Source organism: Trichosurus vulpecula, chromosome 5 (assembly GCF_011100635.1).
Source record: "Trichosurus vulpecula isolate mTriVul1 chromosome 5, mTriVul1.pri, whole genome shotgun sequence".
Taxonomy (NCBI): domain Eukaryota; kingdom Metazoa; phylum Chordata; class Mammalia; order Diprotodontia; family Phalangeridae; genus Trichosurus; species Trichosurus vulpecula.
The window spans coordinates 278,306,167-278,411,882 of NC_050577.1; the positions used below are offsets into that span (position 1 = coordinate 278,306,167).

A 105,716-nucleotide genomic window follows, 5' to 3' on the forward strand; every position below is an offset into this window, starting at 1 on the left:
AGAAACTTCAAAGAATTGCAATTTTTACATACTACTATATTGGTAATTAAGGTGGGACTTTTTTACTGTTTTAGAATGCTAAATTAATTAAGTGTCTTTGATTAAGTCTTACTAGGTGCAAAGCTCCAGGCACACACCCTTTTGCTAACTAAATGTGAAGCCCCAGGATCACACACTTTTGCTGATTAGGTGTGAATCCTTCAAGCCCTGGACAGAATATAAAAGCTCAGAGGTTAGCATTTTGTCTGGGGCTCTCACTCACTGGAGGAATGTTGATGTAGAGACTCTGGGCAGCCATTGTTAAGAGCCCCCCCAGCTTTGCTAATCCAGATGTTGGTTTGTATTTGGTCTGTTTATATAATGTATGCTTGTAATTTGTTTGTATCTGCTCTGAAGTTCAGGGTGCTGGATTTTCCTCCTGAATTGTGATTGATATATGTATGCTTAATTAAACTGAGATTGTTAACCCCTTAAAGTTACTTTCCTTAGTAAAGCAGATCAAAGAACCTGTGCTAGCAGCTCTTGTTGCTGGTCTTGTTGGGTTTTACACCTCAACAGCTGCTGCTAGCAGAATTGCTGCAACAACTACTTGTTCTTTGTATCTTTACCTGAACCCCGTATCTAATATGGATAATTCCATCAATGGGCTGAAAGAAGAATATTAAAAAGGATCTATGAGGGCCTGACTTGTAAAATGAGCCTTCCTATCTCTTGATAATATCAGACAAAGACTTCAAAATGGGAGGGGGGACCACAATTTAAAATTTTATTTACAATTATTAATACAATTTTATTTGTAAAATCCTTTTAGAACTTATTATTAAAACATACATAAAGGTCTGGATATCCTATTAGAAACATTTGGAAGCTAATCACACACACACACCTCCTAGTTTTTTTTATTTCTAACACTCTAATCTTATTGCTTTCTCAAAGTTAAGTTTATTACTTCATTAAAATTTAAAAACTTTTACATCTTTATCCTATCCCCCTTTTTAAAGAATATATGTTGTCCTTATATCATCCTGAAACAATGAGATACTTTAAAGACCTTACTATTAGCACTGCAGCTAGGTGGTGCAGTGGATAGAGTTCTGTGCCTGAAGTCAGGAAGACATCTTCATGAGTCCAAATATGGCCTCAGACACTTACTAGCTGTGTGACCTTGGGCAAGTTCCTTAATCCTGTTTGCCTCAGTTCTTCATCTGTAAAATGAAGTGGAAAGGGAAATGGAAAATCATTCCGGTATCTTTGTCAAGAAAACCCTCAATGGGGTCATGAAGAGTCAGACATGACTGAAACACAACAAAAGCAAGGGAATAACCTAAGAACTCATTTTACCTAGTTGCTTAGGGCAGGGAGTTGAACACAAATTCAAATTTAAAACCATAAGATCTTTCATACTTGCATTCTATTATAGTAATTCAGAGATGTTTTAGTATTAATCTATTAATTAATAGGTTTAGTATCACAACACCAAAAACATCTATAATTTACCTGCCCTGATTATAAGAATTTGCTGTAAAAGAGAAAAGGTACAGGGTTATGACAGTATCAAGACTGTCCCTTCAAGGAACCAGACTGACCTGATATAAACATAACGGGGGAAAAACTCCCTTAGCTCTCTTTGATTCCAGGTAAGAGTCATAGTTAATAGCCAATCATGCATCAAAATTCTGCATTATTCACAAGGTATCATAGCCAAACTCAGAATTAACCAGGTGGGAAAATTTCCTGTTCAAAAAGTAAATAATACCATGGGGAAACCAATTCAAAAAGATTTTACCTTTACTTACACCAAGTCATAGCTAAGAGGTCATAGCAATGTATGAAAAAGATTTGCATTATGATCAGGTTGGGTTTATGCCCGAAATCCTAGACTGATTCAATATTAAGAATATAAACTATATTAGGAATATCAACTCTAGCCATAATGAACCATATTAATGATAAGAGCAAAAAAAATTATATTATTATATCAAAAGATACAGAAAAGATCTTTTTACAAAGTTCAACATCCTTTCCTGTTTTTAAAAAAATACTGTAAAGCATACAATTAAATGGACATTTCTTTGATGTGCTAAATAGTGTCTATATAAAAGTAAGAACCAATATTATATGCAGTGGAGATAAACTAGAGGCCTTTTCAGCAAAATCAGTGATAAAAAAGATGTCTAATATCATCACAATAATCATTATTATTTTATATAGTTGTTGTTCATCCTTCATTTCCAAAGTAGACCAATGACATCATAGGTAATGTCTTGAGTTGTGTGTGAATTGGAGTTAAGTGAGGCAGAGTTGTGCAAAGTTTTCAGCCTCCTTCTGTCTTCCAGAATCATCAAAGTCCAGTGGCAAGACAAAAGTCAGGACTACTGGCCTGGGATGCAGTGGATGACCTTGGCTTCTTTAACATCTGATCAGGAAAGAGCCAAGATGGCAAAACAAAAGCAGGGACTTGCTTGAGCTCTCCTCCAAATCCCTCCAAACACCTGTAAAAAATGACTCTAAATAAATTCTAGAGCTATAGAACCCACAAAATGACAGAGTGAAACAAGTGTCCAGACCAAGATGGCCTGGATGGTCACTGGCAAAGGTCTACTGCACCATGTTGGGAGCAGAGTACAGCCCAGCATAGCCCACACTGGGACACACCAGGCCGGAGTTGACCAGGCAGAGCAGGCCTCAGGGCACTAAATCACTGAGCTTTGGTGGTTTCCAGACTTCTCAACCCGCAAACACCAAAGACAACTTAGTAGGTCAGTGGAAAAACTCTGTTGGACCTGGGTGAGAGAAGGTCAGGGTCTGGGTCCGGCCCCAGCCCTGGGGTGGCAGAGGTGGCTGTAGCAGCAATGGCAGCAGCCGCAGCAGCAGTGGCTACTTCCAGAGCTCCAGGCCCACAGATGGTGGGGGGAATCAAGCAGTTGATCAGAGCGGGGGTGCAGGGATCTCTTTGCTTGTGCTGAGGCAGGATTCTCTTGCTTTGCTCTGTTTGGATCTGGGTTGCAGTCCTGGCTAGTGGTCCTGGGGTGAGGAGGAGCACTGGTGTGGCAGAGCTTGTGGTGGCTGTGGAGAGGGAGTCCTCCTAGCAGTTCCAAGGCAGAAAAGAGTGATTGAGGTCACTTACAAACCAGAGCACAGACCAGTAGAGGAGTAAACACCTCTCCTTGAATCATACCACCTCAGAAAAACTGAAAATTTATAGGTGCCTACAAGTATCTTGGAAAACAGCTGTGGAAAACAGCTGTGCAAAACCTCTGAAGCTTGGGACAGAGCACTCTCCACTCTGGAAACAGAGTCATACTTTGACAAAGAGCTCAAAAGTCAAGTAATTGGCTGGGAAAATGAGCAGACAGTGTAAAAAAATACTCAGACTATAGAATCTTACTTTGGTCACAAAGAAGATCAAAACATGTAGCCAGAAGAAGACAACAAAGTCAAAGACCCTACATCAAAAGCCTCCAAGAAAGATATGAATTGGTCTCAGGTCATAGAAAAGCTCAAAAAGGATTTTGAAAATCAAGTAAGAGAAGTAGAGGAAAAATTGGGAAAAGAAATGAGAAGTATGCAAGAAAATTATGAAAAATGAGTCAACAACTTGCTAAAGGAGACCCCAGATATACAGAAGAAAAATAACACTTTAAAAAATAGACTAACCCAAATGGCAAAAGAGCTCCAAAAAGCCAATGAGGAGAAGAATGCTTTAAAAAGCAGAATTGGACAAATGGAAAAGGAGGTCCAAAAGCTCACTAAAGAAAATAATTCCTTAAAAATTAGAATGGAGCAAATGGAAGCTAGTGACTTTATGAGAAATCAAGAAATTATAAAATAGAACCAAAAGAATAAAGAAAATAGAAGACAACGTGAAATATCTCATTGGAAAAACCACTGACCTGGAGAATAGATCCAGGGGAGGTAATTTTAAAATTATTGGACTACCTGAAAGCCATGATGAAAAAAAAAGAGCCTAGACATCTTCTTTCAAGAAATTGTTGAGGAAAATTGTCCTGATATACTAGAACCAGAGGGTAAAATAGAAATCGAAAGAATCCACTTATCACCACTTGAAAAAGATCCCCAAAGGAAAACTCCTAGGAATATTGTAGCCAAATTCCAGAGTTTCCAGATCAAGGAGAAAATATTTCAAACAGCTAGAAAGAAACAATTTGAGTAGCAGCTTCTACATTAAGGTATCAAAGGGCTTGGAATATGATATTCCAGAAGTCAAAGGAGCTAGGATTAAAACCAAGAATTACCTACCCATCAAAACAGTATACTACTTCAGGGGAAAAAATGGATATTCAATGAAATAGAGGACTTTCAAGCATGCTGGTGAAAATACCAGAGCTGAATAGAAAATTTGACTTTCAAATACAAGAATCAAGAGAAGCATGAAAAGGTAAACAGGAAAGCGAAATCATAAGACACTTATTAAATTTGAACTGTTTCCATTCCTACATGGAAAGATGATGTGTGTAACTCATGAGACCTTTCTCAGTATTAGGGTAGTTGAAGGAAATATACATATCTATAGACAGAGGGCACAGGGTGAGTTGAATGTGAGTGATAACATCTAAAAATAAAATTAAGAGGTGAGAGAGGAATATATTGGGAGAAGGAGAAAGGGAGAGATAGAATGGGGTAAATTATCTCACATAAAAGAGGCAAGAAAAAGCTGTTATAATGGAAGGGAAGAGGGGGGAGGTAAAAGGGAATGAATGAACCTTACTCTCATCAGATTTGACTTAAGGTGGGAATAACATACACATTCAATTGAGTATCTTACCCTACAGGAAAGTAGTGGGGAAGGGGATAAGAGTCGGGGATGATAGATGGGAGGATAGATTGGGGGAGGAGATAGTCAGAAGCAAACGCTTTTGAAAAGACACAGAGTCAAAGGAGAAAATTGAATAAAACAAGGATGGGATAGGATGGAGGGAAATATAGTTAGTCTTTCACAACATGACTATTATGGAAATGTTTTGAATAATGATACATGCATAACCTATATTGAATTGTTTGCCTTCTCAGGAAAGGTGGGTGGGGAGGGAAAAAGAGAGAGAATATGGAACTCAAAGTTCTAAAAACAAATTTTAAAAACTGTTTTTACATGCAACTGGGAAATAAGATATACAGGCAATGGGGTATAGAAATCTATCTTGTCCTACAAGAAAGTAAGGAAAAGGGGTTTGGAGGGGGAGTGGGGTGATAGAAGGGAGGGCAGACTGGGGAAAGGGGTAATCAGAATACATGCCATCTTGGGTAAGGGGGAGGAGAGAGATAGGGAGAAAATTTATAACTCAAAATCTTGTGGAAATGCATGTTGGAAAAATAAAAATAAATAATATTTTTAAAAAGCTGATCAAACTCTAAGCACTCCATAGCATCTGCTTCAGTTACCTACATGGTGAGTTAGGGGGATGTCTACCCCAAGCATGTGAAGACTTCCCCTGACAGAATGGGTGGATGAGAACAATTCGATATAGTACTAGAAGTGCTAGCCATAGCAATAAGAGAAGAAAAAAGTTGAGGGAACAAGCATAGACAAACTGGAAACAAAATTATCACTTTTGGCAGATGATATGATAGTTTACTTAAAGTCAACTAAAATTAATTGAAATAATAAGCAATGTCTCAGGATACACAATAAATCCACACAAGTCATCAGCATTTCTGTCCATCCCCTTCTCCCAAAAACCAAACAGCAGGAAGAAATAAATAAGTGAGATTGCATTCAAAATAACTATAGAATGTATGAAATGCTTGGTAGTCTGCCTATCCACAGACACACACAGGAACCACTTTAATATGACTACAAAAACACTTTTTAGAAATAAAATCAGACCCAAATAAGTAGAAAAATATTAAGTGTTCATGGGTAGGCCGAGCCAATAGAATAAAAATGATAATACTATCTAAATTAATTTGCTAATTCAATGTCATACCAGTCAAACTACTAAAAGATTACTTCATAGAGCTAGAAAAAAATAAAAATACAATTGGAAGAACAAAAAGTCAGGGATATTTAGGGAAACAATGAAAAAAGTATAAAGGAAGGGGGTATAGCAGTGTTATATCTCAAAATATTCTACAAATCAACAACTATCAAAGTGATTTAGTACTTGTTAAAATAAAGATATGTAATGAACTAATTCAAATTTATAAAAATAAGAGCCATTTTCAGTTCAATAAACATTTATTAAGCATCTACTACGTGCTAGGCACTGTACTAAGCTCTGGGGACACAAAAAGAGGTGAAAGACAGTCCTTTATCTTCAAGAGGCTTACAAATGGGGGAAAAAGATGCAAACAAACATATACAAGGAAAGTTATATGTAGGATAAATAGGAAGTGATTAACAGGGGGAAGGCACTGGAATTAAGAGGGATTGGGAAAGGCTTCCTGTAGAAGGTGGGATTTTAGTTGGATGTAAAAGAAGTCAGAGAGGTCAGTAGTTGGAGTAGAGAAGGGAGAGCATTCCAGATAAGGGGGACAGAGAGAGTGCGCAGCCAGAGCCAAGAGATGGAGTGTCTAATATGTGGAAAAGCCAGGAGGCCAATGTCACTGGATCCAAGAGCACATGTTGGGGAGTAAGGTGCAAGAAGACCGAAAAGGTAGGAAGGGGCTAGATTCCGAACAACTATTTAGGCATACAACTAAAAAAATCACTGGAAAACTAACTAATTTAAAATTTTAAATTTAACCTCAAAACAGAAAACCTGAAAACAGAGATTGACAAAATTGGAAGCAAACAAACCAAAAACCTCAAGCCATTGAATTATGTAAAAGCTTATTCTTTGCCTTCCTCTAGAACTGTTGATACTACATGAATAGCAACGAAACATTGTCCATCCTTTGATATTACTGAAGCATAGACAAGTATCCCAACTCCCACCCCTACTGATGAGTTGAGTGCCCAGAGTTTCTTCAGCTAATTCGAATACCCTTTTTGTGTATTGTCACTTTTCCCCACTTAGTCTAAAACCTATGATTGAGAAGTGTTTTTACTTGATTAAGGTTCCACTTACTAAAAATAGTGTGGAAAAAACCAAGTGGATGAAGAATGCCTATTGTCTTGACTGGTCTGTGATAGGCAGTTGGATTCAGAGCTCATCCATCAATACATGTAACTTAGACAGAAACAGGTGATGGACAAAGAACTGGGTCCAATATAATACAAAACAATAAATGACAAATTAACAAGAGATCATTCCTAAAACAGGATAAGAGCTCTAGGTCCTTGCTAAAATATATTCATCTTGCTGAGCTACCACAGGGACTCATGAACAGTCCCCATAAATCCCCATTACTGCAGGATCGTATGAAAGGTGACTGGACCTGAAAGTCAGAGGATGGACTTTAGTAAAGCAGTGGAAATGGTTCCACCATTCTCTCTAGAGCATTTTTCTGGTGGGACTGTTTTCTGATGTTTTCTCTCCTTTGGACTGCCAGCAAAAGGAGAATCATGCTCAGACATATACCAGACAGATAACTCAGCTAAGGACAGGAAGAAAGGAAAGAAAGAGAATAAGCATTTTATAAAGTACATACTATGTATAAGGCACTGTGTTCAGTGCTTTTACAAATATCTCATTTAATCCTCCCAACAAGCCTCTGGGTAGGTGCTATTATTATCACCCTTTTACAGTTGAGGAAATTAAGCCAGATGGAGGTTAAGTGACTTGATCAGGGTCACACAGCTGTAATACAGGGTTGAAGGCCAGATTTGAACTCAGGTCATCCTGATATCAGGCCAAATGCTCTATCCACTGTGCCACTTACCTGCCTCAGAAACAGGCCAGACACCCTAAATCCCCATATCAAATCCTGGCCAACTCCCCTCCAACAAAAACAGTTTGTGGCAGACATAGTATCACCACCATACTTTATTTTGATCCAAGGATGATAGCTCAGCAGTTTAAGTGGTTCTTTAAGAATATAAGTGGATGGAATGGAACTAAGGTGGCAGAGAAAAGGCTGAGAAAAAGGCTCTCCCAAATTCCCCTCCAACTTAAAATAATGTCTCAAAGTGAATTCTGAAGCAGCAGAACCCACAAAAGAATGGGGTGAAACAATTTTCTAGCCCAAGACAACTTAGAAGGTCATTAGAAAAGGTTGGTTGTATGGTGAGAGTGGAATAAGGAATCTGACCGTAGAAAGTTACCATGGTGACAGGGAAGATCAAGACACAAACTCAGAAGAAGACAACAAAGCCAAAACTGCTACCAACAAAGCCTCATAACAAAATAGGTAAAATGGTAAAAGAGGCACAAAAATACACTGAAGAGAACTCCTTAAAAATCAGAATTGGCCAAACGGCCACATGTACAAAAACTGCCCTGATATCTTAGAAACTGAGGGTGTTGTTGTTGTTGTTTGCTCCTGAAGAGGGCCAATGACATCGAGAGAGTGATTTGCTCACGAACTGAATTTAAGTGAGGCAGAGCTGCACAAAGTCATTAGCCTCACTCTTTCCTCTAGAGTCCTCCAGTGACAAGACAAAAGTCAAGATAAATGGTGATTGTCCAGGATGCAATGGGTGACCATGGCCTTTGCAATTTCTTTTTGGCTTTTTAAACATCTGTTTCTTCAGAACTAGATTTCAAGAAATCATAAATGAACCAGAGGGTAAAATAGAAATTGAACCTCTTTGGTGAAGGTACCACCACTTCAGCTGCAGTCCCTGCGTATCCTCCTCCTGACTCACTGCTGTTCCCTCTCACTGAGGAATAAGTCAGTCAGGAAGCTGCTTGAGTGCTATGGCATTCAAGGACACCAGAAAGATACCTGTGGAGCCCAAAGTGGCCGTTCACCAGATCCAAATGACCCTTACCCAGCTACAATGTGAAATCACTTGAGAGAGTGTGTGCTGAACTAATTAGAGGAACCAAAGAAAAGAACTTGAAAGTGAAGGGACCTGTTAGAATGCCCACTAAGACACTTCAGATCACAACTAGAAAAAATCCTTTTGGTGAAGGTTCAAAGACTTGGGATCAGTTCCGGACGATAATCCACAAACGCCTTATTGATTTGCACAATCCTTCTGAAATTGTTATACAAATCACTTCTATTAGCATTAAACCAGGTGCCTAATCAATCATCTCTTTTAATAAGCTGATTGTAACTATTTAAAAAAATAGAAATTGAAAAAGTCCACAGATCACCTCCTGAAAGAGATACTAAAATGAAAACTCCCAGAAATGTTATAACCAAATTCCAGAGCTCTCAGGTCAAAGAGAAAATATGATAAGCAGCCAGAAAGAAACAATTCAAATATTGTGGAGCCACAGTCAGGACAGCACAAGTTTTAGCAGCTTCTTCATTAAAAGATTGGAGGGCTTGGAATATAATGTTCTAGAGAACAAAGGAACTAATATTACAACCAAGAATCACCTAGCAAAACTAAGTATTACCCTTTAGGGGGAAAATGGATATTCAGGGAGATAGAGGACTTTCAACTTTCCTGATGAAAAGACCAGAGCTGAATAGAAAATTTGACTTTCAAATACAAGACTCATAAAAAGGTAAACAGGAAAGATAAATCATAAGAGATTCAATAAAAGTAAACTTTATCATTCTTAGGGCAGTTAAAAGGAGTATACATAGAAGGCATGAGTGTGAGTTAAATATGGGAAGATAGGGTGAGATGATATCCAAAAAAATAAAATTAAGGGATGAGAAAGAAGAATGCACTGGGAGACAGGGGGAGGGGAAAGTAAAATGAGGTAAATTATCTCACATAAAAGAGGCATGAAAGAGCTTTTATAGTGGAAGAGAAGATAGGGGAGGTGGAGGGAAGCATTTGAACCTTACTCTTATCTGAATTGGTTCAAAGAGGGAATAACACATGCTTAGTTGGGTATAAAAATCTATCTTAACCTACAAGAAGGTAGGAGAAGGGATAAGAAAAGGAGGGGTGCTGATAAAAGGGGAGGTAAATTAAGGGAGGTGGTAGTCAGAAGCAAAACACTTTTGAGTATGGACAAGATGAAAGGAGATGGTAGGATAAACAGGGAAAACAGGATGGAGGGAAATACACAGTTATAACTGTGAAAAAAATTGACAGCAATTTTCTCTGATAAAAGCCTCATTTTGCAAATAAATGAAGAATTGAGTCAAATTTATAAAAATAAGAGCCATTCTCCAATTGATAAATGGTCAAAGGATACCCATGGCTCCAAGATGCATACACAGCTGTCACCCCTAGGTAAAACTGTAATGGCAGATGAACTAAACCAGGCTGCAGGTAACTGACAGACCTCAAACCTATCAGTGAGTTAGGGGGATGTCTACCCCAAGCATGTGACAACCTCCCCAGGCAGAATGGGTAGATGGGAACAATTTATTCCAATTGCCATGAAAGCAGTTGAAGCAGGTTCTGTGGAGTGCTTAGAGCTTGGTATATCGGTAATAAAGGTGGGCTTTTAGCACTTATTTAATCAAGTGCCCTTGAAGAGTTTGGCCTTTGTTTCTTTAGGAGTCTTTGATGACTTCCTTGCCTCAAGGGAAAGCCTGGTTTGCATGGGTCTGAGTGACATGTTTGTGATGCCAGAGGCTTTTACTCCAGGTAGGTTTAAGTTGTGTGTTTGTGACACTTTTAGGTCATGTGGGTGAGTCGCATGTGGTGACGCCTGGAACAGAATATATAAACCCAGAGGTTGGCGCTTTCCCTTAGGGCTCTCAGCCACTGGAAGAGTGGCCCGTGATTCTGGGCAAACCATTGTTAAGAGCCTCCCGGCTTGTCAACCTAGATGTTGATGTTTTCCTGGTAACTATGAATTGTGATCTGGTCTGTTTATTTTGTGTATGGTTGTAATTTGTTTCTATTTGCTCTGAAGTTCAGGTTGCTGGCTTTTCCTCCTGAACTAAGTGAATGATATATGTATGTGTGATTAAAGTAAGATTGTTAACCCGTTAACATTGCTTTCCTTAGTAAAGCAGATCAAAGAACCTGTGTTGGCAGCTCTGTGTGCTGTTCTTGTTGGGTCTTACACTCCTAGAGCAGCTGCTAGCCAAATTGTTGCTACACTTGGTCAGACACCAAAGACGCCAAAGTCATCAATTGCATCCCAGCCTATTGCCAGTCATCCTGACTTTTGTCATGCCATTGGACTTCAATGACTCTGCAAGAGAGCATGAGGCTGATGACTTTGAGCAACTCTGCCTCAGTTATATCCAGTTCACACCAAGTCAAGACATCACCTGTGATGTCATTCGTCCTCCTTAAAAACAAAGGATGAACAACAAAGATTATGAACAGGCAGTTTTCAGGCAAAGAAATCAAAGCTATCTATAGTCATATGAAAAAATACTCTAAATCATTCTTGATTAGAGAAATGAAATTAAAACAACTCAGATACCACCTATCAGACTGGCTAATAAAGGGAAAATGACAAATGTTAGAGGGGATGTAGGAAAACTGGGATACTAAGGCACTGTTGGTGGAGTTGTGAACTGATCCAACCATTCTGGAGAGCAATCTGGAACTATGCCCAAAGGGCTATAAAACTTTTGTATAACCTTTGACCCAGCAATAACACTACTAGGTCTATATCCCAAAGATATCAAATAAATGGGAAAAGGACTTATATTACAAAAATATTTATATCAGTTCTTTTTGTGGTTGGAAAGAATTGGAAATTGAGGGGATGCCCATTAACTGGGGAATGGCTGAATAAGTTGTGGCATATGATTGCATTGGAATACTATTGTGCTATTAAAAATGATGAGCACAGTACTTTTAGAAAAACCTGGAAAGACTTACATGAACTGATGCAAAATGAGCAGAACCAGGAAACCAGTGAACACAGTAACAGCAATATTGTATGATGAGCAATTGTGAATGACTTAGCTATTCTCAGCAATATAATGATCCAAGACAATCCCAAAGGATTTATGATGAAAAAGGCTATCCACCTCCAGAGAAAGAATTGATGGAGTCTGAATGCAGATCAAAGCATATTTTTTTAAACTTTATTTTTCTTGTGGGGTTTTTTGGTCTGTGTTTTCTTTTACAACATGACTAAAATGGAAATATGTTTTGCATGACTGTGTATGTATAATCTATATCATATTGCTTGCCTTTTCAATGAAGGGAGAAGGGAACAGAGAGAGAGAATTTGGAACTCGAATTTTTAAAAAATTTATTTTCCCCCAAATACATGTTAAAACAATTTTTAACATTTGGGTATTTTTTTTTAAGTTTTGAGTTCTAAATGCTATTCCTCCTTCCCTTCCCCTTCCCTCTCCCTGAGAATCACATATAGGTTATACATGTACAATAATGTAAAACATTTCCATATTAGTCATTTTGTATATATTGTTGTACTATATTTGTACTTTGTATTTTGTACTATGTATGTACTGTATTTTGTACTATATATAAATATGTATTGTACATTTTGTACATATACATGTAATCAGATATGGGTTATACATATATAATAAAACATTTCCATATTAGTCATTTTGTACAGAAAGATTCAAATAGAAGAAAAAGAATGAAAGAAAGTAAAAAAGAAAATGCTTCAATCTGCATTCAAACAATATCAGTTTTTTTTCTGGAGGCATATAATATGCTTCATCATTATTCCTTTGGGATTATTTTGGATCATTGTATTGCTGAGAATAGTTAAGTCATTCGCAATTCTTCACCAAACAATATTGCTATTGTCTATAACATTCACCTGGTTTTGTTCACTTCACTATGCATCAGTTCATGTAAGTCTTTCCAGGTTTTTCTGAAATCATCCTGCTTGTTATTTCTTATAGCATAATAATATTCCATTACAATCATATACCACAGCTTGTTTAGCCATTCCCCAATTGATGGGCATTCCTTTGATTTCCATCGCAAAAAGAGCTATAAATATTTCTGTACAAATAGGTCCTTTTCCCTTTTTTGGATACTTTTGGAATACAGACCTAGCAGTGGTACTGCTGGATCAGAGGGTATACACAGTTTTATAGCCTTTATAGTTTTATAGGCCATAGTTCCAGGTTACTCTCCAGAATGGTTGGATCAGTTCGCAATTCCACCAACAGTGCATTAGTGTCTTAGTTTTTCCACAACCCCTGCAACGTCATTTTCCTTTTTTGTCGTATTAGCCAATCTGATAGGTATGAGGTGGTAACTCAGAGGTGGTACCTCAGTTGTTTTAATTTGAATTTCTCTAATTAATAGTGATTTAAAGCATTTTTTCATATGACCACAGATAGCTTTGATTTCTTTGTCTGAAAACTGCCTGTTTATATCCTTTGACTATTTATCAATTGAGGATTGACTTGTATTTTTATAAATTTGACTCAGTTCTCTATATATTTGAGAAATGAGGCCTTTATCAGAGATACTTGTTGAAAAATTTTTTCCCCAGTTTTCTGCTTTCCTCATAATTTTGGTTGCATTGGTTTTGTTTGTGCAAAAACTTTTTAAATTTTATATAATAAAAATTATCCATTTTACATTTTGTAATGCTCTCCATGTTTTCTTTGGTCCTAAATTCTTTCCTTATCCATAGATCTAACAGATAAACTATTCCATGCTCTCCTAATTTGCTTATGGTTATCACCCTTAATGTGTAAATTATGTACCCATTTTGACCTTATGCTGGTATATGGTATGAGATGTTGATCCGTACTTAGTTTCTGCCATACTGTTTTCTAGTTTTTCCAGCAATTTTTGTCAAATAAAGAGTTTTTGTTCCAAAAGCTTAGATCTTTGGGTTTATCATATACTAGATTACTATGGTCGTTTACTATAATGTAATTTGTACATAAACCAATTCACCACTCTATTTCTTAGCTTTGATAATTACTGCATTATGATACAGTTTGAGAACTCATTTTTTTAAAAAAATGAATATTAAAATTGTTTTATGTATAATTGAAAAGTATTTTTTTAAAAATTAAAAAGACAAGTTCATAGATCCTAGGTTAATGTATGGAGATAATAATTACTTGTATGTTAAACTTTCTACTATATTGTAGTAACATAGAAATTAAATCATTAAAAAATAGTACACATGAGTTTGATACAAAATTTGGCATCAACAGAAAATATGTAGTCTTCAATGATGATTTGTTCTAAGAAATGGTTATAAAATATAACAACTAGAAAATGTGTTATCTGAAAAAAGAGGTAAGGTGGTCATATAACAAGAATAAGAGCTAACAGATGGACAGCCCAAGTGATGATACCAAAGAAGTGTTAAAAGAGGAAGAGAAAGGTTACTGGCATCTTGGGTAGATCGTTATGGAGAAATTAGTTATGTGAGGACATAGAGAAGGGAAAGTGTAGAAGAGTTTCAGTCTGTGTTGTCCTAGAGGTAGAGATGGGAAACTACCAGGTCTCCTTCATCTTTGCACTCATAAAAGGGTGAGGGGAAGTTAATTTCAGATTCTTCCGTTTGTTTCCTGGTTTGTTCATCTGTGTGTAATTCCTTAGTTGCAACGCTAGGTGGCAGTCTTCTCCAATCATCATACCCCTCTAAAGCCTTTTTTTGGTAGTGTCAGTAAGGCCCCCACATTCCTATAGAGAGGCTTCTCCCCTTAAGCTATTACAGCCTAGTACTGCACACATATTTTGAAGAGCTGTAATTTCATTGTTGGGGGGTGGAAGAAGATTAAGGCAAAGGCCTGAAAAGACTTATAAGTAGAAATTCTTCCATCTGGGGCAAAAGCAGTTTAGGAGGGGGCCCAGTGATGATTAAGACAGTTTGAATTTGGGTGCCATGACACTAGGACAAGGGGAGATCTATCCTCCAGAATTTCTAAACCACAGCAGTAAAAGAGTTCCTCCATGGTCGACCTGAAAGAGAAATGGTAACTCTGAGACCATGGAAGGGCCCTTAAACCAGACACTATAAAATGAACAGGGCACTAGGAGTTTAACAGGTCCTATAACTGACTTTGGAGGAAAAAACAAATGAGTCAGGAAGAAATTCTACAAGGAAGTCAAGCATTATCCTCTAGGCTCTGCAGTGAGTGGGTTTATATGGAGGACACTGGCAGACACTCTCCATTTATGCTGAAAATGACCGGGAATTACAGCAGGAAGGATTGAAATTAAGCATCAAGAAAAACTTCCCAACTTTCAGAACATTGGTATGGAAAAGAAAGCGAGCTTGGTGAACTCTGCTTCTTGGTGTAAAAGTTTATACTAGGAAGAGAGCCTAGCTTTCTATACACCAGTCACTCTTTGATTCAACTTTGTTTCTGTCTCTGATCCTCTTTGTCTCTTTGTTGTTTCAATTCTGTGAATCTCAGTCTTTGGGTGTTCCCTTCTTTTTGTTACTGGAGTTTGGGCCATATCTTCTACCAAGTGAGGGAATATGAATCTGTCTCTAGTTGTAAGAAGTCTTTGAGCTTTGTAGGTCTTTCCCTGGACCAAGAGCTTCATAGAGCAACACATCAGGGGCCTTTTCCCCCCGGCTTGGCATGAACTTATTCTTGTCTGCTCCATCTGAGCTCTGGTGCCAGTCTGACTGGCCAGGTCCCTAGGGGCAGATTGAATCACTTCACTGACTAGGCACCTCTATACGGCATTTCCCACAAGTCAGACATAACTGTGAGTTTCCCTTATACTCGCACCCTGTGGGAAGAATCTAGACAGGATCTAAACTCCAAAGAGGGGTTCTGAGCACCAAGAGAACTTAGGAACTTCCGAATGAAAGCATAAATCAGGTTAGCAATCCTAGCAATAAGCCCTGAAAGCTAGGGATTGAGGGGAAAGGGGGAAGAGTTGGAGGGGATTTGAATGTAGAGAAAGTGCAGAACAACAAAAAAGTGTAGAAAATAGGGAAGAGACAGTATTCTCTAGCCTGAGGAAAAGTGACCAAAACTAGAATGGAACAACTAGGTGGGGATGCTGCCTCAGCCCCCACTTCAGTCCACTTAAGGTGGGACTACCTGTATTCCCCTCTCTTTTGTGCTGGTATTGAGAGTGCTTTTATACCCTGCCTCCCCTCTCCAACACACACAAGGAGGTTAGATCTGAGAAGCATCAAACGGAAGAAAATCAGAGTTGTCTGTATACTTATCTTTTCCATACAATTTGAATGCCGTTCATATAATATAAAAATCTATAGATGTCCCCTTCTCTGAATTGTAGAATTATTAGAGGTGAAGGGGCCTAAGCATCTAGTCCATCCAGACTAGTCCTCTAGTCCAACCTGGATTCCAGAGATGTTAAGGTCACACAGAAAATTACTGGTAGATATTGTATCATAAGAAAAATTTTTAAAAGGAACAGATCATGTTTCCCATATCATCAGAGAGGGTATGACCAAAATCACAGAACAAGAAATACATTTTCAGTTATTAATTTGTTTTTCTTGACAATGTTTATTTATCACAAGGGAAGGCTTTCATTTTGTTGGGATAGTGGCAAAGGGGTGATGCAAAACAAAAAGAAGAAAAAAAAGAGCATTTTTTAGAATATCAGAGAGCAGAGGCCATTCAGAAATAGACACAGATAGCTTATAAGTACCATTGTATTAAATTGATCACACACTTAAAAACAAACTATATAATCGAAAGTTTGGTTTCGCATACAATCGTCTTTTTCCATTCTTTCTATATTGAAGTATTTCTGTTTGTTGATATTGTTTTTATTGTCCAGTTTTTCAGCTGTGTTTGACTCTTTATGACCCCATTTAGGGTTTTCTTGGTGAAGATCCTTGAGTGGTTGGACATTTCCTCCTCCAGTTCATTTTACAGATGAGGAAACTGACACAAACATGGTTAAGCGACTTGCCCAGGTTACACAGCTAATAAGTGTCTGAAACCAGGTTTGAACCTGAAAAGGTAAGTCTTCCTGACTCCAGGCCCAACATTTTTCCACTGCACCATCTAGGTGCCCAATGTTTATGTTAATTTTATGTTTGTTGATGTTTATGTAGCACATACTCTAGGCTCATTCTTCCAAGTCATACTCTAGCAGGTCTCCAAAGTGTGGCTGAGTATATCTCCCCCAGGGATAACCTTGAGGCATTAAGGGTATCTCTCTAATACTGTTGCTCATAAAAGCCCCCATTCTGTGGGTTCCCTCCATTTTCAGTGATTCATGCTCCAACATAATTTTAACCAGCATTGATAGCTCCTCAACATCAATTAGCCAGTTAACATCAGTTACCTTTAACAAAGGGGATATTTACTGATAAGATAGAGCAAGAAAAAAAGTACAAAAGCATCTGAAAAAACCTCCAAACCTTCTCTACCACCTCACTCCCTGGAGAGAGTCAATCAAGTTTAAAGTGGTGACTACTGACATCCCCCTTCCCGGCCCCCCTTCCCCCGCCCCAATCAAGTTCACTTCTGGCAGAGCCAATGGACAAGTCAACGAGGACACCTAAAATTGATTAAGGTGACTGGGAATCATCCATCCTGATTTATCCATCCCCATTATGATCCACTAGCTGAATGTCTCTGGAATTCCTTGTGGTTATTTTGTATTCAGGAGATGAAGAAGTGACGTTAAGAGTCTGAAACTTTAGTTCCCTTAGCCAACTAAGGCTTGAGGAAGGTCTCAAAAACTTTTAAGGAAAAACTAGCTTAATTTGCATGGAAGGAGGGGTTGGTATATTGCTCCTGCTATGCACCTGTTTTGAGCCTTTTGTATACATACTCAGTTCCAGCTCAGTAGCCAGTTGAAAAGCTTTTCATCACCACACAAAAAGCTGATAAGATGTAGTCATTGGATAGCTGGACACGCTGTGAATCAGAGAGAAAAAGGCTCCCTCCATCACAAATTTCCAAAAGCCTCTTTACTTTGCCTCTTTAAATTCATAGTAGGCAGATATTATGCATGCTCTGTTCTCATTGGCCTATTGCCCTATTACATTTATGTAACATCCCTTCTGGGCAGATCTCCCACACTTAATTGGCAGGTTGGGTCCCCAAAGGGTAGCTACTACCTTAGGTTCTGGGAATAATTCTGTGGTCTTTTACTTCTAACACTATAGCTCACGAGCCCCCATAAATTCCTCTGAATTAATGATCATCCAGAAAACTGAATTAGCTCTTTGTAAAAGCATTTGTTTAAATGGCTTAGTAAGAACACAGTAGATACAAAGCACTACCCTCTCAAAAAAAAATGGGGCATATTTTCTCACAAATACACACCATGTCCAAGGAATGAGTGAGTTCAAATTTAGAGATGGCAATGAGGCATTTTTGTAGAATACATGTCTGTGATGAAATGGTGACTCACAACTCGTGCTACTAGGGGACCTGGAAATCCTTTCTCTCTTTGTAGAATCCTCACACATTTCCCCATAGGTTCAGCATCTCTGCTTGGAAACCTGCTCAGCTGGGTTGCTAGGGTCTGTTCCTTTCTTGAGTCTAGTGGAGTCTTTTATACAATGAGATGTCATGCTCCTTTAAGCAACTTCTTCCCTATCTCATTATACCCATCTCTGTTCCCTGCTGGATGCCTCCTAGTGGTCAAATAGTTCGGATGATTTAGCCGATCTTGGATAGAGGAAAGAAGGTTCCCCACCCCCACCAGGGTCTCTCCCCTACTCCCAAGACAGCACTCCTGATCAATGACTCATTTCTTTTATATATAGGCTCAGCCAATTATGAAATGTTTCTTATATGGTGTAATTATCTTCATAGGGTTAAGGCCACATAATTGTCTGAAGCTGATTAAGAAATTTATTTGCATATTTTTTGTGGGGTTGTAGAAAAATTCTTTTACACTTTGTGATTATATTCTGGACCTTCTGTGCTTATATCAACGTAGGTGAAGAGTAGAACCATCTTGTTTACACATTAAAACCTCATCATGTGTGACTACATTCTGTGAGTAAATTAACTAAGCTGGGGTGGGTGGGGTAGGTGGGGAAAGAGTCGAATTCCTTCTCTCTAACATTTAAGTTGATAATAAAAAAGAAAAAAATTAAGTTCCTGATAGAGCCAGGGCTTCAACTTTGGTCTCCCAACTCCCAGTTCCCTCTACTACACCAGTTTCTCTCCCATCACTATGACTCTACCTGCTATACCTAACCTCCTATGGCTCATGAAAACTTTTGGTTTGGTTCCTCCTATAGAAACTGACTTCATGGACAAGACGGTGGCTGGAAAGCAGGGACTAGCGTGACCTCCCTGCCGAGTCCCTCCAAAAACCTATAAAAAAAATGGCTCGGAACCAATTCTAGAACTGCAGAACTCACCAAACAGCAGAGGGAAGCAGGGCTCTAGCCTGAGATCTATCCTGCACAGAGCAGGGAGCGGAGCAGAGACCAGCACGAGCAGTGGGGACCAACCAGACCAGGAGCCGGGCAGAGCGGGCCCTAGCGCCCTGAATCAGTGAGCTGCGGCAGTTACCAGACTTCTCAACCCACAAACATCAAAGACAGCAGAGAAGGTTAGTGGGAAAAGCTGCAGGAGTGGAAGGAGTTCAAGGTTCAGCTTCCAGCCCCAGGGGCAGCGGAGGTGGGGCAGCTACAGCTGTTGTTGCTTCCGGCCCCAGGCCCACCTGGTGGGAGGAATTAAGTGGTGGATCAGAGCAGGAGTGCACAGCCTGCTGAAGATCTAAGCCTAGTCCGGGTTGGGGGTTCTTGGGTAAGGAACAGTGCTGGTGTGGCAGAGCTGGCACCTCCCCCCCAAACGTGGAACATAGAACTCTTTAGTCTACAAGCAGTCATACCCCACTGAAAAACTCAAGGGTCAAGTTAGTTGGTTGGGAATATGGCCAGGCAGTGAAAATGCACCCAGATTCAGTCTCAGACTTTGCATTCTTTCTTTGCTGACAAAGAAGAACAAAACAAACAGACAGAAGTTAACAAAGTCAAAGAGCCTACAACAGAAACCTCTAAGAAAAACATGAACTGGTCCCAGGCCATGGAAGAGCTCAAAAAGGATTTGGAAAAGCAAGTTAGAGAAGTAGAGGAAAAATTGGGAAGAGAAATGAGAAGGATGCGAGAAAACCATGAAAAACAAGTCAATGACTTGCTAAAGGAGACCCAAAAAAATCCTGAAAAATACACTGAAGAAAACAATACCTTAAAAAATAGACTAACTCAAATGGCAAAAGAGCTACAAAAAGCCAATGAGGAGAAGAATGCCCTGAAAGTCAGAATTAGCCAAATAGAAAAGGAGGTCCAATGGACCACTGAAGAAAATACTACCTTAAAAATTAGATTGGAGCAAGTGGAAGCTAGTGACTTTATGAGAAATCAAGATATTATAAAACAGAACCAGAGGAATGAAAAAATAGAAGAAAATGTGAAATATCTCATTGGAAAAACCACTGACCTGGAAAATAGATCCAGGAGAGATAATTTAAAAATTATTGGACTACCTGAAAGCCATGATCAAAAAAAGAGCCTAGATATCATCTTTCAAGAAATTATCAAGGAGAACTGCCCTGATATTCTAGAGCCACAGGGCAAAATAGAAATTGAAAGAATCTATCGATCGCCTCCTCAAATAGATCCCAAAAAGAAATCTCCAAGGAATATTGTTGCCAAATTCCAGAGCTCCCAGATCAAGGAGAAAATACTGCAAGCAGCCAGAAAGAAACAATTTGAGTATTGTGGAAACCCAATCAGAATAATCCAAGATCTGGCAGCTTCTACATTAAGAGATCGAAGGGCTTGGAATATGATATTCAGGAGGTCAATGGAGCTAGAATTAAAACCTAGAATCACCTACCCAGCAAAACTGAGTATCATGCTCCAAGGCAAAATATGGACTTTCAATAAAATAGAGGACTTTCAAGCTTTCTCAGTGAAAAGACCAGAACTGAATAGAAAATTTGACTTTCAAACACAAGAATCAAGAGAAGCATGAAAAGGTAATCAAGAAAAAGAACAAGAAAAAGAAATTGCAAGGGACTTACTAAAGTTGAACTGTTTTGTTTACATTCCTACATGGAAAGATGATGTGTATGATTCATGAGACCTCAGTATTAGGGTAGCTTAAGGGAATATGCATATATATATGTATATATATGTTTATGTATATATATATAAGTGAATGTGTATGTATGTATATATGTATGTGTATATGTATATGTGTATATATATATTTAGAGAGAGAGAGCATGGGCACAGGGTGAGTTGAAGATGAAGGGAAGATATCTGAAAGAAATAAAATCAAATTAAGGGATGAGAGAGGAATATATTGAGAGAGGGAGATAGGGAGAGATAGAATGGGGTGGATTATCTCGCATAAAGCGGCAAGAGGAAGCAGTTCTGTGGGAGGAGGAGAGAAGGCAGGTGAGGGAGGAATGAGTGAATCTTGCTCTCATCAGATTTGGCCTGAGGAGGGAATACCATACATACTCAATTGGGTATCTTATCCCCCAGGAAAGAAGAGGGAAGAAGGTAAAAAAAGGGGGGGGATGATGGAGGGGAGGGCAGATGGGGGTGGAGGTAATAAAAAGCAAACACTTTTGAAAGGGGACAGGGTCAAAGGAGAAAATTCAATAAAGGGGGATGGGTTGGGAAGGAGCAAAATATAGTTAGTCTTTCACAACATGAGTATTGTGGAAGGGTTATACATAATGATACACGTGTGGCCTATGTTGAATTGCTTGACTTCTTAGGGAGGGTGGGTGGGAAGGGAAGAAGGGAGAGAATTTGGAACTCAAAGTTTTAAAAACAGATGTTCAAAAACAAAAAAAAAAGTTATTGCATGCAACTAGAAAATAAGATACACAGGCAATGGGGCGTAGAAATTTATCTTGCCCTACAAGAAAGGAAGGGAAAAGGGGATGGGAGGGGAGTGGGGTGACAGAAGGGAGGGCTGACTGGGGAACAGGGCAACCAGAATATACGCCATCTTGGAGTGGGGGGGGGAGGGTAGAAATGGGGAGAAAATTTGTAATTCAAACTCTTGTGAAAATCAATGCTGAAAACTAAATATATTAAATAAATAAATAAATAAATAAATTAAACAAAAAAAAGAAACTGACTTCATATTGATGCTGCATCCAGACACTTATAAAGGCTAGTCACAGCCTGAGTCCACAGCTCTACCGCTCCTGTTCTCTTCTCCATGGATTCCTCAACTCCTTCGAATCAACCACCTCCTATCCTCCCAACTCCTCCTCTTCCCCTCTGCCAACAGCAGGGCCCTGTTCAGGTGATCCTTGTCCTTGTCACACGTGGGTAGTTTGGACATGAGCCAGTGGAATGTGCCTCTGGGGAGGTCTGGGGACATAACTCCCTCTCCTTCCAGCCCTACAGATTTGTCTCTCAGTTTCCAGATTCTGTTCTCTTCCTTTTGCCATCCTCAACCCCCTCCATCTTAGTCCTCACCAATCTGTACCTAGTCTCTTTCCCTGTCCCTGCTAAGAAGGAAGGAGCCCATCTCTTCCCTACCCAGGGAACCATTATAACTCTCCTCCCTGTCTGGCAGCTCATGGATGACATGACTAGCTATGACCAGCTCATCCTAGGTGGGATTGGTTTCTAGGTGATCAAAGCTCTAGCTCCCTCAGTCTCTTGTTCCATTACCACCCCTTCTTACCAGAGGAATGGGCAGGGCGGGGTTGCAGGTGAGCACTGAGTTGGAACCGCTGTCCTCAAGGGGAAAGAGAGATCAGGTCCCTAGATCGGGTAAAGCTAGCTAAGCGCTAGACAAGAATGACCAAGATACACCCTGGGTTCTTTCCTCAGCTCCACTTTTGATTGTCTAAAATACAGCAATACAATATTACATTGAGTAAAGTGGGTAACAGTATGATTTCAACGTGGGAATCACTGGCTTCCTGGAGGAGGGGGCACAAAAGGTTGAGAATATAGTCATGTACAGAGGGCAAAACATTGTCTGGTTTGGTAGAATGCGTGGTGGGGAGTACCATGGGATAAGACTAGAAAGGTAGGATGGCAACAGGTTTTGGAGGACTTTGAAAGGCTGGCAAAAGAGCTTAAACTTTATTTAGGAAGTAATAAGGAGATGCTGAATATTTTTGATCGAAAGAGTGACATCAAATCTATATGTGATCTGTTCGCATGTCAGTAGCGTAAAGAATAGATTGGAAGATTGGTGAAAGTAGAGGTCAGTGTTACGGTAGTCCAAGGAAACGGTGAATAAGTTGGAAGCCTTATTATTAATTTCAAAAACTAAGACAGAACTGGAGGCTGTGGATTTCAAATGTTCTAAAGTCAGAATTAGAGTCTTCAAGAGCAGAGCCTACTCTTCTGTGATCCCTATCCTTATTTCCTCAACCATTGTGCTGGTCATGATTATTTTACCTTTGTGCCCAACAAAAGATGGCATACCTTTTAAATAGCCTACATGCTCTCCATCCTCTGTTCTGGATTGTTATCCAAGTGATGTCTTACCTAGATGGAATCAGAGCTCTAGATGGAACTTGAGTGATTCTCCTGCCTCTCCTTACCCCACCCCCCCAATCCTGCTAAACAACCTCCGAAACCTCTCCTACCCAGAGATGCAGTTCTATCCCCTCACACTGCTATTCCCCCTTCCTCAACCAAATCTGTATTTCAGCAAAGCACAGGACAAGAGGAGAGAAAGTGGAATTTTGGTGTCATTCTCATCTGCTCACAAGTAGAATAGAATGAAAATTACTTGGAAGAGACCAAGAACCTTGTCCCACTCTATTTTGCTCCACTAACATGAGGTGGTATGATCTATCCAGATACTTATAAAGGCAACTGCCATCCTGAGTCCACGCCCCTAGACCTTCTGTACCAGTCAGATCTCACAATCCCAACAAATACGGTCCCTGAGGGCTTTGCCTACATACATACACAGACACAGACACAGACACACACACACACACACATACAGAGAGGCAGCTAGGTAGTGCAGTGGATAGAACACCAAGCTTGGAGTCAGAAAGACCTCAGGCTCAAATGTAGCCTCAGACACTTATTGGCTGTGTGTCCCTGGGCAAGTCACTTAACCCTGTTTGTCTCAGTTTCTCATCTGTAAAATTACCTAAAAAAAGAAATGGCAAACCGCTCCAGTGTCTCTGTCAAGAAAACCCCAAATAGACTCAAAAAGAGTTGGACACAGCTGAAACGGAAGCAAATATATCTATCTATCCCTTTCCTGTATGTGTCTTTAAAATCTTTAGCTTTGGAGTATGCAAATATCAATTGAATGCCTACTGAAAAATAACTTTATCTTGCCTGGCTTCCATAGGCAGAAGGAGGGGAGGAATAAAAAGCAGAAGGACCAACATCCCAGTTCTACTTCTCGTAGTCAAGAGATTTATGGGGGTTTGGTTAGACAGCACCAGAAGTCAAACACAAGATAGACAGAGGGCCTATTTCTTGTGCGCTCTCCCTGCTGACTCTTGAGCATCAAACACTTCCTGATTCACTCTAAATTGGCATCCTAGTTTCTGGAGAGGAAGAAAGGGAAGTGGAAGTTACATTGGGAAAAATGTTGGGGAAAGGCCATTTGGGGTGTGTCCCAGGCAAAGTGGGCAGGGTGGAAAGTGAGTTGGCAAATTTGTTACTTTCATGGCTCTGTGTCACTTTCCCCAAATTAACACAGATATCCCAACTCTCTGATATGCAGGATGAATAAGGTGTCATAGGAGTTCCATCCATCCCCAAAGCTATAATCTCGACAATCCTTCCTTTTCTTGGGGTGTCTTTCCTATGCTAAAGTGCCCTGTTTGAATCTCTCATCTCTAATAGAACATTCTTTAACCTCCCTTCAGCTGCATTTCCAGTCTTTCAAACTATACTGTTTTCTACATATAGATGAAAAATGTTTCCTCCCACTACACAACTTCTTTTCTCTGGAATCTCCCCCTACACCATTCCTAAAACTAAGCTAACCATCACTTGGCCTCTCAACTCCTCCAGTTCAAACCCCATTCCTCAACTGTCCTTTTTCCCCTCCTCCAATTCCTCAGTCATACAGTTAGCCTTTCTTTTGAGAATCCTGGTTATCTTTCTTTCTCCAGATTCCCAGAACTCAGTGGTTGGAGAGAGCTCAGCATGATTTTCATGCTCTTCCTTTTGCCCCTTCTCGCTCAACTCCCTGCATCACTCTGAAAGCAGGGCACTGGTGGAGGGGTGGGCTTTCTTCTTACTAGGCTGCAAACTGTGCGATATGTTTTCTCTCAGCCTTAAAAGGCTCCGGGTGGGTTCTGTTGAGAAGAGGGCTGAAGAGGACTAGAGTCTTAGAGGACTGAAGGGAAGAGCTTGTTCCCTGCCTTCATTAGCAATAAGGGCACAAAGATAGAGACAGATAAGGCAGTTGTCCTTCCAGAGTCTCTCTCTCTCTCTCTTTCTCACTTTTGGTTTTGTTTATTGTAGATTCTTAGCATTACTAGCTGCTCCAGAGGTAATCTTGTAGTCCAACTTTAATTCCTATTACAATATCCCTGAAAAGTGGTTATCCAGTCTTAAGTTGAAGGTGGAATTTTCTACCCTTCACCATCTTCTGCTCAATATCCCATTTCACCTTGGGTAGAATTCACAGTGGGGCATCTGAGGAAGAGTGGGGGTTGTGCCAGTCACCCTTCAAAAGATAGAAACTAAGCCTAGGGAAAATGAAGCTGTCCCATTTTTGTCTAAGAATCGCTCATCATGATGCCTAGAATATTTAATAAATGTTTGTTGAATTTAATTGAAATTGAGAACTTAGGGGAGGGGAAGATGAAGACTGGTTAGGAGAGGTTGCATTTTTGGAAGACCAAGGTGTCTTTGGTCCATGCCCTCAGCTGGACCATTGGGGAAAAGGAATCGGGGTTTAGTACCCTTTCCCCTTCCTTACAGAGTTAAACTTCAGACCCACAGTAATCGAAGTATAATCTAGTTTAAAGGGTGCAGGCATGTTCTGTCCACTCCCTCCCCAATGTGCCGGGAGTCAAGGTCTCGCGCCTCAGTTTCCTCAGCTGCATCCCATGAAGGGAGGAGTGTTGGCACCTGATGTACCCCTTGGGGAGCTACTGGGCTGAGCCCTATGGAGACTTCGACCAAAGGTGGACGACTGAGACCAAAGGCAGGACGTGCCCCCAACTCCCCGCCCCCCAACAGCCGGGAAGCGGCCCCAGTCCGGATTTCCCTCCCGGGTGGGACCGCAGTGAGTCATTAGCACACTATTCCCCCCCCCCCCACCTCCCCCTCCAGCTTCCCAGTTTCCTTGTTTGCACTTCTCCTCCTGGACACGTGGCTGCTGGTATCTCCACTCTGGCCCCCGCCCCCAAGCACAACAGCTTGTGGCCCCCTACCCTCCATTCCTACTTTCACCCCACCCCCACCCCAGTCCTCTCCTGCCCCCGGCAGATCTTTAGGGCTCCCTCCCTCCCCATTTGTCCCGGAGCTCCACCTTTTCCCTACCCGGTACCCGCCTCCTTCAGCAGTCTAGAGCCTAAACTGACGCCTCCTTCCCCCGCCCCACTTCCATCCAATCCGGCTGGCCAATGGGGGTGGGGAGATGGGGGACCTGCAGCCAGGCTGGGGGTGTGGCAGCTCGACTGTGTACTTTGCCAACTGCGGACGCGCTTCAGCGACCGTGCCAGCTGGCGCTTCGTCTGGGACAGAGGTGGAGGTGCTAGGTGTTAGGGCTTCTCCGACGCTCCTGAGCCCTCCTCCACCCAGCCCCCTCCCTGGGACCCTCTACCAGGCCAGCCTTCGCCGAGGGAACTGTTTCAACTGGAAACTAGCCCTGTTCACCGGGCCTGGGATCTGGCCACCTGAACCTTTCCTATTGGGACGGCTCTTATTCCTACTTGCAAAGGGGACGAAGGGCACCCGCAACCTTTTGCAGGGAGGCTGCGGTGACAGGGGTGGGAGTGTCTCGACATAGAGACATGAAGGTGAGTGAGAGGTGACGGGATTGAGTCAGAGGTGCTCTGCTCTGAAACCAAGGAAAAAGATTTGGGGGGAGGGCAAACTGAAGCTACGTTTCAGGGGGCATCTAGAGGGGGATGAGGATGATAAGGAAGTTCAAAGCTCCTCCGAGGGGTTGTCAGAGGAGTGCCTCTAGACTAGCTAGAGAATTCTTCCCTAGTGGGAATATAGAGAGATTTAAGAGGGAAAGAAGCATTTTTCCAAGTGAGCCGGGTAGAAGATACCTAGATACCTCAGGCTAGCAGGCTCTACTGGAGATCTTTTTGTCTTTCCTCCTGTCTTCTTACAGAATTGCAGGCTTCTCTTCCACACTGAGATCTAAAAGGTCTCCAAAGAAGGGGATTCTGCCCTTAAGCCAAAACAGCAGAGTCTGACCCATTGACCCATTCCCTTCCCACCACACCCCCATCCCTATTCTTGCTCCCAGGGTCACAGGTGGGTTGGCCAGGTGAGGGCCGATGGCAGGTGGGGCTAGCAGGTGAGGAGTGCCCAGCTTTGGCGGGACCATCCACGGGAGGGCTCCCAGATGTTGTGCTGGAGGCCACATTGTTCAATATGGTGCTGAGGAAGATTCACCGGCCCCGGAGTTGTTCTTACCAGCTGCAGCTAGAGCACAGGACACCCCCCAGCCGGATTCAGGGTCTGAGATGGGTGAGTACGACCTCTCAGTTTAGGGATCAAGGGATGGAGCATGGAGGGGGATGGTTGATTAGCCTAGAGTACCAAGTAGGGGGAGGGTCAGTGAGGCCAGGGCAGTATTGTTTTGTGAGTGACTGTGCATTGTCTGGGTGGTGTTGCCATAAGCAAGTAAAAGTGAAATACGGGGACCAGTTCGCTGGGTTGGATAAGCCTTTTGACCGTCCGTAGGCTATTCTCATTTCTCTACCTAATGATCGGAGCAAATGGACTTAGCTCATCCTTCATGGGATACTCAGGCAGAGGGGGTCAAAGAAACATTGCTGAAATGAATAGGGCTATGTTGGCATTTGGGACCAGTGGAGTGGACTTGGAAGGAATAACTCTGGGTGAGGAAAAGGGAACCTGAGCAGGGGTAGCTGGAACCCACTTTCTGGCCTGTCACCCCCAATGATCTCAATTTCCTCAGTTGTCCCCTTATGGCCAGAAGTAAAGACAGGAGACTTGGGAAGAGAGAGACTGTGAGAAGGGATATTGAATTGGGGGAACTGCACAGAAGAAGACAGAAGAAAACAAATAGGAGGAAAATAAATGGAGTGGTAGAGCAAGATGGTGAGAATGGGCCAAAGTTATTAGTCTATAAGGATCAGAGGGTAACACATATCAGGGAAAGATAGAGAGTAGTTGGCCTTCATCCCCTTCATCCCTCTCCCTGTCTCTTAGAGAAATAGAAAATTTCCCAGTGTCTTGCTAGTCAGTATGGTACTAGTTTAATAAACCCTAGGCAGCCCAAGAGGTGTTATTTCTCAACCACCTTCATATTCCTCTGAGGACAAACTCCATCTACATCCCTTACAAAGTATGAGACTGAGCTAAGAAAACCCATAGAAGGGATCACAGGATTACAAATTTAGACATTTTCTAGGCCAATCCCCTCATTCGACAGATGAGAACATTGAAACCCAGAGATAGAGTTGCCAGGGTCACTAGAGAATAGGTTGCAAAGGTGAGATTTGAACCCAGATCTTCTAGACCTATTGATTTTTTCGACTGTACCATCTCCAGGGTCTAACATCAGCAAAAATTTGGTTGCAAATTGTGCCCCACCCCTTGATCCAGCTGGTGACTGTTCTCCTAATATCTGTTGTTGTTAGTCATGTCCGACTTCTGTGATCCCATTTTGGGGTTTTCTTGGCAAAGATACTGAAATGGTTTGTCATTTCCTCTCCAGCCCATTTTACAGATGAGGAACTGAGGCAAACAGGGTTAAGTGACTTGCCTAGGGTCACATAGCTTACATGTGTCAGAGGCCAGATTTGAACTCATGAAGATGAGTCTTCCTGATTCCAGGTTCAGTGCTCTATCCACTGGACCACCTAGCTACTCCTTTCCTAATATTAGCAACCCCTAGATTTTTTTTTTCTTTGTACAATCTGGGACACTGGAGGAGGTTAAGAAGCCTCATTCCTCCTAGGCTTCTAATGGCACTTCTCCCCACCCCCACTTCCCTGGTCAGTCACTGTAGTTGCTGCCTAGAGCCAGTGGGCTGGAACCCTCCCTCCCTCCCTCTGGCCCTCCCAGGGCTATAATTACATGTGTGCTTCCTGTCCCCTCCCCAACCCTGGGAGGGAAGGTGGGGGTGGGTCCTGAGCTAGGACAATGAGGTCACAAGGTATTTCTCTTGGGACCCCAGACCTGTAGGGAGGCAGCCAAGTTTTTCCACACTTACTAGAGCTTCCAAAATCTAAGGGCAAAGAGTACCCAAGGAGGTTGAAAGGCTGTATGTGAGTGTGTGTATATGTGGGTATGTGCACGGGGAGTGTCAAAGGTGGGGGGCGTTAGACTATAAATGGGGTTAAAAACCTGGAAAGAAGGTCTCTCCCCCAGAGTGATGGCTAGCCAAGAGGTTTTAGCCTCCAGAGGCTGAATGGAGGAGGGGCAGATGGCAACACTCCCTCCTCTCTTCTATCTCCAGGAGAGGTTTCTGGGAGGATCTACCCCATTGTGTTCGGTCCTAAGGTATCCATTGTGTAGATATGTGGCTTCTCTTACTGCTTCTCCATGAAGTGTTTAGTAGATAAAAGACCCAGACAGTCTAGGAAGGTATTCGTCAGGAGGGACCAGGATGTATCTATATAGGATAGTTGTATAAATGAAAAGGAATATGGGGGTCTGGGGACTCTAGAAAGTAAGTAGCTGAGGACCAATAAAATGAAATGTCTTCCTTAGAAGCCAAAGAAGCAAAGAGCTGTTTCTACTTCTTCCTAGAACAGGATAGAATTAGATTACAATAGGAGTGATTGGAGGTTAGATATGAGAAGGAACATCCTGACCATCAGGGATAGGAGATGCTAGAAAGGGAATTAAAGGGTATTTCCTGGAAATGTTGTTGTCTGGAAAACTGGCTGGAGACATCTGCTGGGCCCCACCAGCCCCAGGGAGTTTGGAATGCCAAAGTTAATGTGGCAGCTGTCCAATGATAGCTGGCATTTATCTAGGGCTTTAAGGTTAGCAAAGTGCTTTACTGATATTATCTCATTTGACCCTCCTGTCAACCCTGTGAGGTAAACACTGCACGTATTATTGTCCCCATTGTGAATGTTTAAGTGACTTGCCCATCATGGACAAGGCAGAAAATAAATGTCAAAGGCAGGATTCTAATCCTTAGCCTGATTCCAAGTCTAACACTCTGCCCTCTTCACCACCAAGCCTGTAGGTAGGTGGCCTTAATATCAAGCTCCAGAATGGACCTCCCCCCAAAACCACCTCCCCTTTGGTCAGAAGACTCAGTTCCCCTGCACACATGGCTTCCCTACCCCCACCATTACCATGTGCAGTCCTGCCAGAGAACCTTTGCCAGAAGCTATAGGGAACAGGTCTGACAGGTCAGCACAAGACTACCTGGCTCAGTACTTACTTACTCAGTGTCCTGGGATCTGACAGCTTCACATGGGGAACTGGCAATAGCACAGATGCCAACAGATGCCAACAAGTGCCAACTCTTCTTTCCTTCCCCATTACCAACTCAGGATTTTAATGAACAGTGACAGCTGGCACCCAGGAAGCCTCTCTCTGTCATCTTTGTCCCTACAGCTGGAAACTCTGTGTGATTTCTTACATGAGAATCTGTAACATTTGAGTCTGACACTCATTAATCAACCCCTAAGGATCATCAGGGATAAGGGCAACACTAGAAGAATAGAGTGATGGTTCCTAATCTGTGGGCCTGGGACACCTCGGGGGGTAGGATGGGAAATGGTTTGCAGTGTTACCGTAGCCAGGTAGGTACGTATTTTCTCAATTAACCTAAACTGCTAGAACTTCTGTCATGTGAGGGTCTGCAAAATTCTGTGAAGTTAAAATGAGTTTTTAATATTGGAAAAGGATGGGACCCCTAGTGTAAAGTAATCCTCTGGTGGCTTAAAGCCCACACCATAGTGGGATAGCCTAACTTATTTCAACCTGAGATAATAGGGTAGCCCAAGATGGGGTATTGTGACTAGATGGGTCCTGTGGCCTGTGATGTGTACTCCTGGGTTAGGACAACGCTGGAGAAGAGAATACATGGAAGGGAAAGAAGAGAAAAGGGCTGGAGTTGAGAGGGGCAATGAGGCAGAGATTGTGGTTCTTCCAGCCTTCTGGGCATTTTGAAATGAAAACATGCTCATTAGGAGCTTTGAGTCACCGGCTCAGGCACTGTTTGTCCCAAGGGATGGGAGAGGGGGAGGGTTCCTCTTCTTCCTCCCTCCCTTCTCTTCATTTCCTGTAATTAAGTCCTCAGGACTCAGTCTCTGGCACAGTATTCAGTTTCATCACCCAGGCAAGATGACCCCTATTAACTCAAACCTGCAAAATGAAGGTTTTGAGGGACTCATTGCTGGCATTATGGGACATGATTCACAGTCCCTGTCTTGCCTCTGTGACCCTCAGAGTGGGGAACACCGCTGTGGCCTTGATGTTCTTTAGCATTCTATTATTTCCCAGCGTGATACAGAGGCCCCATTCTCTATCCAAGAATATGGAACATTCGAGCCAAGATTCTTCTGGTCGTCTAGTCATCTAGTCCAACCTCTTCATTTGACAGTTGAGGAAACTGAGGTTCAGAGAGTGAAATGACTCCCAAGATCACGCAAGGCTAGAACCAGAACGAGGTCTCCTGACTCACTGGCTGCCATACCTCTCACATCACCCTTAGCCTCCCTGGTCTCACTGCTGTTCTTGCTTCTCTGGTCTTTCCATTTCCCCATTTTTTCCCTGCCCTTCTTCAACCACTTCTATAACCTCACTTCTACCTCCCTTCAGATGCTGTTCTTAACCTGTAATGAATGTCCCAGGTTCCCAAGAAACAGAATAATAATGAAGGAGGGGAAGAGAGAGGGGGGAAAAGGAGAGAGCTGGGGAAGCCTATCAGACTACTTTGAAATGAACTGTATACCTATTAGCACCTCCCACTTTTGATTCAACTTGGGCAAGTTCTTGGACTAACATGGGTCCCTCTAAGAGGACAAAGGTCTATGACATGACTTGTAGGATTTAGACCTGGAAGGAACTTTCCAACTCCCTCATTTTATGGATGAAGGAATTGAGCCCCAGAGTGTTTAAGTGGCTTGTTCACAGTTAGAAAAGGTAAAGTACCAGATCCAGGAGTCAAACCCAGGTCCCCGACTCCAAATCCGGCTCTTTTTCTCATTACACATACTGGGAAGACCTCTTGGTTCAGTGGAAAGAACGCAGAAGGATATAGTCTCAAAGAGCCTGAGTTCTATTCTTGGTTCTGCCACTTGCTGCCCATGTGACTTTATGCAAATCACTTAACTTCCCTTGGGCTTAGTTTTCTCATCCATAAAATGAGGGATTTTTCTCATCCCTAAAATGATGGATTTTTGATTCAATGACCTCTAAGTTCCCTTCTAGGCAACTAGACCGTATAGTAGATATAGTGCTGTGCTTGGAGTCAGGAAGACTCCTCTTCCTGAGTCCAAATCTGACCTCAGACACTTACTTGCTGTGGGACCCTGGGCAAGTCACTTAAACACATTTGCCTCAGTTTCCTCATCTGTAAAATGAGCTGGAGAAGCAAATGGCAGACCACTCCAGCATCTTTGCCAAGAAAATCCCAAAGAGGGGTCACAAAAAGTCAGACACAACTGAAATGATTGAATAACAACAAACGTGCCTAGCACTGTGCTAAGTGCTAAGAAAAGCCCAAACCAGTCCCTACTCTCAAGGGGTTCACAATCTAATGGGGGAGACAAGCCAATTATGTATAAATGAAATATAGACAGGATAAGTTGTAAATAATCAATTTAAAAGGTTGTAGCTGAGGTTGATGAAGCCTGGAAAATACTTCTTGTAGAAAGTGGGACTTTAGCTCCTGAAGGAAGCCAGGAGGCAAGGATGTGGAGGGAGAGAGTTCTCTAATTCAGGACAGAGAAAATGCTTGGTCAAGAGCTAGAGGCTTATTTGTCAACAATACACGGAGTGTCAACAGCAAGGGGACAGTTTACTAGGTCACAGAGTATGTGGAAGAAAATAAGTTGTAGGAAGATGGGAAAGATCAAAAGGGGACAGGTTGTAAACGACTTTGAAAGGAAAATAGGATTTTATATATGATCCTAGTGGTAGCAGGGAGTCACTGGAGTTTATTGAATAGGTCAGGGGAGGTCAAACCCGCATTTTTAAAAATGTGAGTGGAAGATGTGGGACTGGAATTGAGGCAGAGAGGCCAACCAGAAGGCTATTGCAATAAGTGATGAGGCTTTGTGCCAAGATGGTGGCAGGGTCAGAGGAGAGAAGGGGGCATATATATTATGTTACATGGTATAAGAAATTTTGTGAAGGTAGAAACAGCAGATTGGATATGGTGGATGGGGGACTGAGGAGTTGAGATTGACAGCTAGGTTGTAAGCCTGGGGAACTGGGGGGATAGTGGTACTTTGGATAGTAATTATGACTTTCCCAAGTTATGAAGCTCTAGAAGGGAAAAAGAAGCTAGAGTGGTAGAGGGGATGATTGAGTAGATAAATAAGGTCATTGTACCCCTTAATAAAATGTAAGTTCCTTGAGGGCGAGAACTGTTTTTCAGTTTGTCAACTGTCCCCTGTGCCTAGCACAGTAGGTGCTTAGTACATGCTTATCTGATTGAACTGCATTAAATTTGGGTATGGGAGATTGGGAGTGGGAGTGATGGGAAAGAGTCAGCTTCAAGGGGTGGGTCCCATTTGGGGCCACCTCTATTGACAGCCTGAATCTCCCTGTTCTTCTTCCTCCATAGACGCCACTTACCAATAGTAAAGAGACACTGGACTTTCATGTGAGCCTGGAACAGGTATCTATTGGGCTTGGGTACAAAGCCAAAGGCAAGGACTCATGGTGGAGTGGGGGGATCAAAGTTTTCCTTCACTGTGAGTCTCTTTTCTGTCCAATCACATCCCAGGCTACTTCACAGCAAGTGCTCAGGGCTGGGAAGCTGCTACATAGGCATCTTCTGGCTACCTGCCCTACTCTCATACGAGATCGGAAATATCATCTCAGATTGTACCGGTGGGTGGATAGTCCCCCTCTCTGCTTCTCTCCTTTTCTCTGCTCTATGGGGAGAGGAGAGGCAAAGTTTGAGACCTAGTCTTGCTTCCCACGGCAGAACTGGATAAGGAATGAGAGAAGTGGGGATATTTTCTGAAAAGAAATCTTTTATTGCCCTAAAATTCTGCTCACTGCCCCCATACCACCAAACAGTTGTGCTTCCTATTTCCCAGGCAATGCTGCTCTGGGCGAGAGCTGGTTGATGGAGTCTTGGCCTTGGGGCTTGGAGTTCAATCCCGAAGTCAAGCTTTGGGCATCTGCCAAGTTCTTCTGAATGAGGGAGCCCTTTGCCATGGTAAGCATGGGTACTAGGTATATTGGGTTTTTCTAAAAGGTATTAGGATTACTGGATGAGCATTAGGCTTATGATATAAATAGATTCTGGAGCATGTAGCAATGGATTTTGGCCAATGGTATGGCATTGGAGGTCAGCACATCATTCCGCAAACTCTCACTAAATCCTCCTTTTCCTTGTTCCTCTCTCTTCTATGTTTGGTGCTTGCCCCACAGTGAAACATGAGTGGGCCTTCCATGACCGAGATGCTCATTTCTATCGATTCCCTGGGCCAGAGCCAGACCTGGACAACACTAAAGAAATGGAGGAGCTGGCTGAGGCTGTGACCCTGCTGTCTCAGCGAGGACCTGATGCTCTGCTCACTGTGGCGCTGCGTAAGCCGTGAGTCACAAGCCGTTTATTCAGGACCCACTATCTCCCTAAAGTGTAAAACCAAAGTCCTTGTAGCTCTGAAATGCTATAATACCTATCCCTCGTGTCCCCCACCTACAGTAGAAATACCTCCCTCGAGTGGAGAAGAGAGCCAAGCTGGGAGTCAGGAGACCTGGATCATAGTCCTAATTCAACCACTTAGTAGTTATATATCTTCTCTCCCTGGGTCTTGGTTTCTTGGTATGCAAAGTGAGGAGTTGAATGAAGTGACCCAAGGGTCCCACCTAGGTCTAACATTGGATATAAAGCCTTTCCACCTGTATTGCTTCTCTGTGCCTATAGCCCCGGGCAGCGCACGGAGGAGGAGCTAGACCTAATCTTTGAGGAGCTGCTCCACATCAAGGCCGTGGCCCATCTGTCTAACTCGGTCAGTTACTCCCCCAAACATCGCTTTGGCCCCACTCCTTTCCAGGATATACCTTTTATCATTGACCTTTTTGTTGTTGTTAATTCCTTTTTGTTAAATTACCAAACATTTATTTCCCTTTCTTCCACTTCATTCCCCCACCCTTCAGAAAACTGAGAAGAAAAGTAAAATCTTTATAGCAAAGTCAAGAAAAACCCATTCCCAAATTGGCCATGTCCAATGAGTGTTTCTCATTTTGCACATTTAGTTTATAACTTCTCTGTCAGGAGGTGGAATGACCTCTCTGTCATCATGGGCCCTCTGAAATCAGGGCTGATCATTGCATTGCTCAGAGTTCTTAAATCTTTTCATGTTGTTTTTATAATGTTATTGTTATAGTATAAGTTATTCTCCTAGTTCTGCTCACTTCACTCTGCATCTGCTCATAAAAATCTCAAGTTTTCCTAAAACTGTCCCTTTCAACATTTCTTACAGCACAGTAAATTCCATGACATGCATATACTATAATTTGTTCAGCCATTCCCCAATTGACATGCATCCTTGAAGTTTTCAGTTCTTTGCTGCTATTAAAAGAACTGCTATAAATATTTTTGTACATATAGGATCTGTTCCTCTTTCTTTCCTCTTTTGGGGGTATAAGCCTAATAGTGGAATCACTGGGTTAAAGAGTATTCAGTGTAGTAACTTTTGAAGCATAATTGTAGTAATGACTTTTCCAGAGGGAGCCCTACAGAGCTACATCTGCTGTGCTAGGTACCTTTATGTCTCCATTGTTCCCCCTCTCCCCAGACTTCCCTGCTACTTGCCACAAGATCAGTGAATGGCCTTCTGACTTTATTAGTTTCCGAACCATAACTTAGTCTTCCTTTTCCTGGTTTCCTGCTGATTGTCCCCTTACCTCCCTTCCTACACAGGTGAAGAGGGAGTTGGCTGCTGTGTTGTTGTTTGAGCCAAGCAGCAAAGCAGGCACTGTGTGTGAGTGGGGGCTAAGGCTGTGGGGGGCAGGCAGGGGACAGAACAGAGTGGGACCCTGAGGAATTGGAGCTTGTGGAGACTGGGCTGTGGAGCAATGGACTTCTGGTCCAGAAACTAGCAGAGCAGGTGGTCAGTGGTGGTGGAGTTGGGTCTGGGCTCTATCTAATCTTTACTTTTCTCAGTATTCAGCCAAGGAGATAAGGGGACCTCTTGGTACATTATCTGGAAGGGATCTGTTAATGTGGTGACCCATGGCAAGGTGTGTTTTTCTTTTGTCCTCCCTCTATTGCTATCTCACTCTCACTTCTACCTGTTGGGAATCCATTGCCTTTTTTTGGTACCCCTTTACTCTGTGGGCAATGCTTGGGTTAGGCCCCAAGGTTTCTAGCTCATTTTCTGATACATGTAGATAGGGACTGGGATATAAATGGGAAGAGAAATATTATTATCTGATGGAACTGATTGCTAGGGCCTGGTGACAACCCTGCATGAAGGAGATGACTTTGGACAGCTAGCTTTGGTGAATGACTCACCTCGAGCAGCCACCATCATTCTTCGTGAAGACAACTGTCACTTTTTGAGGGTGGACAAACAGGACTTCAACCGTATCATCAAGGTTAGTCAAGTTTGGAAAAGCCTGGAAGCATAGGGAGGGTAGAAAGAAATGGGAGGATCAGAGCTGAGCTGAGATTGGTGTAAAGATGAGATAGGAGAACTGGAGGCAATCTAGGGGTGGGGAACTAAAGGGTCAGAGACTTGAAATTTTAGTGTAGAAATGGGAGGTCTGAAGGAGACTAGGGTAGAAGGAGAAAAGGGACAGGGTATTATGAATGGGGTAAATATTGGAGATATATATGTATATAGGGTAAATACAAGAATCATAAGAAAAGGACTATAGGGTGTTCCTAAAGTCTGGACACTCAGGCAAAAATGCATATTTTCAAGAAATGAAATGAATGAAATTTTCAACAACATTTTATTTAATTGGAATATTAACAAATAACATCTTTAATATGATTTCCATCATTTGTGATGCAAAAGTTGCTGCGCTTTGCAAGATTCACATGAACTTGATGCCATAACTCCACATTGCTGTCAATTTTAGCACATTCATTCTATGTGTTCAATCAAGTGTGTTGCATCTGTGATTTTCATTGAGTACACCTTCTCCTTTAGCATACCCCAGAAAAAGAAGTCAAAGGTGCTAAGGTCTGTTAATATTCCACATATTTCAAAATATGCATTTTTGCCTATGTGTCCAGACTTTAGGGACACCTTGTATAATGGAAGAGGGGCAGAAAAGGTGATCAGGCCTGGGAGTGATGGGAGTAAGGGAGCTGAAAGGGCGCGTCCAGTGATTTGGGGTAAGACTGGGATATTGGACAAGGGTAGTACAGAGAGGAGAGAGAGGAGCTGAAGATCAGTGTGGAGATGGACTAAGTCTAGAAGTAAAGGGTAAGAAGTCCAGACATGAGTCAGAGGAGGTCAAGGTCACTGTTGGGCCTATGCTAAATAGTCATTGATTGGCTTGGCACCCAGGATGTGGAGGCAAATACAATGCGTTTGGAAGAACATGGAAAAGTGGTGCTGGTGCTGGAGAGGACCGCTCAGAGCAGTGGCCCTGACTGTCCCCTGAACCCAGGCAGGAACCGGTAACATGGCCACTCTTATTCTATTCCCTAAATTCCTCTCTACTCATTTCACCCCCACCCGTTTTTGACTTCTCAGTGACTTCCCCTTCCTTGTTGGGCTCCTTCCTACTCATGGCAATGTGGTAGAGAGATTGGAGCTCTTCAGGGCATAGCAGCTACCTTCATGTATACAGAGTAGCATCCCTTGAAGCATGTGGCAGCTTGATTGGACTGGCACTTCCACCAAGGCATTTAAGGGAGCTAAATAATGGGAAGGGGCTAGTGTTTCTCAGATCAAACCAGTCTAGTTGTGTTGGTGAGTGGAGCTTGTGGTAGGAGCCAGTTGAGAATACAAAGGGGAAACCCTTAGGAGGGGCAGGGTACTTGTGATATTGAGACCTGGGTCTTTCTCCCCTTATTTTCATTAGTATGGTGGTATACCTGAGTGTTGGTCTATACTGCTCCATGTAACAGAATTGTAGGAGTAAATGTTGACAAGACTTTGGTCAAATCCAGGCTAGAGCTGCCTATTTATATCATCTCAGCTTACTCCTGAGCCCTTAGCCTTAGAAAAGGGTGCCTGGTGATGGCCGTCAGGTATGTATGGAGGCACTGTGGGGGTAGGGAAGTACATTGAGCATGTTCCCTTAGGTACACGGTGATGTCAGGCACTCCAGAAAAGATCTTAGAACTGCTGCTGGAGGCTGTGCGGCCGGACTCAAGTGCCCATGATCCCACAGGTACAGAACTGAGGTGCGGGGCCCCATCCCATCACCACTCTTCCCTTGAGACTGGCTTTCCCCATGGCACCACCTGAGTTCTGCATGACTTCCCTTGTCATTTAGTGAACACTGCCCCCTTCAGGCTACACAGCTAGAACTTTTTATCCTATATTCTCTTGGTTGGGGCATGTATTATACATGCCTTGGGCTTTTATAATTAATTAAAATAAGAGGAGGTTCTAGGGCAGGAGTTCTAAACTTGAGGTCTGTGAACTTTTAAAAAATTTTATAACTTCAGAGTTCTATGTGTTTTATTTATTCATCTAAAAACATTTTTCTGAGAGGGGGTACATAGGCTTTGCCAGACTGCCAGGGGGGTTCATGATACAGCAAGGATAAAGAATCCCTGCTCTAGGGCTATGTGCTGCTGCTCCTATAACCTGGTGCTTCCTCTCCTCTCTCTCTTCTCAACCCTTGCAGAGACATTCCTGGGTGACTTTCTCCTGACCCACAGTGTCTTCATGCCTAGTGCCCTTCTCTGTGCTGCCCTCCTGCATCAATATCCTTTAAGCCTGATGAGAAGCATGATGTAATATAAAAAGTGTTAGGATACCTGGGTGAGCAAAGTGAGATTTATGAAGTAGATGACCTCTAGGGTGCTTTCTAGCAAGGGCTATCTAGGATTCTAAATGATTACTTGTAGGTAATGTCATGTAAGGTAGGCAACGTTTATGCTGGCAAGGTAGCAGAGGTTGGGATATGGTGTGGAAGACCAGAGAAGATATTCATCGTTCAGTTAGCACTTGGTAAGCACTTTCTGTAGGTTGATCAACGTCCTAGGCACAGATTTGTTTTTCCTGGGAATGGCTATCACGTCCTCCCTCCTTTGACCAAAGCCTGGTGGGCAATATCTACTTTGTGCTATGACTTTCTTTGACCACCAACACCTTCCATGGGGAACCAGCTGGAGGTACTGAGCAGGAACGTGGCATCTATATTTGTAACAAGCGGCAGAAGATTCTAAGGCTGGTCAGCCAATGGGTAACCCTGTATGGCCCCATGCTCCATATAGACCCGGTAGCCCCCAGCTTCCTACAGGTAACAGGGATAGCCATCTGCAGCAGCCTAGGGCTGGAGGAGGGAATCCAGATGGAATCATGGGCAGGGACTCCACGTTCAGCTGCCTTGGCATGTTTCCCCACAGAAACTCTCAGAACTGGTAAGCAGGGATACTCAACTCAGCAACCTACTAAAGGAGCAGGGACCCGAGAGGCGGCGGCATCATGGGTGAGCAATCTGCCCTGGGATCGAATAAAGTTTGCTTGCTCATTTACTCGTGAAATCTCCAGGGGGAGGAACTGAAGTTCAGGGGCGGGGGGAGGGAAAGGGGCTCACTTGGAGTTATCTCTGAACTTGAATGGGAGCTCTGTGTCCACATTCTCTCTTTTCCTTCCCTAATTGTCCCAAGGCCATATTGCCTGTAATACTCATGACTTCCATTCTAAAGGAGAAAAATCCAGGACAATGAGCAGGCAAACTAGCTGTGTATTGGAAGTAGAATTTAAGAAATCAGGATTAGATCCCCTGGCTTCTTCCTCTAGTCTTTTTGTGATGATATCAAGACACCTAGGTGGTGCCTTGGAAGGTGACCTGGCAGTTGCTTCCTGCCCACCCCCTTCCCAACCCTTTAGCCTCACCGTTCTTCTCATTTGCTCTGCAGGTTGGAAAATGGCGGTGGAAATATGTCACCACAATTAAAGGTACTAAATGTGGGCCAGCTCCCTGCTCTCTCTGTATCCTCTCCCTTGCTCCATAAAGCTCCTCCTTCTTTACAGAATTGTGCTGCCCTTCCTTATCCCTACCCATAAAAGGCACTGCTTGGCTCAGGATCTGCATGTAGTTCTTGATAGTCTTGATAGTTCTCTCTCGTTATTTACTAGCTCACAGACTTCAAACATTAAGACCTTCACATTCTTACATACTCACACATACAAAGATTCTTATATACACAGACTTGTGTATTCAATTGGTAAACATTTACTAAGTGCCTGCTGTGAGGATGCTAAGCATTATGAGGATATTAAAAAGTACAAGCTATTACTGCTCTCAAGAGTTTATAATCTGAAGACAAGGTATATATAGTGAAAACTTAATTGCTTATACAAGGATTGTTTACTTCTTTGCATTTCTATCCCCAGAGACTAAAGCAGTGCCTGGCCCATAGTAGGTGTTTGTTGATGTATTGGTTGGCTGTATATTATGCATGCCAAATCAATGCTGCCAATGTTAAGTGTTATGTAGGTTCACGGAAGAGAGAGACAAGTTCTGACTTAATGGAGAAGGTGGGAGTTGAGCTGGGACTTGAATAAGACTGTAGGGATGATTAAGGCATGTTTTAGAAACTGGCAAAGTAGTCCAGCCCAACTGGAGCACAGGATCCATATAGAAAAGGAGATGCAATAGCCTAGAAAGGGTGATTTGGAAGACTGATTATAAAAGACATTGGAGTCCTCTCCTGGAGGCAGCTTGGCAGCTTGTTCTCACGACAATGCTCTCTCTCTCTTGCTCTCTCCTTCTCTCTCTCTCTCTCTCTTTCTCTCTCTCTGTCTCTCTCTCTCTCTCTCTCTCTCTCTCTCTCTCTCTCTCTCACACACACACACACACACACACACATACACACACACACACCAGTGTGACACGATAAAAATAGTGTTTTGGGAAGATCCTTTTGGCATTGATATGTAGGAAGAGATTATGAATTGAAGGAGAACAGGAGGAGATGTGAGAGTAGAATGGAAGGGACAGATACAAGAGATATTTTGAAGAAGTATCAGCAGGACTTGATGGCTGGTTATGAAGGTCAAAAGAAGAATGGGCTTCCTTAAGGATTTGGGAGAACAGCGGTGGTGTTTGGAGCCATCGGAATGAATGAGATCTCTGAAAGAAAAAGATCAGAAAATTGATGCTTGAAGAATGCCCGCATTTAGGGAGCAGGAAGAAAAGAATCAGCAAAGGAGACAAGAAAGGACCCAGAGAAGTAAGAGGACCAGATCAACGCATTGTTGAACGGGGGAAGGGAAAAAGCATTGAAGAAAGGGTGGTCAATTATGTCAAATGCTACAAAGGTTAAGCAGAATAAGGATTGAGAAAAAGCCATTGATGGCCATTGTCTTGATTCATTGGTGATCTCTGAAAGAACATTTCATAGAGTGGTAGAAACAGAAGCTAAATTGCATGGGTTAAGGAGGAGTAGACTGAGAAGTAGTATAGTCATTCTACTTTTTTATCAGTGAAAGTGAGAGAATGAAGATAAAAGGGCAAGCAAATATGATTTTAATATATGGGAGAGATGTGCTTATTTGAGGACAGAATGCAAAAAAGTCATGTAGATTCACAGACATACAAATCTTCTTCCTTGTTTGCTTCGCTGTTTGGCCATTTCCCCTTACTGGGACCCCATCACTTCCCTGAGGCATATGTGTGTGGTGGGGGAAGAAGGGATGGAGATAGGGGCAGGAGCTGTCTTTTGAGCTGTGAAAACATCATACCTATGGTATATCTATATACCTATATACCATTTCTGTGGGCCTATGACATGCCCAGGAGGTGGGATCTCCTGTCAGTGCTCTCTCAAGCTATCTTGTTCATTATGATGCTCCTCTTAGGCTTACCTACAACCAGGCTATTTCTTTCTCATTTAGGATCGAGCAATTCCCATCTGGTTCCCCAAGTATGATGAACCCCTCCTCAGCAATAGATATGCTATCCAAGCTCTAGATAAAGGTTTGTGGTGTTTCCTGCATTATTGCTAACTCCTAACTCCTTCCTGCTATTGGCATCTCCCTGTTACACTCAGTTTCTATATCTGTCTTTCTTATGTTATTCTCTAGGCACCTCTTTATCTCTCCCTCTGTCTTTTAAATTGAAAAGTCTCTTTTCCCTGTAGGGTTTGCCATTTTTAAAAAAAATTTAAATAATTCGTATTAAAATTTGATGGACACAATCTTTTTATATATAATAAATAGGGAAAGAGAATTATATATGAAACTATGAATCAATTATGTATAGCTTGGGTTTAAAAAATTATGTTTAGCACAATAGTTCCAATACTATCCTGATAGTCTGTGTTGTGTCTCTTTCTGACATTCCTTCTGCTATCTTCTGTGTGTTTTATAAATATTTCATTAACACTCTTTTCATTCTTTTCTTCCTTAACTGCCTCCATCAAACAAATTAAAAAATAGATTCCTTCCCTCGTGACAATTAAACCTAGTCAAATGAGAGGTTCACACAATGGCCTTATCAGAAAATATAGGTCTCATTCTGCATCTCTAGTCGATCAACTTTCTACCATAACCTCTCCCTAAGAGGTGGGAAATGTGATTGGTCATTGCACTGATAAGGGGTCTTAAATCTTTCAAGTTGTTTTCCTTTACAACATTATAGTTATTGTTGTCAATCATTTTCCTGATTCTACTTATTTTACTCTCCGTTAGTTAATATTGTTTTTCAAGATTTCTCTGAATCTCTTTCCTCACTTCCTACAGCTCAATAATGTGCATTACATTTCTATACCATCATTTGTTTATTTGCTTCCAATTCTTCACTACAATGAAAAGTGCTATTACAGAATTTAAAAGTCTGAACAGTTCAATGACATTGGAGGTATAGTTCCAACTCATTTTCTAGAGTAGTTGGTTCAAATTCCAGCTCCACCAACAGTTCGTCTGCCTGCTCTTTCATATCTTCTCCAACAATTGTCATTTCCTTTTTGTGTTATCTTTGCCAATCTGAATGGGTCTAAGATGGAACCTCAGACTTGTTTTTTTTTCTCTTTATTATTTTTCTATTTATATTTTTATTATATTATATTTACATTTTTATTTATGACAATATTTTATACGGTTGATGATAGCTTGCATTTTTTTTGATAACTTGCCTTTTCAAATTCTTTGACCATTTGTCTATTGAGGAATGATTGTTGTTCTTATATATTTGAGTCAATATGTTTGTCATCAGGCCTCTTTTGAGAAAAGTTTGTTGCACAGATTTTTCCCCACTTGATTGTGCCCTTCTAATTTTAATTCCACTGATTTTGTTTTTGCAAAAACCTCTCAATTTTGTATATTAAATTGTTCATTTTACCTTCTGTAATTCTCTTTACTCTTTGGTCAAGAACTTTTTTTCCCATCAATAATTGCAAAGGTTCTCTCTTTTCTGAATCTTTAATTTGTTTGTGATATAACCTTTTTATATCTAAATCATGTTGCCATTTGGAGCTTATTGTGGTAGATGGTGTGAAACCTAATTTCTGACATATTTTTTTCCGGTTGTCCAAGCAATTTTTGTTGTATAGCGCATACTTAATTACAGTAGTTGAGATCCTTGGGTTTATCAAGCACTATACCACTGTGGCCATTTACTTCAGGATCTTCTGTACCTCATCTATTCTCAAGTCATCTTTTCTAATTTTAGTTAGTACCAAATAGTTTTGATAATTACTGCTTTGTTATATGTTTTGAGACCTAGTACTTCTAAGCCCCTTTCTTCTCATTTTTTTTCATTATTACTCTTGAGATTCTTGGCCTTTTGTTCTTAAAGATGAAATCATATTATTTTTTCTAATTCCATAAAGTAATAACCCTTTGGTATTAAACGGGCATAGTATTGAATAAGCAAATTAATTTATGTAGTATCAATGTTTTAAAATTGTGTTACATATATGAATAATTAATAGCTCTCCAATTATTTGTTTCTATCAAGAATGTTTTGTAATTATATTCATAAAATTTCTGTGTTGTGCTTGGTAGGTGGACTCTCAATTTATTTTTTTAGACTTTATAGTTATATTGAATGGAATTTTTCTATCTCTTCCTGCTGGGCGATTATGATAGTACACAAAACGGTTGACAACTTTATGGGTTCATTTTATATTCTGCTACTGTACTAAAGCTATCGTTTTAACTAATTTTTTGTTGTTGACTAGGCTTCTCTTAAGTAAACCATAATGCTTTCTGCAAAACAGTGATCATTTGTTTATTCTTTTTCTGTGCTCATTGATTCAGTTTTTTTTCTTTTCTTATTGTTATAGCTAGGATTTTTAGTATTATATCAAACATTGTTGACAGTGGTAATCTTTACTTTACTTCTAATCTTAGTGGAAAGCCTTCTAGCATTTCTCCATTATAGATAATACTAGCTCTTGGTTTTAGATAGATAAAATTTACCAAATTTTGCAATGAGATCCAATATTTTTGTGCTTTTAGCAAGCTATGGCACATGGGTCAAATCTGGCCACTTGCTCTTGTATAACCCCTGAGCTATAGGAATAGTTTTTAACAGGTTTTTAAAAGAAATTTGTATGTTAAAATGTAAAAACCATTCTTTGCACACAGCTGGATTTAGCCTGCAGGCCATAGTTTTCTACACCTACCTAGCACATGCCCAGTTTTTGTGAAAGTAATAAGCATAGCTGAGAAATAGGTATATTCTATTCTATTCTATTCACATTTTGTAACTATTAGCAATCTATCATATTTTACTTTTCTAAAATTCTGTTAAGTCCTTAATTTTGTTGTTAATTTTTTAATATTTGTCTTGTTCTGAAAAGGACACATTGAGGTCCCTAACTATTATAGTTTTGTTGTCAATTTCTCCTTGTACTTCAGTCAACTTTTCCTTTAAGTACTTAGATGCTATGCCATTTGGTACATATATTATTTTTAAATAAGTTTTTATTGATGTCTTTTCCTTTTTACATCACTATAATTTCCTGTATCATTCCTCCTTTTTCCCTTCCCAGAGAGCCAACCCATGTGAAAATAACCTTTTTAAAGGAAAAAGAGAAAAAAGATGAAAAATCAGCATAATTGATGAAAAAGTCTAAAATTTGTGCAGCATATGGCCCTTGTAGATTTTCTGCCTCTGAAAAGTGGAAGTGGTGGGGGCAGTATGAAAGTGTCTACTCATGTGTTTTCTTTTAAACCATACTTCTTTTTTTGGAACATTCACTTTTAATTTTTTTTGTGTGGTTTTTTCCAGTTACCTTCTTGTAGTCATTGGGTATATTATTTTCCTGGCTCAGCTTCATTCTTCATCAGTTCATATAGATCTTTACATGCTTCTTATTTGTTATTTCTCATAGCACTGTTATATTCATGTACCACAATTTGTTTAGCCATTCCTTAAATCCATAGGTATCTATTTTGTCTCCAAATATTTTGCTATCACAAAAAGTTCTACAATAAATATTTTGGGGTATATGAGAACTTTCTGTCCATCAATGGCCTCCTGCAGGTCTAAGCCTAGTCATGGAATCTCTGAGTCAAAGAATACAGGTCTTTTAGTCACTTTATTTGCACAATTTCACATCGTCATCTTTGATTTGAAGCATTCTTTCATATGGTTGTTCATAGTTTTCCATTCTTTTGAAAACTGTTGGTTCATATCTTTTGATCACTTATCTACTGGGGAAGGGCTTTTAGTTATGTACATCTATTGTGCGTGTATGTGTTACATGCATGTTAGTTGTATATGTGTGTATGTATGTATGTGTTACATATTGGATACCAAACCCTTATTGGGGAAATTTTTCCCAATTCAACCCCTTTTCTTCTTGTTCTAGGTGTATTAATTTTGTCTGCGCAGAAGCTTTTCAGTTTTGTGCATTCAAACTTATCTATTTTATCTTCTGCAGTTACTTCTGCCTCTTGTTTATTTAAGAATATATCTCCTTCCCTTAGCTATGAAAGGTATTTGACTTTATTCTAATATTTCTTGTGGTCCCTTGGAGTCATTGAACTGTAATTGTTCAATTCTAATTTTCAGGGAATCCTTTACTTGGGTAAGGTTTTCTGCATGCTATTTTAAGTTATTTCTTCTTCTTCCATAACTTTTATTTCTATTTTAATCTCATTTTTTATCTTTTGCTTTATTTCTTCTAGCTATTCTTGTAGCCAAGGCTTTTTTTCTGTGGCTCTGTTTATTATATTGTTGAAGAGTATATATATACACATACATATATGTATGTATATACATACATGCACATATATAAAATATATATACAAATATATAAATATATACAAATATATATAAATTATATTTAAATTATATTTAAATTCATTAGGGATTATCTCTTGGGTTTTTTCTTAGTCCATGGTATTTTTCAAAGTGTTAAGCATTTTCTTTTGTTTACTTTTTTTTTCTGGTATAGCTCCTTTTTCTGTGGTCATAGGCTTCAGGTCCATTTTCTTTGGGTTCACTGGATTCTCTAATATGAACTCTCCCCAGTCCCCACTTGATTTTGGCTGCTTTTTTATTGAATTTTTGATTGGACGGAGGGGCTTATTTCTGTTCCTTTGGCTTTTTTGCAGGAGTTTTTGGTGTTTTTTTTTGAGGGAGTAGAAAACAGTCCACTTACATCGCCACTGCAGCTAAGTGCTGGCAGGGGCCCTAGGTGGAGGATGATTTAGATCCAAAAGGGCTCTCCATTCTCCCTTCAGAGAAGCAATATACTTTTTCTCTTAACCATAGTTTTCAGGCAAAGTGGTAGGTAGTTTTTTTTCTTATGGTTTCCCACCCAAGAGAAGGGGGTGTTAACCTGCCTGATTTCTGCCTCCTCTTCTCCAGTTCCCTATGACATCTACCGGCCTGACCACTCAGTCCTGACGCTGCATCTACCAGTGACAGCCTCAGTGAGAGAAGTGATGGCCACACTGGCCCAGGAGGATGGCTGGATACAAGGCCAGGTGCTGGTAAAGGTCACCTCTTCGGGGGGTAAGTTGTACATCATCCCCAAGCAAGGATTTCCTAGGCTGATCTACTCCCAGACTTTTCTGAAATCAGGAATAAAGGGAATATGGCTAAGTGTCCCAAGGGTCTTTGAGAACATAGGAAACTGGTCATCAATGAGTTAACTAACAAGGTTGGGTATAGTTGTTGACGCTCTAGCATGATCAGGGCAGCAGGAGCTTCCCTAAAACATTGATGGGTAAAGATGAGGTAAGACAGAGATTGGCAATCCCTATGTTTCCCCTTCAAATCCTAAAGCTGAAGCCAAAGCTCTCTGGTGGCATCATCAAGATACTGCAGTGACGTCTGCTGTCTAAGAGATTATTTCCTTTTGATTTATTTCACCTCTCCTAGCCCTTTGGAGCAAAGGGAAGGGTTGTGGAGAACCAGGCAGTTAGGGCAACAGTCCCCACTTAGATCAACAGCCAATGTTCCCTTCTCCCTTTATTTGGGAGCAAAGATTCCTTCACTCCTCATAGAGGAGCATTATTCCTTCCTGGCCACTTAACTAAATTGAGATGTATATCTCACTTTTCCTAAACCCTTTTTCTCCTTGTCACTGTGCACCATCTTAGCCATAGTTTCTTCCACAGACACCATTGGTCTACAACCAGATGCCCGTGGTGTGGCAACATCCCTGGGACTCAATGAACGGCTCTTCATTGTTAACCCACAGGAAATGCATAAGCTGGTAAGGAGCTTGGCAGAAAGCCAGGGTAGAGAATAGAGAATTAACTCTAGATAGGGTGCCCTAGTGAGGAGCCGTATATAAGCCTCCCTGGGAAATTCTGGGAAATATCTCTCAGCTCTTCCTTGTCATCCTTACAGCTGTTTCCAACACACATAGGCAATCCTTACCACTCCCAGCAGTACTCTTATCTCAACCCCTGCCAACCCCCTTTTGGTCCCATTTCTCCCTCCCAGTGGGCGCGTGTGTACACACACACACACACACACACACACACACACACACACACACACGCGCGCACACACACACACACACACACACTCACACTCACAGTTCCCCCTAGGGTCCCCTTTGCCCTCTCTCTCTGAACTTTGCTGGCACCTCCGTTAGTTCTTTCCCACCTGCAGACTCCACACCCAGATCAGCTTGGGCCCAGTGTAGGCTCATCTGAGATGTTGGACTTAGTGAGTGCCAAGGACCTGGCCAGCCAGCTGACTGACCATGACTGGAACCTCTTCAACAGCATCCACCAGGTGTGTGGGAGGCCTCAGCTGGATGGAATGGACACGGGAGAGGGGAACAGTTGGATCAGGATTGGGATTATGTGGCAGAGAAGGAGGCTGATGGTGTGGGGGAGAGTTGGGGTTGATTTTGACACACCTTAACTCTACCTTCCCCCAACCCCCGAGGTGGAGTTGATCCACTATGTGCTGGGACCACAGCAACTCCAAAATGCCACCACGGCCAACCTGGAGCGCTTCATGCGGCGTTTCAATGAACTACAATACTGGGTGGCCACAGAGCTGTGCTTGTGTCCTATACCTGGCCTTCGGGCTCAGCTGCTCCGAAAGTTCATCAAGCTGGCTTCTCAGTGAGTGGGAAGACTGTGGGCAGGGGAGGGCAATCTTTGGACCAGGGACCAGGGACCAGGGACCAGGGATCTGGAGTAGTCATTTCCAGTTTCATCTGCCTTAATCTCATGTCTCTTTCACCATCATCTTCTTCCTGTTCTTCTTAAGCCCCATTGGAAAGCTATACCTCTTTGCCAGTCCAGTTTAGTTCTAGTTTCTTCCCTTGTTCCATGTACTATGCTGGCATATCTGTGACTGTGACCCTGGTTGCTGTTTCTCAGCCTCAAAGAGCAGAAAAACCTCAACTCTTTCTTCGCCATCATGTTTGGCCTCAGCAATTCTGCCATCAGCCGTCTTGCTCTCACCTGGGAGGTAGGTGCTTCCTTTGGGTCAAGGTAGAGGGTAAGAGGCCCAGGACCCTGTCCTAAAAAGAGGCTATTTCCTGGAAAGGGAACAGGTTCTGTCTCAAGAAGGCTCATCAGGTAGTGCAGTGGACAATCCCCTGTTCTGTCTTTTTGTCTCTGATTCTCCTAGCGGCTACCCCACAAAGTTCGGAAACTATATTCTGCTCTCGAACAACTTCTGGTGAGTCTGTTGCTTCTGATGGCCAGCTCTCTCTTCCTTCAAACCCCTCATGCCTTGAATTAAAGTTATGGCTATCTTACACACCCCATCCCCTCTCCTCCTACAACCCTCCAGATTGGCCAAATCTGGCATAGGGCCTCATTTTCTTATGGACTATGGAAGAAATATTTCTGTTTTCAGCATCATTCTATACATTCAGGATTATGGGGCACTGGGCATTGACAGCCATACGTTTTGGGGTGGCAACAGGATATGTTGGTCCTATGGTATGTATTGCACAATATTGTATCATGTCATACATACTGTATGATATATGACATACATTATCATTTTTGTGATCTGTGATATATGTTGAATAGAGTGCCTTGGGATAAACATCTCTGTGGTCTGAAGGGCAAAGAGAGGGTCTAAGGGGAAAATGACCTCAGCTTATTATTAAAAATTCAAGAACCAAGTCTGGACACCAAATACTTGGCTCATCAACAGCAAAGTCAGACAGTGGGTATGGGAAATTTGTGGGTCAGATGAGATCTGAGCAGGAAGAGAGTTTTGTAACCCCAGCCATTTCCTAGAGATTCCTGAGGACTGTGGAATTCAAAGCAATTCAACAAACATTTATTGAGAGCTAAGCTTCATGTAGGCACTGAAGGTACTAAAATAAAAACAAAAGAGTTTCTGTTCTCAAGGAATTTTCATTCTAATGGAAGTGTGTGAGGATACATATTAATAAATACAAAATATACCTAAAGTAATTTCAGTTCCAGAATCAGTTGCTGAAGTAGAAAATTAAGGAAACCTAAGAAGAAAATGACTATTCCATTTTGGATTTTGTGAAAGAGAGGGAGAGGAAAGCTGGGCATAGTCTAACATGTACCTTAGGTTTAGGGACAGGTTCAGGGAAAGTACAGGTCAGATCCAGTGGACTAAAGTTCTAGAGGGGAAGTCAAGCCAAGAGGAATGGGATGCTCTCAAAAATGAAATTTTGAAAACTCATAGAGGATAATTTTGATTTTAAAAAGATTCAGTTATTTAAAGAGTTTGATGTGGAAGCACAGGGAGCTCATTAACTAACTTAGATTCTAAAAAATAAAAACCACATAGGGAGCAAGGACAAGTTATAGAAATAGAATCAGAAATATGAAGTTGGTTGATATTGCTTAGTAGTGGTCCCATGCAGAGGAGCTGTAACAATCTCCAACCCTAGGAACTGTCAAGAAGAAACCATCTTCAGGGATTTGTGAGCCCTTAGTTTTTCTCCTCCATCTCTCTCTGCCCCTAAACAATAAGATCTATCTTTAAGAAAGCTGTCTGGTTCCATAATCTGGGTGAAGGTATCTACTGGTTTTCAATATCTTCCTACAAAGTTAGTTATAGCATATGGTGCTATGCTGTGTACCACATAAAATGGTGCTAAAAATCTAAGGGTGATGAAATATGGTATATACAGGGTCTTAATACTCTTTGTGAACCTCCCTGTCAGGACCCATCCTGGAATCATCGTGTGTACCGATTGGCGCTCACCAAGCTGTCCCCCCCCATCATCCCTTTTATGCCCCTCCTCCTCAAAGGTAAATGGCATTGGGATCTAACTTAACTTCAGTGGCGGGGGAAGGGTAAGGAAGGTAGTGGAAAATGGAAGTAGGAGGTTGGTTTGGGGAGTCCCTGTTCTTTTTTCTTTTAACCTTTCCTGGGTAAAATATAGGGGAATAAAATTGGTGGGACTTTTGAGTACTGATCTATAGCTCCCTGCAGACATGACGTTCATCCACGAGGGGAACCATACACTGGTAGACAGTCTCGTCAACTTTGAGAAGATGGTAAGTGTGGGAAAGTAGGGATCTGGACTTGGAGTTTTGGCTTGAGGTAGAAGAGAAATTCAGAAACCAGACATTAGAAATGAGAAAGGGTGTGAACCAAAATTTTTTGTTGTTAAAATACATTTTAATTAATTAACTTTTGTCTTTACCTCACAGCCATTTCACCTACACCCAACCCTGCTCATTTGACCCTAACCTCATGGCAAAAACATTTAAGCAAAAACACCCAATTCAGTGACCACTTTTGATAATGTATATACTGTTCCATCCTGGTAGTCCCCTGCCTCTCACCTGTGAGGGAGGAGGTATGTTTAATTACCTAATCTCTGGGACCTTCAGTGGTTTTTTATTTACTCGGAGTCTGATATCCTTTTAGTGACCTTTTGATTTACATTATTGTAAGTCATTCTGTATCATTGTTCTCATTTCTACTTATTTTTCTCTGTATCAGTTCATAAAAATCTTCCCATGTTTCTATGAATTCCTCATATAATTTCTCAATGCACTTATTACTATTCTTTTAAAAGTTTTATTTGTACGCTTCTCTTTTTTCGCTACTGTCAATCAATAAGCATTTATTAAGGGCCTACTAAATGCCTAGCATGCTAGTCATGAAGATACAAAAACAAAAATAAACCATCTTTGCCTTCAAGGAGCTTATATTGTAATTGGGAAGCATGCAAACATGTTGTAAATACAAGGTTGTAAATACAAGGTAACCTTGGAGGGAAAGGTGCTAACAGCTGGGGGGGGGGAACAGGAAAAGGCCTTATGAAGAAGACACCTAAATTGAGTCAAAAGGAAACCAGGAATTGCAGAGGTGAGGAGGGAGATCATTATAAGCATAAGGGAAAGCCTCTATGAAGGCAAATGGTCATGATTTCCTCAGCCTGGTATGTGGAGCAGTCCCCAACTGAGATTGTGAGAGGAGAGTGTACTGTTATAATCTTGAGGAGGGAAGAGAACATTAGGAGAAGTAGAAATGTAGCTCTGTGGTATTGAGAGCACATGGGAAGGGACAAGAATATAGCCAGAGTAAGGGTGATGGCCTGAGAGAGTACTAAAGAGATCCTTAAAGTATGTCCCCAGTTAATAGGCATGGAGGTCATTGGAGGTTATAGTGTGGATAGACTGGAAGAGGGATCAGAGGTCATGGTGTGGGTGAAGAATAGGTATAAGAGTAAGGTATAAGAAGATATCTAATTATAGGAGATTATTATTGGATAAAGAAATTTTAGATGTCTTGATTATGGAAGTAGAACACCTGTGGATGATAGCAGACAGTTACAGTGTGTGTAGTTTAAAAAGAATAAAAGACTAAGATGAGAATTTAGTAAATTGAGCAACTAGGTGGCTAGGTGTATTTGATGGAATGTCTCATATGTATTATAGTTTTCTCATAAAAAGGCAAGAGTTGGAGTAGGGAGGGAGACAATGATCCAGGTACCAAACTCTGATGCATCACTGAGGCCAGTACCATTCATTACTGATAACCTGACTTCTAGTGATGAGTCTTTCTGCACTTAGTTCTGCTGGTAGAGCCTCAGGAGATGGCTTCTACTTGAAACCTTTTTTGCTTGGTAGTACCCTCCAGCCTGTGAGTTTTGAAGGCATAACAACCTACAAAAACCTAAGTCATTTTTGTTCCACCATGAGGCACTGGAGTTTAGTTGTGGGGGGTGGGGTAGGGAGTGGGGCGGGATGAGAGAATAACCATTTATGTTAGTGTGTAGGCATATAGGGGTGTGTGTGTGTGTGTGTGTGTGTATAAATACTGAAAGGCAGCATGTCAGAGTGAATAGAGATCTGGTTTCATTTAAGAAGATCTGGGCTCAAGTCCCATTTCAGAAACATGCTGGCTCTATGACCTATCATTTAACCACTTAGTGCCCCATGCAACTCTTTCAGAGGATAATTTTCTGGAGCAAATGCCAGCCTGCACTGGTAAAGGAAGTTCTTTACATCAATGAAATCACAGATCAGTTTTTTAAAAGTATGTGTTCACTAATTTTTAAATACCTGACTCAGTCCTATTTCTCCTCTCACCTGCCCCATTTCCCTAAGCTGGGAGAGAATGTGCCCTAGTCTCTTCTGTCTTTCTGATCACAAGTGACCTGCAACATTCTGTCCAGGACACCCAGCAAAGCTGACATTTATATATTCCAGCTTCCTGTCTTGGGGATAGGGTTGAAGGTAGTTGGGTTGCTTAAGGCTCTTACCCCTATTTTTATTGCTCCCAGCGTATGATGGCCAGAACTGTACGAATATTGCATCACTGTCGAAGCCATAGCTCTGGTAAGAAAGCGCTAGACAGCTCCACCTTTCTTTCCCTTTTTCCTTTCCTTTTCTCTCCAGGTGTTAAATGTTACGGAGGAGAGACTTACTTTGACTCAGCTTAGGATGAGTCCATATGGTGAGATAACTCAAAAATAAGGGAACCCTTGGTACATATACAGCTCCCATAGGTCACCACCAGGGATCTTTGCTTTCAGCCTAAAAACTCAAAGAACCAAAAAAAACTTTGGAATCTACAGTCATGGGTTCATATAGGTCTAAAGATGGAAGGGACTTCAGATACCAACTCTTTAGTCCTGGAGTTCTTAACCTGGGGTCTTTGAATTTGTTATATACATATATATATGCATATATGTATATATATATAATAGCTATATTTCAATATATTTTGGTTTCCTTTGCAATACTATGTATTTTATTTTATGTGTCTAAAAACATCATTTTGAAAAGGGCTTCATAGGCTTCACTAGACTGCCATAGGGATCCATGACACAAGAAAGATTAAGGACCCCTGCTCTAGTCCAAGCTTAGTTTACATATGAGGAAATTGAGGCCCAGATTAAATGTCTTGCCCAAGGTCGAATAAGTAGTGTCAGAGGCCTTCTGATTCCCAAGCTAGTATTACCCAATCCTTCTCAATCCTCTTCCTATTTTGGGGTTAGGTCTTCTGTCCCCTATTCCAGCATTTTCCTTTGTCTGCCAGCCCTTTCTTGTCAGAGGCTCAGTCTCTGACATAATCTCTTTGACTCCCCATTCTTATCCCTATCCAGTGCCTCTCTCACCTCTCCGGAGCCGAGTCTCCCACATTCATGAGGATAGCCAGACCATGAGGATCTCTACTTGTAAGATGACATGGGGGATGCATTCAGATGCAGGGCAGGGAAATGGTTTGGAAGGATGAGCATAGGCAGGATTCTAGAGGCTTGGGGAAAAGGAAAGGGAAATAGAGTTTCTGAGGGAATTGGGTTTGGGGAGGAGTTTGGCTGAAGCTAAGACAGATGCTATGAGGAGGACCTGACTTACAAAGACAAAGATGGTAGGGGAATCTAGAGGGGCTGAAAGGTCTGAATAAATCCCATTGGCATCTTGACCTGAATTTTTCCAACAGGTTCAGAGCAATCCTTGAGTGCCCGGAATCTGGCCAGTATCCGGGCATATATCCAGCAGCTGAAGGTCATTGACAACCAGCAAGAACTTTCTCGGCTCTCCAGAGAACTGGAGCCTTGATGAGGCTGATGTGTCTTCCCTAAAACCAAAGAGGCATAGCTGAGGAAAGTTGGAAGGGATCCTTGGACCAATATATCCAAGAGCTGGATGGATTCTTCACTGAGAGTATGGACCTGAAGAGCTAGAGCAGGTGGCATGGATCCAGCTGACCACCCAGTGATGACTGGCAACCAAGGAGAAAACTGAGTCAAGACTTTGAGCTCTGGAGTGAATGATGGTGGGAAGGCCTGGAAGAGTAGTGGGAAGGGAACTTGAGCAGCAAACCCATGTTCAAGGGAGACCTCTATACACCAGGTTTTTCTGAGTCCTTTGTTGTTGATCTTATCAGCTGACCAACTGACCAAGATTGGGAAGCTTATCACAGGAAGGTTTCCTGTAATTTGCTCCAGCAGTGGGAGTGAGATGGGGAAGAGGAGGGAGAAAAGGAAAGAATGGTAGAGGGGACTCCTGGAATTAGGAAGCTTTCTTGGAGGAACAGAAGTTCTGCTTCTGGTATCCACTAACTTTCATACAAGTGCTGTATAGAAGAGAGGGAATCCCTGGGACTCCAGGGGCCCAGGGAATGAGCAAACAGTTGTATCCCTGCCATGTCTAAGGCACTGAGCTGTGAGTGCTGCAAAGAAGTCGGACAGTTTCTGACTTCAGAAAGCTTATGGTACCATTGGAGAGAAAAGACATCTATGAGATGTAAGGCTGGTCTTCATGTGTAGGATTCCTGTTTCTGAGAAGATTCCTGCTTATACAAATAGGGAAAGGACAGGGGTGTGTGATGCAAAATGGATACAACTCACAGCATGAGCATAATTCTCTGTACATCATAGATGAGTAATGCTTGGTTGAATGAGCCCCACAGCCTTGGTACCCTTGAGGCTGAGTCAGAAGAGATGGATTAATTATGGATCTCTAGAGGGCTTTTGACCTTTGTTCTACTTTATAAGAACAACTCCTTTGACTTTCTTAACTATTGCATGGGATGGTTAGGACAGTGACTACCCCAGTGCACAAAACTCAGCCCAACCCCTTCCTCTGTCCCCTGTAGGTCTTTAGGTCCCTATTCTCTTTCTTGGACTGTTTTGGTTAATAGGTGTGCCTGGCATAGAGCATCAGCTATAGATTTGCCCTTCTAAGGGTGCCCAATGCCTATGAGCTGGGTCAAGTGCTACTCAGCAGCTTTTAAGGGTGTGACCTAGGGCTGTAGCAGGATAAGCAGAAACATTAGGGAGTGGCTCCCATATAGTTCCTCAATGACACTGGGCCAGAGAAGCTGAGGCAAAAAAGGGGAAAACTGTCTTGTGAACTCTGAAATCTAGCAAAAAAGAGGGTGGTAAAGGCCTAAAAGAGGAACTAGAGGTGATAAATCAAGATTCATCATCGATGATCAGACTCTTCCCAATAAGCCCTGATTGCCAACACTGAGCTGGCACTGAAGAGATTTCTTCATCCTTTTCCCTCTTCCCCTATGACTATTTGCCACTCCAAAGTACAATTTGCTTCCCAGAGAGCCATTGTGCTTGGGTAGGATGATGCCCTTGGTTGCTGAATTGGAGTATTGGAGAAAGAATACAGGGTGGAGTCCTGCAGAGTGCTTGGGCACTGGGCTAATGGGCATTTTCCAGCACTGAGAGGGTGGCAGCAGTACCAGGGCTTAATAGCCCTGAAGACAAGGACCTGTAAAGATGAGAAATGATTGGTAAGGAATGCCAATGCTTGAAAGAGACAGCTTTGCTGCTTTTACCCTGTGTACTACCCTTATACGGTGAATACCCCCAGAGGTCTTTGACCTTTATCCCTGTGTCCTCCAGACATATCCTTTAAATGCTTGCCTTGTTTCAATGGCACATACGACAAAAATGGGCCCACGTGGGGAAAGAGGGAGATGTATACCTTGGGTAAATGCCTGCGTGTGTGTATTGAAAAGGGGTGGTAGAAGAGGAGGCCACATATGTCCATATGTAGGTGGTCTTGAGGAAAGTTAAGGGATTGCCAATCTGCATCCCTTTCCTCCCTCCACTCCTCAAAATGGTGTAGTGGAAAGTACGCTGGATTTGGAGTGAGAAGACCTCAATTCTATTCCCAGTTTTGCCACTTACTCCCAGTGTGACCTTGGACTACTCACAACCTCCCTGAGTCTATAAAATGAAGAGTTTGACTAGAAAACTTCTAAAATACCTTCCAACTATAAGTCTATGATGATACGCTCCTGTTCCTCAGCCATGAAGCCTTTATGAGTGGCCTGTTAAGTATGAGGCAGTCTGGACTAATTGTGGGGTGTAACAAGGAGGAGTCATTGCCTCCCCAGCAGGCTGAGCAGGATCTGTTAGGAGAAGGCTAGCAAGGGTGGAGAGCTAGAGCTTCCAAGGTAATAGCAGCATATTTCCCTTCAGCTTAACCCTTCCTACACTGTCTCTTCAACCCATCATGAAGCCCTCGTTTCCATATTTTTCTGGGTCTCTATAATGGAAGGTATGGGGGCGGGGAAGAGACAAGGCACAATACTTATGTTCATGCTTTGTTCTTTGCTCTCTATAAGTCCTCAACCTTTGGCTGTCTTCTAATTCTAGGTCCTTTCTGAAGGAGATGTTATTTTTATAATATGTATATAAATACATGTATAGTAATAAATTTATATTTACATAGTACATTTTACTTTCCAAAGTACTTTCATATACATTGCCTCATTTTATCTTTACAAGTTAAGTAGGGAGGGTATTATTATCCCCATTTTCCCATTGAAGAAACTGAGGTTCCAAACACACTTGCCCAAGGACACAAAGACAGTTAATAGTAGGTTATGTGGATGAAATACATGGCTACTCACTGGTAATAGCCATGCCTCTACCATGCACTATCACCATCCCTTTTTTCTCCCTAGACCTCTTTACACATCCTTCTTCTGATTTCACTATAGTCCAGCAATGGGTTAATATCTCTCCCTATAATTTCTGAAAAGTCCTAATCTCCCTGAAACTAGATCTCCTCTAGTTGCTCTCCTGTTCTTTTGCCAGAGCCTTAGGCCAGGGTGGCGTAAGCACCCATCCCTGGCCTTTCTGGCTGCTCTTGGTCAGAGGGGTGAGACAACCTGAAGTTTCCAGGCTCAAGACTCTCAACTTGGAGGAACTTTGGCCTGGACTGACCTGACTTGAATGAGTTCACCAGAGGAGATACCTGCTGGACACAAGGCAGAGGGCAGCTGCTATTAGGGTAAAGCCAGGTTTGGCTCAGCCCAGTTCTGAAAGTATCTTCTCTCCCCATCTCAAGAGGCTTCCTAGAGAAGGTGTTTTTATAGAAAAGAGACAAGGAGAGCCTTTGGTGAGAGAGAAATACAGGTGTCCAAAAAGCATAATCACAATTCTTAGAAGAAATAAAGACTGAGAATATTCTGTAGTTTGCTGAAGAGATGAGGGTTGGCAAGAAATAATATAGTATCTTGACTCTAATGTGAGAGTCTGAACAGTTCTGCAGTGTGGGAGAGAGGATTCCTGGTTTCTTATCCTAGTATTACCTGACCAAGCTGTGGGTCTTGGGGATGGGTTTGGGGGTGGGGTGGGTGTGGGATATTATCCCAGATAGCATCATGGATTATTTGGTCTCAGTTGGAGGTCACAGACAAAGATCTTGCACTCAAACTCCATGCAGCAAGAGGCTTTGTGCATCACCTATGTGCTGAGGCCACATGAGCTTACTGAACTTACATAAAAATCTGTCTTATAAATGTTAGGTTTTCTGCCATTTCATCAAGTAACCTGTGTCCTCAGCTCTCCTGTTTGTCAGATACTTCTAAAATGTTTCTCAGTGCTCTGGGGCAGTAGGAGCATTAGAAAAGGGGACAAAGTGAGGGAGCATACTTTACTGGCCTTTGAACATCTCTTTGAATAGAAGCATGTGACACAGAAAAATAGAATATCACACCTGAGATGGGTTTTAGAAATAATTGAGTCCAACCTCATTTTACAGATAAGGAATTTGAGGCCCAGGGTCATTAGCTCAAGATCATTGAGAAACTTAGGGACAGAGTCAGGACTAGAACTTAGGTTTCCTAATTCCCAGGCCAGTGTTCTGTTCATGACATGATAATGCTTCTTAGGGTAAACTCAGGACCAGATCTACCACTAGGTAGAATAGACAGCTGCCTACATGTTTTAATCTGAGGCATAAAAAGCCCCTTATGGCATCTTTTTTGTAAGCATTCCACAGTGTCTGAAATTCCCTCTCTTAGTCCTTTGGGATTAGGCATAAACTATAGAAGACCCTATTAAAATGCAAACATGCTAGTTAGCTAGATTAAACTACATGAACACCTTGGAATGAATTAATTTATCAGATTAGTTAGCCCTCACCTTAGAAAGTTGGAGATGAGAGTCCGAAGAGAATAGAATGTAGGAAAGACAAATTTTAATGGGGGCAGGAAAAGATTCAGAACAAGGGGTACTACCTTGGGAGAGACAGCCTGTATTGTGTACTTAAGTGGCCTTCAGTGGAGGTAAGAGAGTCAACTTATTCTACTCTGACAGCTTGAGACCTCCAGGATCTCTAGGCAGGAATCTCTGGTGACAGAGGAGGTCACACTAAGAGGTGGTATTGGGGTAGTGTTGTGCATGAGGTGTCTGAATTCATAGGTGCATTGTGTTCAGCTAAGTGTTTATGTGAACATGGAAGAAAGGGGAGTATCTGGCAGGGTACCATAAAATAATGTTCTCTGGGCACTGGGCTTGACCTCAGAAGACCTGGGCTCAAATCCCAGCTACCATTTGTATTAGCTTCACAATCTTGAACAGGTAACTTAATTGCTTGTCTGTAAAATGGGAGTCATAGTACTCTTGCAATCTGAGTTACAGTGTTTTTAGGAGGAAAACACTTTGTAAACCTTAAAGCTCCAAATACATAGGAGCTATTACCTGTCATTAGTATCATCTTCTTAATTATTATCATTATAACCCTCAGCTCCAAAGGTTCCTTCCATAGAGATAATAGATACTGTTACTGGATCTTTAGGAAGGAATAAAAGCTTAGAATTTTATTGTCATCTGGAGAAAGTTAGCTGTCGAGGCTGAGGGAGACTGGGAGGCACAGAGAGAAAGGACTCACTAAGAACTTTCTTTCCTGGAAAAATAAGTAAATTAACCTATCTTTGAGAAAGACTGAAGAGACATTTTAAGAGAACTTAGTTTAATACTTATCCTGTAGAGAAGATATACTGTGGAGAAAATCTGAAAAGGATTCTTGAAAGACTTTGATTGTCATCCTGAGAGAGAACAATGGTAGGGATTTGTTTCCAGAGTTGTTGAGGACACAGAAGTTGCAGTGATTCTGGCTCTCATTTAATTATATAGTCAGTAATCTCAATTCTTAACTAACCTCCTGAGGCAGGAGTTTGACACAGAGAGAGAGATGCGTGAAAGTTTATGGGGAAAAAGGCTTTTCTAGTTGATTTATGCACACGGATGAGGGCTCAGAGACAATTGATTAATGAGACATTATACTTTCATATTAATTTATGAGAATATATAAAATATGTCCTTTGCTTTAGAACCTGGGACAAGAGTTAATAAAATAAATCAGTAACAGGTGGAGAGGGGTGAGGGATTGTCTAGTTGTCAGTTAGTGCGTTCTCAACCCAGATTTTCATCCAGAGACATTTTTTCAGTTAAAGCACCATGCCCTCTGGGGCTACAGTTTTGTTCCTATTTGGGCCATTGTTTTCTCACAAAGTAAAACAATGCCACCGACTACGGCAACCCTATCTTTGACTAGTTACCATAAAAATATGTGTTCTTGGTTGTGAGGGCAGGTAGACCAAAGTGTGAATGGCTCTTTGCAAACTCATACTCGCTATTGGACAAACTCAGGAATTACATCCTACTGACTGTGGGCCAGTGATCTTGACTGTCCATCATTGCAATAACCTTTATGTTAAAGGCAGCACCAAGGATGTCAAGATGCCACCTGCATTCAAGTGACTGGTTCTTATAATGACCTGTTTCTAGATTCTCTATCTTTATCTGTCTGCCTCTGATTGACTTGTCTCTATTTTTGTGGTATGCCAGCCTATCTGTTGTTGCTCTATCTGTTGCTGAAGACACTAGACACTAAATGATGGCTTTGCCTTAAAAATTATTGCGTGGGAACAGTAAGACCAGTATCAGCACAGAGGGACATGCAATATAGCATACAGAAACTGATTAACTGACCTGTTCTATGAGAGTAAAGGTTGGGAAAAAAGGAGTTTAGCTTCGAGGACTCTTCTAGGATAATATTATAGACACTGAAACTCATGGAACCCCAGGGCACATCAGGAGGAGGGGTGATGGTGGTGCTAGCACTAGGGAGAGGCTTTGTCCTGGGAGAGTTACTCGCTACTGTTGGTCACCTTCACTTCTTTCCTTATTCTTCAAAGGTGGGGTGGTAGAGTGGAAAGACAAATAGATTTGGAATTAAAGGCCTTTGGGTCAAATCCCACCTCTACTAAGTTCTCTTCCAGTTGTAAATCTGTGCTTTATTTGGAGCAGATTGGACTAGAAAATTGATTCAACATATATATATATATATACATATATATATGTATATATAAGTTTTATAAATACATTAAATAAATTATATGAAAATATATTATGTATTTACATGTGTACACACACACACACACGCACGCACACACACACACACACACAACTATGTGTTTTGTTCCCAGGTTCAGAAGATTGGAAGTCAGGGAGTCATAAAAGGGGACCCATATTATTGAATGGTTAACAAGTCACAAAGGCATTAAACTTGGAAATAGGGGTGAGCTAATTGAAATCCAGTACCTTTTCCTAGGAATCAGCAGAATCATGGACAAACCACTGTAAACATCCATCCAGAAATCCACACACTAAAAGCTTCAGAAAGCTAGGCATGGATTTATCTTAGTTTTAAATCAATGAGTCTAAAGTTAAAGAACTTCATTCTGGGCAGAGTCAAGACAATGGCGTGAAGAGAGAAACCCTAGACATTAACTAAGAAAGATTTGGTCTATTTAAAATAAATAAACAAACAAACAAACATAAATAAATGACAAGCCCAAGAGAACGTTATTTTATGGTACCCTGCTGGACACTCCCCTTTCTTCCATGTTCACATAAACACTTAGCTAAACACAATGCACCTATGAATTCAGACACCTGACGCACAACACTACCCCAGGTATTATAGAGGAAACAATACAAAGTATTTTTTAGTTCCTGATCTCAAGGAGTTTACAGTCAGTTGGGGAGAGGAGTTAAATACAAGACAAGAGTAAATAACATATGACACCACTAGAAAGGTCATGAAGCAATCTGTGAAAAGTTCAAATGAGTGGGCACAATCCCACCTACACAATGACTTGGCCAAGGATATGGTTATTGGAATTCCTGTCCCTTAAGCCTGTCATGTGGGAAATACCTGAGCTATTGACTCAAAGAACAGATGTGTTTCTATTGTCTCTTGTGTAATCTGCACAACTTTAATGTGATGCTAACCAATCTAGCCTTCATCCTTTTCTCTTGTTTTTACCTTTTGTACCCTCAGCACTTAGCACAGTGCCTGGCACATAGTAAATGATTAACAAATGCTTGTTGATTAGTTGACTTGATACATGCCTTCTTTTCTCCACAACCCCCGCCCCCAGCTCCAGCTTAGACAGGCCAAACCTGGAGAATAGCAATTAGATTCTCACTTCAAGCTGAAATCAAAGCGCAAGGCAAAGGATATTCAATGCTATTAAGGAGAAGCTCAGGGATGTCCATTTCTCTCACACTTTAACTAGTCAGTGATACTCCTTTCCCCAGTCTTGAATTCAGGTACCTCTTTTCTCTGGGAGTCAACCTCAGTCCTGTTTGTGGATGACCTATTTTCTATCTAGAGGGAGGCCACAAACAGCTGGAATTACCTGCCTGCCTAGGCTCCTTCCTTCTGCCTTCAAACAGCTGCAGGGCCCCACCTTCATTTCTGCCTCCTGCCCACTAGGGTTTCCTCCCCCTTTTGTTCCCTTCCTGAAAAGATCTGGAAGCACCAGCTCCACAAGCCCAGAGCCTTTAAAAGGCTCAGTCCAGGAAATAGGCTCATTTAGAATTTGTAGGATTTCTCTGGGAACACGTGAAAGCCTAGCAGTCAACTTCTTCTGCCTTTGAGTCATGGGGACCAGGGACCTCCTGTTCTTAGCCCTGGTCTGTAGGCTAGCCTGGGCTGGTGAGTACTTGGGAAAAGGGGAGAATGGGATGGATGTGGGTGGTAGAAGAAGAAGTTAGAAGAAGAAAAGCTGAGGATTTTGGGAAAATATTGAGGTCAAGGGAGGGAGTTCTTCCCTAATGCCAGCATCCTCCTTCTGATTATCTTCTTAGACCCCATGTCAGTCTAAAGGTACTTGGGTGCCTGTATGAGTGAATGGAGTTATCATACAAGAGAGTTGTGCTATTGCAAAAAAAAAACATCCCTTGGTCCCACTGGATTGATTATCAGTGATCCAGAATGGCATATATTGTGTGTATTCTCGGATCAGAATACAAATGTATTACAACTGTAAGTTGATGGGCAGTATGGTGCTGCTACTGCAGACTCTTATATTTGAGGAGATTGACCATCTTGTTAATTACCCCACGTTGACAGGGAACCTGAAAATCTCTCCAAGTTAGTCTCAGGAAGACATACAATCTCTGAGGTAACCTGGGGAATGTCTTCCTAGTAATGCTAAAGGGTGGGGGAAACTTTATCTTTGGCTAGGACTGTACAAATAAGACTGCAAATTGTCAGAAGAGCCTGCCTTGAGTCCAGTGTCAGAGGGGAGTAGGTGTCTGAGAAAGAAGTCTAACAACCCTGGGCACTTTCTGAATCTCACAGACTACATGAGGTTGACTGCTTGGCGGATAGCAATGAATGTTAATAGAGGGATCACAGGTAGAATACTCAGGAGGATCTCCCTCTTGCAAGCTTGGGGTCTTCTTCTCTCCTGTAGAGAGAACAACTCACTATTGCTGACCTCTTCCAGTTCTTGCCCAATTTACCTGGAGGACAGCAACTTTCTTTTTAAGGAGTAGGGCTATGTCCAATCAGGATGTGGATGAGGAGCCCTTGGAGGAGGGCAAGGCTGATCATCCTAACACAGGATGAAATTCTTGACCTTCCTTCCATCTACTGCTACTGGGAACCCAGCAGCTATCAAGTCTGAACAAAGTTCTAAGATACAGAAATGTTCATCCCCATCCCTTGCCTCCATATTCTATTAGGTGTGAAGTGGAAAGTGTGCTGAGAATCCTTGACTAAGAGGCTAATACTATGGAGTATAAGGAAACGAGGTTAGAGGATGAGTTGGACCTTCCTGCATAGAGGAAGGGGATAACACATTTTCCTCCCTTCAGCCCCTGGATCTTAATCCAGGCTCTTGAAGAAGGAATAAAAAAACAGAGCTCTAACAGTAAAGCCTGAGATCCTCCTCCTATGAGAGTTGAATGGATCTGTGTGTTCCTCTTGTGGGATTTATATGTGTATCTTAAGGATTTCCCATCTGTCGGTGGAAAAAGAGACCCCATCTTTGTTTATACTATTCACTGTACCAAAGTGTCAAAACTATTGGGGGAAAGTCTGTATTATCCCAGGAATTTCTACACTGCCAACCTGTGGGTTTCATTTATATGCTGGTTTTCAGGAAGATTTTGAAGGACCATTTTTGAGGGAATTTGAATGGAAAGCTAAGGTACTGGAAATTGATCCCACAGAATGTTGTCTCCATGGAAACAGTAACCAGAATCTCCAGTGGAACACAAACATACAACATTTGTATTCTGATCCAAGAGCTGAAGGCTAGAAATGTGAAGACACTACTGTCATTCAGCTTTAGGTTGTTTGAGCTAAGTTCTCTTTGGTGGGTATTGTTGAACCTGTTGGAAAGAGGTTTCAGAAGATGGATTTACTGTTGGGCCAGCCTAAGGAAATGAGAAAGATAAGTGGGGTAAAAAGGGAGAGTAAATGTTTTATCAGAGAGTAAAGGAAGAATTGAGACTAAGAGAAAGACAGAAAGACAGACACATATATGCACACTAAGAAAGAGGATGATAGATGGAAAGAGGAAGGTGGGGCAGTGATTCATGTGTCTCATCTAGTAAGTCTGACATAAACAGAAACAGAATGAGGTAGTTGCTGGGTGGAAGAATTAGAGTAAATTAGTCAGCGTGACTAGTGCCTATAATCCAGTAACATCCTTACATGTCCCAGGATGGCAAGGGGAGGGTCCCTCAACCCCATTCTTTCCTCCCAATGGCAAAGTCTGGCTGATGTTAAAGACCAAGGTCACTAAGAAAAATGTGAAGAACCGGTTGCTACAGATAATTCTCCTGGGCAGCAAACGTGATCGTGTTTCTAGCGATGAAAAAGAATTCAGCTTGATCCAATGGGGGCTTCCGTAAAATATACCACTAGAATAGCTAGTATTTGTGTTGTACTTTAAGGTTTGAAAAATGCTTTATTTGCGTAATCTCATTCTCTCAACAATCCTATGGGGTAGCCATTTCACAGAAGAAGACACTGAGGCAGATAGAGGTTAAGTGGTTTGTCCAGAATCACACAACTAGCAAGTGTCTGAGGCAGGACTAGAGCTCTTCCTTACCCCTTGTGACGTTCTCTGTTCCCTGTTCCCTGTGCCACCTAGCCTAGCCTCAGTTTCAGATTTTTTTTCAAACTGGATCTGGTAGCTGAAGTTGAATGGTTCCATTTCTCCACTAAACTGGTTTATCCTAGACTCCTAATTTTTCTGCTTTCTCTCTTCCTTGGATTCTGGCTGTGCTTCTCCATGGGCCTGGTGCTAAACTGATTGGCTACTACCAATTCTTAGATATTTCCCCTTTCATATTTCTGGGTTTGGGCCACAAAGGATTACTAATTTTAAAGATTTGTGAGTATCTTCCAGAACAGAAACTCTTAAAAGGGAAATAACCTTGGACCCAAGTCATCTTCTAGGAATGATTCACTTGCATCACAAGGATTGCTCTTGCAGATCTTTCATCCATTCTGTCTTCCCTGATATCCTGAAATTTCTTTACAAAATGTGAAAGAGATTCTCAAAATCCTGAGCCCACCAGTTCTGGGATGTAGATGGTGGTGTGCTAGCAAGTGTTTGACAACCAGTTCTCTGAAAAGAAAATGTACCCATGAGTCTTTTAAGTTTAATCTGAGTGAATAACATTTTCTCCATTCCCTTCTTAAATCTAGACAATCATCAAAATAATAGCCCTGATTTTGGAGTGGTTGCTGATTTCTGAGTTGTAAATGCTCACACCGAAATTTTAACAATCAGCCCTCCAGAGCTGATGAGCAAGATAAGGCAGCTCCAGGTCACGCCTGGATATAGAACTAAAGGCTGTTTTTGTTTGTTTGTTTGTTTTTTGCCCTCAGCTAGATAAGCATGTTCAAGAGATGGGACTGAAGAATACAAAAGGAGGCCACTGGATTTAGAGTACCCCCAATTAACGAATTCACCTCCTATAGCCAATCTGGTTGCTTTGTACCTCCTAGATGGCATGGCATGCGGGTACCACTAAAACATTAGACATGTTTTAACCTAACTTGAATTCGTCCCTAACCTAAACCAGATTTAAACTAGAAACGAAAGCTAACTCCCAAGGCAAACCTTGTCATTAAATAACTCCTAATCCAAACACAAAAAGATTTTATTTTATTTTATTTCAATTTCTAGCCATATCAATAACCTCCAACCTTGCACCTAATCTAAGGCGAGTGGTTCCCAACGTTTTTAAGTAAGCATTGACACTAAACAATTTCACAACCCTATCAATAGCTGGATTAATGTTGGAGCTAAACAGAGAGCAAAAGGACAATGCTACGAGCACATATGGATTCGGGAACCCTTTGCAATAATCCCGAAGCTCCCCTGGGAGGTGGTAGCCCACAGCCGAACTTTAACCCAAAACCTAGCTCCAATATGCAAGATTCATCCCATACCCTAACCCTAAACATGATCCAAAACTCCTTTTAACACTGTGTTCACTAACTGTAAACTGCCATTTCCATCACTGATTTTAAAGGTAATCCTAAATTTTCCCAGTCTTTACCATATTTAAAAAATTAACTCATACCCCAATTCTAATAATTGCCTTTATATCAAATCTAATTCTGACCCAAATTGTGATCAAAATTCATATCTACTTGAGTCACTAAAGCTAATTAATCTCCATACCAACAGTAACTCTGATGTCAATCTTAACCTATAGTCCTAATTGTAACGATAACAAAAAACCAAGAGCCTAAATCTTAATCCTAATCGTACAGATAATCTTAACTCTAATCCTGAATCTTACTTTGACATTCACACTTTCCTAAGCATAGAGTGAGTCAAAATTTAACCACAAGCCCTGACTCTATGCTATGTTGCTATGTGCTAACTGTTTTATATGAAGATGACAGTGATGATCCACCTTCCTTAATGGGTCCTAATGAGTTCCTTATCCAGGTGTGGCAATGGATTTATGGGAGTCTATACATTACTTCTTGTAGGACACCTCTTATGGATGGGGAAATATATATATGTCTCATACATTTACACAATAGCTGCTTAGATTTAAGGAGATGGTCTGTGATAAATCCAGACCTTGAAACAAATGTGGAACTTAACTTTAATTCTAGACTAATTAGAATTACAGAGACAACTAGATGGCATAGCTAGATGGTCCTATAGTCAGGAGGACCTGATTTCAAATTTGGCCTTAGACACTTATTAGTTTTATCACCCTGGGCAAGTCACTTAACCCTTTTGCCTCAGTTTCCTCATCTGTAAAATGAGCTGGAGAAGGAAATGGCAAACCACTCCAATATCTTTGCCAAGAAAACACCAAATGGGGTCATGAAGAGTCAGACATTGCTAATTGACTAAACAACAATTAGGATTATACTATATATACTATGTATATAGTATACTATAACTAGAACTAATTATAATATATATTTTTATAACGCTTTAAGACTATTAGAAGAGAAAACATGTTCTCCTTTGTGATTGTATCCCACACAGGCTAGTGGGCAAAAATACAAATGATAATGCTACCTTAGTGCCAAGCGTAGTTGCATGTAAACATCACCACTTGCTACCATCTGCATAGCCTGTGGAAGGAGAACATGATCCCCCCACACTCACAACATCTCTGTGAAATAGGTAGTATAAAAATTAGCATCTTCATTTTTAAAAGAGGAAAACAAGTCACAGAGAAAGTCTTACTAAAAGATACTAGAGGAAATGAGTTAAACTCACAGCCTCCAATTCCAAATCAAGTGTACTTGCATACAATCCTAACTCAAACTACAACATTAAACCCTAGCTCAGACTCGAACCCTGGCTCTAACCCATAAGACTTATCCCACACTCTAACCCTAAATATAATCCAAACCCCACCTTGGCACTAACTCAATTTCAGCATTAACCCGAGCCTCAACCCAATATGGATCCAAAACCAGAATGGAACAGGAGTTACGGAAGGGACAAATGAGATGAGATTTCTACTTCCTGTCCAGAAGAGATAGGATGGAGGTTGTGGAATAAATAGAAGGGGCAGAAGAGAAAGGAAGAAGGACAAAAAGGGGACATGATGATATGAAATAGCATGAGTGGTAGAGCTGATATCATGAAGTTCTGAAATGGCTCGGAGGATCATATTGTAAAGAAGAGGGGAAAATGTCCTCCGAGCAGGAATATCTGAACTTTCCTTTCTGTTGGGGTCACTTTCCCTGTTGTCTCTGAACCTTTCTTGGAGTCCCCAGAGCCTGCTGGAGTGTGTGGAGTCCTGGTCCAGTGAGAACACTGACAACACAAACCTGACCTTGTATCTCTCACCGCCAATAGGGACAAGGGAGTCATGTGCACACCGCTGTGGAGAGAGGTTGAACAAAGGAGCTGAATGCCAGTGTAACCATCAATGTGAAGAGCACAAGGACTGCTGTGAGGACTATGAGAAGCTGTGCACAAGTGAGTCGCTCTGCAGGGTGTCCAGGAGCACCAAGCCAATGGAATACCATATCCTCTCCCTCTCTAGGACTCATTCTGGTTTAGGCTGACAATGGCTCAGCACAGTCTTCTGGGTGGAGGGGGCAGGTACTGAGTCAGAACGTGGGCACTCAGGATCTCGGGAGGAGGCTCTCTGTCCAACCCAGATACATAACAATAGGAATCACGTCCCTCCATTCTGGCCCAGAGCCAAGAGCTCAGCTTCCACCCCTTTGTGTCAAGAGCCCCATTTGTGATTTACTACACAGAAAATAAAATGAGGATATATTCTCCATCGCCCCAGCCATCCTCCATCAGACTAGTATTTTAAAGTACAGGCAGTACCCTCGCATTTCATTCCAAAAATTCAGTGGTGGGTCAGTTGTTAAGAAGTTGGGACATATTTTCTCATAGAAATAAGGTCACATGTAGTGGGTAGGTTGCTAGGGCAGCCCATAAAAGCCCCTTTAACACAAAATGTAGCTAAACTATAGCTATGCATAACTTTTGAAGAATGTCTATTGTATAAAGTGAAGTACACCTGCAAAGTTATTCAGCTGTGAACCTAAAGAATATACAATTTAAAATGATGTGATATGTGTTTTTTCTAAGCTATTGTCCGGGCCCCGTAACTCATCTGCCTGCCTCCGATCTCTGCCCTCTCTAACCCATCTTTCACACATCATTCTCTGTGTAATGTTCCTCTCTATTTCTCTAATAATGTCACTCCTCCACTCAAAAACATTCAACCATTGTGTATCGTCTAACCATTTAATAATACCAATAATAATGATTAGCATTTATTTAGCACTTACTGTGTGCCAGGTACTGTGCTGTGCTTTACAAACGAGATCTCATTTGATCCTCACAACAACCCTGGGAGGTAGGCACTATTATTGTCTTCATTTTACAGATAAGGAAACTGAGGCAAACAGAGATTATGTGACTTGCCCAGGGTCACACAGCTAGTAAGTATATGAGGCCAGATTTGAGCTCAGGTTTTCCTGACACCAGGAGAATACTCTATTCATTTTGTCACTTAGCTGCCCCAAGTAGATCAGTAGACGAGTTGGATCATGATGTTTAAAAGCCTTTCAGTGAGACCTACTGCACAGTGTTGGATTTGGAGTCAGGAAGGCCTGACTTTGGATCCTGCCTTTGACATGGGTAACTGAGTGATCATGAACAAAGTTCACCTGAGCTTCAAGTTTCCTCACCTGTAAAACGGGGATAACATTTCTTGTAGTACCTACTTCTTGGGGTTGCTGTGAGGCTCAGATGAGCAAATATTATTTTTATGATGAGGATTTCACAATCTGTCTTCAGTCTTTTTCTGGCTTTACCCCCTACTTCTCCCCTTCATGGAGTGTAAGCATGTGGTCAGACTGGACTATTCTCCATTTTCTGTTTTCATTCTGCCTCCATCTCTGCTTTTGCTCATACTGTACATCATTCCTTACATGTACATTTCTCCCCTCTCTGTAGTTTAAAGCTTTGCTCTTTGATGAAAACCCAACTCAGATGTCCCATATTCCCTGAAACTTTCCCTGACCTTGAGACGCTGCTCTCCTTCCCCTCCCTCCTCCATCCTTGCCCAGGTAAAAAGAGATCTTTGCCTCCTCAAATTTCTCCCATGACTCTCTCCTAGTATTCCACCTCATGGACCTCTGATTTGGCCTTATCATAATCTCCTTTATGTTATAATTATATGGGACCTATAGGCTCTAAGACCGCTCATCCCAGTTCCCACTCTCACAGACAGGTCAGATCCCTCAGAGTAAGGTTAGCTATGTCTTCCCTCAGGGTTCTACCATTACCCTCAGATAGCTTTCACAAAGCTGGGGGGCTCCATAACAACAGTTACCCAGAGTCTCGTCTGACCAAATCACAAAGACCTCAGGCAAACATTCTTCCCATGAGTGAGCCCCCCGGCTTTGTGAACCTAGACGTTGGTGCTCCTTGGTCTGGTGACTATGTATCTATTACTTTGTTTAGACAGTTGGAGCCCTGTCTATTGGATTCTTTCTTATATACTCACTTCTTTCTACTTATCTGTAATTAAAGTAAGATTGTTGACCCCTTTGAAACTGTCTTTCCTTTAGAAAAGCAGATCAAAGAACTTGTGCTAGCAGGCCATCCTGGGTGTGCTAGGGTGCTTGCTAATACAACTGGGGATGGGCTAAATTTTCTCTAATGCCTTTGGCTCCAGCTTCCATTCCTGTGTCTTCTCCCTGATATCAATTACAAGCAATTAGAGCCACCAGTTTGAGTTAAATAATGAACAACAATTAGCTTTTACAAAAGGATATCTACTGAGAAGATATAGCAGAAACACTCTTACCCTAACACCTGAGAGAACACTCTCCTTTATAGTATCTGGAAGAGAGTGGAATCAAGCTTAATATAGCTGCTACGAACTTTTGTTTTATCAAGTTCAATTCTTAAAGTGGTGTATAGCTGATGGATGGCTGGAGGGAGGGAGGGATGGGTGAATGGATGAATGACTGTTTCCTTCTTGATTGCCTTTGATCTGTGCTGGGCCAAATAGGTCATTCAGGACTTCACTCCTTATGGCTGACCACAAAATCTGATATGGGCTCCAGATCCTGGATATCTGGTGGCTTCCTATTCTGACCCTTCATAGCTCACAAGATTGTAGCTATCATCAATACATCTTCACCTAAAAGCAAAGATCAAAGCAAAAAACAGGGACCTGTATTCACAGGTCACATGTCATTCCAGCATTTCTCTTTCCCCAGAACAGCAGCCAGGTACAAAAGATATTTTTTGCCAATTAGTTTGTTTTGAATGAACCTTAGTTCTAGCTCAGCAGCCAATCAAAAATCCATTTCTTTGCCATATGGTTAGGGAAGAGAGCTGGGGCCAGTTAGAGGATATCTGCTTGTGTTCCCAAGAGCAATGCGTGGACTTGTATGGCTTCTACATTCTAGGCATGCTCGTAAGGACTGGGCTTTACCAGTCCCCTTTGTACTTGCATAACTTATCTTGTACAACATCTCTCCTCACCTTTTTATATTCTTAATTCCTTGATGATAGGATCTATGTCATATCTATCCTTGTGCCTCTAGTGCACAGTGCCCCTGCACATGATAGGTGCTGAATTGTTGTTGAATTAGATATAAAACTTTTTTATGTGCTCCTGACATGGCACAGGTTCATGTAGGCCGGGCAACTACCCCCAACCTACACTCTCAGGTTGAGCTCCTTGAGAAATAACTACTACCTTAGAATCAAGGTACCCTGAGGATACCCATTCCTACTCACATAGCTCACAAACTCCTCCACTGAAGAATTTCCTCTTACCAGGCAGCTAGAAAAACCCATTAAGCTCAAAGTAATGACATTTACTAAAATAACATCGCAATAGTAGCTACAAAACATTCCCCCCAAAATGAGGCCAAGATTACACATCTCTTCCTTTCTCTCTCCTTGTGAAGTCCCCATGAAGCTCCCCACCCTGTGCACAGAGTTTCTGCTGGACAGTTTACTCAGCTGGGTTCCCAGGGTCTACTCCCTTCTGGAATTTGACTCTCTTGAGTCCTTAGCTGGCTTTCTTCTTTGCTGTCACTCTCCTTGGAGCTACCTGAATGCTGCCTCTGTGTCTCTGTCCCCATTGAGGGTTGGTATCTCTGCTCCTTGCTGGATGTGGCACCACAAGATGCCCTGGCTTTTGGAGTCAAAGGGGAATGGAAATGCTTCCACAGGGCTCCCTATTACTTTCTGGAATAGGGAGAAGGATGTCCTCTGAAAGGTTACTTACTCTGTTAAAGTCTCAGTCCAGGGCTAGAGCTGTTTATGGACCACCAGAGATGGGGCCAATTTTTAGCCAGCTAGCAACAAACACCTCTTCCAATTCAATTAAAGAATTTATATTTCATGAAGGAGATCACTGGGTATGGTCAAATTTTTGCAGTTAGTATAACGGCTCATTAATCTATCTATCACCACTAAGGCAGTTAGGTTGGTGAAGTAGCTAGAGCAATGGACCTGGAGACCTGAGTTTAAAAATCTGTCTTTAGACACTTACTAGCTGTGTGACACTGGGTGAGTCACTTAACTTCCCTGTGCCTTGTTTTTCTTACCTGTAAAATGGGTATAAGAATTGCACCTACTTTGAAGGATTGCTGTGAGGATAAAATTAGATAATACCTTAAAGTATTATGTTATTGCTGCTAGTAGTAGTAGTAGTAGTAGTAGTAGTAACATTACTACCGCTATTTGCATCTGGCTCTCTGTGTATTGGGGGTGGAGAGTAGTTCAGAAAGACAATTAACCAATAGGGCAAAGACCAATTCCTTATACATACACAAACCCTCACCTCAGTTTCTTCCTTTGTAAAATGGGGGTAACAATAGCTTACAATCTACCTTCCAGAGTGGTTGTGAGGATTTCATGAAAGAATAATTGCAAAATGCTTTGCACAGCGCCTAGCACATAGTAGGCATTTTAAATGTTAGCCATCATTGTTGTTGTTATGTGTATGTATGCCCTGTGGTCTAGCCTCACTTTCCCAGCCCCACCTCAAACAAGAGACTCTGAATTCACTAGAATCTTATCCTCAGGTTGCCCCCACCTGGATTTCTTCAGGAAAATCTACAAAGATTAGGCATGACTTATGTCTAAGATTTCCCTAAATGTGAATAATGAGTCCTTCTGTCCTTGGTCTCCTTGGGGTAGATGCCTCACTATGGAATCTCCAAGTCAAAAGGTAGAGAGTTCTTCACAAAATTGCTTTCCAGTATGATTCAATCACTTTACAACTCTACCAACAGTGCATTAGTGTGCCCACTCCTCCCATAACCCCTTAAAAATAATTATTCCTACCATTCACCATCTTTACCAATTTGTAATGGAGGTCAAACTTTAAAGTTGTTTTTCTTTGCTTATCTCTTATTATTAATGATTTGAAAAATCAGATGGCCATTTTTTGGAGAACCATTATTCATATCCTTTAACCACTCTATTGAAATGTAGCTTTTAGTTTATGTACTTCTGTTGCTCATATATCTCAGGCCCTTATTGGTTCACCAATGACCACTGTAATGTTAATAGAATAGGAAGATCTTCCCCATCCATTAAAGGCTTCTTTGACCTGCTTTGAGCTCTAGCCCAGCTCACAGCTGTGATACATCCTGAGTCACATGGAGCCTGAGTCACATTGTGGGAGGAGATCGCCCAAGGAAAAATATAGATATAGATATAGAATGTTGGAGAGACAGGCAGAGTAGGGAGTGAGAGCAAGGCAGAGCAGAGATAGAGAAGCTAACATGAGTGGGCAGAGAAGGGAAATTGCCTAAGGGAACTTGTTTGTAGGGAGGCCTAACAGAAAGAATACTTAAGATGTGGGGGCTCTCTGGATTGGCGATGAGTTCCTTCCTAAACCTTACCTCCTGGTATCCTAATAGTGATGTTCCAAATAAATATTTTGGTTTTACCTTTAATGAAGACAGTTTATTATAATTTGTGAATCTATCCTGGAAATACATATGCACACTGCTATGGGTATTGCATTGGTCTTACATTTGGCGATGAGGATGGGATCACAAAATATAAAACCTCTACTTGGAGACAGGAAGGCTCCAGGGAAGGAAACGGGTATCCCAGGATGGGAAGTTTTACCTTATTCCTCCCTGGCAAGAGAATGGGCTAAAAGCACAGGACTTTGTGAAAACTGGGAACTGAGGCTACAAAAGGGAGAACCCATAGTTTTAGAAAGATGGTTTCAAGGAATACCAATAGAACTGGGGAAAGAAATGGAAGGGGTATGTAGAAGAGAATGGGCATTGTTTTTATTGTTTTATTATTTAATATTTTTAGTCCTCAACACTGATTTCCACAAGATTTTGAGTTACAAATTTTCTCCCATTTCTACCCTACCCCCATCCCAAGATGGCATATATTCCAATTGCCCCTTTCCCCAGTCTGCCCTTCCTTCTGTCACCCCACTTCCCCTGCCTTATCCTCTTTCCCCTTACCTTCTTGTAGGGCAAGATAGATTTCTATACCCCATTGCTCGCATATCTTATTTCCCAGTTGCATGTAAAAACAACTCTTTTTTTGAGCATCTGCTTTTAAAACTTTGAGTTCCAAATTGTCTCCCTTCTTCCCTACCCACCCACTTTCCTTGAGAAGGAAAACAATTCAACATAGGCCACGCATGCATCATTATGCAAAACACTTCCATAACACTCATGTTGTGAAAGAGTAACTATATTTCCCTCCATCCTATCCTGTCCTCTTTTATTCAATTTTCTCCCTTGACCCTGTCCCTTTTCAAAAGTGTTTGCTTTTGATCACCCCCTCCCCTGATCTGCCCTCCCTTCTATCATCACCTCTCTCTTGTCCCCTTCCTCCCTACTTTCCTGTAGGATAAGACACCCAATTGAGTGTGTATGTTATTCTCTCTTTAAGTCAAATCCAACAGAACTGCTTTTTCTTGCCACTTTTATGTGAGACAATTTACCCCATTCTATCTCTCCCTTTCTCCTCCCAATATATTCCTCTCTCACCCCTTAATTTTTTTTAGATATCATCCCTTCATATTCAACTCATCCTGTGCCCTCTGTCTATATATATATATTTGTATTCTCTTCAACTACCCTAATACTGAGAAAGGTTTCATGAGTTACAAATAACATCTTTCCATATGGGAATGTAAACAAAACAGTTCAACTTTAGTAAGTCCCTTATGATTTCTCTTTCCTATTTACCTTTTCATGCTTCTTTGGAGCTTTTTTGCCATTTGAGTTAGTCTATTTTTGTTTAGTTTTTTTTTTTCAGGGGGGAAGGCAGGGCAATTGGGGTTAAGTGACTTGCCTGAGGTCACACAGATAGTAAATGTGTCAAGTGGCTGAGGCCAGTTTTGAACTCAGGTCCTCCCAACTCCAGGGCCGGTGCTCTACTCACTGTGCCACCCAGCTGCTCCCTTATTGATTTGTTTAGTGGGGTTTTGGGGGGGGGGTTAGTCTATTTTTAAGGTGTTATTTTCTTCAGTATTTTGGGGGGGTCTCCTTTAGCAAGTCATTGATTTTTTTTTCAGGATTTTCTTACATCGCTCTCATTTCTCTTCCCAATTTTTCCTCTACTTCTCTTACTTGCTTTTCCAAATCCTTTTTGAGCTCTTCCATGGCCTGAGACCAAATCATATTTTTCTTACAGGCTTTTGATGTAGGCTCTTTGACTTTGTTGACTTCTTCTGGCTGTATGTTTTGATCTTCTTTGTCACCAAAAAAAGATTCTAAAGTCTGAGTCTGAGTCTGTTTTCACTGCCTATTCATGTTCTCCATCAACTACTTGACCCTTGAGCTTTTTGTCAGGGTATGACTGCTTTCATAGCAGAGAGTGCTTTGTCCCAAGCTTCAGGGATCTTGCACTGCTGTTTTCAGAGCTACTTCTATTCTGAAGTGGTACAATACTCCTCTCCTGGCCTGTGCTCTGGTCTGGCAAGTACTCCTTTCTGCCCTGTAGCTACCAGGAGGACTCCCTCTCCACAGTCACCACAAGCTCTGCTACACCAGTGTTCCTCCTCCGCCAAGAGCCACCAATCGGGACTGTGACCCAGATCCAAGCAGGGCAAAGCAAGAGAACCCTGCCTCTATACCAGCAAAATGCTCCCTGCACTCCTGCTCTGATCAGCCACTTGACTCCTCCCACCATGTGGGCCTGGGGCTGGAAGCAGCTGCTGCTGGAGTTTGGAAGCACTCGCCAGAGCTTCCTGCTGCTGCTGCCACGTCACATCCACTGCCCCTGAGGTTGAGTCCATACCATGCACTTCTCTCACCCAGATCCAGCAGTTTTCCTACTGACCTGCTAAGTTGTCTTTGGCGTTTGTGGGCTGAGATGTCTGGTAACTGCTACAGCTCAGTGATTCATGGCCCTAAGACCTGCTCTACCTGATCTATCCCCATCTTGGTCATTTCTAGCATGGTCCACACTGGGCTGCACTCTGCTCCGAGTATGCTGCGATAGATCCTTCCCAGCAACCACCCAGGCCATCCTGGGCTAGACACCTGCTTCCCTCTGTTATTTTGTGGGTTCTGTAGCTCTAGAATTTGTTCAGAGCCATTTTTACAGGTGTTTGGAGGGATTTGGGAGAGAGCTTAAATGAGTCCCTGTTTTCCAGTGCCATCTTGGCCCTGGCCCCCAAGGATGGGCATTGTTAACAAGTTGTTGTATTATATGTAAAAATAGAGACAAATTGCTGGAAGAGAAGGTTCAGCTGGAAAAGGAATTAGTTGATTTGCATGAGGAGTTTTCTATGCTACAGTGTCAGAGCTTTCCTTTAGAAGAGCAAGCTAGAAAATATCGGGTGGTAGCAGAAAAGACAGCTGTGAAAGAAGCTCAGGAAAGGAAGGGAAAAGGTAACAAAAAGAAGGTGTATGCAGCCCTTGCATTTGCATGGCCTTGTTGGGATTGAGATATGGGGGAAGAAGCCATAGGGGAGGAAGATGAAGCAAATTCAGTTGAGGAGGCTTCTAGAAACGTGGACACATATCCAATAATATGAAGGAAGCAGGAAAACCAGGGGGGCCACACAGTGTTTAAGGAAGTAACTGAGGATTTTACTCAACAGGAAGTCACAGCTATATTAAGCCAATTCACCCCCAAAATGGGAAAATCATTAGTATCTTGGATGATGAGAATCAGTGAGGAAGGGGCTGGAGGAGTATGGATACATTATATAGATTGTTTGAAATTCGTAGGTATTAGTCAGAATCCCTTTATACAACAAGCTTTTAGGGATTACCATATTCAAGGAGGTAACAATGTGACTAATTTGTTAGCTTTAGCTGCTAAGGGGTGCAATAAACAGTATCCCACTGATTCTATGCGGCCTAGTGGAGATAGACCCTGATATTTGCTTAGCGACTGTATGAGAAAATTAAAGGAAGAGGTAATGAAAACTTCAATAATGGTGGGAGATGCAGACATGTATCACAGCACTCCCTTAACAATTCTTCATATTGGGGCAGTGAGGTGGCACAGTGAGTAGAGCACTGGCCCTGGAGTCAGGAGTACCTGAGTTAAAATCTGGCCTCAGACACTTGACACATTTACTAGCTGTGTGACCTTGGGCAAGTCACTTAACCCCAATTGCTCTGCCTTACCCCCTGCAAAACAAAACGAAAAAAAAAACAATTCTTCATAGAAATATAATAGCGAAGACTGCTCCTCCCACTTGTAAACACGTAATTCTGACTCTACTAATTGGGGAGATAGGGCACCCTCTTTTGGAGGTGCTAGATAAGATTTCACAGGTGACTTAGAGGAATGGGGAAAAGATAAACTTCCTCAAGAGAGAAGAGAAAATAGTCAGTGGATTCAAAGTCAGAATAGATTAACAAGGAGAGAATTGTTTACTGCTTTATTGAGAGCGGAATAGATTATGGAAGAATAGATGGTATTCCAAATAATGAACTATATAAGATGTACCGGGAAAAGAGACTTAATATTAGATGGAATAGGGAAGTAAGAACTGACCCTACAGATCCTCCTGAATCATTGTATCCAAATTTGTCACACCTGCAGGGAGAATAGGAGATTGGCCAAGCCTCAGCTCAGATAAGAGAAATACACAGATGGTGTTACAGACCCCATATCACTTTGACCATATACTGGAAAAATGTTTCAACCACTCTAACTAGGGCATTAATAGATACTGGGGCAGAGACCTCTCTTATATATGGAAAGCTTGATAAATTTAAATATGGAACCCTTATGACCATGACAGGACTGAGGGGGTCTGAAACACCAGCCAGACAAGTTAAACTGTGAAAATGGGAAATTACCTAAGAAAGAATATACAGTGGCAATTGTACCTGTTCCTGAATACATCATTGGGATAGATATATTGAGAGGTGTGACTTTAAATTTGCCTGAGGGGAGATATCAATTTGCAGTAAGGAAGATAGGAATTAATGCAATTCTAGTGGGTAAAATAAAAATGGACCCAGTCACTTTACCTGAACCTTCTGAAGTAATTACTTTAAAGCAGTATCACATGCCAGGTGGACAAGATAAAATTACCAATACTATAAAGGAATATGTTGAGGCAGGAGTGATTGGTGATGAGTACCTTGTTAAACCTTACCTTCTGGTATTCTAATAGTGATATCCCAAATAAATATTTTGGAGAGTTTATTATATTTTGCGAATCTACCCTGGAACTACATATGCATATTCATAGTAGCTGCTATGGCTATTGCAATGACATTACAACCACAAACAAGCATTAGGAGGTAGCCTTAGGCACTGAGGACCACTAGGGAATTCCCTGCATCCTCCTATCAAGGCCTTAGGTCATGTCTAGCTCCCTGGGAGAGTCCCTTTTCTGACAAAGGTCCAGGTCTTGAACTCCCAACAAGTTGTTTAAGGACTCATCGAACTGAGCAAAGGTCCTTCTGATAAATTTGTCATTGGGGTGCTGCAGTCAGCTCTAACTGGCTGGCGAGAGCCAATTGTTAAATTTTCAGTGTGAGTATTTACAACTTAGAAATCCACAATGTTACAAAGCAGGGCTTGATTTATTGTTTCGTTGCTCTTCTATACTTAAGAAAGTAATTAATACAATAGTGATAATGCAGATTAAACTTAAAAGTGTGTCATGCAAACATTTATCTCTGTAAAACTAATTATCAAACATTTATTAGCACATCTTTTCTTTTGCAACACACAAGATGTATGAAGGTCAGATGTTTTTAATTTGAGAAGTAGATTACTAGGTATTGTTCTATTTTTTTCTTATTTATTCGTTCATTCATTCACTTATTTATTTATTTAATATTTTTAGTTTTCAGCATTGATTTTCACAAGAGTTTGAATTACAAATTTTCTCCCCATTTCTACCCTCCCCCCCACTCAAAGATGGCATATATTCTGGTTGCCTTGTTCCCCAGTCAGCCCTCCCCTCTGTCACCCCACTGCCCTTCCGTCCCCTTTTCCCTTCCTTTCTTGTAGGGCAACATAAATTTCTACACCCCAGTGCCTGTGTATCTTATTTTCTAGTTGCATGCAAAAACTTTTTTTGTTTGTTTTTGAACATCTGTTTTTAAAACTTTGAGTTCCAAATTCATTCCCTCTTCCCTTCCCACCCACCCTCCCTAAGAAGTCAAGCAATTCAACATAGGTCACATGCGTATCATTATGTATACCCTTCCACAATACTCATGCTGTGAAAGACTAACTATATTTTGCTCCTTCCTAACCTATCCCCCTTTATTGAGTTTTCTCCCTTGACCCTGTCCCTTTTCAAAAGTGTTTGTTTTTGATTACCCCCACCCCCATCTGCCCTCCCTTCTGTCATCCCCCCCTTTTTTATCTTCTTCCTCCTTCTTTCCTGTGGGGTAAGATACCCAATTGAGTATGTATGGTATTCCCTCCTCAGGTCAAATCTGATGAGAGCAAGATTCACTCATTCCCTCTCACCTGCCTTCTCTTCTCTTCCTACAGAACTGCTTTTTCTTGCCACTTTTATGTGAGATAATTTACCTCATTCTATCTCTCCCTATCTCCCTCTCTCAATATATTCCTCTTTCATCCCTTAATTTGATTTTATTTTTTTTAAATAACATCCCTTCATATGCAACTCACCCTGTGCCCTCTGTCTCTCTATATATGTATGTTCACTTCAGCTACCCTAATACTGAGGTCTCATGAATTATACACATCATCTTTCCATGTAGGAATGTAAACCAAACAGTTCAACTTTAGTAAGTCCCTTATCATTTCTCTTTCTTGTTTACCTTTTCATGCTTCTGTTGATTCTTGTGTTTGAAAGTCAAATTTTCTACTCAGCTCTGGTCTTTTCACTGAGAAAGCTTGAAAGTCCTCTATTTTATTGAAAATCTTTAGTTTTCCTTGGAGCATGATACTCAGTTTTGCTGGGTAGGTAATTCTTGGTATTAATCCTAGCTCCATTGACATCCAGAATATCATATTCCAAGTCCTTCGATCCCTTAATGTAGAAGCTGCTAGATCCTGTGTTATCCTGATTGTGTTTCCACAATACTCAAATTGTTTCTTTTTGGCTGCTTGCAGTATTTTCTCCTTGATCTGGGAGCTCTGAAATTTGGTGACAATATTCCTAGGAGTTTTCTTTTTGGGATCTTTTTCAGGAGGCAATTGGTGGATTCTTTCAATTTCTATTTTATCCTCTTGCTCTAGAATATCAGGGAAGTTCTCCTTGATAATTTCTTGAAAGATGATATCTAGGGTCTTTTTTTGATCATGACTTTCAGGTAGTCCAGTAATTTTTAAATTATCTCTCCTGCATCTATTTTCCAGGTCTGTGTCTTTTCCAATGAGATATTTCACATTGTCTTCCATTTTTTCATTCCTTTGGTTCTTTTTTTTAATATCTCGATTTCTCGTAAAGTCACCAGCTCCAAAGTCACTTGCTCCAATCTAATTTTTAAGGTACCATTTTCTTCAGTGGTCTTTTGGACCTCCTTTTCCATTTGGCTAATTCTGCCTTTCAAGGCATTCTTCTCCTCATTGGCTTTTTGGAGCTCTTTTGCCATTTGAGTTAGTCTATTTTTGAAGATGTTATTTTCTTCAGTATTTTTTGGGTCTCCTTTAGCAAGTCATTGACTTGTTTTTCATGGTTTTCTCACATCATTCTCATTTCTCTTCCTAATTTTTCCTCTATTTCTCTAACTTGCTTTTCCAAATCCTTTTTTGAGCTCTTCCATGGCCTGAGACCAATTCATGATTTTCTTGGAGGCTTTTGAAGTAGGCTCTTTGACTTTGTTGACTTCTTCTGGGTGTATGTTTTGGTCTTCTTTGTCACCAAAGAAAGATTCCAAAGTCTGAGTCTGAATCTGAGAGCGTTTTTGCTGCCTGGCCATGTTCCCAGCCTACTTATCTGACCCTTGAGTTTTTCATGGGGGTATGACTGCTTGTAGAGTAGAGAGTACTTTGTTCCAAGCTTGAGGGGCTGTGCTGTTGTTTTCAGAGCTACACACAGCAAGCTCTGCCTCACCAGCGCTACTCCTCCCCCAAGAACCGCCAACCCGGACCTGACTCAGATCTAAGCTGGCTCTGCACTCCAGCTCAGATCCGCCACTTAATTCCTCCCACCATGTGGGCCTGGGGCCAGAAGCAACTGCACCTGTAACTCTGTAACTGTACCTCCTCCTTTGCCTCTGGGGTGGTGGCCAAACCGGGAACTCTTTTCACTCTGTCCCCTGAAGCTTTTCCCACTAACCTTCTCTGTTGTCTTTGATGTTTGTGGGTTGAGAAGTCTGGTAACTGCCACAGCTCGCTGATTCAGGGTGCTAGGGCCTGTTCTGCCCAGTTCCCAGTCTGATTGGTCCATGTAGCCCACACTGGACTCTGCTCCGCTCAGCTCCCAAGTCTGTGCAATAGACCTTACCCCGCGACCATCTAGCCTGTCCTGGGCTGGAGCCCTGCTTCCCTCTGCTATTTTATGGGTTCTGCAGTTCTAGAATTTGTTCAGAGTCATTTTTTATAAGTGTTTAGTGTTGTTTGATTTTTAAATTTAGTTTGGCTATTTGTTTTTTTTTATTGAAAAGCATTTCATGTGAAGGTATTAGCATTTGATTCCCCTCAGGTTCACAAGCAAATATTTCTACCAGTCTGTCTTGTTTTATGTAATAGCCTGAAGAGTTGTGTGTAAATTGAATTTGAAACCTTTTATGAAGACTTTTGTGGTGTGATTCCTTTTCTAATTAAAATAGTCCATTTGCAAATTGAATAGCCATCCTATAAGTTATCATTTGTTTGTGTTCAGAATTTCATTTCAAAGTTTTGCATAAAGTAAGGCATTTTGTTTTCTAGTGGAAGTTGTTGTATATGACACTTTCTGGCTTGTTTCAATAATTCATCCTTTCATGTTTCCCACTTCTGCCTTTGTTATTCTGCTGCCTTTTTATTCTCTGATGTTTGGTAACCATACCACAGTTCCTGACTGTTATATGTAATTTAACTCAACATTCTTGGTGAGTTTGGGAAAGATAACACTCAAGGGAATGGTTTGTCATTTCGATTTTATGTCCTTTAGGTCAAGAAGAGCCCAACGAAATGGAGACAGAAACAGAATGGGAAGAAGACACAGCCCCAGACAGCAGTAGGTTTCTTTACTTCCCTGAAAATTTAGAAATCCCAAATCTTTGAATGTTGATATTAAGGATGTAGACACCTACAGGAAGAGAAGAGGGAGAAAATAAAGGGCAAATGAGAGAATGATGAGGGAAGTGTGGAGGGAGCTTGTATTATTAGCAATACCAGTGTCAAATTTGGATGAAGTCAGAATGTGCTGGGTTGGGCCTCCAAAGATATGTCCCTGGCTAGAGTGTTAAGGGGTCCTGACCTCCAGGGATTTGAAATAGAGCAAGCCTTAGGCAACTGGGACAAAGCCAGAATAAGGATTCTAGTGTCAGTTTCCAGGAAGTTTCATGTAGAGACAATGAGGCATTCATTGAAACGGTAGGAACAAAGGAAAAGAGCATCAGGAAAAATGAAGTTAGACATCAAGGTTGACTTCCTGACTGAGGGGTATGAGCAAAATTAGGCTGCTGTTTTTCCTGGAGATCTTTAAGAAGATATAATTCCCTTTACCCTCTTCTTTCTTGCCTGAGGTTGTGAGGAGAGGACAAAATGACCTCTAGCTGGGTTCGTACTTGTTTTTGTTGGGAGGACCTTTTTACAACTAACCCTTGACTCCTCATCATTTTAGATCTGTACTTGGCACCTAATTCTTGCCATGGCCGCTGCCATGAAGGCTTTGACAAACACCACCCATGCCACTGCAATTCAAAGTGCCAGAAGTTTGGTAACTGCTGTGAAGATTATGAGAGTCTATGTGCCCATGGTGAGCCCCTCTGTGATGACTTCTAATCACACTCTGTCTCAAAAAAGGAATGCCAGAGAGGAAAGTGTTGCATTGGACAACAGACATGATCCTACACAACTCCTTGCATACACCCAGCCTTCAGGGAAAGAATGAAGGAGTCATCCTGCATATGGAGCCATTCCACATTTAGATGACTTCCCCACCTGCTCCTTTTTCCCTTTTTGGTGGTACCCCAGAAAGAATGAGCAGAAAGGTCTGCCTGCTCTGAATCCCTCCCTTTACCTCTTCCACATTCCACTCTTCTTTCCTTTTAGACGGTTTCTCCCGAAGCAGCGATGCCATCACTAATGAGGAACTCCTGACTATCTCAGAGAAGATCTACAAGGCAGATACCAACAAAGCTCGGAAGGAAGATATCATTCTCAACAGCCAGAACCGTGTCTCTCCCTCTGAGACAAATGACCAGGTGGATCGATGCTCTGAGCCGTGAGTCTTCCTCTTTCTCCAGCCTTTTTTTTTCTGTTTATTTACCATTCCTATTTCTTTGGAGCCTAACTCAGTTCTAAAATCTTCATCTTTCAGCTGAGAAACAGAAGAGTAACACTGAATTAGAAAGGGAAGACATTTTAAGGCAGGTTGTAAAGAATGTTGAGAAAAGGTTTAGGAAAGTAAGATTGCTTTATAGTGAGAGAGATTGAAATTAGATTGTCTTTAGAGAGCTCTTCTTATTGACTTGGGTAGTGGAGCATAATAATAGATCACGGAGGCAGTTGGGAAGAAACCACTGGAGAGACATAGGATTGTCTGGAATAACTGTAGAATCTTCCTATTGCAAGATGAAAGACAGGATGACCTGAGGCAGGGTCCTACTAGCCCCAGCAATCTGGTGAAAAGAGTCATTAGAACTCTTAGGAAAGAGAATTAGAACTCTTAGCTTCTCCTCTCATTTCATCTCTCTCCTTCCTAAGTAACTCCTGTGCTGGTCCTTGCCCTTCTTGGTGATTCTCCTTGCCCCTTAATTTACTGAAGACAATCTCTGCACCAGAGCACGGGCTCTAGACTTAATGTTGAATGACTATGCCCTTGCATAGTCCTGGCTGTCCTCAGTGAATCAGTGAAGGCAAGGATGTGGGTGGGAAAGCAATTGTCCAAACCGTAAACCTTGGCTCTGTCAGGTCAAGCTCCAGTTCCTTGGACCACTGAATCCAAAAAGCAAGGTGGGAGGCAGGAATGGAGTTCATAGAAGTGAAATCTGGTAGTCAGGACAGTTTCTCAGGGCAGATATGCCATACTGGGGAACAGTAAGCTTCCAATTTATGCCAATTGACTTCCTTTTCAGGAAAGAATATAGTGTCTTATATTCTGGTATGTAGCATAGCATACTGGGGGTTGGGGTAATGAGACAATTGTCAGAAATTGAAGATGCTACGACCGAAGGATAAAGGCAGACCTTCTATGTGCTTGGGTCAGTGAGAGTAGGCAGTGTCCAGTGATTCCCTGGGGTTCTTCCCCAGGCCTATTTAAAAGTTTCAGGAAGTTGCCTCAGGGGCAGTGTTGGTTTCTGAGTAGATGGAAACTAGCCTGGGTGTGGCGAAGGAAGGAACCTGGACCAAAGCCTAGTGTTTGTGCTTAGTGCTTGGAACTTTGTTATTTGGTTCAAGGAGAAAGAGAACAGAGAGGTGAACAAGTGAATTAACTCTTATATGACAGTGAGTGGCACAGGAGAGAGAGATAATAATAATGAAAGCTAGAGAAAGTGCAGAGCTGACATGCCCTGGCTATTGGTTTAGTCACTGAACTGAGGGCGAGTCACGTTGTGGGACTCTGGGTTAGACTTGTAATACCCTCCCTTAGGGTATATGTGTACATGTATATATGAACATAAAATACAGCATATATGTGTATATGTGTGTATATTTACATATACATTTATACTCTATGACTATATATACATACACATATATGCATATGTGTCTGTGTATATATATGCCTACACATGCATACATATATATTGAGTGAATAGGTACATATGCATAGAAAAGCTGCAATCAGATTTAGCCTCATATAGTTCTGAATTCAGCATTTTCTGAGTTGTTTCTAGGTTATTTAAGGAAGAGAGTCTGAGTAGAAAGAGTGGAGGGCAAGGGACAAAGTATGAACTAGGATATGGGTCTTACATGTATGTCTGTAAGAGATAGTTCATAACACCAAATCCCTTCTTGCTCTGTTATGGGACCATAATTTTTGTTCTGCTATGGGACCCAATCCCAATTTCTCTTGATGTCACCCAGGCTCTACAGCTATGTAAATGAAGAACTCTTCTCCAAACCAACCTATGCTGCATTCATCAACCTCCTCAATAACTACCAGCGGGTGACAGGTCAAGGGGAACATTTCACGCCCCAGCAGCTTGGGGAACAGGATAACTTCCTTCAAGAGATAATGAAGACAGCAGTCATGAAGGAACTCTATGGCTTCCTCCATCAAAAGAGTGAGTGAGCCCCAAACCCTTTGGTAAAAGAGAGAGAGCACCTGGAGAGGCAATGGAGAAGGTTTATGAAAGGGCATAGGGATCCTCAGAGCATGTGGACTCTAGCAAAGATCTGTAGGAGGAGGCCAAAGAGAACATGGGGAATGGAAAGATGACTAGACCCTGAAGAGTTGAGAAATCATCTGGTTTTCAAAACCTTCAATAATCAATACATTCCTTGTCCATTAGCACGTAAGCTACTTGAGGGTAGAGATTGTCTTTTGTGTGTGTGCTTGTATATGTATTCCCAGGACTTAGAAAAGTGCCTGGAACATAGCAAATGTTTAAAAGGTGTTTTTCTATCTATCTATCTATCTATCTATCTATCTATCTATCTATCTATCTATCTATCTAATCTTATTTTCCACTGCTTCCGAAATATATTCTCTCTCTCTCTCTCTCTCTCTCTCTCTCTCTCTCTCTCTCTCTCTCTCTCTCTCTCTCTCTCTCCCTCTTTCTCTCTTTTCCCCTAGGATATGGTATGCCCTCCTTTTCACTCTTACTATGTGACAAAACTCCAAAGCAGAAGAGTCAATAGTGTCTGTAGCTAACTCCTGAAGTCTTCCCCTCCAATTCTGCCAATGAATTTCTATAGCCTTATCAAATGAGAATAGAGTCTGGAAGCTCAAAATTACTGGGACAAGGTTGGCATGGGAGGGGGATGTTCGACTAAATCCCCAAAAAATCTAATGGAGAAAAGGATGTAGGTTCTCCTTCCAGGGTCCCTCCTTCCCTTCTAGGTAACTCTCAGGTGAATTCCTACCCTTTTGGGGGAATCCTTTAGCTGACTTGGAAAGTTGGCTGCTAACACTACACAGTCAGCCTGTCCTTGACTTCACCTTCCCTTACTAACCAACCAGGGAACCCTTCTACAAGGGATGTTCTAATCTGCAAAAGCTTTTACTGGGAAACTAAGGAGATGGGAGGGATTTCAAAAAGCAACAAAGACACAGGAAGGAAACTCCTACACAGTACAGGTTCCTGATATAAACTAAGCCTAATCAAGCCAAAGGTATTTTTTGTTGGCATTACTTCTTGGCTTGATAGACTATCTTCTTACTCCAAATCAGAGGTCCATTTCCATTTCCCTGTTCTTTCCTGTCTCTCTTTGTCTCAAAATAACACGCTCATTAGCCATTACTCTTCCTGATACTCCTGCCTCTGTGAATTGTCTTCTCAACTGTTATGGTAAGGTAGTACCCAGGCCCAGTGTCCTGAGTGGTTGCCATCAGGACAACAGGCGCCCTCTTTTCCTTCCACTTCAATGGGTTCCATTTTTCAGGTCTGCTGCATTACATCTTCTGTTTCCAGCATAGCGTAATGGAATAAACATCAGATTTCGAGTCAGGAGACCTCCATTTGTGTCCCAGTTCAGTCACATATTGGCTGCATGGTGTGGGGGAAGAAAAGAAAAAGAATAAGCATTTCTATTGTACCTACTATGTGCGAGATACTATTTTAAGCACTTTACAAACATTATTGCATTTGATTCTCACAACCACCCTGTGAGGTAGATGCTGTAATTATCCCCATTTTATAGTTTAGGAAACTGAGGCAAATATAAGATAAGTGATTTGCCTAAAGTCATATAGTTAGTAAATGTCTGAGGCCTGATTTGAACTCAGGTTTTCCTGTTTCTGTTGGGGTGCTTGAGTGATTGGATCCCAATTTCAAGACCACATTTGTCCCTAGCCTCAAAACACTATCCCTGACAGTTTTCTCCCCAGCCCAAGGACACGATGCCTGGCACTAACTCACGAGTGGCCCCTAGTGAGGCAAGAACAAGCTGACCTCTGTAGAATTTCCCTTGTATGAACAGGACTATCTTATACCAGCAGAACTATCATATACTGATTCCCACAGTTACCATGTACAATCCAGAGGTCAAGCTACAGACGTCAACTCCTGAAGCTGTCTTGTTACAGATGTAACAGACCAAAAACATAGCCCTCAGGAACTCCCCTGCCCCAGGTTTCCAGTAGTGACTCCTATGAACAAGGTTATATGTTATCACCTAATTAGCATACTTGCCACATAATTCACTACTTTTCTTGTATAAGCTTTAGCATCATTCCTGTTAGGCTGCAAGTTCCCTAAGGAGTTCTGTCTACCATATTAGCATTACAAAAAACCTTCACCAACTTGACTTAAAGAATGCTTGATTCCATGAATTCTTTCCCGAAGACCCTGTCCTGTCCTGTGGTCCACGAGGAGTCCCTGAACCTCTCAAACCACATCAATTCCAAATGCAAAGAATGTACTTTGTAAATCTTAAAATGCTGTGAAAACGTCAGTCATTATTTTTTTGATCTGGATTTGTGATTTCATCTGTGTGGGGAGCTCTTTACAGAGCAACTATCTGTTTACTGACTCATGTTGGCAATTTGTATAGTCTTGAAGAGTTGCTTGAAGCTGTGCCCAGGGTCACATAGCTACTATATGTCAGAGGCAAGACTTGAACCCAGGTCTTCTAGCCCTCTCTTCTATCCACTACATCACGCTGCCTGTCATAATCATTATGATAAGGCAGCATGGATTTGTGGATAGTGTTGGACATTAAAAGACTTCTAAATTTCACCTCAGATATTTACTAGTTCTATAACCTTAAGCAATTATTTAACTTCTTTGTGCCTCAGTTTCTTCATTCTATAAAATGAGAGGATTAGACTCATTGGTCTCTAGGGTCCTGTCTGGCTCTAAATCTATGCTTATTATTCCACATCATTGCTGAATATTGAATCTTTTTGCTAGTCTAGAATCCTGGAGTTCCCTTAATCCTGCTTATTTTATCAGGTTTCTGCCCAAGCACAGCCTAGGATTCTCAATTTGTTTATATATGGATGGCTTGAATTGCATGCAGGGCAATCACGCAGAGGTTAAGAGCTCCACTCCTTGTGGTGGGAACCTTTCTGGTAATGTGTTAGTCTCTACTCAGGTAGAATATGTTTTCTGTGGGCCTCTTAACATTTAAATTGTGAGATTTTCAAACACTGTGAAACCAGATTTCCATTAAGGGAAGGGGGTAGTTCTGTACATAACTCTCCATACATGCTCTTTCCTGACATTGTTTGGGTTTCGCTTGTTTGGAATGTTTCCTAAGTCTCCCACTCTGCCCCAGGCCAGAGCCTACATTCTTCAAAGCCCTTTATGAAGCCTTCCCACTATGCTAGCCCATATGGTATAATTATTTATTTATTTTAAAATATTTGTATAATTACATGTAAAATTTTTTAACATTCATTTAAATTTTTTAGTTCCAAAGTCTCTCCCTTCCTCTCTCCCCTCCCCTCTCATTGAGAAGGCAAGCAATGTGATATAGGTTATACATATGCAGTCATACAAAATATTTCCATATAAGTCATGTTGTGAAAGAAAATACAGGCAAAAAAATCCCAAGAAAAATAAAGAAAGTTTAAAAAAATGTGCTTCAATCTGCATTAATATTCTGTCAATTCTTTCTTTGGAGGTGAATGACATTTTTCTTCATAAGGCCTTTGGAATTATCTTAGATCAGTTCTGCACAACCTGCCACATACAGACTGTGGGCCACAGGTTGTACAGGCCTGTCTTAGATCATTGTATTGCTGAGAATTAAGTCATTTATAGTTGATCATTGTACAATATTGCTTTTACTGTATACAATGTTCTCTCAGTTCTGCTTGCTTTTCTTTCCATCAGTTCATGTAAGTCTTTTAAAGTTTTCCTGAAAGCATTGTGCTCCTCATTTCTTATAGCACAATAGTATTCCATCACAATCATATACCACAACTTGTTCAGTCATTCCCCAATTGATGGGCATCCCCTCAATTTCCAATTCTTTTCCACCACAAAAAGAACTGCTATAAATATTTTTGTACATATATGTCTTTTTCCTTTCATTTCATTTTTTTTAATCTCTTTGGGACACAGATCTAGTAGCGGTATTGCTAGATCAAAGGATATGCAGTTTTATAGCCTTTTGGGTATAATTCCAAATTTCTTTCCGGAATGGTTGGATCAGTACACAAATCCACCAACAGTGCATTAGTATTCCAATTTTCCTACATCCCCTACAACAGTATAACTGTTTGGAATATTATATTGTTTCTTATTATGTACATTAATCTTCTCTCTGCCATTAGATTATAAATTCCTTGAGTAGAGGAATCCTTTTTGATATGTCTTTCCTACTCTCTATGTACCTAAAATCATATTGGCTATATACTATATGCCTCAATTAATATTTGTTGCTTTATTGAATCTCATTAGCATCTTAATGGTTTGAACCTGAGATCCTCTCCTCTAACAACTAAAATCTGGCCCATGTCAGTTCCCAGGTTCTGATTTGTCTGTGTCGATTTCCCCAGACAGATACAGCTCAGAGCAGGAATTTGTCAGTGACCTAAAGAACATGTGGTTTGGTCTGTATTCCCGTGGCAACGATGAGGGTGACTCCAGTGGTTTTGAACATGTTTTCTCAGGTAAGACCTCTCTGTTTGACAGTTGAAGGGAAGGTGAGTGGGACACTCCTAATTTCTCTAAGTCAAGGGTCTGGGGGACCCAACTCAGACCAGAGGACTTGAAACTATGCCAATGGGCAGGAAGGAGTTTTTCCTGCTCCTTTTCGTTTTCTTCCCCAACCAGTCCAAGCTAGAGGAGACTAGGATGCTATTTTGAGGCAGTGTCTCCCCTGGAAGAACCCAGGTGGGTGAGAACTCTGAACACTGGGATTTCCAAACACTATTTCTAATGGGAGACCCTGTAGGGAAGATTTGTTTCTAAGTAGGGTTCCAGTCATTTTGGTATCTTTGCTTTCCAGTTTATAAGGATGGCATAAGAGCCTACGATTATCTCCTTCCCCTGTTTCCTCCAGACCATCTATAGACTACCTGATTTCTGTACATCTCAGTCTTATGACACAACCAGAGCTCCTTACCTTTGCAGAACTGGAGTAGGCCTATTCCAGGAGAGGGACTAATCTGAAAAACTTGAAGCCAGTGTGTAGATAAACACAAAGAAAAAATTTTCCTGAATGTGGGGAGTGGAAGATTCTGAGAAAGTTCGGCAAAGTTGTGAAGAAATGCCTATCTATCTGGAATGGTGGAAAACTTACCTTAGATTCAGGAATCTAGGCATGATGATTCCCATGAAGTAAAAAATTCTTGGATTCTCAGAGGTGTCTCAGAAGGTGAATGATCAACGCTGAAATTTTTGGTTGTTTTAGGTGAAGTGAAAAAGGGGAAAGTGACAGGATTCCATAACTGGATCCGCTTCTACCTGCAGGAGAAGGAAGGTCTGGTGGACTATTATAGCCACAACTACGATGGGCCGGTGAGTCCTGAGGACTGTTCTTATAGATGGAAAAAGCCTTATTGGGTGGCCTCACTCCCTCTCTTTATCCCCTCCCCCAAACTAGAGATACCAAAGCTGTCATTGTTTATCTCTCCACCAGCAGCTCAGTATTGGGGATGGTAAGCCTGGCTGCCCTCACAGTCTCATCTACCAGAGAGCAGGCTTGGTTTGAGGGTACTTTGTGATGGGGGAAGGCGGAGAAGGAAGGGAGGCACATGTATAGTAGTTCTTTTTGTTTCACCTCAAAAGAATAAAAGCACAAGAACTGCCAAGCGCAACTGGAAATTATTTATTCAACAAATGGTCACAGATATTAAGAACCCATTATGTGCCAAATCCTATGCTAGGATCTGGAGAAACTGCTACATTAGCTAAATAAGATTCTGTATTCCTGGAGCTTACATTCTAGTAGACTGATAATTATCAATCAATAAACATCTGTTTAGCACCTACCATAGGCACAGCGCTAAACACAAGGAATACAAAAGATAAAAGACAGTTCCTCCCAAGGAGCTTACAATCTAATACAATCTAATAGAGGAGACGACATGAAAACAAATACATACAATGAAAAACTACAGGGTAAAATATTGCCTGGCATTTGCATTACCAGGGGGCATAAAAAGTGCCATTTGAGCCTTGAAGGGAAAGATATGTCTGACAGGGGAGTAAGAGAAGGTAGTTTCTGGGTCGAGTTTTAAAGGATGGGTAGGAATTGAACAAATGAAGTCAGGAGGGAGAACATTCCAGACACAGGAAACAGTGAGAGTAAAAGCACAAAGGAGGAAATTAGGGGATGTTCTGGGGACAGAGAAGAGGCCAGTTTGCCTGAAATAAAGGCTACAGGAAAGAGTACCATAAGATAAGTTTGCTTAAGGGGAATATTTCTTTTAAAAGTTATTTTTATTATGAAATTTTATTAATTGCCAACAAATACAAACATTCCAATATTTAAAGAAGATTGTATATGAAATCATGAATTTCTGTTCCATATAGTTGGGCTTTTTAAGTGTATATTAAATTAAATATGACGGTATTTTTAAATGCCCTATTTGCTTGTGTCTCTTTCTGAACTTTTTGTTTTCTTCTGCTTTTTTTTAATGTTGATGCTTTTTCTTTCCCTTTTTTGTGGTTGGTGGGGGGGGGTGAAGAATATCTCTATCCATACCTACTAACTCACCCCTTACCCCTAAAAAGAAGCTTTCCTTTATAACAAATAAGTATGGCCAGGCAAAACACAAATTCACACAACTGCTGTATATGAAAACACAGGTTTCATTCTGTACTTCTATTCCCTCACCTCCTTATGCCAGGAGGTGGAAACCATGCTTCATCATCAGTCTTCTGAAGTCATGATTGGCGATTGCATTAATCAGAGTTCTGAAATCTTTCAAATTTGTTCTCTTTTATATTATTTTACTTACTGTGCAAATTGTTTCCCTAGTTCTGCTCATTTAATTCTATATCAGTTTACAGAAGTCTTTCAAAGTTTCTCTGAATCCATCATATTTATCATTTCTTTCAGCATAATAATATTCCATTGTATTCATATGCCACAATTTTTTCAGACATTTAGGGAAATGTTTTCTAGCTCAGATGAGAAATGGATCATATTTGTCTTTCTGCTTAGTTCACTCTTCTGTCACTGACTTTTTTCCCCTAGCAGCTATGAAAATGGCTGCCTGCCCAAATTGATTGATATCTTCATGCCTTGTCAAAGGACATTTTTTAAAAAAAAATTTGTGCCAGGATATCTTTGGAAGAAGGTAAATCATCTTCATTTTCCAAGTGTGGGCTTGAAAGTAAGATGCCAGATGCCCTTTCTCTTTGTACTGGAATTGTTTCACATAAGCCCAAGCTGTATAACTCTTTTCTTGGCTCTTACTTAACAGGATTTTGTAGGGTGGGAACTGACCTCACTGAGACTGTACCAAATGTCAGGAATACTAATATTTCTCTATGAACCATGGTCCTTATATGAACCACCTCCCTCAGTATTTGGCACATTATGAGTGCTTATTAAACCTTAGCTAACTTGACCTGAGATATTTACTTCAAAAGTTACATACATCCCTTTCATCCCCTCCCTCTACTTTTAGAGCTCAGGTTGGCTAACTTTCCCCTTCCTCAAGGCTCATCCCCTTCTTCCTCTTCTTTCTGCAGTGGGATTCTTATCCTGACGTGCTAGGAATGCAATTTAACTGGGATGGCTACTACAAAGAAGTGGGATCAGCTTTCATCGGCAGTAGTCCTGAGTTTGAGTTTGCTCTCTATTCCTTGTGCTTCATCAGCAGGCCCGGCAGAGAGTAAGTTCAAGGCTATCTAGGGATATTAGAGCAGGCTGAGGGATATACAGCAGTCTTCACAACTACCAGAAAGGGAGGCAGGAGGCTTGGGTCCTAGTCCACAAACTGGTTCTGGGTCTAGGTGTGTACATAACTTTCTTTGAGTGTCAGAGGACCTGGGATTGAATTCTAGCTCTGCTGCCTCTGACCTGTGACCTTGAATTAAACTACTTCACAAAATCAATGAAGCTTAGGGATGGGAGGAACCTCTAATGTCAGCTAATCTAACTTGCAACTGAACAAGAATCCCTTTTACAGCATACCTGAAAAGTAGTCTTAACACTTAGGACAGTCTCCTTTCCACATGACAGCCTTTCAGATATGTAAAAACAGCTATCACATGCCCCACAGCAGGAGTATCCTGGAACCAGCTCAAATCAGCCAATTGTTAAATGTTCAGTGTGAGCATTTATATCTCAGAAATAGACTCTTCAAATCAGGGCTAGATTTATTGTTTTGTTTATTGTCTCCACTTAAGAAAGTGATGGAGAAGATACTAATAGTTCAGATTAAATTTAAAACTCCCCACCCCAGAGCTGATTGTTAAATATTTACCAGCATACCCTTACCCAAAAGTCTTATAGGTTTTAGCCCAGCGGAAACACCTTCTGCCAGTTAGCTCCAACTGAAAGACCCAGGTGCTTCCAACCTCTAGAATTCATTAAGTCAATCCCCTCAAAAGTTCAAATATACTTCATTTAAGAAAGATAGAAAGCTTTTTAAATCTCTCCTTTGTGAAACAAAAGAAGTTGTAAAATACACACATGATATGGATAGTGAGAATGAACTAGCAGTCTTAACACAAGGAGGCATATTAGACCTCTCAAGCATCATTGTTGCTGCTTCGGTTGTTTCAGTCGTGTCCGACTCTTTGTGACCTCATTTGAAGTTCTCTTGGCAAAGATACTGGAGTGGTTTGCCATTTCCTTCTCCAGCTCGTTTTACAGTTGAGGAAACTGAGGGAAACAGGGTTAAGTGACTTGCCCAGGGTCATACAGCTAGTAAGTGTCTGAGGTCACATTCGAAGTCAGGTCTTTCTGACGCAAGGCCTGATGCTCGCTACCTAGCTGCCCAATATCTTGAGTATCACCAGGTCTTTATTTTTCTGGGCCTCAGTTTCCTTATCTGTATAATAAAGGGACTAAATTAGGTGACCTTTAAAATACCTCCTGGCTCTAAAATTCTATGAATCTAAGGAACTATGTGATCCTGAGCAAATTATTTAACATTTAGGCATTCAGCTCTAAAACTCTACAGTTGTCCATCTCTATTCCCTTCTTCCCCTGGACACAGAATAAAGGTTCATGGGTTGAAACTGTAGAAGAGATTGAAAGTAGATAATAATAGTAATTAATAACAATAATAATACCTCTAACTATTGTGCTTTGAGGTTTATAACATGCTTTCCTAGCCATCAGGATTTAAGGCACCAGAAAATGTAATTAAAGAAAAGAGTTACATTATCTTCTTAGATATTTAAAAACAGGAGAGATTCCTGTTTCTATTGGGTTTGCTACATTGTAGCTTACAATCAGAGGGATAGAGAGAGTGGAAGACGTCTGTGATTGTGTGTTTTGTCTTGATAGGTGTCATCTGAGCCTAGGAGGGTACCCCCTGGCCATCCAGACTTATTCCTGGGACAAGATCACCTATGGAAATGGTAAAAAGTACATTGCTACAGCCTATGTAGTGTCTTCTACGAATTAAGAGTTCCGGGCAAGGAAGAACATGAGGGACACTGGAGGTCTTCCTGAGCTGTCTGCCCTGGGATAGAGTTGGGAGGTATTATACACTGACCCATTCAAGCTGGAGTTTTCATTGAGAAAATGACTGTGTGAACAAAGGTTCTGAAGCCCAGAAGAGCCCAAAAAAAGAAAAAGTGGAAAGATTTAAATCAGGGGGAGAAAACCACAACCACAACAGAGGATACTCAGACTAATGCCCTCTAGTATATTTCTTCAGTGCAGACTGGCAGATAAAATCTGCCATCTGGAATAACAACTGGTTTGGTTTCTTTATACCAATATGTTATGGAACAATAAGAACAATGATAATAATGCATATGTATATATATACTAGATCCTTCCACCAATACAGACCTCAAATATACTGGAGAACTCAACCAATAAACCATACTAAATCTAGATACTCATCACAGACAAAACTATCACCCACAATTAATAGTCCAGGCATAATATTGATTCACAAACACTTAAGAACAATATTTTAATAATTTTAGCTATACCAAAATTTCATAATCTCCAAACTCCATGGAACAAAAAGTTTTCACAGTATAAAAACCTAGAAGAGGAGATTAAAATCACGCAGGAACAGAAAGAGATGCATGTGATCCCTGAGGTCCTGTCTGCTATAAGAGCTGTGCCAGAGATGCTTTCAGAAAGCCTACAAAAGATGACCCTTCCTCCTAATACTTTTATTCAACTTCAAATAGTAGTTATTTATGCACCTTGAAATAATCTGTAGAACAGTAAATATAAAAGAAAAATAACAGGATACCATCTTGTCCCAGGACTGTCTCTATCTGACCTTCATTTAAAAAGATGAGAATGAAATGACAAAAATAAAAAATAATGTTACACGTATTGAGGCCAACCTCAATATTGATATGCCATTGGAGAAGGATTACACATACTGAAAGACCTGTTTAACACGGTGGTTTTTTTTGGTGGAGCCATATAGCTTTATGTCATCCACCAATATCAAGTGAGTAATAAGATTTTTACTTCTATTTAGGATAGGTCCCAATGGATTCAAGACTAAACAGAACCATAACGGACATAAACAATCTCCCTGAAAAATACTATGTTTTATATCAATCCAGTCTTAGTATTGTGTCAGTGGCATAGTTTTAAAGAATAGTTTTCCACGCAAGCATGGAATCAATACTTGATTCTGTTTCTGTACATGTGCAATACACAAGCAAGCCACATATGTACAACTAAATCAAAGGACTTGTGATCATCAATAAAGGAAGTTTAAGTGTCACAGTATTTTTGTGACATGTTCAATAATTACCAAATGGATAATAAGTTGGCCTTTATACTCCTGGAACCTCTTAGCACACCCTTTTTACTCCTCAGATAATATATTGTTTCCTTGTGTTTATAGATGTTTTTTTTTCTTGTGAGACAAGCTGTGAATGCTTTGTTTGAAGGACATGACCTGTATTTTGAATGTTGTTCTTATCTTTTGTTAATTGAAATGTCGTGCCTTCTGTTAAGAAAGATGAGATCAGGCTTATGCCTGAGAAGAAGCTAAGAAACTGTTTTGCTCTTAACACGTGTGCCCCACTGTGAAGTATTTGAGCCAATGATTGTGTAATTTATCTGGCCCTGTTGCTTCGTAGTTTTGAAGAAAAGCTAGAGTTTTTGTCTCTTCTTTTGATATAATTCTTCTATCTTTCATTATACTGACAGTGCACAGTTTTCTGTTTCTGTTTGTATTGTATTTCTTGTAACCATATTGATGAGCAGAAGTTGTCCGTATTCTTCATCTTTAGTATGGATGCCCCTCACCTGTAATTTCTTTACTTCTCAAGACTCTGTAGTAAAGTTTTATGTGATTGATGTTGAATTGTTTTTGTTGTTTTGGGTGTTTGTTTCATTTTGTTTTGCTCAGCTTTGACTCTTTGTATTGCCTGAAACTTGTAACCTTTATTTTCGATTACCAATTGATGGAATCTCAAGTTTCTGATACACTTTTGTTTTCTGAATCCTTTCTGTTTTTTTTTGTTTCCTTTAATTGAGCCAATATGTCATTTAAGTTCCCTATTACATGTCCCAACCAGACATGAACAAAATCTTCCAATGCCTTTCCGTTCAATAGTTCCTTCAAGTCACTTCACTCTTGATGATATTTGGCATGTGTGCTTAGTAGTATTCCTTAGTAGGTCCACAGTTCTTCCTATGGTTTTTACTGTTATCTCTCCATATGCCTAGGACAGGGCCTGGCACATAGTAATCACTTAATAAATGCTTATTGATTAATTGAATAATTGTGTGCATATCCTGAAGCAGTTTTACACTTTTGATTATTTATGCTGGTTATCAGAAATAACAGATTTTAAAAATTACTCTGCTTTGGTAAAGAACATTTGTATATGTCCCATTTGCTTCAGATCTTTACTATCCAAAGCAACTCCACAGTATCATGAAGAGTTGCCAAGGTTCAGATCTCTTGGCCCACAACGGCATGGGATTGGTTTTCCAGCTGTAGGGTAGTATTCTTCCTTGTTCAGATTACATGCTGTTGGAAAAAAAAAAATCTGTACTATTATAAAGTTATCTGAGAGCGGTGGGGAGGGAGGTAGATAAGGAACTAGGATTCTGACATGGGTCTACCTACATACACCCTGTAATCTCACCAAGTTGATTGAGGGATTCCATATTGATCAGGGACATCCCTGACCAACCCCTGCTATAATAGATGGCATTCAAAAAAAATAGATGGCATCTGGGAGAGCTCTGATACTTGTAGTTCCTTAGCTGACTGGCCTACCAGGAGGAAAAGGGTGTGGGATATGGAAGGTGAAGTGATATGACTAAGACAACATATCCTTGCATCTTCCCCATGCCTGAAAAAAAATCTTCCCCAGGCTTGAAATTTGGGGGACTTGATTTAGTATCTGGCATATCAAACAAACTTATTGATGTTTAAATTTTTTAAATTTACCTGTAGAGCAGAAGTTCAGTCCAGAGCAGCTCCTGAGAATTCTTCTCACTAAAAAAGCAGTTATCCTAAAAAGAGAGTAGCCCACCTCTATAGTACAGAATAACAGTTACTACTGGGCCCAGGAGTGCTGAGACAGTCACCCTTTCTTTCTCTACTAAGCTTCCCCTCTTAGCTCTAGACCCAATCTTTTTTTTTAACCAGGTTCAATCAGTGGGGGAATCTGACCCCTAAAGAGCCACTCTCTGGCACACACCTTGGAGGCCTGAGGATAATTACTTGAAGTTATATTTGTCTCATGTCCAGAGTCTCCCCCAAAAGAGGAAATACAATGGTACTTAATGTGCAATTTAAATCAGATATATAGGACAGTTATATATTTCCTTTTACAAAAATCATTTGCAAAACCAACAAACTTTAATAGACAGAGACTTAAATTAGTAGTAAAAGTAATAGAACTATTGTGTTCTACTGGGAAGTTAAAGCTTAACTTCAGTATATGAAGCAATTGGTGGGACTGCAAAATAGGTATTTTATATTTCATCTTTGACCTGCACTATCCAAACAATGTCCATGTCATTTGGTAAGTCAGGCCAGGGACTGGGCTCATCCTCCTGCTGTTGGTCATCCTCCCCCATTCAGAAATTTACCTCGAGTCAGCTCCAACTGAGAGACCCAAATACTCCCAGCTTCTTGAACTTATGAGGCTGACTCCAAGGCTGGACATGTCCATCTTGGGATTTGTTTGGTCACCTATGCTTAGGGAAAGAAATACAAAGCAGAAAAGGCAGCCAGAGGCCCAAAGCTCAGCTCACTTAGCTGAATCCCTGTTATAATTGTCATATGCAAGCAGTCTGCCACAGTGGGGGAAGAGCACAAGCCCTTCCCAGACCCGCAGTAGAAGGCCAGGGAAGGAGAGCTACTTTGGTATGTTTCAAGAAACAGGAAGGAAGAGAGTGATTTGGAGGTTGGCTTTCTTTTTTAAGCAACAATTGCCTTCCTGCAAATGTCAGTGACTTGGGCAGCGGGTGGGGAGGGGTTGGAGGTGGACCAAGGAACGTTAAAGGTATGCTGTATCATACCAAAGCACCAAGTTCCTTTAGTGTTGAGTCTTGGTTACCCCAAAGTGCCTAGGGTACAATCTCAGTACCCTATTGGTTGCTCCCTAACCAGTGGAGAACAGGTAGGCCTGTTCTTTGCTCCCCATTTTGCATTGTTATGGTTTATCTAGCATCCACAATTTGCTCTGTTTCTAGAGACTCTAGAGAAAGAAGAACAAGGGTTACTGTAGCAAGTTGGAAATAGGGACATGATCACATGTTGGCTTCTTCTCAGTCTTTCATGGCCCTAAAGAGAGGTTAGAATCTCATGCATTCTCTCTCTCATGACCCTGGAAGCCAGAGGAGCTAGACAGACTGAACAACCCGAAGGGACTGAAAAGATCTCTCCTGTCTCCTGCTCCCACACACTCTGCCCTGCCCCGTATGCAAGCATATGGCATTGATTTCCACCAATGAGGAGAAAGTCTCATATTATTGACCTTTTGAGCCAAGGATTATATCAAGTTCCTTTTCCTCCTTTCTCTTTCTACCATCTTATCCCTTAGCAGATAGATTGGTAGGGTGTTCATCAACTAAGATGTTTGCATGCTAGGGATGACAAATTTATTGGTGTTTAGCTTCTAAAAACTACCCTCCACTTCCCTTTGGAAAATGAAATCAATTGTTCATCTACAGATCTTTGACATCTCTCTCATTCTATATTCCTTATTCCGCATCAGACATTGGTTCTATAATCATCTCTGCAAGTTCTTCTGGTATCTGGTAGGGTAATTTGATTTGCTTAGTACTGGAGACTTGAAATTACATAAAACAGCTTAATGCTTTATAGTAAAACTTCCCTGTTTCCAAACTAGCATTCCTATTGCCTAATACTGTCAACTTTTCTTGACTGTTAAAGAAAGCTGTTGGAAATGTAATAGACCTTTTTGGGGCTTCTCAAAAATGGCTCGGACACAAATCAAGAGAAGACTGGACAGAGCTGCCTGCAGGTGGACAAGTCCACGGACCAGACTGTGCTCCAAGAAATTTCAATCTTTACCTGAGGGTAGACTATCCAGTGCTTTTTGTTTGACTGACTCTGAAGGGAGCTGGTGGATATTAAAACAAAACAAAACAAAACAAAACAAAAACCAAGTAGGTAAGGGATAGAAAAGCAAAGGAAAAAGCCAGTGACTAGGAAGACAGGTGGAGAATGATAGAGGTTGGAACCAGAGCTGCATTCATATTGAATCTCTCTCTCTCTCTCTCTCTCTCTCTCTCTCTCTCTCTCTCTCTCTCTCTCTCTCTCTCTCTCTCTCTCTCTCTCTCTCTCTCTCTGTATGTCTGTCTCTTTATTCTGATCTTAATAAAACAATCATTTCCATAACAAAATAGAATAGAAAAAAAGAAGATTGTACCTGAAACTGCAGATCTATTGTGTGCAACTTGCTATTCCTTTTATATATACATATATTACCTACCTCCCTTCACCCCTAGAGATGGCTACCATTAGACACAAGTACATGAGTGTGTATGTATGTTTGTAAAACAATATTGCTGTTATCATATACAACGTTCTCTTGGTTCTGCTCATTTTGCTCTTCATTATTTCGTGTAAGTCTTTTCATGTTTTTTCTAAAATCATCGAGCTTCTCATTTCTTGTAGAAGAGTAATATTCCTTCACATATACCACAGCTTGTTTAGCCATTCCCCAATCGATGCGCATCCCCACAATTTCTAGTTCTTTGTTACCACAAAGAGAAGATATAGGTTATTTTCCTTTTTCCCTGATCATTTTGGGAAATAGACCTAACGGTGGTATTGCCGGATCAAAGGGTATACACAGTTTAGTAACTCTCTGGGCATGATTTCAGATCAGCTCGCAGATCCAGCAGTAATGAATCAAGGTCCCAATTTTTCCACATCTCCTCCAACATTTGTTGCTTTCCCCTTCTATCACTTTAGCCAATCTGAGGAGTGTAAAATCATATCTCAAGGTTATTTTAATTTGCATTTCTCTAATTAATAATGATTTAGAGCATTTTCATACTACAAATTGTTTTGATTTCTTCATTGGAAAACTGCCTGTTCATATCCTTTGACCGTTTATTAATTGGGGAATGATTCGTATTCTTATAGATTTGACAAAGTTCTTTATGTATTTGAGATACGAGAGGAACTGTCTATACATTTTTTTCCTCCAGTTTTCTGTTTTCCTTCTGATCTTGGCTACATTGGTTTTATTTGTACAAATCCTTTTTAATTTAATGTAATCACAATTATCCATTTTATGAAACTCACAGTGCTTTCTATTTCTTGTTTGTTCATAAATTATTCACCTATCCATAAGTCTGATAGATAATATGTTCCATGTTCTTCAAATTTTATTGTAATATCTCCCTTTATATCTAGATCATGTATCCATTTTGACCTTATCTTGGTAAATCGTGTAAGATATTGGTCTATGTCCAGTTTCTGCCAGGCTGCTTTCCAGATTTCCCAAAAATTTTTACCACATAATGAATTCTTGTCCCTAAATCTTAAGTCTTTACACTTGTCAAATACTAGGTTATTATGTTCATTTGCTGCTGTAAATTGTATGTCTACTCTGTTACATTGATCTACCTTTCTATTTCTTATCCAGCCCCAGATAATTTGGTAACTACTGCCTTATAATATAGTTTAAGATTTAGTACTGCTGAACCTCCTTCCTTTACATTTTTTCCCATTAGTTCCTCTGATATTCTTGACCTTTTTTCTTTCAAATGAATTTTGTTATTATTTTTGCTAGCTCAGTAGAATAATTTTTTTGGTATTTAATTGGGATGTCATTGAATATATAGACTAATTTAGATTAAATGGTAATTTTTTTATAATTAAAATTTTTTATTTTTAGTTTACAATGCTCAGTTCCACATAATTTTGAGTTCCAGATTTTCTCCCCCTCCTTCCCCAAGATGGCATGAAATTCGATATGTCTTCTACATACAACTTCGCATTGAACTTATTTAGACAGTAGTCAAGTTTTATGACCAATGGATCAGGAGAAAGAAGAAGCAAAACCAAAAAAACCATAACCAAACAAAAAGAAATAAAAACAAAGGGAAAACGAAAAAAGGAGAGCAAACAGTGTGCCTCAATCTGCATTCATACTTCATAGTTCTTTCTCTGGATAGCTCTCTCCATAATGAGTCCTTCGGAGTCTTCCTTGCACCTTGCATTGCTGAGAAGAGCAAAGTCTGTTAGGGTTGGTCATCACAGAATCCACATGTCTGTGGTTGTGTATGATGTTCTCCTGTTTCTGCTCCACTCACTCAGCATTATATCATGTAGGTCTTTCCATGTTATTATGAAGTCTGTATCATCCCCATTTCTTATCGCACAATAGTATTCCATTACCTTCATATACCACAACTTGTTCAGCCATTCCACAATTGATGGGCATCCCCTTGATTTCCAATTCTTTGCTACTACAAAAAGAGCTGCTATAAATATTTTTCTGCATATGGGTCCTTTTCCCACTTGTGTGATCTCTTTGGGATACAACCCAAGAAGTGGTATTGCTGGGTCAAAAGGTATGAGCATTTTTATAGCCCCTTGGGCATAGTTCCAAATTGCTCTCCAGAATGGCTGGATCAGTTCACAACTCCACCAGCAATGTAACAATGTTCCAATTTTCCCACATCCTCTCCAGCATTTATCATTTTCCTGTTTTGTCATTAAATTGTCATTTTTATTATATTGGCCCTGCCTGCCCATGAACAATTCACATTTCTCCATTTATTTAAATCTGATTTTATTTGTATAAAAAGGTTTTTTTTATTATTTTCTTCATATAGTTCCTGGGTGTGTTTTGGCAAATGTATTCCCAGGTATTTAATACTCTCTAGAATTATTTTAAGTAGAATATCTCTTCCTGCATGGTCCTGTTGGTGACATATAAGAATCCTGATGATATATGTGGGGTTACTTTATATCCTGCTAATTTACTAAAATTGTTAATTATTTCAATTAACTTTTTTAGCTGAGTAGTTAGGATTGTCCAAGTATATCATCATATTGTCTACCAAAAAAGAGATGCTTTTATTTCCTCATTGCCCATTCTGATTCCTTCTATTTATTTTTCTTCTATCATTGCTATTGCTAGGATTTCCAATACAGTATTGAATAATATTGGTGACAGTGGGCATCCTTGTTTCACACCTGATCTTACTGGGAAGGCTTCTAGCTTATCCTGAAAGGATGCTCACTAGTGGTTTTAGGTAAACGCATCTCATCAATTTGAAGAAAAGTCCATTTAGGCCTAAACTTTCAATTGTTTTAAATAGGAATGAGTATTGAACTGTGTCAAACGCTTTTTAGGCATCTATTGATATAATCACATGATTTCGTCACTTTTGTGATATAATCAATTATGTTAATAGTTTTCCTCATGTTAAACCATCCCTGCAATTCCCAATAAATCCCACTTGTTCTATGTATAATTTTTGTGATACATTGTTGTACTCTTTTAGCTAGCATTTTATTTAGGATTTTTGCATCCATATTCATTAATTAAATTGGTCTATAATTTTCTTTCTCTGTTTTTACTCTTCCTGGTTTAGGTATCAGTATCATATTTATTTCATTTATTTATGTTCAATTTCTTTTTTCTAAAATAGGTTTATTTAGGTATTCTCTTTCCTCTCCTGCTAATGTAGGCAGTTCATATTTTTGTAAATATTATTTCATTTTACTTAAGTTGTTGAATTTATTGGCATATAATTGGGCAAAATAACTCCTTATAATTGCTTTGATTTCATTAGTGATATAGTCATCCTTTTCATTTTTAATACTGATGATTTAGTTTTCTTTTCTCCTTTTTAATCATATTAACTGATGGTTTGTCTATTTTATTGGGTTTTTTCATAATACCAACTCTTTGTTTTATTTATTAATTCAATGGTTTTCTTACATCAATTGTATTAATTTCACCTTTAGTTTTTAGGATTTCCAATTTAGTGTTTGGGGGATTTGTAATTTGTTTTTTTTTTAATTGCATACCCGATTTAATTGGCCTGCTCTTTTCTCTATTTTATTGATGTAACCACTTACATTTACACTTAAATTTTCCTCTGGTTAGGTTTTAATATATTGTCTCATTATTGTCATTCTCTTTAATTAAATTATTGATTGTTTCTATGATTTGTTCTTTAACCCACTCATTCTTTAAGATTGTTGTTTAGTCTCCAATTAGTTTTTTTTTCTATGTTTGGAGGGTCCCTTATGAAATATAATTTTTATCACATTGTAATCTGAAAAGAAAGCATTTAATATTTCTGTTTTTCTGCTAGGTCTTGTGTAATTCTGATTGTGTCTCCATAGTATTTGAATTGTTTTTTTTCTTGTTACATATAATATTTTCTCCTTAATCTGGGAGATTTGAAAAGTGGCTATTATATTCCTGTAGGTTTTCATCCTAGAATCATTTTCAGGTAGTGATTGGTGGATTTTTTCTATTCCTACTTTACCCTCTTGTTCTGGAAAGGCAATTTTCTTTAATTTTTTCTTGTAATATTGCATCAAGATTCTTGTTTTTGATCACAATTTTCAGGTAGCCCAATAATTCTTATATTGTCTGGTTTTGATCTGTTCTCTAGATCAGTTTTTTAATTAGAGGTTTCATATTCTCTTCTATTTTTTCATTCTTTTGATTTTGTTTTATTATTTCTTGGTATCTTATAATGTCAATAGCTTTCCCTTGCCCAATTCTAGTTTTCAAGGAGTTGTTTTCTTCCTTAAGAATTTGGATCTCTTTTTCCAGTTGGTTGACTTTCTTTTCAAAATTTTCTTTGTTTCCTTGGATTGCTCTTCATTTTTTTCCTAAATTTTCATTGATCTCTCTTATTAGATTTTCCCCAAAATTTATTAATTTATTTGTTTTCAATTTTCAACATTCACTTCCATAAGTTTTAAATTTTCTCCCCCTCCTTCTCTCCTCCCTCCCCAAGATGGCATGCAATCTGATATGGACTCTACACATACATTCCTATTAAGCACATTTTCACATTGGTCATGTTGAATAGAAGAATTATAATGAATGGGAGAAACCATGAGAAAAACAAAACAAAACAAAAGAGAAAATAGTCTGTTTCATTCTGCATTCTGATTCCAGAGTTCTTTCTCTGGATGTGGATGGCGTTGCATCATGAGTCCTTTGGAAATGTTTTAGGCCCTTGCATTGCCAAGAAGTGCTAAGTCTATCAAAATCAGTCCTCATACAGTGTGGC

The 105,716-nt window shown here is 40.9% G+C and overlaps 2 protein-coding genes across 6 annotated transcripts; both read left to right on the plus strand.

Annotated features, from left to right (window-relative positions):
• Positions 1-26,478: 26,478 nt before the first annotated feature.
• RAPGEF3 (Rap guanine nucleotide exchange factor 3) lies at positions 26,479-57,321 on the plus strand. 5 transcript variants are annotated; one of them, XM_036760100.1, is made up of 28 exons: positions 26,479-26,755; positions 27,217-27,440; positions 33,700-33,753; positions 33,862-33,968; positions 34,181-34,302; positions 34,518-34,683; positions 35,017-35,101; positions 36,016-36,076; positions 36,259-36,335; positions 36,546-36,692; positions 37,616-37,728; positions 38,359-38,447; positions 38,910-38,988; positions 39,377-39,527; positions 39,634-39,716; positions 40,150-40,189; positions 42,131-42,212; positions 47,058-47,204; positions 47,813-47,910; positions 48,315-48,440; positions 48,597-48,778; positions 49,040-49,130; positions 49,293-49,343; positions 50,824-50,911; positions 51,096-51,160; positions 53,401-53,455; positions 54,226-54,297; positions 54,564-57,321. In XM_036760100.1, exons 2-28 carry the CDS (start codon positions 27,345-27,347, stop codon positions 54,680-54,682), a joined length of 2,646 nt encoding a protein of 881 aa, XP_036615995.1. In that variant the 5' UTR covers positions 26,479-26,755; positions 27,217-27,344; the 3' UTR covers positions 54,683-57,321. The 5 variants fall into 5 exon arrangements, with proteins under 5 accessions (XP_036615995.1, XP_036615994.1, XP_036615996.1 ...); XM_036760099.1 differs by lacking the exon at positions 53,401-53,455 and adding an exon at positions 53,516-53,573; XM_036760101.1 differs by lacking the exon at positions 53,401-53,455 and adding an exon at positions 53,516-53,573 and having other exon boundaries at positions 48,630-48,778.
• Positions 57,322-62,829: 5,508 nt separating this feature from the next.
• ENDOU (endonuclease, poly(U) specific) lies at positions 62,830-95,424 on the plus strand. The gene is made up of 10 exons (XM_036761996.1): positions 62,830-62,884; positions 68,538-68,660; positions 82,720-82,785; positions 83,395-83,529; positions 83,826-83,997; positions 85,803-86,002; positions 90,388-90,501; positions 91,245-91,351; positions 93,536-93,678; positions 95,304-95,424. Exons 1-10 carry the CDS (start codon positions 62,830-62,832, stop codon positions 95,422-95,424), a joined length of 1,236 nt encoding a protein of 411 aa, XP_036617891.1.
• The last annotated feature ends 10,292 nt before the right edge of the window (positions 95,425-105,716 follow it).

Excerpts from the sequence above, each read along its gene's own strand:
- ENDOU (XM_036761996.1), top strand. The coding sequence starts at position 62,830 with ATGGGGACCAGGGACCTCCTGTTCTTAGCCCTGGTCTGTAGGCTAGCC. Across the intron at positions 83,530-83,825 it reads TGAGAGTCTATGTGCCCATG|ACGGTTTCTCCCGAAGCAGC; the intron begins GTGAGCCCCTCT and ends CTTTCCTTTTAG. Across the intron at positions 93,679-95,303 it reads ATCAGCAGGCCCGGCAGAGA|GTGTCATCTGAGCCTAGGAG; the intron begins GTAAGTTCAAGG and ends TTGTCTTGATAG.
- RAPGEF3 (XM_036760099.1), top strand. The coding sequence starts at position 27,345 with ATGGTGCTGAGGAAGATTCACCGGCCCCGGAGTTGTTCTTACCAGCTG. Across the intron at positions 38,448-38,909 it reads AAGTGCCCATGATCCCACAG|AGACATTCCTGGGTGACTTT; the intron begins GTACAGAACTGA and ends CAACCCTTGCAG. Across the intron at positions 50,912-51,095 it reads TATGCCCCTCCTCCTCAAAG|ACATGACGTTCATCCACGAG; the intron begins GTAAATGGCATT and ends AGCTCCCTGCAG.